Source organism: Malus sylvestris, chromosome 3 (assembly GCF_916048215.2).
Source record: "Malus sylvestris chromosome 3, drMalSylv7.2, whole genome shotgun sequence".
NCBI lineage: Eukaryota > Viridiplantae > Streptophyta > Magnoliopsida > Rosales > Rosaceae > Malus > Malus sylvestris.
Genome location: NC_062262.1, coordinates 31819857 through 31964035, shown reverse-complemented (window position 1 = coordinate 31964035; position 144179 = coordinate 31819857). Strand labels below are relative to the sequence as shown.

Genomic DNA, 144179 nt, shown 5'->3' with positions numbered 1-144179 from the left:
TTTTCAATTATTTATAACTCTTTGGCTCGAAGCTTTCATCTCCAAATCAACCAGTCAAGGCATTGAAGCTGGATGTTATTGACATTGAAATGAAACCCTATGTAAACCTAGTTCCTAGCTAGCTAGGTTAAGAGTTATGGGATGCCATAACTGAGAATTAATCCAAATATCACAAGTAATCAAATTATCATGCATCTGCCAAATAATAATAAATAATAGGATCATCTTCAACTTGCGTAAGTAAAATAGGCCGCAACAAAATTAATGATCTTATGAATTATATGTAAATTTGTAATGTTGTCCGACCACAAAATCAGTGAGTTCTAATCAAAGTATTGTAAATTTACATCACAAATATGCATATTCTGTCTATTCCCTTTTATATTCAGGTCTAGAAGTGATTCTCAATTGATTCATGACAGCCGGCACTCCATGATCACGTCGAATCCTTATGAAAATGAATCCAGAACAAAATCGCGCTAAAGCTAGGGCGTCACCCGTAAGTGGCGCACTGTGTGGCCCGAGCACAGTGATAAGTGAGCAAGGGTCGCTGTATCTCCATCGGCACCCGAATGCAGTGTTAAATGAGCAAGGGGGCCATAGAAACTTCTTTTCGAACGACTCCACTCAAAGTTGTTTGGGAGCATATGCTCCTATCAACTTTACCCGGGACACACAAAAGAAGTACTTTGATCCTATTAGACGGGGGAGGGTGAAGAAGCTAGGACAGAAGGGTAGAGTTCAAGAGAGCAAAATGCGTTTAGGAACGTGGAATATAGGAACCTTAACGGGAAAATCTATGGAAGTAGTGGAAGTTATGGTGAGGAGAAGGATAAATATTATGTGCCTACAAGAAACTAAGTGGGTTGGTAGTAAGGCAAAGGATCTAGAAAACTCAGGGTTTAAACTTTGGTATTCGGGCACAAATAGAACGAGAAACGGTGTTGGCATCATCGTGGACAAGACCTTGGTACAAGATGTTGTAGATGTCAAGAGGGTAGGAGATAGAATCATGGCAATCAAGATTGTAATAGGACAAGAACTTATCAATGTGATTAGTGCGTACGCACCTCAAGTAGGGTTGGATACGAGTTCGAAGGAGAAATTTTGGGAAGATCTTGGAGACTTGGTGCAAGGAATTGCTCAGACAGAGAAGTTATTTATAGGAGGAGATTTAAATGGACACGTGGGCAGGGAGACAGGCAACTATGGAGGTTTTCATGGTGGCCATGGTTTTGGGGAGAGAAACGAGGATGGGGAAGCTATCTTGGATTTTGCAATGGCATATGATCTCTTCTTAGCCAACACCTTCTTTAAGAAGAGAGAAGAACATGTGATCACCTATAAGAGTGGGTCGTCAAAAACACAAATAGATTTTCTTCTAATGAGGAAAGGGGATCGTATAACTTGTAAGGATTGCAAAGTTATACCAGGAGAGAGCGTGGCTAATCAACATCGCTTGTTGGTGATGGATGTACATATCAAAAGAGTAAGACAAAAGAACAAGACTTGGAAGTGCCCAAGGACTAGATGGTGGAATCTAAAAGAAGAAAAACAAGCCATTTTCAAAGAGAAGGTAATCACCCAATGTGTGTGGGATAGAGAGGGGGAAGCTAGCCAAATGTGGGATTCCATGGCTAGTTGTATCCGAAAAGTAGCAAAAGAGGTATTAGGAGAGTCCAAGGGCTTTGCCCCACACCAAAAGGAATCTTGGTGGTGGAATGAGGAGGTACAAACAAAGGTGAAGGCTAAGAAGGAATGTTAGAGAAGCTATAGAAAAGCGAAGCAAGAGGCGAAGAAAGCTGTTAGAGAAGCTAAGTTAGCGGCTTACGACGATATGTATAAACGACTAGATACCAAAGAAGGAGAGTTGGATATCTATAAACTATCTAGAGCAAGGGAAAAGAAGACAAGGGACCTAAACCAAGTGAGGTGCATCAAGGATGAGGATGGAAAGGTTCTTGCTACAGAGAACTCGGTTAAAGACAGATGGAGAGGTTATTTTCATAATCTTTTCAATGAAGGACATGAAATGAGTGCTTCTTTAGGGGAGTTGAGTAACTCAGAAGAGTGTAGAAACTACTCTTTTTATCGTCGAATCCGGAAGGAAGAAGTGGTTGTAGCTTTGAAGAAGATGAAGCATAAAAAAGCAATAGGCCCAGACGATATACCAATCGAAGTGTGGAAACTTTTGGGAGAGACAAGTATAACATGGCTCACTGACCTTTTCAATAGGATTTTGAAAACGAAGAAGATGCCAAATGAGTGGCGAACGAGCACTTTGGTGCCTATCTACAAGAATAAGGGCGACGTACAAAATTGCATGAACTATAGGGGTATTAAGCTAATGAGTCATACAATGAAGCTCTGGGAGAGAGTCATTGAGTATAGATTGAGGCAAGAGACACAGGTTTCGGACAACCAATTCGGGTTCATGCCAGGGCGCTCAACCATGGAGGCAATCTATCTCTTACGAAGATTGATGGAAAGATATAGAGATGGGAAAAAGGATTTACACATGGTCTTTATAGATTTGGAAAAAGCGTATGATAGGGTCCCAAGAGACATTCTTTGGAGGATTTTAGAGAAGAAAGGAGTACGAGTAGCATATATCCAAGCTATAAAGGATATGTATGAAGGAGCAAAGACTGCCGTAAGAACTCATGAAGGACAAACCGAAAGCTTTCCCATAACTGTAGGATTACATCAAGGCTCATCCTTAAGTCCTTACCTTTTTGCATTGGTAATGGATGAGTTAACAGGACATATTCAAGATGATATTCCTTGGTGTATACTTTTCGCAGACGATATAGTGTTGATAGATGAAACTCAGGAAGGGGTAAATGCAAAGCTTAACCTTTGGAGAGAAGTGTTGAAATCTAAAGGTCTTCGCCTAAGCCGATCAAAGACAGAATATATGGAGTGCAAGTTCAGTGCAAATGGAGGCCAAAACGAGTTAGGGGTGAGGATCAGAGATCAAGAAATACCAAAGAGCGACCGTTTTCGTTACCTAGGATCTATCTTGCAAAAGAACGGAGAATTAGATGGAGATCTCAACCATAGAATACAAGCTGGATGGATGAAGTGGAAGAGTGCATCCGGTGTGTTGTGTGACCGCCGTATGCCACTGAAGCTCAAGGGAAAATTTTATAGGACGGCAATAAGGCCGGCGATGCTGTATGGCACAGAATGTTGGGCGGTGAAACATCAACACGTACACAAAATGGGTGTAGCGGAGATGAGAATGCTTCGTTGGATGTGTGGGCACACGAGAAAGGATAAGATTAGGAATGAGGATATCCGGGGTAAAGTAGGAGTAGCCGAAATTGAAGGAAAGATGAGAGAAAATCGGTTACGGTGGTTTGGACATGTGCAAAGAAGGCCTACTGACGCTCCGATTAGAAGATGCGACTATGGGACAGAGGTTCAAGGCCGAAGGGGTAGAGGAAGACCTAGGAAAACTTTGGAAGAGACTCTAAGAAAAGACTTAGAGTACTTGGATCTAACGAAGGACATGACACAGGATCGAGCACAATGGCGTTCTAAGATTCATATAGCCGATCCCACTTAGTGACTTGGATTTTCCAAGTCTCCAACCGAGAAGTTTTCCTCACTCGGGAAATTAAGGGAACACTACCCCAACCTACATGCTCCACTCAGAAAGCTTCAACATACAAGCTTCAACAAAAGAAAATTCAAAGAACTTAGCGAAGAAGGCTTTGGTGTATTTAACACAATACGTTGAAATGAAGGAAAGCTTATTTATTGATATCCCCGATAAGCTACAAATATGTACATATACATGAGTCAAAATAAACACACAAGAGGGAGCCTTCACAAAGGTTGCTTAGGAGAAGTCTCAGCAGTCGGTAGAGCCCCAGAAAGAGAAGGCATCGGAGGGGGATCATTTGGAGCCTCAGTACTGGACAGAACCCTAGAAGGAGGAGGCATCAGAGGTTGATCATTTGGAGCTTCATTACGTGGTACAGCCCCAGAAGACGAAGGCAATAAATGCCTTTGGAACAAACCCACAAATCTCTGATGATCAAGTAAAACCTGACCATCAGTTTCCTTCATCTGATCAAGCTTCATCTTCATGTTTGTAGCATAGTTATGTGCGAGCCGGTGCAACTGTTTATTCTCATGCTTGAGCCCTCTAATCTCCTGTTTGAGACTCATCACTTCAGCCGCCAATGATTCAACTTGGCGGGTTCGAGCAAATAGGCGTTGGGCCATATTAGACACAGAACCTGCACACTGAACACTGAGAGCCAACGAATCCTTAACAGCTAACTCATCAGACCGTTTGGAAAGTAGTCTGTTATCTTTGGGAGTGAGAAGGTTCCTGGCCACCACCGCAGCGGTCATATCATTCTTCATCATGGAATCCCCAACGGTAAGAGGACCAGTTGGGGAGACGAAGGATGGGCGCCATATGTTGTCTGGAGAAGGCGGGGCTGCCTCTTCAACAAGGTTCAAGTCAAAACGACGGTCGGAGGGGCCAGACATTTTCAAAGGTGTTGAAGAGAGAAGAGGTCAGACAAATCAAGATCTTAGAAGTGCAAGAATGAAGCTTCTACTGGTGGAGATTCAAGTGTGCTTTGGAACTTAATGCCAGCCCCTATAAAAATCTGCACTCTACGGAGCTTCAGAAATCGAAGAGGCGTTTGCTTTCTCAAAAGTTGGGCTGCTTAGAGATCACGAGGGTTGATCTCAGAAATCAAAGAGGCGTTTGCTTTCTCAAAAGTTGGGCTGCTCAAAGACCACGAAGGCCGATCTCAGAAATCGAAGAGGCGCTCGCTTTCTCAAAAGCTGGGCTCCCCAGAGACCACGAGGGCCGATCTCAGAAATCGAAGAGGCACCTACTTTTCCAGCCTTGTCAACACCTGTCACACGCACACTCAGCTTTGCGGAAATTATGGGCATTCTGTCAAAGACTTCTGGGGAAGTAGAAAACACATGAATCTTACTGTTCAATCACCCACTTCCCACACGCAACAATAGCTCATGGGTACCACAGATAACTTTGCCAAAGTTCTCTGCCAAAGTTTAGCACGTGAAGCTTGCAGCTCCCACTACATCGCTTTGACCAACAAAGGTAAAAGAATAGCAAAGAAACAACACTAACAAAGTTTAGACCCATAAATTTTGAAGGTCTAGCTACCATATTATTACCCACAAGGGTAAAGGAACAGTACCACTGCTGGATAATTGGAAAGTCCCTGTGTGTCAACCTCTGTGCTTCGTGGCAAGGTAGACTAGCAAACATGCCCAACCTTTACTCACATTCGAGAAAACACTCCCAATAAGATTGCTTGCTCCAAAATCGAAGAGGCACCGTCCTCCGAATCTAAAGAGCCAGACTCCCAACATGACTACTTTCTTAAAAATCGAAGAGAGGGTAAAGGAACAGTACCATTGCTGGATAATTGGAAAGTCCCTGTGTGTCAACCTCTGTGCTTCGTGGCAAGGTAGACTAGCAAACATGCCCAACCTTTACTCACATTCGAGAAAACACTCCCAACAAGATTGCTTGCTCCAAAATCGAAGAGGCACCGCCCTCCGAATCTCGAGAGCCACTCTCCCAACATGATTACTTTCTCAAAAATCGAAGAGACACTGCTCCCCGAATCTCGAGAGCCAGACCCCCAGCATGATTGCTTTCTCAAAAATCGATGAGGCATCGTTCTCCGAATCAATCGAAGAGGTGCTCGCTTTCTCAAAAGCTGGGCTGCTCAGAGACCACGAGGGCCGATCTCAGAAATCGAAGAGGCACCTACTTTTCTAGCCTTGTCAGCACCTGTCACACGCACACTCAGCTTTGCAGAAATTATGGGCATTCTGTCGAAGACTTCTGGTGAAGTAGAAAGCACATGAATCTTACTGTTCAATCACCCACTTCCCACACGCAATAATAACTCATGGGTACCACAGATAACTTTGCCAAAGTTCTCTGCCAAAGTTGAGCACGTGAAGCTTGCAGCTCCCACTACATCGCTCTGACCAAGAAAGGTAAAAGAATAGCAAAGAAACAGCACTAACAAAGTTTAGACACATAAATTTTGAAGGTCTAGCTACCATATTATTACCCACAAGGGTAAAGGAACAGTACCACTGCTGGATAATTGGAAAGTCCCTGTGTGTCAACCTCTGTGCTTCGTGGCAAGGTAGACTAGCAAACATGCCCAACCTTTACTCACATTCGAGAAAACACTCCCAACAAGATTGCTTGCTCCAAAATCGAAGAGGCACCGTCCTCCGAATCTCGAGAGCCAGACTCCCAACATGACTACTTTCTCAAAATCGAAGAGAGGGTAAAGGAACAGTACCATTGCTGGATAATTGGAAAGTCCCTGTGTGTCAACCTTTGTGCTTCGTGGCAAGGTAGACTAGCAAACATGTCCAACCTTTACTCACATTCGAGACAACACTCCCAACAAGATTGCTTGCTCCAAAATCGAAGAGGCACCGCCCTCCGAATCTCGAGAGCCAGACTCCCAACATGATTACTTCCTCAAAAATCGAAGAGACACTGCTCTCCGAATCTCGAGAGTCAGACCCCCATCATGATTGCTTTCTCAAAACTCGAAGAGGCATCGTTCTCCGAATCTCGAGAGCCAGATACCACAGACCACTTTTTCAAAGTGCTCTGACAGAGTTAAAACATGTGAAACTGGCAGCTCCCACTACCGTGCTATGACCAAGCAGGGTAAAGGAATAGCATTACTACTTGTTGTTAGGGAGACTCCTATATATGTCGACCTCCATCCCCAACGGACAGGCAGACCTGCAAAAATGCTCAACCCTTCATCATATCTGAGAGGGCACTCCCAACGAAGCCTTTCGAAATATTCAGCTTTCTTTCCCCCCGATAATACCTCTGCAAACAAGCTATACTAGAGCAAGAATATCTCATATCATCAGGGTTAAAAGCAAGAGTATCCCATATCATGCTTTTTCCCTGTCTTTTCTTTTGGCCTTGTTTTTACCTGCAAGACAAGGAGAAAGAGAGCAATCAGTCAGCACTTGGAATCAAGCTTCCAACCAGGAACTAACTGCCTGGAACCCCTTACCTTATTACTTACCTGGCATTGCTCTCGAGTACTCATCTTCAACATCTTATGTTTCCAGGGAAGATTCCGCATCTGCTTGAGGAACAGATAGGGCAAGTGCGAAGGATACAAGGAAGCATGTGGAGACAAGCGTAACAGCACACGTGCCGATACATCCATTACTCTGTCAAAAGCAAAAGTATCCCATATCAGCAGGGTGGAACGTACTCTAGATTTGATGGACTTGTTTTGACCCTCAAATTCTTCAGTCGGCCTTATACTCTGGAGGAAACCAGAAAACCCTCAAGCTCAGTTCAAGAATAAGCCTGTGGAAAGTTACTTCTTCAAAAGCAAAAGTATCTCATATCATCTCTTCTCATTTTTCTTCTCTTTATCCTTCATGCTGCTGCAAGATGGGGAAAAGGTGAACAATCAGTCGGAGCTCTGATTGCTTACCTTGTCTGTCACCTCTTTCAGCAGACCCCCTAGCTCGGCGACTTGGGGGACCCCTACTACATGGTTTGTATCGCGCTTGACCAAGCCTGAAACTACAAGTAAGCTTCAAGTGAAATTGATACATTACCTTGTGCATCTCCACCAGTTAAAGATACCACCCCTGGATGGAGGAAGAGTACTTCCAGAGAACATGCCACATCTACCTATGAGACAGATAAGGCAAGTCAAGACGACACCACACTCCGATACTTAGAAGTTTCGTGATTACGAGATCATTCTCCCACAATATTTCCTAATGTCATTTGTACTAAATCATTCACTTGTACTCACTAAAGGAGAGCTTGAACCTATGTACTTGTGTAAACCCTTCACAATTAATGAGAACTCTTCTATTCCGTGGACGTAGCCAATCTGGGTGAACCACGTACATCTTGTGTTTGCTTTCCTATCTCTATCCATTTATATACTTATCCACACTAATGACCGGAGCAATCTAGCGAAGATCACAAAAAGCGATCGTTTTCGCTACCTAGGATCTATCTTGCAAGAGAACGGAGAATTAGATAGAGATCTCAACCATAGAATACGAGCTGGATGGAAAGAGTGCATCCGGCGTGTTGTGTGACCGTCGTAGGCCACTGAAGCTCAAGGGAAAATTTTATAGGACGGCAATAAGGCCAGCGATGTTGTATGGCACAGAATGTTGGGTGGTGAAGCATCAACACGTACACAAAATGGGTGTAGCGGAGATGAGGATGCTTCGTGGGATGTGTGGGCACATGAGAAAGGATAAGATTGGGAATGAGGATATCCGAGGTAAAGTAGGAGTAGCCGAAATTGTAGGAAAGATGAGAGAAAATCGGCTCCGGTGATTTGGACATGTGCAAAGAAGGCCGACTGACGCTCCGGTTCGAAGATGTGACTACGGGACAGAGGTTCAGGGCCGAAGGGGTAGAGGAAGACCTAGGAAAACTTTGGAAGAGACTCTAAGAAAAGACTTAGAGTACTTGGATCTAACGGAGGACATGACACAAAACCGAGCGCAATGGCGTTCTAGGATTCATATAGCCGACCCCACTTAGTGGGAAAAGGCTTTGTTGTTGTTGTTGTTGTATACATAATCAAGGTTTTTTGGGAAGACATTAAAGACACATTGTCATAAAAACAAAGCAATGCATCTCTAACATCTCAAGGAGAACATTATCAGTAGTTGAAAATGCTCCATCCACGCCAAGCCTTCACTCAATGAGCATGTAGATGTTGAATTCCATTTCAGCCTCCATAACTCAATTCACACAATATGAACACATAGTAGAATATAAATACTAGTGTCATGTGTACTGAAGAAAGTTGAGGTTCCACCATCAAACAAATTGGCAATATGAAGAGTAGCCCAACTTCTTATAAGCCCATGTAAGATCTCTCCTCCCATCAATGTGAGATTCATTCTCAACATGTACATCATGATATTTAACTACATTAATTCAATTCTAGAGTTACTTCTTCTGAACATGGGGTTATAAGTATCAAACAACCTGCTTTACAAACAACACAATGCATCTCTATCATCTAATTCAATAGTCGCATTATAAATAGTTGAAACTGCCTTATCCATGTCAAGTTTCACTAAATCAACATGTGGAGGTTAATATCTATTTTAGCCACTCTTAACTCGTTACTACCACAATTTCTACACATAAAGTAGAATATACATAGTAGCTGATGAGCACAATATGGACATTAACTTTAGTAAATTCAATTTTGAAGTTGCTTTATCTAAAAATAAGGTTATAGCAGTAGGTATGAGTAGGCGAGCTAGGCTAACCTAGTCCATTTATAGGTGAGCTGGGCCGACCTAGTCCATTTACAGGCGAGCTGGGTCGACCTATTGGTTTGTAGTGTGTAGATAGTGGAATGGAAATATGAAACTAGAATTATTGTTGTTACATATGAATCTGTGGTTTAATTCATTTGCAGGGTAATTTGGTTTGGAGGAACTTTAATATTATGGACAAAGCAGGAGGTGTTGGTTATTGATGGGCAACGGTTATGGTGGCGGGTAACCGCGGTTATTTAGCCATAACCGTTTATGTTCATACTCGCATAACTGTTTATCCGTTGGGTAATTGCATAAACGGTTATACTCATACCCATAACCGTTTATAAATGGTTAACCATACCCATAACCGTGTACCCATTTAACCATAACCGTTTACCCATTTAACCATAACATTTACCCGTTTACCCGTTTTTGAACCCGTTTATCATTTTTTTACCCATTTACCCCTTTTTCACCCGTCTACATGTTTTTTTTAACAACTTGAAAATTACAAAAGAAAAATTTGTAAAGAATTTTCGTTTTCTGACAATTAAACACTGTTATAGGTACATTTTAGCATGCATCGAGATCAAGGTATTAAATATCGGTAATATCGGAAATATCGGTAGTCCGAAAACACGGAAATATTGATGGAAATATCGGTAAAATATCGATATCGATAAAAATTACATGGAAACCACGGAAATTGTAAGAAAAACTTGGAAATTTTAATTGAAACTTTGCAAGATGTTTATTTAGTCAATTATCTATTAGTTTATCACAAAAAATTGGAAGGAAATGCATTGCATGATGGATTTAACTGATTTAAATTGATTATATAGCGAGCTGGCAAACATTGTGAGTGTAAAAAATATGTAGTAATTAATGAAAAAAGTTTAAAGACACCACAATCATTATATATAATGAATTAGTACAATATTTTACACTTTATATATTGCATTTTTTTTTCTCTCAGATAACACACACAGACTGACACATAGCCTGGATATTTTGAAAGCAGGTTTGGATTTTTTTTTTTCTTCTCTTGGATAACACACACACACACCCCACTTCTACACACACACACACTTCAAAGTGCACCCCACTTCTACACACACACGCACAGACACACTGTAACAACCCAACCCCAAATTTTTATATATTTTCGTGGTTCCCCAAATAATTATGAAATTATCGTTTTAGTCCCCTATCTTAACCAAATCTGGACCATTCATCTTGATTTCCAAATTCTCTCAAGCTACCACATGGCAGCACCCTAGCACCCTCACGTATCTCTCTCTCTCCCCACCCCGTGACCTCTTTCTCCTTCTTTCTTCTCTGCACTCACTCTCCCTCTCTCGAAGACCCTCACTCTTTCACCCTTTGACCCACACCCGAGAGCACCCACGCACACCCTTCGTGGTACTCCGTCGACGGCATCGTCATCACCTTCTACACGACGTCGTCTCTCTCTCTCTCTTTCTCTCTCTCCCGTCGCTGCGCAACTCGACGAAACCCCAAGAACCTCCGGCGAGTTCTTCATGGGTTATGGTTAGGTAAGCCTCGAACCTCTCTTTCCGTGTTGGTTTGTTGCTTGGATGTGATTATTGAGGTTATTCTGTCCTTTTTACCAAGGATTTAGCACGGAATCAGCCCGGGAATAGGCGCACCCATCTCCGGCGAGACCGTGGGTGTCGAGAGGTTTTCCGACCACCACGGGTCATTTCACGGCAAATGGAAGGTATAAACGCACTCCTCTCGTCTCGTGCTTTTGTTTGATACCTAGATCGGGGTCTAGAACCCTTGTTTGTGGTCGGCCGGAGCTGTAGAAGCTCCGGCGTTCTTCTCCGAGTAGCACGGTTAAAAAAATATCGCGATATTTTGGAAATATCGCGATATTATCGATAATATCGCGATATTTTGCCGAAAACCATTTGGATACCTATTTAAATATCCATTACCTGAAAAACCGATAATATCGACGATATTTCGCCGATATTATCAATATTTTCTTCCATGATCGAGATGACTAATTTAGTATCTTAGCTAATGCTAAATGAGAGAGAGGCGCTTGGTCCTCTGTTGTTGAGTTGTCTTTGGCCTGAAATGGAACACAGTCAAACTCAGATAACAAAATAAAATGGAAATTGTCAAGGCAATATAAATTGTCCATGTAAATGGGAACCATGTAATCCAAGAGTTTAAGAAAGCACGGTATACAAAAGCACATCCATGATATAAATGCTCCATGTTTCAGAATATTTGTTCCTCGGGTAATGAGCGAAACATACTCTTTCGAAGTTGTTATAATACGTGTTAGCCAAAACTAGAATAACCAGAGCGGAGATTTTGATTCATGGGTTACTGATTAATATTCTTTTTTACACGAAACAAACTTTTATTAATGAAAAAAATAATACAACAAAGGTGAACTAAGTTGTCGATGAGAGATAGATGAGCGGCAGAGATGAGAAAGAGGGCAACGAGGAGGGAGAGATGAGTGGAGGACGAGATGTTTGAGGCTCTGAGTTTGGCGGAGAGATTGAAAATTTAAGGTTTTTAATTTTTTTTAAATTTTATAAATTTTACATATATTAAATTAAATGGGTAAATGGATATCCGTTATAACCATGGGTAATACCCATAACCGATGGATACCCGTTATAACCGCAGGTAATACCCATAACCATCCATTTAAATTTCACGGATAAACGGTTATACCCATAACCGTTTGTTCGTCTAAACGGCTACCCATAATCGTAACCGTGAACTTTAAATGGGCGGGTAACCGCGGTTACCCAAACCCATGGGTATTTTGCCCATCCCTAGTGTTGGTAAGGGTATTGTCAGAGAATTCTACAGTATTATTGTTCATGGTAGCACACTGGAGATCCACTTGTATTGAGTAAGAAAAGGAACGACTGCGATTCTTTATTCAAGTGTATGTGGGCCTCTTATATGTGCTATTAGGATCACACCAAGTAAGTTTTGCCTATGTTATAGAATGTCTGCAAGTATTGTCTCATCTAATAGATTTACTTTAATTAAAGCATACTTGTTTTGGTAGACCTTGATCCTCCAACAAAAAGTGTAAGTAGCATATCACATCGTAAAAGTCATGTACCTATAGGCACAATGGTTGGAATTGGCCCAATTGTGTGCATCACAACAATCGTCTTCATCATAATCATATTACTAACACTCGATATTCTTTGGAAGAGAGGCCTCATAGGATGACAAAAAACATTGGAGGATGGTATTTCTTGTTTCTATGTTATATTGTTTATCATTCCATTCAATAGTTGTAATATGAATAATTGAAATTGCCTCATCCAACTCAAGTTTCACTAAATCAACATATGGAGGTTAATATCTATTTTAGCCAATCTTAACTTGTTTCTAGAACAACTTGAACACATAAAATAGAATACAAATAGTAGTATGATGTGCACAACATGACATTCATTTCAGTAATTCACTTTTGAAGTTGCTTTATCCAAAAATAGGGTTATAGCAGTACGTATGAGTAGGCGTGCTGAGCCAACCTAGTCTATTTATATGTAAACTGGGTTGGCCTAGTCCATTTATAGGTGAGCACGTTTCAAGCTTAAGGTAGTTATTGGATTGGACAACTAGGCACAAGATCTGTGTTAGTATAGTGAAAAGTTTGGTTTACATCTATGTGGAATCAAGTTTGAGAGTCATTCATAGAGATATCAAGGCTACTTAATGTGCTACTTGATCAAAATCGTTACCTAAACATATATAGCTATGAATTGGCCGAGCTTAATAAAGGGGTTATAGCGCGCAGTGTTAGAGAGTTCAACAATATTATTATGCAGGGAAAGGAATGACTGCCATTCTTTACAAAGATACTTATAGGTCTCTTATATCTGTGATTCGTGTGACACCAAGTAAGTTTTGTCCACAATGTAGAATATCTGCAACTATTCTATCACCAAGGGAATATCTCTTAATTCCTTTGATTATTACATGAATCTAGTTTCTAGTCATTCGTCTCAAGAAAACTTGTAAGCTCACCAAAACTTGTAATTCAATCTTCATTAAACATCATAAGATACATGTATGATTGAACCTTAATTCTTTCAACGCGTATGTGGTGCTTAAAGAATGATATTCCTTGCTCCTCAAAACCAAAATGTGAGTTGAGGTTCATGGAATTTTTTTTCTTTCAAGGACATTGAAGGGATGCTAGGATCATCTTAGTAAATTGGTTGGTTGTATTGTTTAGTGGTTTATTGATACTTTTGTTGGATGTTCGTTAGTCTGCTAATTCTCTACAAAAACTAGGATTGTTTAGCCAAAGGGTTCGAGTTGAATATTATGTGTTTGTATCTGCTTTCTCTTGTTAAAGACTTGATGGTTTTATGAGCTTAAAGTCAAGGTTCGAATGAGGTATAACAAACATGCAAAAACGTATGAGTTTACGGTCTGATAGGGTGTTATACATATGATTTTTGTAAATAAATCTTTAATACTATTCTTGTCACACATGCAGATCATTTTATATTTACTAATTGTGGAAGGAGGAAGACGAAGTTAAAGGTCATACATATGAAGATGACTTAAGCATTGCTGGACCATCAACCTTTGTTCCATCGTCTTAAAAGTGGGGCTATAGTAGTATGGTGGTGTACATGAACAAGTCTGATGCAAATTACATTGCAACAAATGCATTATCTTTAAATATGATCAGTCCAGATTTTTATCAAACATTGCAAGTCGCCCTCTCTCACTCAAGTATTATGCCCTTTGCATGCTAAAGGGCAGCTATAAAGTGCGGCTCTATGATGTGCCAATTTGAACACATAAAGTAGAATATGAATAATAGTATGATGTGCACAACATGGACATTAACTTTAATAATTCAATTTTGAAGTTGCTTTATTCAAAAATAGGATATAGGAGTACGTATGAGTAGGTGTGTTGGGCCGACCTATTCTATTTATATGTGAGTTGGGCTGACCTAGTCCATTTATAGGCGAGAGCACATTTCAAGCTTAATGTTATTATTGGAATGAACAACAAGGCACAAGATATGTGTTAATATGGAAAAAAGTTTGGTTGACATCCATGAAGAATCAAGTTTAAAGGTCATTCATAGAGATATCAAGGCTACTTAATGTGCTTTTGATCAAAATCGTTACCCAAAGATATTTGGCTATAAATTGGCCAAACTTGATAAAGAGGTTATAACGAACAGTGTTAGAGTTTGACAATGTTATTGTTCATGGAGCACATTAGAGATCCCTTTATACTGGGTAGGAAAAGGAACAACTGTCATTCCTTACGAAGACATCTATGGGCCTCTTATATCTACGATTAGTGTGACACTAAGTATGTTATGTTTACGTTGTAGAATATCTTCAACTACTCTCTTAGTAAGGGAAAATATGCTAATTCCTTTGATTATGATATGACTTTAATTTCTAGTCGTTCATCTTAAGAAAACTCGTAAGCTCACCAAAAACTTGTAATTTGGTGTTCATCAAACATCATAAAATATATGTATGATTGAGCCGTGTATGTGGTACTTGAAAAAAGACTTTCCTTGTTCCTCAAAACCGAAATGTGAGTTTAGGTTCATTTAATTTTTCTTTTATGAGCATTGATAGGATGCTAGGATCATCTTAGTAAATTGGTTGGTTGTATAGTCTAGTGGTTTATTGATACTTTTATTGGATGTTGGTTAGTCTGCTAATTCTCTATATTACTATGATTGTTTAGACAAAGGGTCAGAGTTGAATATTATGTGTTTGTGTCTGCTTTCTTTTGTTAACGAGTTGATGTTTTGTGAGCTTAAAGTCAAGGTTTGAATGAGGTTTAACAAACATGCAACAACTTATGAGTTTATGGTCATGATAGGATGTCATACATATGAATTTTGATGTATAAATGTTTAATACTATTCTTGTCACAGATCATTTTTTATTTATCAATTGTAGAGGGAAGAAGACGAAGTTGAGGGTCATTCAAATGAATATGACTTAAGTACTGCTGGACCATCACACTTTGTTCCATCGTCTCAAGAATGGTGCTATAGCAGTATTGTCCAAACGGGTCAACCTAACCCAGTACAAAAAAAAGAGAGCCCAAAACCTAAACCTAGAACTAGCCCAAGCCCATGACTCGGTAACCCCAACCCGGATCAAATCTGCGAAACCGACCCAATCTTTTTTCAAAAAAAAAAAAACCTCAGCCCATACCCGAGTAGGCCCACATGTTTTAGGTTATCCAAAAGGAATGGAATGACTAATGTGGTGGTGTACATGGACAAGTCTGATGCAAATTACATTACAACAAATGTAGTATCCTTGAATATGACCGGTCCAGTTTTTTCTCAAGAATCACTCGTTGCACCTCTCTCACTCAAGTATTTTGCCCTTTGCATGCTAAAAGGCAGCTATAAAGGCTGCTCTATGATGTGCACAATTTGAACACCTAATGTAGAATATAAATAGTAGTATGTTGTGCACAACATTGACATAACTTCAATAATTCAATTTTGAAGTTGCTTTATCCAAAAATAGGATTATAATGGTATGTATAAAGAGGCATGTTGGGCCAACCTAGTCCATTTATATGTGAACTAGGCTGACCTAGTCCATTTATAGGCGAACACATTTCAAGCTTAAGGTCATTATTAGATTAGACAAAGAGGCACATGATCTGTGTTAATATGGTGAAAAGTTTGGTTTACATCCCTGAGGAATAAAGTTTGAAAGTCTTTCATAGAGATATCAAGGCTCCTTAATGTACTACTTGATCAAAATCATTACTCAAAGATATCTGGCTATGAATTGGCCAAGCTTAATAAAGAAGTTATAACGCACATTGTCAGAGGTTCGACAATGTTACTGTTCATGTAGCACACTGGATATCCACTTATACTGGGCAGGGAAAGTAACTACTGCCATTCCTTAAAAATATATCTATAGGCCTCTTATATCTTCGATTAGTGTGACACTAAGTAAGTTTTGTCTATGTTGTAGAATATCTGCAAATGCTCTCTCATCAAGGTAATATCTGCTAACTCCTTTGATTGTTACATGAATCTAATTTATAGTCATTCGTCTCAAGAAAACTCGTAAGCTCGCCAAAATTTGTAATTCGGTGTTCATCAAACATCATAAGATACTCGTAAGCTCGCCAAAATTTGTAATTCGGTATTCATCAAACATCATAAGATACATGTATGACTAAGCCTTAATTCTTTCAACGCGTATGTGGTGCATGAAGAATGACCTTCCTTGCTCCTCAAAACTAAAATGTGAGTTTAGGTTCATTTAATTTTTTTTTTATTTCATGAACATTGATAGAATGCTAGGATTATCTTAGTAAATTGGTTGGTTGTATAGTCTAGTGATTTATTGATACTTTTGTTAGATGTTGGTTAGTCTGCTAATTCTCTATATTACTAGGATTGTTTAGCTAAAGAGTTAGAGTTGAATATTATGTGTTCGTATTTGATTTCTCTTGTTAACGAGTTGCTGGTTTGTGAGCTTAGAGCCAAGGTTTGAATAAGGAAAAATTAGTTTCCGGTCCCTAGTTTCTAATGTCCATTAACTAAGACCTTATCAGTTTTTAGATTTTGATCAAAGTCTCTATCATTAATATATTAATGAATTACATGTAAGTTACATAATTTTTATATAAAAAAAAATAGTGATTGATTTAGAGTTTTAATACTCACACCCTTATTAAACTCCTAATTAATTTTCAATTCAAACATTTCCCAAATAAAAATAAATAAAACTAGAATAAGTTTGTACCCATTAAATTTTTTATAAAAAAATTTCAATTTTTTAAGCTTAAATGTATCCATTCTTAAATATACCAATTTGTTATAAATGTACCTTTTTTTTAATTTAAAATGTACCCATTTTTTTTATATAAAATTTCATTCAAACTTTTCTCTAATCCATTTTTAAACTTATATGGATACATTCTATTTTCGTTGATTTGAGAATGTATCCATGTTAAGTTTAATAGAAGAAATTTAATAATGTTATTAAGGCTTTTTTTTTTTGTGCTTTTGAAAAATATACCCATGCTTTGGTACAATAATTTTTTGGTTAGTTTTGATGAACGTACCCATGTATATATACACACACACACACACACATATATACATACACACACACACACACAAAATATATTGGAGAGTATAATTCATCTTTAATATTTTTAATCCCATAAAATATGGGTTTCATTTAAAATCTCATTAATATAAATAACTACAAATTTTATTTTTAATTTAAAAATATAATAACCTACATAAAAATACATTATTACATTAATGTGAGGGACTTCAATCAAAAGTTAAAAACCACCAAGGTTTCAATCAAAGAACATTGGTAATTAAGGACCGCATTCAAAGTGTCCCGTTTGAATAAGGTCTAACAAACATGCAACAACTTATGAGTTTATGGTCATGAATTTTGGCGTCTAAATCTTTAATAAGGTGTCATACATATGAATTTTGGTGTCTAAATCTTTAATACTATTCTTGTCACACATGCAGATCATTTTATATTTATCAATTGTGGAGGAGGAAGACAGAGTTGAGGGTCATACATATGAAGATAACTTAAGTACTGGCGGACCATTACACTTTATTCCATCATCTCAAAAGTGGGGCTATAGCAATATGGTGGTGTACATGGACAAGTTTGATGCAAATTAAATTACAACAAATGCATTATCTTTGAATATGATTGGTCCTAATTTTTATCAAATTACAGGCGTTGCCCCTCTCTCACTCAAGTATTATGCCATTTGCGTGCTAAAAGGCAGCTATAAAGTGCGACTCTATGATGTGCACAATTTGAACACATAAAATAGAATATAAATAGTAGTATGATGTGCATAACTATGACATTCACTTTAGTAATTCAATTTTGAAGTTGCGTTATCCAAAAATTGGATTATAACAGTACATATGAGTAGGTGTGCTGGGCCGACCTAGTCCATTTATATGTGAGCTGGGCTGACCTAGTCCATTTATAGACGAGCTCGTTTCAAGCTTAAGGTCATTATTGGATTGAACAATGAGGCACAATATATGTGTTAGCATGGCAAAAAGTTTGGTTGACATCCATGAGGAATCAAGTTTGAAGGTCATTCATAGAGATATCAAGGCTACTTAATGTGCTATTGATCAAAATCGTTACCCAAAGATATCTGGCTATGAATTGACCAAGTTTGATAAAGAGGTTATAACGCACATCGTCAAAGTTCGACAATGTTACTGTTCATGTAGTGCACAAGAGATCCACTTATACTGGGCTTGGAAATGAACGACTGTCATTCCTTACAAAGATATCTATGAGCCTCTTATATATGCGATTAATGTAACATCAAGTAAGTTTTGTCTATGTTGTACAATATCTCCAACTACTCTATCATAAGGGAATATCTGTTAATTCCTTTGATTATAACATGAATCTAGTTTCTAGTCATTCATCTTAAGAAAACTCGTAAGCACACCAAAACTTGTAATTCGGTGTTCATCAAACAACTTAAGTTACATGTATGGCTGAGCCTTAATTTTTTCAACTCGTATGTGGTGCTTAAAGAATGACCTTCCTTGCTCCTCAAAACCGAAATGTGAGTTTAGGTTCGTTTAATTTTTTTTCTTTCATGGACATTGGTAGGATGTTAGGATTGTCTTAGTAAATTGGTTGGTTGCATAGTCTAGTGGTTGATTGATACTTTTATTGGATGTTGGTCAGTCTGCTAATTCTATATTACTAGGATTGTTTAGCCAAAGGGTTAGAGTTGAATATTATGTGTTTGTATCTGATTTCTCTTGTTAACGAGTTGATGGTTTGTGAGCTTAGAGTCGAGGTTCGAATAAGGTTTAACAAACATTTAACAACTTATGAGTTTATGGTTGTGATATGGTGTCATACACATGAATTTTGGTGTATAAATCTTTTACTATTCCTGTCACACATGCAGATCATTTTATATTTATCAATTGTGGAGGGAAAAAGATGAAGTTGAGGGTCATTCATACGAAGATGACTTAAGCACTGCCAGATCATAACACTTTGTTCCATCATCTCAAAAGTAGGGCTATAGTAGTATGGTGGTGTACATGGACAAGTCTGATGTAAATTACATTGCAGCAAATAGGGGTGGGTTCGGTTCCATTAGATTCGATTTTTGGCCGAAACCGAAAACCAAACTGAAATTCGTATTCAATTCAGTTTTTTTCGGTTCGTTTTTTTTTTCGGTTTTGGGTTTTTTCGGTTCGATTTCAGTCCGGTTTGGTTTTTTTCATTAATTTTTTTTTAATCTGGAGGTAGCCAAAGAAGAACCCAGAAGAACAAAGCAGGAATTGTTGCCATCTTGATCTGTCAGAGAGCGAAATCCCAATAAGGAACCGAGCTTGCTCTTCGTTCTTGATCAATTTCAATTGGTTTTCTTTTCTCACAGACAAATCATCAAACAATAATTATAAAGAAAATTTGAAGGAAATCTGCTACCAACAAATCATCAAACAATAATTATAAAGAAATATGTTCTTGCTTTGTTCCCGAGATCCCTCTTTTGCATCGGGAATAAAGATGGTGGATTGGGGGTAACTTTCTCTCCTGTTGCCAAATTGAAAGATTATAATATGCAAAACCCCAACAAAATAATTAAAAGAAAAAGCCATTTTAATTCAACAAAATCACAATATAAATCATATTCGTTTTGATTCGAAAATTACCTGTGAAAGATCGGAAAATCCTGATTAGAATCTTCCAATTTAGATGGGTTCCGATTCGGAGGGGGCGAGGGAAAATCATGGTTTGGAAGAAGAAATCTGCGAGGAGGACAGGAGAAGATTGGAGAGAAAGTGATTTGGAGGAAGAGAGGAAAGAGAGAGAGACTAAGGAACAGAGGAAGCATAGACGAAGAAAGTAGAGGAGGGGAGAGAGAGTGTGTGTGTAGAAGAAAAGTGAAAACTGAAATGGAAGTCGGCTAAGGTTTGTAAACTTTAGAAATTTTATAAAGCATACATATTAGAATACCTATAAATAACTTAGTTGTACAATTATAGCAATATAAAGCCAACAACAAGTTGGTTTGAAGCAACTATTCGAACATAGAGGGAAGGGGTTCGAATCCTCAAGCCACCTAGTTTTGAGGTATTTGTATATGATTTTCATATATCAGTTCGGTTCGGTCCGGTCCAGTTTCTGGACCTCAAAAATCGAAACTGAACCAACCAAATTCGGTTCGATTATGCCTGACAGCTTCGGTTCAGGTTTTTTCGGTCTCAGTTCGATTTTCGATTTTCGATTTTCGATTTTCGATTTTTCTAACCTATCCCTAGCAGCAAATGCATTATCTTTGAATATGACCAGTCCAAATGTTTATTAAACACCATCCGCTACCCCTCTCTCACTCAAGTATTGTGACCTTTGCATGCTAAAAGGCAACTATAAAGTGCGGCTCTATGATGTGCACAATTTGAACACATGAAGTATAATATCAATAGTAGTATGATGGGCACAACGTGGACATTAACTTCAGTAACTCAATTTTAAAGTTGCTTTATCCAAAAATAGGGTTATAGTTGTATGTATGAGTAGGCGTACTGGACTAACCTAATCCATTTATAGGCGAGCTGGGCCAACCTAGTCCATTTATAGGCGAGCACGTGTCAAGCTTAAGGTCATTATTGGATTGGAAACGAGGCACAAGATATGTGTTGTTGTGGCGAAAAATTTGGTTTACATCCACAATGAATCAAGTTTGAGGATCATTCATAGAGATATCTAGGCTACTTAATGTGCTACTTGATCAAAATCATTACCCAAAGATATATGGCTATGCATTGGAGAAGCTTGATGAAGAGGTTATAATGCACATTGTTAGAGTTTGCAATGTTACTGTTCATGTAGCACATTGGAGATCCACTTATACTGGGCAGGGAAAGGAACGACTGACATTCCTTACACAGATGTCTATAGGCCTCTTATATTTGCGATTAGTGTGATACCATGTAAGTTTTTCCTATGTTGTAGAATATCTGCAATTACTTTCTCATATATTACATTTACATTTACAGTAGTAAAAATATACTTGTTTTGGCAGAGTTTGGTCTTCAAACTGAAAATGTAAGTAGCATATCATGTGGTAGGAGTTACGCACCTATAAGCACAACAGTTGGAATTGGGTGCTCTACAACAGTCTTCATTATATGATTAACACTAGGTATTCTTTGGAAGATGGGCCTCCTAGGACGACAAAAAGCATTAGAGGATGGTATTTCTTGTTTATCTATTATACTGTCTTTTATTGTCGCTGTTCCATTTCTAAGAAAAACATCTATATCATCTGATTCAATAGCCATAAATAGTTGAAACTACCTTATTCACAGGAAGTTTCACTAAATCAGCACCTGGATATTAATATTCATTTTAGCCTCTCTTCATTTGTTCACAGTATAATTTGAACACATAATATAAATAGTAGTGTGATGTGCACAACATGGACATTAACTTCAATAATTCAATTTTGATGCTTCTTCCAAAAATAAGGTTATAGCAGTACTTAAGAGTAGGTGAGCCCAGCCACCTAGCTCAATTATAGGCAAACACGTTTCAAGCTTAAGCTCGTTGTTGGATTGGGCAACAAAGCATAAGATCTGTGTTGGTATAGAGAAAAGTTTGGTTTACATCCATGAGAAATCAAGTTTGAAGGTCATTAATAGAGATATCAAGGCTACTTAATGTGCTACTTGATGAAAATCTTAACCTAAAGATATCTGACCATTGATAGGCAAAGCTTGATGAAAAGGCTATTACACACATTGTCAAAGAGTTCAACAATGTTACTGTCCATGCAGCACACTAGAGATCCAATTATATTGGGTAGGCAAATAAACGATTGTCATTCCTTACATAGATGTTTATGGCCTTTCTTATCTGCGATTTGTGTGAGACTAAGTTTTGCCTATGTTGTAGAATATCTGCAATTACTCTCACATCTATTAGATTTACATTTACTCTAATAAAAATATACTTGTTTTGGTAGACTTTAATCCTCCAACAGGAAGTGTAAGTACCATATTGCGTGGTAAGTCACGTACCTATAGGCACAACTGTTGGAATTTGGTGTTTTACAGTAAGTTTTCCCTATGTTGGAGGATGGTATTTCTTGTTTCTCTACTATATTATCTTTTCTTTTCATTGTTCCATTGCTTAGAACATCTCTATCATCTTATCAATAGCCGCATTATAAATAGTATAAACTGCCTTATGCACGTTGAATTTCACTAAATTAGCATGCGGAGACTAATATTCATTTTAGCCTCTTAACTTGTTACTAGTAAAATTTGAACAAATAAAGTAGAATATAAACAGTAGCGTGATGTGCACAACATGGACTTTAACTTCAATAATTCAATTTCGAAGTTGCTTCATAAAAAAAAAAAAAAAAAAGGGGTTATATCAATACTTATTGTTTGGATCAAAACTTAAACTTTGGGCTCAAGGAAGGAGCTGGCCCGAAAGGAGGCCCAAAGGGAAAAAATAGCCAGAGCCCAGTCAAAGCCCAGAAGGCAGGAAAAGGGCATTTTCTGACTTGGTGCAGCTCATGAAGACCACTTGCTTACCTACCCAAAGGCCAAGTGGTGTAGACTGATCAGCTACACAGCCCATAAAGCACTTTATGATGGCATTACATGTAAAATAGCTGATGAGTCATCACCCTCAAACCGTATTCGGGCAAAGCTGCTGCTACAGAAGGCCAAGCCGAGTTGTCTATATAAGAAGAAAGAAAATCCGGGAATAGGGACACTCAATCAAACAAACAAATGCAAGCACAAACTCTGCTCAAAGTCAGATTTGCCTTCAAAACAAAGCTGTAGTCAGCCTTCATCCCTTTCGGGACAAGCCTTCATCCCTCGCGGGATAACTCTCCCTCCAAACCTTTGTAATAGCTCTGCTACCCTGTTTAACCTTGCTGTTGTATCGATTCATCTTTTGTAATCTCTCTCTATCCCTCTAAAGCCTTCAGACCCTTAACAAAACTACAAAGATAGGAACCTACAAGACGAGCAGCCTTACCCGATAAGGTTTAACCTTGCCCGACCTTCTTTGCTTTGTTTTTGTCTTTTCAATATGTTGTATATGTCCAGTTATATGCAAGCTATTTCTAGCAATATGACTATTAAAAGGCTTTCTCAATACTTGAATCCGATTTGAATATATCTTAAATGTTCAAACCAGATCCAAGTCCTAAGCCCTCGGGCATGTAAATCTGATCAGTAAAAAGTCCTTGGCCTCAAGGCATAAAAAAGAACTTTATGTGGACTTAACCCATCCACGACAGTCCTTGATAAACGAGAAGTCCGAAGTTACTTGGGGCGCAAGTAATCGACCTACCCTCTAGTTTTATTTCTATTATATTATGATTACCATAGAACGCTTGAGCATGGAATGGATTCTGATGGAAAGCCTCAAGGCCTACACCTAAGGCCCCACAAAGGCATCCATTTGGATTCATTCCGTTCTGCGATCTAGAGAGTTTAAGTATAAGAATGAACTCTGATGGGAAGCCTCAAGGCCTACACCTAAGGCCCCACAAAGGCACCTATTTGGGTTCATTCTACTTCTTAGACTCGGGTAATCAGAAGTATAATAGTTAGAAAACTCCGGCAATCATGAGAACAAATATGATATGTTCGGGCACTGGTTTAGTTATTTATGGGAAGCCTCAAGGCCTACACCTAAGGCCCCACGAAGGCACCTGTTATAACTAACACGGTTTCTCGAATATATACATATATACAACTAAAACTCGACATCCATTTCACATCTACCATGCTGAAGATGGCAGTGGCACGCCTGAGCACCTAAAAGTTAACCTTGATTGTGAGCCTCAAGGCCTACACCTAAGGCCCTACAAAGGCACCTCTCAAAGTTAACTATGTCCTTCTCTTTCAGCCTTGCCCGACAAGCCTTGCCCGAAGAGTCTTGCCCGACGAGTCTTGCCCGACAAAGCCCGACAACGAAGCAGAAGCCCGACAGCAGCCCTCAACCGGCGCCAACCTCCAGGGGAGCTGTGTGCTCGTCGGCCAGGAAACATCCCCGACGGAAATTCCTGACGCGAACACTTATGAGTAGCCGAGCCAAGCCGACCTAGTCCAATTATAGGCGAGCACGTTTCAAGCTTAAGCTTGTTATTGGATTGGACAATAAGCACAAGATATGTGTTGGTATTGCGAAAAGTACGGTTAACATCCATGAGAAATCAAGTTTGTTGGCCATTCATATCGAGATATCAAGACTACTTCATGTGCTACTTGATGTAAAACTAATCCAAAGATATCTAACTATGGACTCGCCAAGCTTGATGAAGAGTCTATAACACATTGTCATACAGTTCGACTCAGTTACTGTTCATGTAGCACACTAGAGATCCACTTCACTGGGAAGGGAAATGAACCACTACTATTCCTAACAGATGTGCCTATGGGCCTCTTTCTGATTTCCTATCGTACTTGCACGCATCTTAAATTCCTGCCAACTTTTCCTCGTCAGATTTTAAGGTTGATACTTTGGAGGAGGGGCGGGGGGGGGGGGGGGGGCTAGCAGCATTTGTGTCTGCTACATCATTGCTGTTAAGTAGCTCTCAGCCAAATCAAAGCAAGGGAACCCTGAATTTGTCGATGAGATAGGCATATGATATCAGCTTTGCAGCACCCAAACCTCGTGAGGCTTTTCGGTTGCTGTATTGAAGGAAACCAGTTGCTGCTTATGTATGAATAGGGCTGGAAAAAAATCCCAAAAATCCCAAACCAAACCGAAAAATTCCCGAAACCAAACCGAAAAAATCCCAAACCGAAATTCCCGAAAATTTCGATACCCAATACCGAACCGATCCCGAAATTTTGGTGCGGGAATCGGTCTCAAGTTTTTGGGATTTCGGTATTCCCAAACCGAACCGAAAAAATATATATATATTATTTAATTTTTAAATATATATTTAGATCAATAGAGTCCATAGAAAATGAAGGCTTCAATAGTTGCACATATTTCTGTATGAATGATTTAAATCGACAGAGTCTTGCAATTGTAGCATCTACATTTGAATCCAGATTGGCAAAGTCTTGCAATTGTAGCATCTACATTTAAATTGACATAACTTGCAATTGGCACATATTGCAACGGGCTTCTTAGCAGATTGCAACCCAAAAGTGTTAAAAGGTTCAATTTTAGCCCAAAAACATAATATTTTAGTCCAAAAGCCCAAAAGCCCAAAATCATTTCGGGATTCCCGATTTGTCCCGAAATCCCGAAACTATTTCGGGATTCCCAAAAATTGGGATTCCCAAATATTTGGTTTGGGATCAGTATTAAAATTGGGATTCCCGAAATTTTTGGTTTGGGAATCGGGACAAGGGTTTCGGTATGGGATCCCATACCGAACCACCCCTATGTATGAATACATGAAAATAACTCCTCTCTTTCGAAGGCCAAAATTTTTAATTAGTGAACTTTACAAGCAAATAAAAGAATAAAAAATAATAAGAAAACTAAAAGGTAAAAGAAAATAAGCAGTGAAACAGGTAACATTGGTATAATTAGCAGTAGAACATGATTCACATATTCACATGTGGTATTGTTTTCAGAGCTTGAGACTGGCTATATACACTTGCATTTTGCACACTCCATGGGGCCCAAGCAATCAAAATTCGAGAACATTATTTAACTGAATCGAGAAGTAAGGTCGACCAACATTGGAAAGAGGAGTATCCACTCTTAATACGATCCCCGAGTCCCCGACATTTCCATTCCACTTGGATCTGCCAACCTGAATACACAAGACCAAACAATAATGAAGAAGATATTAAGAAACAATTGAGTATGAGAAAGTACGTGTTTGTATATTGTAAATTAACAACTTGTTGCGAGTACAACTGATAGTAAGAACATAGGAGTAGGATTCTCTTTTCTCCTAATCTTTCTTCCCTTCGTTCCCTCCTCTTTGAATGGTTATGATAGTAAATAAATAAAGCTGAAAGGCTTACGCCTCGCCTTGCGAGGCATAGACGCCTCAACTTACACCTTCGCCACTGGAAACATTGCTATATACAACAATGAAGCAAACAGCTTTCCAATGAATATGGTCTTTAGTAACTCTTGTATTTTACTTGGAAATCTTGAAAAAACCAGAGTAATAAAATTTTCTTGAGATGTTTGCATGAAATTAAAAGCTTAAGAATTTAAAAGGTGACAAAGCTTGCTCTACGTTGTGAGAATAAGTGAGATCCCAGAGAACTAAAGGATAAAAATGATAAAATATGCACTGGTGTCAGCAATAACATACCGACACTGAAGCAAAAGCAGAAGGATGTGCTGTGAATGCACAACCACATATCAGATTCAGCTGTTCCTTCACTGAGTGAATGAGCTCTGCCCGCAAACCAGGATTGCTTCCGCCAAAAGTGGGACATAAACTGACCATTGTAAAATTCCATGAAACATGTCAGTCAATACCAACTATCATGAATGTTAAAATTGCACATGAAAATGAAAGATGACTTTGCATGTGTTACTTGACCCGGTTAAAAAGATGCCAATATTAATGAGGTGCACACGCTTCACAGGGATGTAAGAAAGTAGTTTAAAACATGCTCAGTACCAATTTTCCCTCGGCAAAAGAAATCTGATGTGAGTTAACCCTCTAATGATCAATATCACAACTTAGGCTACATAAACATTGCAAGTCAAAGATACCAAAGTTTCCAACCGTTTCGTAAAGTTACATGCAGACACGCATCATATGCATCTATCACCTCGTGTAACTCTATGAAATATCACAACAAAATTACTCTTATTAAGCTCCAATTCAACTTGAGAACACACCTTTCATCCAACCCAACCAACAGAATCATAAATAGCAGGGAAAGAATTAAGATTGGAATGGGAAAGTCCTGCTGGAACCATCAGTGACCTCAAAGACGTCTTTCGGACCTAGCCCTTTTAGGGTAAAAATATTATAATGTTATTCTTCGTATTTTGGTGCAAATTTTTGTCCACAAGACAACATGTGCAGAGGCCAGAAGGGAACAGTAATAGCACTTAAACATCATATTATATCATGTGATCCAGAACAGCATAAGTAACATTCATTTGAGTATTTGACTGGTTTATTAATTATTAACTTATCATAGAAACCAGTATCAACAACCAATATACCTCTTTTCCTGTAAACCCTCAACATAGCACACGAATGCAAGAGAAGAACTTTTATTATGGAAAGACAATAATGCACAGCTAAAATATACAGAGACGTCATAACCTAACCTGAACTGTATTGTAGGCCTCACCATGAGACCAGATCGCTGCCAAGCCAAGGCTTGTGAAAGACCCAGTGTAAAAGACTTGTCTGGCCATTGTATCACAGGTGTGATGCGTGTTCCCCACTTATTCTGAAACAAAATAGATTTAAATAAACTTAACTCAAATAAAACAACAGAACTAAGTGTAAAATAGTCTTTATAGGTACAAATTGAGAACAAAACTACCACGCTTATTTGTTAAAAGAATTTTCCTAGTTTGCAATCTAACCTTGCGAGAGAAACTGAATCTCATTTCTCCAGGATATTGACCTTGAGCTTGTAGAAGGCCACCACAAAGAGGTAAGAAAGCACTTGTACTAAGTCCTTCACCAGATATATATGTAAATTGCCCGTTTGGAAACTGTAAATCAACAAATGACTGGGCACAGAGGGAACATGAGATCAGTGAATCAACCCCAGAAACCTAATAATAGTGTTGACACTGAAAAACAAATATATGAAGGCACAAAAATATGTATTCTAAAGTAAGTAGTCAACTTACACAGGCTAAAGGTTTCAGGCAGACCATTGACATTAAGAGCCACCTTCTGTGTTTTGACCACACAGCCGGACAAAGAGAATGCATCCCATTCTGATAATTGAAACAAAAGGGTATATGAGAACATGGCAAGGAAACTGGAAGATGTGAAGAAGCATCAAGCTGCTATACATGATATAGTCCTCAATAGTTCACCCAATTCGTTTTATTTTCTTGCACACCTATTGGTGCATTTGATACTCTCCTCTGGTGACTTCTAATGAGACTTTCACTTATTATAAAATAGTCACACACAAGGTTTTTCCTTTCTTATGCTACTAGTGATGCATTGACAAGATTTTCAAACAATTAAGAATAATGCTAGGTAGAAAAGCTATTTCAAATAGTCAATTTTGGATGTCGAGGGAAAAGAGATAAGTAGAGCACAACTCAAACATAAATCAAACTTGAGTTCCAATTATCCTTACATCTCTAGATAGATAGTACCCCCTATTCAAATTTATCATTAGCTTTGATGAATAATTAGTTTTACACTTGCACGTAACAAATTGGTCAAAAGAATTTGATCATACCTTCTTATCATAGCCATACCAAAGTAGGTGTTGCTTTGACAAATGCACAGGAAGAAGAAGAGTTGCATCACGAACAAAGAGTACCGGCCCAAGCTGGACAAGGAAAAGTGATGAATTGTCATTTCTAGATGTGGAACTGCCACTAGAAGCCTCTACTCTCCATAAGTCTCCCCTTGCAAGGAAAGAACTTTCCAGCTTACGGGTTCTAGTATCATAACTTGTGGTGGTATTTACAGTCCCCTGCAATTTAGCACCCCACATAAATAAATAAAAATAAAAATAATCAAAATGCAGTCGGTAATTGCAGTACCAAGACCAAACATATAAAATTCCACACGATTGCAACTAATGGTTTGGGCGATAATTAATAACGATAAGGTAATGATAATGATAGCAACAAATTGATAGTGCTGACAAGATATCGGTAATGATCACCACTAATTCAACTGACCAGTAAAATATAGATGTCAGTCCAAATACATTTCATGAGTAAGTTTCCCATATCAATCAAACTTCTATATATCATAAACACAAACATATATTAGAAATTCCATTCCATGAAATTATTAGACACCCTGTAGATTATAGGCAAATGGTTATAGTTTAATATACCACTTATCATAACACTACAAAACTACCCATAAGAAAATAAAAATAGCATCCATTCAACAATTCTCCTCATCAGGATTTCTGGTTTGGCATACAACCTATCCTCAGAACAAAAAAATCATACAACCTCTCCTAAACTTACTGCACTGTGCATAAGAAAAAAGACTACAGCATCCTATCACGAATTCTACCATCACATGAATTATTAAGCACCTTGCTAATTACATCGAATTGGTAAACTTTAATCTAGGACCTATCATATGACATATTTCCCATACCAAAGACATATAGAGCAAACTTTCACTTCTGTCAGCACTAAGCGATTACCTATGAAACACAATCATGCTCTACCATAATTCATACGTAATTGTAATTCCTTTACTAGTGGTTCTGGTTCCTTAACAAGTTACAAATGTAGCTTGGCATCTCCAATTAGAAATGAACGGTGCAACTAGTTCATAAATAAAAAACATAAATCACATACTATACTAGTTGGTTGAAAAAACTTACCAGCGGTCTACCCAGAAGACCAGCGGACCTTATATTCAAGCCACCAAGTTCTTCATCCACCACACCATCAGAGCCACCGTCACTCTCCACAACCCTGAAATCCTTCAACCGTTCCTTCAGTGGCCCCAAATCTTCCTTACCACTCAAAATCATATCGGCTCTCTGCTTAACCTTATCTGAATCCATCCGAATTACCGCCAAATCAACATTCTCATCATGCCTAAACGGTACAGGTAAGGTCCTAAAGAACTGCTGAACCATCCCATTCAAGCACGCACCAAAATCCGCCCCTGCTTGCCCAATCCTGTTACCAATATCCAGAATCGCCGAAACCCCATTAATGCCCGGGTTCTCAGCCACCAACCCAACAAAATCCCTCTTACCAAAACTCTGGTTCGGGAATTCAAGGTCGAAGAGCTTCGATGTGTTAGGGTTTGGCCAATGAAACGACGGTGGAGTGATATGAGACTGAATCAAACCCGTGAATCCCTGCGTGAGGCGATCCGCCAAGTCCTGCCCATGGCGCTGCACCTCCTCCCAAGCTTCGAAGGACCTCTCGACCGACATTTCGACGAAATTTGAAAGCTTTTCCTGCTATTCCTCTGAAACAATCACAGCTTCTTCTTAGCACAAACCAACGGGACGAATTCTCGAACCAAAAAACAATGAAATTTGGGATTTTTAGCCACTGATTAGGTAAAACAAATCTAAAACAGTGAAATTACAATCCCAAACTTGAAAATTTGAGCTCTCGGGATTAGGGTGCTCAGTTCAAATTCGAAAAGGAAAAAACCCAGATAAGTGAAAAGAAAACTCGGAGCTTGGAAATGGAAGCTGTCGAGCTTCTAGGGTTTTTCAGTCAAAATTCGCAAACAAAAAATCCCAAACTTTAAAGGAGAAAGCGAAAATTGAGAAGGGGAAGTTAAAACTTGAATCTTCTGTGAGCTCCAAAGAAGCAACTGAAGAAGAAAAGAAAAGGCATGGCCATTAATTAGGGTTTTTGATTTGGGAATTGCGATGGAGAGGAGGGGATTGGCTGGATGAAAATGCGTAGTGCGCGTAGTGCGCACATAGTTTCCGTTAACGCGACGCTGGAGGGGAAAGGATGGTGTCATTTGTGGGGGATGTGTGTCGAGTTAGGGATAGGAGAGAATGTTAAGCTCCACAGTTGGTGGATGTAAAGGCCATCACAGACCAATTACAAATTTTATTGAGATTTTAAAAAAAATTTAAATATTATTTTTTGGGCTGATATTAGTTACGCCCCTTGTACTTCAAATTATTATTTTTTTTGTTGGTTGAATGAACTGCACAAAATACACATGCACAAATAATTAGGATTTAGGAATTTTCCAAAAAAAAAGAAAATTACTTAAACAAATTAAGGACTGATTTGGTATTGTTATACTTTGAAAAAAAACTGCGGTGAGAATAAGCAGTTGTGCTGTGAGAATAAGCGGCTGTGAAATAAATCAGCAGAGTGTTTGGTAAACTTTTTTGTAAAAGTGTTTTTGAAAAAAAAAACAGTCTGATAGTGAGTCTTTTCATTAAATGAGCAATATAGTTCCATGTGCTTTGAAAAAAAGCCAGTTTTCCAAAGCTGCAAATAGCAGCTTCAGCTTTTTCCTTTGATTTCAGCTTATTCTCACAGCAGCTTCCAAAATAAGCATTTTTTTTCAATTTACCAAACACCTAAAACCCTCACAGCTTTTTTTCACGGGTGATTTTTTTTAAGAGCAGTTCCACCGGAGGTGGATTTGCCCAGCACCCAGCCAAAAAATCAGGCTGGCACCTGTCAATTCACTCCAGCCCGCCCAATTGCCTGGCACCCAACCCAAGCCAGGCAACAGACCAGCTCATTCTTGACAGACCCAGAGACCGGCCTATCTGACGCCAGCGTGACATCGACGCCCTCTCCGACGCCGGTGGGGATGGCCAATTTGTAGGATTCAGAGCAAAGCAGATCCAACTAATCTAGTCACATATGATTTCACCAACAAAAACTCAACCAATGCTCATCTGGGTTTCTAATATAATCCGATTAATGAACCATGGGATTGGATTAATCCCATAAACCAATAAAACCTGCAGATCTATTTACTTTATCACTATCCTCTGTTTCTTAAATAAATCACAAGGTTTAAGTCTTTCAGATCTATCGCAAAAACCCATTAAATTTAAGCAGAGAGGAAACCGAAAACTAAAAACAACAGATCGTATTCATCAGTTTTCCTGCAATTTCTGAGCATCCAAACCGTGAGAGAAGATGGGAATGTAATGAAAGAAATTGATATGGGGGCTTACTTTGTCAAGAATTCTTCGTCGACGACGGCAGAGATGTCGAGAAGAGGATTGCCCATCCCCAGGAGGATCTGCTCGTGCGCCATTGATGAAATTTCCTAGGAGTTTTGAGAGTTGTTTTCAAAGGGAGGGAGGGAGGTCGGCTAAGTACAAAGTGAGTGAGTTCGCGGACGAAACTATTTATAGCAGAGGAGTTCGCTTGGTGAAATAATATAATATTAGATAGGCTGGGTGCCAGCGTATTTTTAGGGGTGGAGATGCATTGGCTTATTAATGTTCATTGGGGTCTATTACTGTTCACTTGAGTGGATAAATGCGCTGGGTGCTAGCACAAAGTCTTTAGGGGTGGACTTGCTCTAAGTACTTCACTCCCAAACCACCCCTAAATGTCGTCAACCGACCAAAAATATAAAAATTCAAATTTCTACCCAAAAAAAACCCGTAACCAGCTATATAGGGGATTTGGTGGCATGATTTTGTGCATAAATTAAAATTTATGGACATCTATTATCTTCTATGACATTATATTCAAAATTCAGAATTTATTTTCAAAATTTAAAATTTCCAATTGTTGATACGACCAAGCAAATCAAATATTGACGCCATTATCGATCAAATTAAAAGGAGGAGACAAGAAATGCAATTCTTGAGTATTATATCAAATTTACTACTTTTTATGATAACAGAAGAATACATCAAGAGGGCAATACTCTGGCAATTGCTGCAGCCACATAAGCAAGATCATGGACAGCTTTGCTTTGATCTTTGAAAGGACTGCCACCGGAAAAACCTGTTTCGCGTGAATCTGCGTTTGCGACGATATTGACCATGCCTAGCTCTACTGACTTATAGGCACCTTTAGAGAAAGCTTCCGTGGCTTGAGGAAGAGTAATTTGGATCACATCGTTGTAGTTATTTCTGCAATCTTCTGCGGGGATATTTCCCGGTTCGTCATTGATCAGCTCGTTGATTAGGTCCACAGTTTCGCGTACCTTAGCCGTATCTGCATAAATCATTATGATGCCTAAGCCTTTCACATCTGCAGTGGGGCTTCGAGGGGTCTGATTGAAGAGCAGAGACGCAAAGATCGGGATATGGTGTTTGGTTGCATGTTTGTTCGATCAGATTGTCATCCATTGGGAAGAAGACCGTCGGCCTGCTGCTCAGAGCCGGCTGAGGGAGTGCAACCGGTTCCATGGCACAGGGCCCCAAAATTTTGGAGGCCTCGAAAAATATTTTTTATTGAATATAATAATATTATATAAAAATAATATATAGAAATACTAATCAAATCAAAATATATACATATAAAAATCTGATGGGCCAAAAACCATTAGACTACCACCTAAAAGCCATCAGACTACTAGTAGTACTACCTACAATCTGTACGAAAATATATAAAATAATAATTAACAAGGGGCAAATTAATCAATTAAAATGGAAAATCCATTCAACGAGGCAAACAATTCAGAGATAGACTACTTCTCTTACGCCAAAATTTCATCGCTGCGTTCTATTTTTCTTCTTTTCACACCAGACTACCGTCACTACCAAGGCAAACAATTCAGCGCAGAGCACCATAACGTGTGCTAGTGTGAGTGTCCCAGACTCCCTGTATAATTCCCTTCTGTCTTCGTATATTTCCCACAAATTATTAAACCCTAATTTATAAATTTATGAAGTTAAAGAGAAACTTCCAAATCATGATGACAATTCAACTGATCAGAGTGATGCAGACTTCGATCAAAATAATATATTTACTAATTTAAGTATATTGACTCGAAATTTGAAGATTTGGGAATTTCTCATCTATAATGATTTTTTTTTCTTTTTTACTTTTCAGGATAAAATCAAGAGAAGAACAATCACAAAAAATCGCTAGACGCTCATGTATTATGGACTATCAGGTTTCATTGTTCATACTTACTATAATTTTATTGTGATCTTGTTTGAGATATAAACTATGGCACCTACTAGAAAATATCAATCTGACTACTTAAAGCGTCAAAGAAAAAAAAAGTTGAACAATTGATTCAGTCTCAAAAAGGAGCTATTGATAGGTTCTTTCTGAAAGAAAAAGAACCACAAAGTTCAGTGGATGATTTAATTACGAAACAACAGGATGACAGTGAAAAAATAGTGGATGATTTGGGCAATGATGAAATTGATGATGACCTTGATGAGAATGATAACCATGAGGATGCTCCTATTGTCACTGATCAACTGAGTGAGTTCATTCCCTCAAACATTTATGATCCTCAAATTTGGGATAGTCTTGATCCTCAAATTTGGGATATTGATTTGTTGGCAGAAAAAGGTCCTGCAAGAGATCTATCAATTGAGAAAGGTCCTAAAGATCAGTTTAATAGGCGTTTTAATGCAACCTTTTACACTCGATACTTATCCAATTGAGAGAAACATGATAGAGATTGGCTAGTCTATTCATAGGATGTTGATAAAGTGTTCTGCTTTTGTTGTAAATTGTTCAAGAAAGGGCCTCTTAAAGGTCAATTAGCAAATGAAGGCTACAAAGATTGGACACATCTCAATGTGAGGCTTAAAGAGCATGAAAATAGTTTTGATCACATCTCGAACATGACCACTTGAATTGATTTGCGTCTTAGATTGTAGAAAAACGAAACAATTGACAAAGTTGTGCAAGACCAGATCAAAAAAGAAAAAGAGCATTGGAGAGAGTTATTACTAAGGTTGATTTCCATTGTGAAATATTTAGCTAAACACACACTGGCTTTTCGTGGAAATAACGATACGCTTTATGAAGAAAGTAATGGAAATTTTATGGGTCTAGTTCAAATGATGGCCAAGTCTAATTCATTGATAAAGAATCATCTTCAACGCTTCCAAAATAATGAGATTCGTTATCATTATCTTAATCATACCATCCAGAATGAGTTTATATTGTTGATATCTTGTGAAATCAAAGATGCAATCATTCAAAAAGTCAAAGAAGCTAAATATTTTACCGTGATACTTGATTGTACTCCTGATTTTAGCCACCAAGAACAGATGACCTTGATCATAAGATGTGTGGATATGAACAATACTCCAGTAAAAGTAGCAGAATATTTTTTGCAATATCTGATTGTGAATAACACATCAGGAGAAGGATTGTTTGAAGAGTTGCAGAATGCATTAAAAGTTCTTGATCTTGATATTGATGATGTAAGAGGGCAAGGTTATGATAATGGATCAAATATGAGAGGGAGACACCAAGGTGTACAAAAGAGGCTTTTGGATATAAATCCTAGGGCAATGTACACTCCATGTGGTTGCCATAGTCTTAATTTAACGCTTTGTGATATGGCAAACTCTTGTGGCAAAGCGAAAGACTTCTTTGGAACAGTACAACGTATTTACAGCTTGTTCGCAAATTCTACAAAACGATGGCTGATTTGAAAGAAAATATAAAAGGACTGACTTTCAAATCATTGTCGGCCACACGATGGGAAAGCCGTGTTGCGAATGTTAAAACAATTCAATCCCAACCTCTACAAATAAAAAAAGCTTTACTCCAATTAGCAGAAAGTGACAATGACTTAGTAACTAGAAGTGCAGCTAAATCTTTGGCAACATACGACATTGGGAATTTTGAGTTTTTATTGGACATGACTATTTGGTATGAAATATTGGCAGCTGTTAATGAGGTTAGCAAAGATTTGCAATCTAAAGACATGCTTATTGATGTTGCTATAGAACAAGTACAAGGATTGATCGCTTATTTTGAAAAGTACAGAGAAACTGGGTTTGTGGAGGCTATGATTAATGCTAAAAAAACTTGCTATTGAAATGGAAATTGATCCCGTGTTTCCAGAAAAACGTCAAGTTCGTAGAAAAAAACATTTTGATGAGAATGAAGGTGAATCATCCCAACCAACTGAACAATCAGCGGAGGAATCTTTTAGGGTTCATTACTTCTTGTATATAATAGATCAAGCTATTGGTTCATTGAAGAGAAGTTTTGAAGTATATCAAGCGTATGATGATATATTTGGGTTTTTGTTCACTTCAGAGCGGCTGAATTCAATAGACAATAATAAATTGAAAGATTGTTGTGATCGGCTTCAAAACTTTCTCAAGAAAGATGAGCTCTTTGATGTTGATGGGGATGCATTATTAGTAGAGTTGAAGCTTTTACGAGAGCGTTTGCCAAAATAAATAAAGACATCCATTGACATATTGAACCACTTGAAGATGATGCGTTGTTTCCCGACTGCAAGTATTGCATACAGAATTTTGTTGACTATACTTGTTACCGTTGCATCTGCAGAAAGGAGTTTTTTTAAAGTTAAAGTTATTAAAATCATACTTGTGGTCAACCATGTTGCAGGAAAGGTTAAATGGACTAGCTTTGATATCGATTGAAAGTGATTTTTTAGACAAAATTGATTATGAAGGTTTAATTGATGATTTTGTAGCAAAGAATGCATGAAGAGCCATCTTTAAGTGAAGCTTCAGTGCTAGACTTTTTTAAGTTTTGTTTATTTGGTTTCTTTAGATTGAACTTATTGTTACTTATTAGTACTATGGTTATTTTGTAGCTTTCCTTACATTTAATAATATTTAGAAACAGATGGTTAGTTAGTTTTAAAATTTATTTCAATATTGCTTTTTAACATCAATACGTTGTTCAATTTTTTTTTTTTTAAGATGTCTTATAAGAAGGGCCCCTTTTATGAATTTCACACAGAACCTCTGAAATCTCAGAGACGACCCTATGGCTGATTAGTAGAAAGACAACTAGACAGACAATTTGAACGAGAAATATTAGTGCTTTTATTGGAGGAGAAGTCGAATAATTCATCATCTTTTCTTTTCTAATACAGTTCAGGTGCAATGACTATGGGTAAAGTAATTTAGGGTTTCGATATTTTGTGGGTGGGTGATAGTATGGTGTACATGTATAGCAATACAAGAACGCTAAACTAGGAAACAATTCCTTATGTAAAGAAAACAACATAAAACAAATCCCTATGTAAATCCGACCAAAATTTAGGGTTTCTAACAGAATTAATCTACAAGAGCCTAGCATGGGATCTTCATTAATACTAATTGGTGGTGTCACAGTCGCTTTATATAGATAGTAAATCTGGCCGGAGTTTTGTACACGAAGTTATTTCACTCTAGTAGAATGCCGAATTTGCTCACGTCACCACCATTTTAAGAACTAAATTACAATTGTTACTTATATTACGGTCCAATGATATTCCTCTTTAGTTGTAAGTAAGAAACTTAGGTTCGAATCTCAGAAATAACGAGTTCGCAACCGTTTCTCTTTGTTTGTAAGTGAAAAGTCATGTGTTCTCCAGCTTTTCTTTTGGTCAAAGATGGTAAAAATATGAAGATTCAAAGCGACGAGGTTTTCTATCCTGCACACATTACTCTGCATCAAGTGCGCATTACCCCAAATGAAATTAAATCCCAGCCTTTCATTTTTATAGCTTAAAAAATGAGCGTCTGTGATGAGTTGATATGGACAAGGCATCCCATGTGCAGAGAAGAAAAGCTGTCAAAGCAACATACCGTTTGTGGTCGTTCCAGTATGTTTTCAGTCGCAATATGCTGCAGTAGTAGTGGTTTGGTCCACACCTGATGAAAGGAATATTTATTTTCCTTGTATAACAACAAACTCTAAAAGAACATAAATTTGTCGGGCAAATATCAATCACCGCAAAAGTCCTTAGCTTCGTACATGTAAGGAGTTATTCATCCTTTCAGCTGGCAATGAGATATTTTGTACGTGTCATAATGAGAAAATGTTTGTTACATGTCAGGAGCCAAGCAATGTTTTTGAAATATTACAGAGACGACCAAGAAACCGGATAATTATGCCAAACACACAAGTATATTGTCAAAGAACGTACAAAAGCCAATGGAAGAGAACACTATAAATCTATTCACTCTTGGAGAAGGTTTGACAATTGAGCTATAGCCTAAATCCCCTTTGGTCATTGAACAGTAGTTTCAATGGCATAACACACAACACAGGCAGCAGCAGCAGCAGCCAATTCATACATGTAGATGGATTCCTTCCAATCAAACTTAGGTTCTAATAAACAATGACCAAAAGGATTGTATAACCACCCCGCACCTCGAAATAACTAACTAAATATGACTCGGGAGAAAATAAAAACTAGGAAAGAAGAATTGATAAAATAAATGGAAAGGAGCGATCGATTGTGCTCACCCTGATTCCTTTTTCTCTTCCCTTTTATCTGGAAAAGCACGGGCAAGGAATCAAAGTTTTTCCTCTAACAAGTGATCTTTCAGTTTGTGCAATCCTTTTTCTGCGACGTAACATGATTCAAGTTCACTTCTTTGTGCAGTCTTTTACCTGTACACAACATGGTTTAAGTGAGCAAACGAACAATTCAGAACAAAATCACTTGATGTTGCAAATCAAATGTTTAAGCTAGCACACCTTGTTCTTGAGCTCCCAAGAGTGAGCTCCAGATCATCGGATCCAGAGTCTTCGTGAATCTTCTCTCCTTCCCATGCCTTAACCAGCCCTGTTGTATTGCATCCAAATGCAAACTCATCAGAAATCACCTCAGACATTGGGATGTCTGCAGCGTGATCGGAGCCAGCTGCAATGGCAGGAGAACAAGTCCCACTTTGCCCTGGAGTCCACATGCGGGATCCACCACCGGCTGAAACCTCGTCCTTAAACCCAAATGGGTTTGAAGAGACAAGGCTGAATGTTGGAGAAGTTGGTCCATGGGGAATCGGAATCCCAGCAAACCATTCTGGATCAGGAACAATCTGCCGTCCAGGGCTTGGTGGAGTAGAAGATGGCAGGAAGGGGTATTTCTGTGCAGCCCAACCTGGGCGAGCAGACTGGTCATCCCAGTCAGTTCTCATTCTCGGCGTCCTGGCAGTTGGGGAGCTTAATGGAGGGGTAACAGGAGCACTGATAGAGCCGCTGTGGATGTAGAGGTTTGGTAGTTTGGAAGAGAAGGCTGACGAGGATGCAGATGAGAGGTTTCTGAGCCATGGGATAAGGGATCTGCTATCAGCATTTTGATTAGCAGCATAGGAAGATGATGTTGGGCTTGGGAAGGAGGAAGAGCCTGGGCTAGGATTGTACGAAGCACAATTACTTGGGTGGAAAGACGAGCTCGGGCTAGCTACTGTGGATCCAGCCATCACTTCCATACGTTCGACCGGCTTGCATCCCTGCATATAATTGAAGATGATTAGTGGCACATAACAAAAAACAAAATAGTTAATAATGCTAAAGTAACCACAATATGAATGGAACTGGAAGTGAGCTATGGTCAAAGTTTTATTAAGAGAAAATTAGGCTGATAATAAAGCAAATATGGAAGAACCCTCATCTGTTTTAACGTTAAATCTAAGTCCATATCTTAAAATGCACGGGGGTGTGTGTGTGCGGTCATGTAAATTAACGATAAAATACCTTATCAAACAGTCATTTTATCAAATTCTAAGGGCCATATGTATTGAGGCGCCAGGTTAGGTAGTAGCAACTACAGTCCTATAATTTCATCATTTATCATGTCCTAAAAGCTGGCAATGGTGTGAAATTATGGTTATAGAATGATTGCAAAGAGCTAGCTAGCATAGCAGCTTGATTCCAAGTAACTTCTCTTTCAGAGGGAGGGAGGGAGACAGAACTGAGAGCACACCCATGGAAAATGTTGTCCCGGATTTTCAGGTATAACGGTTAACTATACTATTACCAGGGAAATCTAGCTTCCAACCACGTTTACCTTGCAAGAGGCAGATGTGGAAGCGTGAATGTAAATTAAAGTAATTCAGGGAAATTTGACCCTAATTCAAATTAATCATCTCTTTCACTAATCTCATACAACAACACCAGTACCAGCTGACTTGAACCAGAACCATATTGGGAAAACTTCAACACCACTATATTGTATCTTAGGGGACATCTGCAGTTAACCATTAACCAATATTCTCGATGAACGGTAACTTAAGTCAGTTACACTGGTAAGGTGTGATTCTAAATACAGAGCAAATTACTCGACACAGGCTTTTCCATTCCAAATAATCAGCGAATTCCATAGCACCAAAGTGGTAAAAAAAGGTACCTTGTCTAACAAGCAATTTAATTGAAGGATATTATCATATTAAGGTAACAAAAAGTTTTATAATATGTAGAGGAATCAAGCTGGCATACAAAGTAAAAGATCAGAAATTCAGAAAAGGCTCTGCCTTTGTTTCCCATAACAAAGTAAAAGATCAAAAATTCAGAAAATGGCATACAAAGCAAGTGGGCATTTTGGGCAGTAAAGTTTGAAAATAATTTGTAAAGCGCGTCTTCATCGCCTCGAGATCTACGTAGCTCCCCTGGGGTTTCAGACAGCAGAGTCTCCCTCCACACAAAAGCATAGAGAAAGAGAAGGGGAATCTAGTGCTCCCACGCGAAAAAGCGATATCGCAGAAAAGATAAAGTGAAAAAGAACAGGGCTGACTATATCTAACGTACGCCGGTGACCCAATCTAACCCCACACGGTGAATTCTGTTACCCCGGATAACGTGCGCCGGTAGCAATTTCCCGGCCAACACGGGCCGGTGAACCCGGCGCTAGTTAGCAACTTCTGCTAAAATGCGCCACTACAACATCGCTCCTTCAGAGCAGAGCGATCGTACTTCCTCACAGATCATCTGCATGGTGATCGTTGATCAACATGCCGAACCAACACCCGCTCCGTCGGGCGCACGTTAGCACATCCCGCTAAAATGCGCGGTCGGCGGAGTTTAAAAGCTTAACGGCAACTACCGTTCGAGTTAGCAATTTTTCTCGAGCTTAGCGACAACTGCCGTTCAAATTTACCAATTTTTATTGAGTTTTTCTACAGAATTTAGTATTAATCAATCAATCGCGGTAGAAACTTAATGGATACTGGTAATTAACAATTGAACAGCGGTTAAAAAGAAAGGAATTTTGGTTTTTTTTTTACCTTGCGGTAAGTGGTACCGTCCAATTCGACGGTCCAACCGGCCTCGTCGCAGAGAGCCTTGAGGACCTCATTGTTGTCGCAGTGCTTGGGGAGCTTGTAGTTTCCATACATCCTCAGGCCGGCGAATATCTTCGCCGCTATGGCCCTCCGCCTCCTCTCTCTCCTCTTATTGTTCTCTCTCTCCTTCGACGTCGGCAATCGCGTCCCCGACGTCATCTCCGATCAAGCACCCCCTCGCTAGCTGGTTCTGAAACGACGCCGTCAGCTGTTAAGATTGAGCTGAGAACTGAGGAGTAGTGTGAGAATCGAATCTTCCGAAGCTGGGGGGAGAAGCTCCGGCGAGACGACGGAGTTCGACGGAAGAATTTGGAGTGGGATTGGAGTCGACCGGGGACTTGAACTTGTGGAGGATCGGTGAATTGGATCGGATCTGTGGGGCGGGCGTTAATCGGGTCGGGTTAAGGGGCTGAGGGGAGAGCGCTGTCGAAATCGGACGGGAAAATGCGAAGTGAAAGCAGAGCATGAACGTCTGGGATTTGTAACGAGAGAGATTTTGGGAGAGGACTTGTATTTGCTTTTATTTTATTTTTAATCCATGCAAATAAAGTTGACCCCAAAACGATGACGTTTGCCCCAAGCGGAGCATCCAGACCAAAAGACAAAAAAGCTGATTAGGCGTTTCTAGAGGTGAAACCTAATTTCACAACCGTCTGTGTCGATTTGCGACACGTGTCCCCACCTCTGCGCTTCGTCCGTAACTGTCTCAGTCCAAAACGATTCGTCGTTTTTTTATCAATTATTTTTCGTTTTCGATTGATAAGGAAAATAAACCACGCGCTTGTTAAAGTCCGGCGCACGTGCCGGAGTGATGGGGGTGTTTGCTCCGTCGCGATGTATGCGTCGCGCGTGGCAAAACTTTCACGTGACCGCACGCCAACGGCACCACCCTGCGGGTCCGACATTGGTCTCTGTTGGGTCCACTGCTCTCGCCAACGCGGAGTGCGGCAAAAATCAAAGAACAAAAGCACGTGCAAAACTGGAGGCAGAAGACCAGTCAGCGGTTTGGCTCCCTCATGTCTTGTTTTTAATTTGGTATTTTAAATTAAACTGGAACGGATAAATCATTAAAAAAATAATTTGTGTTAAAAGATTCTTTCACCACGAATTCATCCTTTATCTTCAATTTAGATAAATTTGAAAATTAGCATCTGTCTTTTTTTTTTTTTTTTTTTTTTTTCATTTAACATACATTAAATCTAATAAATCATCTATTTTGATTCTCAACACTAAACAAAACCGTTGTGTTTTAATGTAACCCCTACAGATAATGGCCTCATGCCCATGATTGTTGCGCTAACACTGTCAATCACAAAATCACAATTGTGAATATTCTCTAATGCACATTTTGGTCTCGTTTGATAAAGATGATTTACTTAGATATCACTATTCATTATATTGAAGACATTTTGACGAAAGAAATGGATGACAACTACCTTATTTTGTTTAAATTGAAAGTTACTCATTAAGTAAAGTCATCATTTTAATCCTACCATTTTTAGAGGAATTAATACAGATATATTTTCTTCATGACTAACCTTCAATTTAGACAAAATAAGGAAGTTGTCATCTATTTCTTCCTCCACAATGTTTTCACTATAGGGAATAGCTTTATCCAAGTCACTCCTTCCTATCAAACCATGCCTTAAATTACACTTTTAAACACTAGCCGTTAAATCCTGTTAGTCGTTAGGTTAAATAATCTAACTCCTCTTATCAAATGTGCAACTTGTTTTAAAATATATTCAGATGTGTAACTTAAACGTGCACGTTTAATATAAACAAGAGAGTCCGGTCACAACCGACATCAACCTTGCGCAGTTTTGCTTATAAAATCCCTCAAAAAGTACAAATCTATTCAAAAGATTATGCTGCCGACTTCACTAGTTCTCGTTATTACAAAAAGCATTTTGACATACAAAATCACAGATATTCACACAATTAAATACTTTGATCTTATGCTCAAATTGGTCAGGCAGCATAAATTAAATTAAAATGCACATGTGAACATCACATGTCCGCTATTGCACCACGTCTCGAGTTCGATTCCTTATTTATAATACTGCTTGTATCAAGGGAACTGGGTTTTTTTTTCTATGTTATTCTATGATTCTGTTTAGATATATGCAATTTGTTTTGCCTGCCTACAACTCAACTGCTGTTTCTGAACAGAATAAATGGTCGGTCGGATTCGAGATATCAGCACATGCTGATGACCAAATGAAGCAAGCAAGAAGATTTTTGGATGCCCCAGATGGAAACAAGAAAATCATGGTGTCCAGTCCATCAATGATGGAAAACGGATGAACAAAATCGAAAAACCAGCAAAAACGAAAAGAATGTAACTCTTTATACGCAGATTAGGTTAACGGAGTTAAGAATGAGTTAAGCATTTACGGAACATCTAAAACAGTTTCACATTCATACGGGGAAGCTAAATTACGCTTTCAACAGAATGTTGCAAGTCACCTTGGAGTTGGAGATGTGCACTATTCTTGAAAATCACTTGAATTCCTTGGCATCGGGTTGAGCATTGATCAGGACAAGCAAATAGAACATCAAGCATGCATATCGAACTCCAGGGAGGGTTGGATCTTTCAAAAGCGTCGCACCTGAATCCTCGCCATATAAAAAGAAAAGGGTTCAGAACAAAAGTAATCGAAATGGCACAAGAAGGAAGCAATTACCAAAGACAATGAGCCTCAAATTACCTGGAACATGTTCTGCAGATCTGAAATTAGCCTCACAATGTAACTTCACTTAGCTTCAAAACCTCCTTTAGCAGTCGACTAACAGAAGACTTTACTTCGTCAGGGACAACCAGCTCTGGAGGCACAGCATCCAGAGCATATAATGTGATAGTATTCATTACATCTCTAAGATCCAGATTCTTGGCGCCTCCGTTCCACACATTCTGATTTGCAAACTTGCACGACTGTTTCAAGACACATTTACTGCAAACCTGAACGTGGCCAAAACACAAAAGCACAATTAATTGAGCTGAAATACACCAGAAGAGGGAAAGAATAATAGGACAATTGGCTAACCTTGTCTTCTGGAATTTCAAAAAATTTACGCATTCTTTTAGCCCCAAACACACTCTTTCTTGCAAGGGAAGGGCAACCGAGGAGGGCCACCTTTTTCAAGTCTGAGCCAGACAACCATCTGGAAAACCAAATTTCAAGGGCATAAGCATGGAGACTACTGATTAGAAGACTATCAAACTAACAGAAATTACCAGCAACAAATGGTAATATTACACATTAAAAAGTTGCAGCAACTTGATAACATCATGAGGTCATAAACACAAATTCCTAAAACTCTCATACATAGCTTGGTGTATAAAGCCGGAAATCAGACTGCCCTAGATTGTTTCCGTACTTCTAAGGGCTGCTGGAATGGTGCATGGATGCAATGAAAATATTGTTTTGAAATTTGAAATCATCTCCAATCTTCTTTCTTCCTACGTCTCCACCGTACGATTTCTCAACTCTTGTCAAGCAGCATGATAATAGTCTCACTAAAGGTCTGACCCTGTCCGGTGAAAATTAGATATGGTCTGTACACTGTAGTGAAACCACAGACAATTTATGATTTCTCCCAGCTTGTATTACAAAGACTTTAGCTCGACAGGGATCCCAACATACTTTCAGCACCAAGAACATTTAAAAGCTACATAAAATTAGAAAATTGAATGCCAAACATGACCTCATCAAGACTACTGATTAGAAGACCAAATTTTAAGAGCATAAGAATGGAGACTACTAATTAGAAGACTATCAAACTAACAGAAATGTCAAAATTACACATTAAAAAGTTGGAGCAACTAGATGAAATCACCAATTCGTAAACTTGAATCCTAAAACTTTAGTATATAGCATGGTGTTTAAACCTGGAAATCAAACATCCGTAAATTGTTGCAATACTTCTTAGTCAACAAATGCAATGAAAAGATTGTTTTGAGATCATTTTTAATCTTCTTTCTTCCCAAGTCTTTAGTCAAGCAGCATGAAATTAGTCTAACTAAAGAACTGTCTGATATCATCTGGTGAAAATTACACATGCTCTGTACACGGGACACACAAAAGAAGTACTTTGATCCTATTAGACGGGGAAGGGTGAAGAAGCTAGGACAGAAGGGTAGAGTTCAAGAGAGCAAAATGCGTTTAGGAACGTGGAATATAGGAACCTTGACGGGAAAATCTATGGAAATAGTAGAAGTTATGGTGAGGAGAAGGGTAAATATTATGTGCCTACAAGAAACTAAGTGGGTTGGTCGTAAGGCAAATGATCTAGAAAACTCAGGGTTTAAACTATGGTATTCGGGCACAAATAGAACGAGAAACGGTGTTGGCATCATCGTGGACAAGACCTTGACACAAGATGTTGTAGATGTCAAGAGGGTAGGAGATAGAATCATGGCAATCAAGATTGTAATAGGACAAGAACTTATCAATGTGATTAGTGCGTACGCACCTCAAGTAGGGTTGGATACGAGTTCGAAGGAGAAATTTTGGGAAGACCTTGGAGACTTGGTGCAAGGAATTGCTCAGACGGAGAAGTTATTTATAGGAGGAGATTTAAATGGACACGTGGGCAGGGAGACAGGCAACTATGGAGGTTTTCATGGTGGCCATGGTTTTGGGGAGAGAAACGAGGATGGGGAAGCTATCTTGGATTTTGCAATGGCATATGATCTCTTCTTAGCCAACACCTTCTTTAAGAAGAGAGAAGAACATGTGATCACCTACAAGAGTGGGTCGTCAAAAACACAAATAGATTTTCTTCTAATGAGGAAAGGGGATCGTATAACTTGTAAGGATTGCAAAGTTATACCAGGAGAGAGCGTGGCTAATCAACATCGCTTGTTGGTGATGGATGTACATATCAAAAGAGTGAGAAAAAAGAACAAGACTTGGAAGTGCCCAAGGACTAGATGGTGGAATCTAAAAGAAGAAAAACAAGCCATTTTCAAAGAGAAAGTAATCACCCAGTGTGTGTGGGATAGAGAGGGGGAAGCTAACCAAATGTGGGATTCCATGGCTAGTTGTATCCGAAAAGTAGCAAAAGAGGTATTAGGAGAGTCCAAGGGCTTTGCCCCACACCAAAAGGAATCTTGGTGGTGGAATGAGGAGGTACAAACAAAGGTGAAGGCTAAGAAGGAATATTGTAAAGCCTTATACAAGGATAGGACCGATGAAAATGGTGAAAGGTACAGAAAAGCGAAGCAAGAGGCGAAGAAAGCTGTGAGAGAAGCTAAGTTAGCGGCTTATGACGATATGTATAAGCGACTAGATACCAAAGAAGGAGAGTTGGATATCTATAAACTAGCTAGAGCAAGGGAAAAGAAGACAAGGGACCTAAACCAAGTGAGGTGCATCAAGGATGAGGATGGAAAGGTTCTTGCTACAGAGAACGCGGTTAAAGACAGATGGAAAGGTTATTTTCATAATCTTTTCAATGAAGGACATGAAAGGAGTGCTTCTTTAGGGGAGTTGAGTAACTCAGAAGAGTGTAGAAATTACTCTTTTTATCGTAGAATCCGGAAGGAAGAAGTGGTTGTAGCTTTGAAGAAGATGAAGCATAGAAAAGCAGTAGGCCCAGACGATATACCAATCGAAGTGTGGAAAGTTTTGGGAGAAACAGGTATAACATGGCTCACTGACCTTTTCAATAGGATTTTGAAAACGAAGAAGATGCCAAATGAGTGGCGAATGAGCACTTTGGTGTCTATCTACAAGAATAAGGGCGATGTACAAAATTGCATGAACTATAGGGGTATTAAGCTAATGAGTCATACAATGAAGCTCTGGGAGAGAGTCATTGAGCATAGATTGAGGCAAGAGACACGGGTTTCGGACAACCAATTCGGGTTCATGCCAGGGCGCTCAACCATGGAGGCAATCTATCTCTTACGAAGATTGATGGAAAGATATAGAGATGGGAAAAAGGATTTACACATGGTCTTTATAGATTTGGAAAAAGCGTATGATAGGGTCCCAAGAGACATTCTTTGGAGGATTTTAGAGAAGAAAAGAGTACGAGTAGCATATATCCAAGCTATACAGGATATGTATGAAGGAGCAAAGACTGCCGTAAGAACTCATGAAGGACAAACCGAAAGCTTTCCCATAACTGTAGGATTACATCAAGGCTCATCCTTAAGTCCTTACCTTTTTGCGTTGGTAATGGATGAGTTAACAGGACATATTCAAGATGATATTCCTTGGTGTATGCTTTTCGCAGACGATATAGTGTTGATAGATGAAACTCAGGAAGGGGTAAATGCAAAGCTTAACCTTTGGAGAGAAGTGTTGGAATCTAAAGGTCTTCGCCTAAGCCGATCAAAGACAGAATATATGGAGTGCAAGTTCAGTGCAAATGGAGGCCAAAACGAGTTAGGGGTGAGGATCGGAGATCAAGAAATACCAAAGAGCGACCGTTTTCGTTACCTAGGATCTATCTTGCAAAAGAACGGAGAATTAGATGGAGATCTCAACCATAGAATACAAGCTGGATGGATGAAGTGGAAGAGTGCATCCGGCGTGTTGTGTGACCGCCGTATGCCACTGAAGCTCAAGGGAAAATTTTATAGGACGGCAATAAGGCCGGCGATGCTGTATGGCACAGAATGTTGGGCGGTGAAGCATCAACACGTACACAAAATGGGTGTAGCGGAGATGAGGATGCTTCGTTGGATGTGTGGGCACACGAGAAAGGATAAGATTAGGAATGAGGATATTCGGGGTAAAGTAGGAGTAGCCGAAATTGAAGGAAAGATGAGAGAAAATCGGTTACGGTGGTTTGGACATGTGCAAAGAAGGCCTACTGACGCTCCGATTAGAAGATGCGACTATGGGACAGAGGTTCAGGGCCGAAGGGGTAGAGGAAGACCTAGGAAAACTTTGGAAGAGACCCTAAGAAAAGACTTAGAGTACTTGGATCTAACGGAGGACATGACACAGGACAGAACACAATGGCGTTCTAAGATTCATATAGCCGATCCCACTCAGTGACTTGGATTTTCCAAGTCTCCAACCGAGAAGTTTTCCTCACTCGGGAAATTAAGGGAACACTACCTCAACCTACATGCTCCACTCACAAAGCTTCAACATACAAGCTTCAACAAAAGAAAATTCAAAGAACTTAGCGAAGAAGGCTTTGGTGTATTTAACACAATACGTTGAAATGAAGGAAAACTTATTTATTGATATCCCCGATAAGTTACAAATATGTACATATACTTGAGTCAAAATAAACAAACAAGAGGGAGCCTTCACAAAGGTTGCTTAGGAGAAGTCTCAGCAGTCGGTAGAGCCCCAGAAAGAGAAGGCACCGGAGGAGGATCATTCGGAGCCTCAGTACTGGACAAAACCCTAGAAGGAGGAGGCATCAGAGGTTGATCATTTGGAGCTTCATTACGCGGTACAGCCCCAGAAGACGAAGGCAATAAATGCCTTTGGAACAAACCCACAAATCTCTGATGATCAAGTAAAACCTGACCATCAGATTCCTTCATCTGGTCAAGCTTCCTCTTCATGTTTGTAGCATAGTCATGTGCGAGCCGGTGCAACTGTTTATTCTCATGCTTGAGCCCTCTAATCTCCTGTTTGAGACTCATCACTTCAGCCGCCAATGATTCAACTTGGCGGGTTCGAGCAAATAGGCGTTGGGCCATATTAGACACAGAACCTGCACACTGAACACTGAGAGCCAGAGAATCCTTAACAGCCAACTCATCAGACCGTTTGAAAAGTAGTCTGTTATCTTTGGGAGTGAGAAGGTTCCTGGCCACTACCGCAGCGGTCATATCATTCTTCATCACGGAATCCCCAACGGTAAGAGGACCAGTAGGGGAGACGAAGGATGGGCGCCATATGTTGTCTGGAGAAGGCGGGGCTGCCTCTTCAACAAGGTTCAAGTCAAAACGACGGTCGGAGGGGCCAGACATTTTCAAAGGTGTTGAAGAGAGAAAAGGTCGGACAAATCAAGATCTTAGAAGTGCAAGAATGGAGCTTCTACTGGTGGATATTCAAGTGTGATTTGGAACTTAATGTCAGCCCCTATAAAAATCTGCACTCGACGAAGCTTCAGAAATCGAAGAGGCGCCTGCTCAGAAATCGAAGAGGCGTTTGCTTTCTCAAAAGCTGGGCTGCTCAGAGACCACGAGGGTCGATCTCAGAAATCGAAGAGGCGTTTGCTTTCTCAAAAGCTGGGCTGCTCAAAGACCACGAAGGCCGATCTCAGAAATCGAAGAGGCTTGCTTTCTCAAAAGCTGGGCTGCTCAGAGACCACGAGGGCCGATCTCAGAAATCGAAGAGGCATCTACTTTTCCAGCCTTGTCAGCACCTGTCAGCTTTGCGGAAATTATGGGCATTATGTCGAAGATTTCTGGCGAAGTAGAAAGCACATGAATCGTACTGTTCAATCACCCACTTCCCACACGCAACAGTAACTCATGGGTACCACAGATAACTTTGCCAAAGTTCTCTGACAAAGTTGAGACACGTGAAGCTTGCAGCTCCCGCTACATCGCTCTGACCAAGAAGGGTAAAAGAATTGCAAAGAAACAACACTAACAAAGTTTAGACACATAAATTTTGAAGGTCTAGCTACCATATTATTACCCACAAGGGTAAAGGAACAGTACCACTGTTGGATAATTGGAAAGTCCCGGTGTGTCAACCTCTGTGCTTCGTGGCAAGGTAGACTAGCAAACATGCCCAACCTTTACTCACATTCGAGAAAACACTCCCAACAGGATTGCTTGCTCCAAAATAGAAGAGGCACCGCCCTTCGAATCTCGAGAGCCAGACTCCCAACATGATTACTTTCTCAAAAATCGAAGAGAGGGTAAAGGAACAGTACCACTGCTGGATAATTGGAAAGTCCCTGTGTGTCAACCTTTGTGCTTCGTGGCAAGGTAGACTAGCAAACATGCCCAACCTTTACTCACATTCGAGAAAACACTCCCAACAAGATTGCTTGCTCCAAAATCGAAGAGGCACCGCCCTCCGAATCTCGAGAGCCAGACTCCTAACATGATTACTTTCTCAAAAATCGAAGAGAGGGTAAAGGAACAGTACCACTGCTGGATAATTGGAAAGTCCCTGTGTGTCAACCTCTGTGCTTCGTGGCAAGGTAGACTAGCAAACATGCCCAACCTTTACTCACATTCGAGAAAACACTCTCAACAAGATTGCTTGCTCCAAAATCGAAGAGGCACCGCCCTCCGAATCTCGAGAGCCAGACTCCCAACATGATTACTTTCTCAAAAATCGAAGAGACACCGCTCTCCGAATCTCGAGAGCCAGACCCCCAGCAGGATTGCTTTCTCAAAAATCGAAGAGGCATCGTTCTCCGAATCTCGAGAGCCAGATCCCCGACAGGAGTGCTTGTTCGAAAACCGAAGAGGCACCACTTTCCCAACTTCAAGAGCTGGATCTCCTTGGATAAAGCTTGTCTGTAATCTTCACACGCAACATCAGCTTTCCAGATACCACAGACCACTTTTTCAAAGTGCTCTGACAGAGTTAAAACTTGTGAAGCTGGCAGCTCCCACTACCGTGCTATGACCAAGCAGGGTAAAGGAATAGCATTATTACTTGATGTTAGGGAGACTCCTATATATGTCGACCTCCATCCCTAACGGACAGGCAGACCTGCAAAAATGCTCAACCCTTTCTCTTATCTGAGAGGGCACTCCCAACGAAGCCTTTCGAAATATTCAGCTTTCTTTCCCCCCGATAATACCTCTGTAAACAAGCTATACTAGAGCAAGAATATCTCATATCATCAGGGTTAAAAGCAAGAGTATCCCATATCATGCTTTTTCCCTGTCTTTTCCTTTAGCCTTGTTCTTACCTACAAGACAAGGAGAAAGAGAGCAATCAGTCAGCACTTGGAATCAAGCTTCCAGCCAAGAACTGACTGCCTGGAACCCCTTACCTGATTACTTACCTGGCATTGCTCTCGAGTACTCATCTTCAACATCTTATGCTTCCAGGGAAGATACCGCATCTGCCTGAGGAACAGATAGGGCAAGTGAGAAGGATACAAGGAAGCATGTGGAGACAAGCGTAACAGCACACGTGCCGATACATCCACTACTCTGTCAAAAGCAAAAGTATCCCATATCAGCAGGGTCGAACGTACTCTAGATTTGATGGACTTGTTTTGACCCTCAAATTCTTCAGTCGGCCTTATACTCTGGAGGAAACCAGAAAACCCTCCAGCCCGGTTCAAGAATAAGCCTGTGGAAAGTTACTTCTTCAAAAGCAAAAGTATCCCATATCATCTCTTCTCATTTTTCTTCTCTTTATCCTTCATGCTGCCTGCAAGATAGGGAGAATGTGAACAATTAGTCGGAGCTCTGATTGCTTACCTTGTCTGTCACATCTTTCAGCAGATACCCTAGCTCGGCGACTTGGGGAACTCCTACTACATGGTTTGTATCGCGCTTGACCAAGCCTGAAACTACAAGTAAGCTTCAAGTGAAATTGATACATTACCTTGTGCATCTCCACCAGTTACAGATACCACCCCTGGATGGAGGAAGCGTACTTCCAGAGAAGATGTCACATATACCTATGAGACAGATAAGGCAAGTCAAGACGATACCACACTCCGGTACTTAGAAGTTTCGTGGTTACGAGATCATTCTCCCACAATATTTCCTAATGTCATTTGTACTAAATCATTCACTTGTACTCACTAAAGGAGAGCTCACTAAAGGAGAGCTTGAACCTATGTACTTGTGTAAACCCTTCACAATTAATGAGAACTCCTCTATTCCGTGGACGTAGCCAATCTGGGTGAACCACGTACATCTTGTGTTTGCTTTCCTATCTCTATCCATTTATATACTTATCCACACTAATGACTGGAGCAATCTAGCGAAGATCACAAAAAGTGACCGTTTTCGCTACCTAGGATCTATCTTGCAAGAGAACGGAGAATTATGGATGAGGTGTAAGCGTGCATCCGGCGTGTTGTGTGACCGTCGTAGGCCACTGAAGCTTAAGGGAAAATTTTATAGGACGGCAATAAGGCCAGCGATGTTGTATGGCACAGAATGTTGGGCGGTGAAGCATCAACACGTACACAAAATGGGTGTAGCGGAGATGAGGATGCTCCGTGGGATGTATGGGCACACGAGAAATGATAAGATTGGGAATGAGGATATCCGAGGTAAAGTAGGAGTAGCCAAAATTGAAGGAAATATGAGAGAAAATCGGTTCCGGTGGTTCGGACATGTGCAAAGAAGGCCTACTGACGCTCCGGTTCGAAAATGTGACTACGGGACAGAGGTTCAGGGCCGAAGGGGTAGAGGAAGACCTAGGAAAACTTTGGAAGAGACCCTAAGAAAAGACTTGAGTACTTGGATCTAACGGAGGACATGACACAAAACCGAGCGCAATGGCGTTCTAGGATTCATATAGCCGACCCCACTTAGTGGGAAAAGGCTTTGTTGTTGTTGTTGTTGTTGTTGTAATGATGAGAATGTTGAAACCCCCCATAGGCCCCGCTCCTAGGAAGCTTAAATCTCAACCAAAGGCATTCAACAAAACTTCATCGCATCTTCTTGACTACATCTCTTCTTCTGTGAAAGTTACTTTGAGTTTTAAGAACATAGCCACTCCACTACCCGTAACCAAGAAACATAATTAACCTAAGCCTCTCATCAGCCTCTCTGTGTATATCCTACACTAAGAGCAAAACATAAATAAATACTATGCCGTTCTATACAGATACATCAACACTGACATTTCACATACCGATTTCTCAGTCAAATCCAAATAATAATTTCCCGTTTGGGGGTTGTAGCTTACACATTAACAGATTGAGAAACTACTTAGATAATTAAAGCAGAGACATAGGACAGGAACTATAAACACGAACTCAAATCATGAACTCATATACAAAATTTTGAAAATTTGAATAACAATCATGACGTCGCGAACTTCTAAAGAATTAGCATATCTTGTTTGGGAAAAGTATCAGAATTCTAATGAATTGACATAAGCTTTCGCAAACTTATGAACAATGGGACAGTGAATGATATTTGTGTCAGGTCAACATTTCATTGATGAAACTTTACCCTCAAAGAATAAACAGCTCCTCTGCTAGTCGAGCACTGCCCACCTCATAAGCCCCAGCAATTCTCATCCTACTAATGACATTGTATAAGCTACGTACCATGTGGAAAACTAAAAAAAAAATTCAAGCGTGAAATGAGAATGATGAAAAACCTCATAAACCCAGGCACCTTGGCAGCTAAAATCTTGATGAAAGACCTTCACCAAAACTTCATCACATTCTATCCCGAATACATCTCTTCTTGTGTGCAAGTTATTTCAAGTTCTAAGAACATAGCCACCCGACCACCAGTAACTTAGAAACATAATCAACTTAAGTCTCTAATCAGCCTCTAAATATATATCTCATACTAAGACCAAAATGAAATATAAATATTGTGTCGTTCTGTACTGATACATCAACACTGAAATTTCACATACCGGTTTCTCAGTCAAATCCAAATAACCTTTTACCGTTGGCCGGTTATAGTTTACACGTTACAGATTGAGAAACAACTTAGACAACTAAAGCAGAGACTAGAAACCCCAGTTACCAAGAAATCGAAAGAAACATTGGACAGGAACTATAAGATGTAAACCTCCAAAATCACTTTTTCTTCCTCAATTTTTTCAGAAACCGACGCGAATCATAAGAAAAAAAAAATCCATGTAAACAAACATACAGAAGCAAATAGAGCTAACAAAAACAAATTTGAAAAAAAAAAAAAAGAAGGTAAAAATACTTACTTTGCAATCAGTTGGTTGTCTCTGGCAAAACTTTCGACTGCAAACCTTAGGAAACTACGGCCATAACTGTTGTTAAAGCAGCTAAAATCCAACCTATCACCATTTACAAACAAGAAATTGGCATCTTTAAAGTACCCTTCTTTGTACAAATGGCTCACCACCACTTCCATATCCTGCGACAAATCTTTCAACATATTCGACCTCTCTTTCGTCAACTCTTTCCGCTTCCTACCGCTGCCGTCCGCCCCAGCAGCCGCCTTATTCGTGAACACCGAGTATAAACTGGCCTTACCCTCAGAATTGGGTTCTCTCTTCTTTGCTTTAGTTTCGCCATTCGAATTGACTCTCAAGCTCCTGACCTCCTTCTCCAAATCCCTCAAGCTCTTCTTCAATGCGTTGTCTTCGGCTTCGCTGTCAGAGTTTTCGGGTTTTGGGGAGAGTTCGACGGCCTCTTTGAAGAGTAGGTCCAGAGGCTTTCTGGGTTTGGTTTGGTTCTCAGTTTGGTGTGAGGAGGTGAAGAATCTGCGGGCGATGGAGAAGAGTGAGAGGGGTTTGTGGGTTGTTTGGGAAATGAAAAGAGGGTTTTGGGGTTTAAGGAGGAGGAGGGTTCTGAAGGGAGACATTGGCATTGGGTTTAAGGGGTTGAAGAAGTTTTTTGGGGGGTTTTGTTGGGGATTTAGAGCATCTCGGGATGTCAAAATTTTAGGTGGAATGTTATCGTGCATATTTAGCATTAAAAATCTCTTCAACTGAAGTATTGCTGATTAGATTTGAAGTTTTGTGATTTGAAGTCAAATTTGACATCAATGTCAAATTTATTTTTAATTTATTTTAATGGTGAGTTCCTTATTCCACTACCATTTTAATCAATAAAAATTTTGTTTCAACATTTTTTTAATAATTACAACCATTTAAAACTCTATTTAAATAATAAAATAACATTTGACAATTTGGTTGGAGAAGTACAAAATTTGACCTAAGGTTTTCAGATTGCCACATTAGTCATCATTTGTAATTTGACTCTTATAATTTGACATCTCATTTAGAAATGGTCTTGGAGCATCTTGTAGTTGGTGAAGACCAGTCCTTGTATCGGGGTCCTGCAATCGATTTCCCTTTATAACATAAACTTTGGGTTAAAAGAAAATTGAAACGTGTGTGATAGGAAGCTAAATAATAACGTGATTATTACTGTAACAAGGTTGGTAGTTATATTGTGGACATTTTATTATATTGTCAAGATCAAGGAACAAAATGCTGATATTATCGGTTTTTCGCCGGACCGATATTTTAATAGGTATCCAAAGGGTTTTCGTCAAAATATCACGATATTTCCGAAATTATCGCGATATTTTTGGAACTGGCTACTCGGAGAAGAACGCCGGAAATGGGTGTGCCGATTCCCGAGCCGATTTCGTCCCAAAAACCTTGCAAAAACACGATTAAGATCAAGATCTAAGCTACAGAGCAATTGAAAACACAACCACAATTCATATGCATGAATTAATCGAAAAGGTAAGAAGGTGAGGGACTGGGAGTTGACCTGACCACCGACGGCGATGGCAACGACGGCGACGACGAATGCGCTACCTTCACCATAGTCCCCTAGAGCAGTACAAGCTCTCTGGATTTTGTTCACCAACGAGATCAGGTTCTCTATTCTTGGCTTAGGAAGTTGGTGGCAACGGCGACGACTACGGCGTCAGAATCAGATCGCCTGGATCTGAGGCGCGCTCGAAACTTTGACGTTCAAAGACCTAGATCTGCAGTGGAGACGATGACGAGGGGCGAGGGGTGAGGTCTATGTGCGTGTGTGTGGGAGACGATGACGATGACGAGGGGCGATGTCTCTGTGCGTGTGTGTGGGAGAAGGGAGAAGAGAGATCGAGAGATCTGTGTGTGTGTGTGTGGGAGAATGGAGAAGGGAGAGAAAAGAGAAGGATTGAGAGAGAAGAGAGAAAGATCGAGAGAGAGAAAGAGAGACCTCAGTCTCTGTCTGCGTGTGTGATGTGTGTATGCGTGTGTGATCTGTGTGTGCGTGTGTGTTGGCGTGTGAGAGTCTGTCTGTGGGTGGCGTGTAAGAAAAAAAAGCATCTAAATAATTCAACTTTTACAGCTTTTACATGTACAATTTTTGATAGTCTGTGACTGTGTGTTTAAACTTCTTTCATTAATTACTATATATTTTCTACGCTCACAATGTTTGCCAGCTCGCTATATAATCAACTTAAATCAATTATATCCATCATTCAATGCATTTCCTTCCAATTTTTTGTGATAAACTAATAGATAATTGACTAAATAAACATCTTGCAAAGTTTCAATAAAAATTTCCAAGTTTTTCTTACAATTTCTGTGGTTTCCATATTATTTTTATCGATATCGATAATATCCCGATATTTCCATCGATATTTCCGTTTTTCTGGACTACCGATATTTCCGATATTACCGATATTTAATACCTTGGTCAAGATAGATTTTTGTACTTCAACGTGATTGAATTACAAAATTAACGTTTATTATTATATCAGTGATATACTATGACACTATAGATGTATCATGGATGTTATCATTAGGAAACTTTACGAACTTACTGTTGTGCTGGAAAACACCAAATCAATTGGAACCAACTCAAGCTAACCCACAAGAAATATATCAAACGGAATGCAAGAACAAAATATAAAAGACACCAAGATTTTAACGAGGTTCCTCAACAATCAGTGTAACTGGAGTACGTCATCGAAGCAGTAGGAGCTCACCCAATAATTCACTATCAACCAAATGGGAGTTTACAAAGTGTTGGCAAGCTCACAACCCAAACCCCAATAAAACCAATAGCTCTCACACATCAAAGAAACAAATAGAGAAAGAAATATAGTGATTAATTTCTTCTCTATACAAAGATCAAAGCTATTACAACAAATAAAACTTTGATGGAGTGAGAACTAAACAATGAGAGGGCACACTTTCTTCTTTTCTCCAAAATGGAGCTACTGAAAAAAACCAGTATGTGCTCTCTATTTTTCTGCTACTATATCGCTGTCTTGCTCTCTCAAAGATGGGCTACTAAAACAAATGGTGCTCACTCCTCTCTCACTCATTTGGCTGCCACCTTCATCCATTTTGAAAGCACCCAAAAACAAAACCAATAATAAGGCTACTTGCTACCCTTTACCTTTTTTTTCTACAAACATCATCATGACCCTTTTTATCTTTTCAACAAACATAATGATGTTGTCTATCTCCTTTTGTTTATTTTATTTAGCCGAAAGTTGTTTTGTCATTTGGCCATAATTCAACACTTACACAATATTGTAACCGTGATTCGTGTTACAACATAACCTTGTTTGAGACTATAATCGTTCAAATTTACACTCTAAAGTTACATAATTATGTTAATGTTATATTAGTTACACCAAATGACATTGATATTACTATACCAAAGTTACCCTTTACAAAGTGGATAAAAGAAGCTAAACAAAGTGGACAAGAAATGTTACATTCCAAAACCAACATCTGCAAATCAATCCATCTTAAGATTAACAAAGGTGCTTGTGTGATTTACAACTTTGATGACAGAATCCGCTGAAAGAGCTTAAAATTGCATTTTACACAAGTTCAACCCAACAACTCCTAAAACCCCTCTCAAGCATTAGTTCTTTGTATAACTCATCGTTATAGACAGTCATCTTAGTCAAAACTATACCGTTGTTTAACAAATACTTGGCCACTTTCTTCACATGCGGGTATCCCTCGAATCCCCTTACAGTGATGGTTTTGAGGTGTGATATCAGACAAATAGGTACAGACTCCGGTGTACTCCATCGATTCTCCGAGTATAAGACATCTTTCGAATAACTTTCAGTCTCGTCATAATTCTTAACACATTCCTGGTCCTGAGAAAGAACAAATGATTGAGAACAATAAATAGCTGCAGGTTGGTATATATGACTGCATGAGTGGAAATACATCTTACTTTTTTATGTTCGATTACAAGAGATTCCAAATTAGGTGATTTCTTGAGCAACTCTGTTAGCAGTTCCCAGTGATAGCAATCATAAAGAACCAACTTCAATTCGGTCAAATGATCGAAAGCAGGCAGACAACCCTCCTTCACGAAATATAAAGAATTGATCAAACATAAACTCATCATGCATAAACTAGACGCTCTTTCAATTCCCACAAATTATCAAATGCAGGTAGCCAATTACCCTTTGTGAAAGGTAAAACATTGATCAAACATATGAATTAAACATTCACCGATGCATAACGTACTATTTAACATCATCAATCGCCAAAACATAATACAGGTTTGAAATACAAACACTACTTTGGTACGAAGTAAGAATGATAAATAGGATAAAAAGAATGGAAAAATATGGCATGCCAGGGATGTGCTTTTGCCTCATCTAGTTTTTGATAGTGTAAGGATATGTGCAGAAGAACTTAATGTAAAAAAGGAAATGAGTTACGGCATATACTTACCTCCACAAAATGAGCGGAAATAGACAGACATTTAACATTGGAAAATGCCTCCAGAAGCACAGTTGCTCTTTCTGAAACCTCATCATCCCAGTATTGACCATAATGGTAATAGAGATCAACACTGCCTTTGACGAGGGAGTTTACATTCTCAAACAAATAAACAGACAAATCATCCTGCTTGATGTCAAGGTTTTCAAGCTTTGGGGCGTTAATAGAAATGTCGTACAAAAAATCTTTACCAACAATCATATCACTGAAGAAGGTCATTCTTAATCTCTTCAGTTCAGGCGCAGAGACCTTAAAACTCAAAATTAATGCATCTCTAATAGTTGCATCTATAGACAAATCTTCAAGAACAGGGCAGCATGTGAAAAGCTTCTCCACTGAGTCGTCTTCAGGATAATCAACTTTGACATCAAGGAACTTGAGGCTTGGGAAACTGCTTGACGTAGGAGGAGCATAGGTAATACAATTTGACTTCACCTTGAGAACCACCAGTGTTTTGCACATGAAAACGCATTGAGGCAACTCGAAAGTCGGACAAACTATATTATCACTATAAACACAAAGATCAAGTTCAACAACATTATGCCTGATGGCAGTGCAAATCCAACCTACAATACGAGAGAAATCTTCAACACGACAGTAACAATGAAGTCGAAACTTTTGGATATCCAACGAGTCACGAAGTGAAAGTACCCTATCGACAAACATCAAAAAACCAACATAGTTCGACATATATTCTTCCTTCCAAGTAGTAGACATTTGTTCAAATTCGAAGTCTAGATTGGGGACAGAACCATATATACTCTTCCATCTTGTGGACAGAATGCTGGTCCTCACGGAATATTTTGTTGGAATGAAGGAGAGTATGTGACAAAGAACTGCATCCGGCAATTCACTAATCCTATCTTTACCCTTTGCTTGAGAATTCGACTTTGAACACATTTTTATGTACCTGAATATTTAAGTAAAAAGAAAAAAAAAAACAAGTACAATCAATTAATTTACCTTGGCAGCTATCTTCCCATGAAATTCTACTATGTAGAAAGAAAATAATAATAATAGTGATAATAATAATGTTGACAAACAGACTCGAGAAGAAAAATAATCGAAGGCAACATTTTCATTAAAACTCTATTTATTCTAGAATTATCAACAGAAAACAAAGGCTAGATTTTGTTCACAGGGCAAGAATTGAACTTTATATTAACCGTTAATAATATAATAATAATGTTAACAAACAGACTCGAGAAGAAAAATAATCGAAGGCAACATTTTCATTAAAATTCGATTTATTCTAGAATTATCAACAGAAAACAAATATTAGATTTTGTTCACAAGGCAAGAATTTTGAACTTTCTATTAATCATTAATCAGTTTTCTTGGTAACCAAACAGATGGTAAGGAAGTCATAAGGATGAAGGAAGGTACCTGAAACGTTCTGAGCTTAATGTCCCAGTAAAAGATAGTAGGAGCAGCAAAGAGGAATAAAACTGTGATTGGTTGCTGAGAAACGACGGGAGAAGTGTATATATATATATATATATAAGAAAATGAGAAGCTTATCGAGAACGATTGGGTTTGGACCATGTCAGCTGCTTGACTTTGAACCTTTCCAGCCTTCCCGCCCACGCTTTGATAAAACTCACTAAGAAAATGAAAAATAAATAAAGAAATGATACTCTCTATTTGGGCCCCTATTTAATATCGTGCTTTCGAGACCAACTGAAATTTAGTAAGCTAAGTCCAAATATCACTATCATTATAGTATATAGCAGTATCTCTTATGTAAAATTATAGTGTAGTAGTATTATTGCGTAGTTGTATTTTTTTTTTAAGATTCAACTCTAAGTAATGACGAGTTTGATCCAAAATATTACATAAATTATCTTCTCATATAAAAAAACATGTGTAACATTACATCAATTAAACCCAAAGACCAAATTGAAGATTCATTGCCTTTTATATCACATAGCAAATTGTGATAAAATGTAATTAACCAAGCCATCCAAGGATTGGTATGAACTATGAAGAACCACCATGTTTGGTGCAAATATTTGCCTTTTCCATTGGCTTTAGGATTCTATCTCTAATCCCCTCCCCTTCTTTCTCCTTCATTATTTTTCTAATTGTTCCTTCAATCTCCCCTCTATCCATCCCATGCTCCAACTGCAACCCAACTTTCCACACATGACTCACATATCCTGCATTTGCCATTTAATCACTTAGACATGGCTTGCAAATCATAGGAACCCTCTCACAAATACTCTCCAATGTAGAGTTCCAACCATTATGAGTCCAAAACACTCCACGGCTTGATGTGCCAGCACTTCTTTTTGTGGAGCCCATTTCACGATGTGGTCTTTTCCATTCAAGGTCTCGAAAAATGCATTAGGCAACTGTTTGACCTATTTTGACCCGTGTGTTGTGCTAGGATAGCACCAAACCTTATGGAACCAACTCAAGCTAACCCACAGGAAATATATCAAATGGAATGCAAGAACAAAATATTAAAGACATCAAGATTTTAACGAGGTTCCTCAACAGTCAGTGTAACTGGAGTACGTCCTCGGAGCAGTAGGAGCTCACCCAATAATCCATTATCAACCAAATGGGAGTTTACAAAGTGTTGGCAATCTCACAACCCAAATAACCCAATACACCCAATAGCTCTCACACACCACAGAAACAAATAGAGAAAGAAATATAATGTTTAATTTCTTCTCTATACAAAGCTCAAAGCTATTACAACAACAACTGCCTTGGTGAGTGATTACTAACCAAAGAGAAGAGCACCTTCTTCTTCTTTTCAGCTCTCTGCAGCTCTCTTCTCTCTTCTGCTCTCTTCTCAAAATGAGCCCTCACTCTCTTCTCTTCTACCCGAAACAACAACAATAATTATGGTAATAAAAAAACCACAAAAGAAAAAAAACATCATCATGATGCCTCCTCATCATGATGTTTTCTCATCATTTTGTCTTTCACTATTATATTCACCGAAAGTTTTTCTTTGGACACTTGGCCACTTGCTCATTAATTTAACAATCTCCACCTTTGCCAAGTTCCGAAAACGCCATGATAAGCCAACCAACACAATTGACCCAAAAAATCACTCCCAAACACTAGCAAGAGAACAACTCATGCCGAGCCAAATGCTCTAAAACTCCTACTGCTCAATGCCTTCTTTATATAGGCATAATGTGAGCCAAGTTCAAGCAATGAACAAACTTGGCAACACCAACAACCTTAGTCAACATATCAGCGGTGTTGTCTTTAGTTGGAATCTTCTGGAGAATGATTTCCCCTTCACCAACAATTTCACGAACAAAGTGATAACGCACATCTATGTGCTTGGTCCTCGCATGATGAACCTGATACTTAGCCAAATAAATGGCACTCTGACTATCACAATGTACCTCCACCTGCTTCTGATCAACCCCCAAATCTCTAATCAGCCCATGTATCCAAATGGCCTCCTTTATAGCTTCAGCAACTGCCATATATTCAGCCTCTGTAGTAGACAAGGCAACAGACGACTGCAAAATGGACCTCCAACAAACTGGCCCTTTAGCCATAGTAAACACATAGCCTGTAGTAGATTTCCTTCCATCCAGATCACCTGCATAATCTGAATCAACATAACCAACTGCAAAATGACCAATACCAGAGTCATCATTCTCAAAGCATAAACCAACATCTCGAGTACCATGGAGATATCTCAATATCCACTTAGCTGCTTGCCAATACTCTTTACCTGGATTATGCATATATCGACTCACCATGCCAACTGCATGAGCAATATCCGGTCTAGAGCATACCATTGCATACATCAAACTACCAACCAAATTTGCATATGGTATATTTTTCATTTGCAGCTTCTCTTTATCATTTTTAGGACATTGTAGAGAACTCAATTTAAAATGAGGAGCCAAAGGGGTACTAACCGGTTTGGTTAAATCATGAACTCCAAACTTCCGAATCAACTTCTCAAGGTATTGTCTTTGATTCAAACTGACCAAACCCTTCTCTCTATCTCTAGTGATCTCCATGCCAAGGATCTTCTTCGCTTCACTAAGATCCTTCATCTCAAACTCATTCTTCATTTGCTTCTTCAATTTTTCAATCTCTTCAACATTCTTTGAGGCAATCAACATATCATCAACATATATCAACAAATAAATGAAAGACCCATCTTGCAACTTCTTGAAGTACACACAATGATCATATTGACTTATAGAATAATTTTGGCCTCTCATAAATTTATCAAACCTCAAATACCATTGCCTTGGAGATTGCTTCAAGCCATAAAGTGATTTCTTCAATTTGCAAAACAAATTTCCCTTCCCTTTCACTATATACCCATCCAGTTGACACATATAGATCTCTTCATTCAAATCACCATGTAGGAAAGCCGTCTTCACATCGAGTTGCACAAGCTCAAGATCATATTGTGCAACAAGAGCTAACATAATATGAATTGAGGAGTGTTTCACAACCGGAGAAAATATTTCATTGTAGTCAATGCCCTCCTTTTGTGCATACCCTTTTGCAACTAATCTTGCTTTGAATCTCACATTGTTTTTCTCATCAGCATCTTCCTTCTTGGCATACACCCATTTGCAACCGATAGCTTTCTTGCCCTTAGGCAATTTAGCTAACTCCCAAGTCTTGTTCTTCAAGAGAGAATTCATCTCATCACCCATGGCATTGCACCACCTCTCATTTTCTTCACTCTCAATAGCTTCCTCAAAATTGGATGGAATCTCATCAGTGATAATAGGAAGAGCAAAAGCAACATAGTCACTATACCGAGCTGGCTTGGTAATTTGTCTCTTTCCTCTGTTCTTTGCAATAGACTCTTGAGGTGAAACTTGCTCTTCAACTTGAATAGAATCTTCAAGTTCAACTTCTTCAACATCCTCATGGTCTCCAACTTCTTCACTTGTAGTGACTTCAACATCAGCGGAAATAGGATTTGAAGTACCAGAGGCAACTTTCTCAAGCTCCACCTGTTGGACATCTTTCACATTCTTCTTAGAGACTTTGTACATACTTTCTTCATCAAATGTCACATCTCTACTGATTACAAGTTTCTTCATCTCTGGGCACCACAACCTGTAACCTTTGACACCACTACTAAAACCAAGAAAGATAGCCTTTTTGGCTCTAGGATCAAGTTTATTTTCAGTCACATGAAAATAAGCAGGTGAACCAAAAATACGGATATAGTCATAATCAGAAGAAGGTTTTCCAGTCCATACCTCCATTGGTGTCTTACCCTGAATAGCAGCTGAGGGTAATCGGTTGATGATGTGACATGCATAATTAACTGCCTCTGTCCAAAATGACTTGCTTAAACCCGACTGAGACAACATATATCTAACCTTCTCAAGCAAGGTTCGATTCAATCTTTCTGCAACTCCATTTTGTTGTGGAGTTCCCCGAACACTGAAATGTCTCACAATTCCTTCCTCTTTGCAAACTTTAAAGAAATGATCGGATGTGTATTCACCACCATTATCCGATCTCAAAATCTTAATCTTTCTTCCAGTCTGGTTCTCAACCATTTTCTTCCAACCCAAGAAAATGCTCAACACCTCACTCTTGTGCTTCATAGTGTAGACCCAAGACCTTCTTGAATAATCATCAACAAAGGTCACGAACCAATGTTTACCACTCAAAGAGGGAGTCTTTGTAGGACCCCAAACATCCGAATGCACATAATCAAGAATGCCCTTCGTCTGATGTATAGCAGTACCAAGCTTCACTCTAGTTTGCTTCCCCAAGACACAATGCTCGCAGAAATCAAGTTTACAAGTCGTGGCACCTTTTAGAAGACCTTGTTTCACAAGCCCTTGTAGAGCTTTCTCACCGGCATGGCCTAATCTCATATGCCACAGTCTAGTAGTATCAGAATCGGATGTGCCCATATTTTCTGAGACTACAGATGCTTCACCTGTCATAGTGCTTCCTTGCAATAGATACAAATGACCACATCGAGGAACTTTCATCACAACAAATGCACCATAAGTAACTTTCAATGTCTGTCCATCTGAATGAAACCTGAAGCCCTTGGATTCTAAAGTACCCAAAGAAATAAGATTTTTCTTCAAATTCGGTACATACCGAACACCTGTCAACTCTTTAACCATGCCATCATGCAACTTCAAACGAACTGTACCAATCCCTTTTGTTGTGCAAGGATTGTCATCTCCCATGAACATAACGCCACCATCAAACTCTTTCAAGCTTGAAAACCAATCCTTGTGAGGAGTCATATGATGAGTACAACCCGTATCCAACACCCACTTAGTAGCACAATCAAATGATGAGGAAGTGGTTAAAGCAAAATCAGAAAAATCTATTTCAACCTTAGCAACATTAGCTTCAGAACTTTCTTTGCCTTTGGTCTTCAACCTAGGACAATCTTTCTTCCAATGGCCCTTATTATGACAAAAGGCACATTCATCCATTTCCAAAGGTTTTCTACCTTTAGAGTTTCCTCTAGGTCGAGACTGTGATTTTTTCCTGCTAGAAGATGACATCCTCTCCGATGATCTACCTCTAACAAATAAAGCTTCAGAGGTACTATCATGGTTTTTATCTCTACGCCTCATTTCATAATTCATCAAGGCATTTGACACATCTTCAAATTTCACAGTTTCTTTACCATGCATAATAGTGGTAACAAAATGCTCATAAGAGTCCGGCAAGAAATTCAACAATATTAAGGCCTTATCTTCATCCTTAATATCCTCATCTAAATTTAACAAGTCGGCAATCAACTTATTAAAAGCATCAAGGTGTCTAATCATTTTTGTACCTTCTTTGTATTGGAAGCGGTAGAACTTTTTCTTCAAGTGTAGCCGGTTCTCTGCACTCTTTGTCATATACTTGTCTTCCAATTTTTGCCACAACACACTTGCTAATGTCTCCCGCATCACAAAATACTTCTGAGTTTTTGCAAGGCACAACCGAATTGAAGAGCAAGCCCACAAATTTAATTTCTCTCATTCCGGCTTCGACATAGCTTCCGGCTTCTCTCCCAAAGCGGCAAGTAGATCTTGTTGAGCCAACACATCTTTGACCTCACATTGCCACATCCCGAAGTTGTTTGTGCCATCAAACTTTTCCACTTCGAACTTTGCATTTTGCACCGTAGTTCTTGCAAACCCGGAGCTGCTTCCAAAAGGATTTTCATCTTGCCCGTCTGACATCTTTGGCAACTAGACAGTACCCAAGAGCAACCAGTGCTCTGATACCAATTGTTGTGCTAGGATAGCACCAAACCTTATGGAACCAACTCAAGCTAACCCACATGAAATATATCAAATGGAATGCAAGAACAAAATATTAAAGACAGCAAGATTTTAACGAGGTTCCTCAACAGTCAGTGTAACTGGAGTACGTCCTCGGAGCAGTAGGAGCTCACCCAATAATCCACTATCAACCAAATGGGAGTTTACAAAGTGTTGGCAATCTCACAACCCAAATAACCCAATACACCCAATAGCTCTCACACACCACAGAAACAAATAGAGAAAGAAATATAATGTTTAATTTCTTCTCTATACAAAGCTCAAAGCTATTACAACAACAACTGTCTTGGTGAGTGATTACTAACCAAAGAGAAGAGCACATTCTTCTTCTTTTCTGCTCTCTGCAGCTCTCTTCTCTCTTCTGCTCTCTTCTCAAAATGAGCCCTCACTCTCTTCTCTTCTACCCGAAAAAACAACAATAATTATGGTAATAAAAAAACCACAAAAGAAAAAAAAACATCATCATGATGCCTCCTCATCATGATGTTTTCTCATCATTTTGTCTTTCACTATTATATTCACCGAAAGTTTTTCTTTGGACACTTGGCCACTTGCTCATTAATTTAACACCATGAACTAACCCAGGTCGAACCACCCACAAAAATGGTCGGTTGCTATTGGCTAGACCCCAAGCTATCTCCAAAAATAGGGTTTCATTAATTGCATCAAGGCTCCCAAAGCTCACATAGATGACAGATTGTGGTGCTTGAGTGTTCAGCCATGGAATGCAACATTGGTCTTGTGATAATAAGTTGCTGCTTGAAGAAGTGCTTGCAGCAAAGCACTTGTGAAACGGGCCTACGGAAAAATCGGAGTGTTGAATTCTTGGCGGATTGTGGCAAGTGAATTTCCTTCAAGGTCTTCAAAAGTATTGAAAATGATACCACAGGAGGCTTCGACTCCCTTCGTCAGGCCAAAAACTGATTCATGTTGTAGAACAGTGGATGTCCACTCAAATAATTAAATAATGGACCTTTCCTTTGTTTGCTGAAGCTTGCTGCACACTACTCCCATTTTCTATATAAATACAAACCCCATACAACATCAAAGTGTGAAGTTCACGGAAGAGATTGTGAAAGAGAGAAAGAGGAAGGAAAAAGAGAGGAAGAGGAGAGGAGAGAATAGAGATAGAGTTATCTTTGTACTCCTATTATTCCAAATTATAATGAAAGCACTACTACTGCCTCGAGGACGTACTCCAGTCACACTGACTGTAGAGGAACCTTGTAAATTTTGTGTCTTGTTTCATTTATTCCAGTGCACACATCGTCGATTTTACAACAATTCATAGAATTTTTGTGGCTCCTTTGTTTTGAGCACATGAAGGTCTTTGACTTTGAAAAGTGGAAGCTCTAGTATTGGCTCTTCTAGCCGAGAATCTGTTGATCTCAACATAGAAAGATATGCATGCAAATATAAGTATGTAATTGTGGTAACCCTAAAAATACAAGTATATATTAACATATAATCAGCTGGATTGTACCTAACAATACCATAATTTTGACTCGGTATCTTGTTTTCTTCTCTTTTTAATACAATGATAGTTACTTATGGGGGAAGAGTGTTTCTTGGTCACACTAATGAATAAGTCATATCTAAATATCGAACTCAAAACAAATTATAAATTATTTACTATGTGAATTGAACTTGATATGGATACATTTCTTGACCTTTCAGCTAGATCAACTGATCTAGAACTGTTGACTGGCGACCCTTCATTTATTAATTAGCTAGAAACCAAAGGATTTTCCCAACTTATTTAAATTGGTTTATTACGTAAATAACATACACATTACAATTCTTCGATTTCTAATAAACGGCATATATAGATCGAAGAATTACTAATAGATTGACGTCAAGTTCGATAGAACCAACCCCAATTAATTAAACAATAACAGAAGATGGATTCAAGATCTTAATTATTTTATATACCGTGACGTAACACTTGACGATAAATAAATAATTTTTTCACACATCTTTTCTTATTTTACACGCCTCTACTTATTATTTTTTTCTTTAATTGTTTTTGGATGTGATAAACTTTCTAAAAATCAGAAATAATAAGATTGTGCATAGGTAAAAAATGGATGTGGAATTTACACCCTCGACAAAAATAAGAAGGGGATGTATACGTACCTAGATTGGAAAGGAAATTTTCATAAGAAACTCATAAGATACGACACAGTTACCTTGTATGGGAGGTAACCCTTTTCAGCAGAAGTGGAAAAAAGCAGCATAAGCAAGAAAGGAAGACGCAGCCGAAGTCCTCAACAAAACCCTTGGGAGCTTAAGGTTCTCAGCAACATGTTGAGTGAAACTAAATAGAAGATCAGAGATCAAACAAGCAACAGGCTCCTGATCATCATCTGATAGCAACCTAGCCAAATATTGACTGAAGGGTTCAAACTTCAAAGCAATTGAAGTTCAGAAGTGAAATGAACGCCATAAAATCGCTCATGGAGGCCTCGGTTCTAGACAATTCAACGGGGATAGAGTGGAAGTTGAAGTGTGGATGGGTTGTAGGGTTGAGAGACTTGAATTGGGTGTGGATTATGGTTATGGAGAAGCCTTTGTGGTGTAGAACGTTGGCCAGTTCTAGCATAGGGTTTATATGTCCTTGAAGAGGCATTGGGAACAAAATCAATCTCAAACCCTTCATTGCCTCCATATTAGAACTCAGTGGGAGTACTCTCTGTAATTTTCTCATCGACTAATAAATTCCTCCGTAGTAGAACTTAGTGGAAGTATATTTTAGATAAATAATTGTAGGGAACAAATGGATTGGTTGATCTCATTGAGGATCCATATTCCTTGTAGGCGGCAGATGCAGAATTATACAAGAGAATAAATACTCTTTCTGCCTAATGCTAATAATTGATGGTTTTATAGATATAAATAAAATAAAATAAAATATAAAAAACTGTTTTTTTGGGCCGCAGGTTTGCTATCCCAAATTATGTGTCTCCTCTGTGTCTCTTTTTCGTTTTGTGACACGTGTCCTTCACTTAACTTTAAAACTTAATACTTGTTACTTTGCATAAAATTTAATTAAAAATTAAAAAAACTCAAAAAAAAAAAAAAAAAAAAAACCCACTGTTGAAACTCATCATCCCCAATATCCCTGCAATCCTTCCCCCAATCTCCTGCAATCCATCAAAAGAAGCTCTTAAACCCCGTGGAAACTCATCATCCTAATCAACCCCATCAATCCAATCACTTATCACAGTCCTCAATCTCCCAACCCGTAGAAGAACCCATAATCCCAAGACATCCCCCCAAATCCTCTCTTTCTCTGCCGCTAGTTCAACCCAAAAAAAACTCAAAACCCACTATCCTTTCTTCCACCAATTCAAAACAAACAAACCCAGAACCGGTATGGTAAGGAGGATGAGGTTGACGACGAAGAAGACGATCCAGAACCAATGGGCAGTGGGAGCCTAAACTGGGTTTTTGATTTGACCTAGAAAAAGAAGATGATGATGATGGGTTGGTGAATAAAAAGACCGGCGATTGGGAGTGAATAGAGTCGGCGATGGGGGCCGAAACGATCGGCGTAGAGCCGGCCCTAAGGGTAGCTGGAGTAGGCGCTCGCCTAGCGCCCCCACTTCGGAATGGCCCCCAATTTTTAGGCGGAGTTAGACGGGTTTGGACGAGGATGGGGTGGGAGCTATGCAGGCTTATATGTAAAAGCCAGAATTTGGAAATCTTTTGTTGCAAGGTCGGCCTCGCATGAGGAAGAAGACAACCCTATACCCAACATCATTTTAATTGCACGATTTTACTTAAGATGGTCCCACGATCTTTTTTTATATATGCACGTCTTCTTCCCTTTAAATAGTCCACACCATCTTATTTTTACTTTTTTGCTTCTCTCTTAAATATCACCTTTATGTTAAATTTTAATGATATTTGATGTAGAAATAGACTTTTCATGTATTTAGTGAATTGTTTTTACACATGTCCATGTACAAGGGGTCGAGAGTCAGAGAACTCTAGGCCCCATTTCAAAGGCTCGCCTAGGGCCCCCAAATTCTCAAGGCCGGCCCTGGGTCGACGAATGGGGCGAGGGGTGGCTGTCGGGGTGATGAGTTCTTATTGGTTTATTTGTTTTCTTCAATTTTTTTAATTTTTATTGATTTTATAGGAAAACGTTAACAGTGTTTCTATAGGGTTAAATTGAGTGACACGTGTTACAAAATTACACAAGACACAAATGAGACATGAAACAGGTGATAGCAGACCCACGGCCTTCTTTTTGTTTGTCATTGACGTGAAATTCTAGGATGTATTCAATACGCCACATCGGTCGTGTATCCAAGCAATAGAAATTTGACATGTCTCATATTGGATAAAGTGTTAATTTAGTCCTTGAACTATCACCTCAATGAAAATTAGTTCATTGAATTATTTTTTTCGATAAAATAAGTTCCTAAATTCATTAAAATTTGCTAATTCACTACAAGAAAACGTGGAATATGTGACCAAATTTTATGTGGCACCCAAAAATTTGTCACATATGTTTTCTATATGTGACGAATTGTTCAGAGCGTCACGCATGATAGTTTTTTAGGTATGAAATTTGAGAACACTTAGGTGACAATAAATACGTCACATATTCTAGAATGGAGTGACGAAAATCATAAGCATCACTTAAAATTATTTTATATCTTTTAAGATGAAAAAGTGGTGACACAAATTTTTTGAAGTCCTTACTAAAATGTATGGCGAGGAACAATGGTGCCCTAACGAAGTATGATATGTGATGAATTGCAAAAGGGTCACATATGTGTATTCTCGGTGACGAAAGTGATTCCTCACTTTTCCAACAGTAAATAAATAAAAAAAGAAAAAAGAAACATAGTAAAGTATTAGGGTAAAAGACTGTTTACTACCCTCATGTTTCATGGTTTTCAACATTTAGTACATCAAGTTTTTTTCGTCTCAGAGTCATACCTAAAGTGTAAATTTTGGGACAGTCTCATACATCCGTTAGTCAAACTGTTAAATTTGCCGTTAATTGTGACGTGGCGCCCATGTGGACAATGACCGGGTGCCACGTGTCAGCCACGTTTTTTTTTTTCTTCTTTTCTTCTTCTTCTTCTTCTTCTTCCACCTGACTGCAACATTTTTTTTTTCCTTCCTCCTTCTCATTCCTTCCCCTTCTTCTCCTTCTTCCTTCTCTTCCTCCGAATATAGGGAAGTTTTTTTTTTCTTCCTCCTTCTTCCTCCTTCTTCCTTCCTCTTCTTCTTCTTCTTCTTCTTCCTCCGAATCTGCCCAGATTCGGTTTTTTTTTTTTTTTTTTTTTTTTTTTTTGAGGAAGATGAAGAGTAAGGAGGAAGGAAGAAGGAAGAAGAAGAAGAAGAAGGAAGGAAAAAAAGAAAAGAAAAAAGGTTGCAGTCGGAGGAAGAAGAAGAAGAAAGAAGAAAAAAAAGCTGAATTTGGGCAGATTCGGAGGAAGAAGAAGAAGAAGAAGAAGAAGAGGAAGGAAGAAGGAGGAAGGAGGAAGGAGAAGGAAGAAGGACGAAGAAGAAGAAAAAAAAAAAAAAACTTCCCCAGATTCGGAAGAAGAAGAAGAAGAAAAAGAAGGAGAAGGAGAAGAAGGGGAAGGAAGAAGGAAGAAGGAAGAAGGAGGAAGAAGAAGAAAGAAGGAAAAAAAAAACGAATCTGGGCAGATTCAGAGGAAGAAGAAGAAGGAATAAGGAGGAAGGAGAAGGAAGCAGGAAAAAAAAAATTCCCCAGATTCGGAGGAAGAAAAAGGAGAAGGAGAAGGAGAAGGAAGAAGAAGGAAGAAGGAGAAGAAGGGGAAGGAAGAAGGAGGAAGGAAGAAGGAGAAGGAGGAAGAAAAAAAAAAGCTTGCAGTCGGGTGGAAGAAGAAGAAGAAGAAGAAGAAGAAGAAAGAAGAAAGAATAAGAAGAAAGAGAGAAAAAAAAATCCCCAGATTCGGAGGAAGAAAAAGGAGAAGGAGAAGGAGAAGGAAGAAGAAGGAAGAAGGGGAAGGAAGAAGGAGGAAGGAAGAAGGAGGAAGGAGAAGGAGGAAGAAAAAAAAAAGTTTGCAGTCGGGTGGAAGAAGAAGAAGAAGAAGAAAGAAGAAAGAAGAAGAAGAAAGAGAAAAAAAAAATGCCCAGATTCGGAGGAAAAAAAAGGAGAATGAGAAGGAGAAGGAAGAAGAAGGAAGAAGGAAGAAGGAGAAGGAGGAAGAAAAAAAAAAGTTTGCAGTCGGGTGGAAGAAGAAGAAGAAGAAGAAGAAGAAGAAGAAGAAGAAGAAGAAGAAGAAGAAGAAGAAGAAGAAGAAGAAGAAGAAGAAGAAGAAGAAGAAGAAGAAGAAGAAGAAGAAGAAGAAGAAGAAGAAGAAGAAAGAAGAAGAAGAAAAAAAAAAACCGTGTCACAAAAAAAAAAAACGTGGCTGACACGTGGCGCCACGTCATTGTCCACATGGGCGTCATGTCACAATTAACGGCAAATTTAACAGTTTGACTAACGGATGTATGAGACTGTCCCAAAATTTACACTTTAGGTATGATTCTGAGACGAAAAAAACTTGATGTACTAAATGTTGAAAACCATGAAACATGAGGGTAGTAAACAGTCTTTTACCCAAAGTATTAAACAAATTTGAAAAAACCCATCTAAATTCTAAATCGTTCTCTTTCACTTTCACTTTCTCTGTCTCTTAGACTTCTCCCATTTCTCATCGCTATGACCCAAGCCAACCGACGCGTCTCTTAATCTTCTTCTCTCTCTATCGCAACATTACCAAGATCTTCTAAGCCAAATGCTCAAACCCTCTCTCATCTATTCGCTGTCTATCACACTCCACAACCAGAAACCCTAGAGATCAATTCAACCAACAAGCCAAATCCACACCCTGTCACGTCTCAACCTTCTTCTAGTATCTTGCGCCACCAACAAAAACCCACGAACCATAGAAACCCTTTCCACCAACTACATAAATCTATTCCAAATTTCTCCACGCCTATGAGTGGCCAAATGGTTAACGAATTCAATTTTTATCATTCTTTTTAACTTAGGGTTTTGGATTTGCAAGTAATTGCCTCCAAATTGAGCACGCCAACAACCCTCGACCTCTTCATCCATCTTTCAAGGACTCTAATTGGGTAAAATTTGGTTTTTAATTTTTAGATTTATATATAAATAATATATATATCCCTGGCTTTTTCTATTTGTTTTTGGAACTTGCAGGTTTACATTCACAAATTTACAAACAAAAAAATTGAAGGAATGAACATTAATCAATAACTTTAGGAAAGAAACTTGTAAGAATTTCTTCTTTTTTCTTGCTACATTCTGTTTCCTCGTGAGATTATATGTGTTTGTCCCTGGCTATTTTATTCTAGGTAATCGTTGGGGATTATTCAAATGATTTATTTGCACATATGGAGGCTTTAATAAGTTGTTTTATTTGGTCTTTCTATTTCAATTTTTGCTTTGTTATGAACTTGGAAGTTGGTATTTTTTTTTCTGGGCTTATTGGTTTTACATGGTGATTGAAGGTAAAAAAATTTGAGTTGGTGATACCATTTATTGAAAAGGAAAGTTGTTTGATTTGACTTTGAATTGCTCTGAAATTTGAACCATAATTCTTTTAAGTGCTCTGCATTTGAAAAAGATTGAAAATGGTCTCTTGGGCAAGCAAAATGATTTCCCCCATCATAGATGATTTTCTTTCTTCTAATTATTAGTGGCAATGTCTTTTCTGTTTATTGGTGTTATTATTTGGAGTCCTAGAAAACCATGAAAAACTATATAAAGAAGGATTTAAGAAACACATATATTTCTCCTATATATATTTTCAGCTGCTCAGTTCTTAGACGATATGTGATGACTGATGCTGCATATGACTGATGCTGCATATGGATATTAAACGATATGGAGTGACTTATGCTGCCAGATTTTATGTTTTCTCTTTACATGGGATTCTCTATTAAGTCTAATCCCTTAATTTGAGGAAGATTGACATCTAGATGACTTGTTGACAATTGTGTGCTAGCTACTTACTGCACTCCTTTAATTTAAGGAGTGACAACTTTAGGGTTTACCGGGTTAGTAGGATTTGCCAAGGTAGGGTTGCTTGTAACCTTCTACATCATTATATATCCCCCTTTGTACATTCAATCAATCTATGAAAAATACATTCAAACAAACTTAAAATTTCCACAGTTCTGTTTAAGCATTGGCTTTTACTTCCTTTTAAGTTAGATACAAAATAGTTGAAAGCTTATGCCATAGTTTGATTATTATGACTTTGCACTGATCTTTAAGTAATTCTTCCAACTAGTGACCATATGACTTGCTCAAAATTCATCCAATGTGTTTTTTCTGTTCTTCTATTGGTTGGAGGCCATTACCTCAGGTGAATATATCAATTGAGTTGTTTAGTAAGAGCACAACCACCTTTGTAATACCAAAGTTGGTTTCATTTTGGTTGTATGAGATCCAGTGCAGAGTAAAATTTTAATTATTGAAAACTTTATTTGTAATACCAAAGTTGGTTTCAGATCTTCTTTATGCCTCTTTTGCCTATTTTTTGTATTAAGCACACTAATGTTTTTATTTCCAAAGTAATTTGTTGTTGTGATTGTGTTGTTTGTAGGTTGGTCATGGTTTTTGACAAGGGTAGTTCTCTTACTTGTGTTTTTAAACCAAGCTGTTGTCGGTATAGTTTTTATACTCTGCAAGTTTTGGGGTTGTTCTGCTTTCAATATTTTCACTTAATCTCACTTTATCAACATACTTGGTAACTTAAGTGATAGCCACAACTTCCAGAACTCACCTTTTGAAGGATATTGAATTTGGAAAACTAATATGTTATTCACCTTTTTTTCTATACTAAGTTAGATTTTGGTCTTATTGTTTTTTAGGAATGGTGTTGGAGTTGGGTTTTTATTAAATTTTGGCAGATCTTCATATTCTTGCAATCGCAGATTGGTTTAGAAGTTTAATTATAATTTAAGTAGAGTTTTTGTTAATTTTATCTTTTGTTAGTAGATTATCTAGTCCTGACATTTGGAGTCTTGATAACTTACTAACTAGGCTATGATAAATTAGTGAAATCAGATACGGAAAAGGAAAATGAGGATATGATAGCACAACTAAAGGATTGCAAGCCAATGGCGGACCAACATCTCCAGAGGTAGTGACATCAATTTAGCCTTCATTAGTAGTGATATCAATTTGATCTTTATAAAAGCTGAATGTTTTAAAATTACAGTGAATAAGTAGTCTATGGTATGAAAATAGATATGTTTTTCTTGTTAATTAATGGCCTTTTAATGTAGGATGTTTTCAAGCAAAATTCATATAATTGTAAGAAACAAAAGTATTACCACAAAGGAGAGGCAAAATCATTTCATCCAACATGCAAGGAAGGCTCGCAAGGTAATGAAATTAAAGTACATATAAAACTCATTGTGTAATTTAGATAGGCTTGTCTGTTATGTTTCGTTCTTCTTATTGGTAACTATTCCTTCAATTCTTATTTTCTTCTCTTTTGTTATTCAAATTCTCAATGCACCTGCTATTCTCTAGACACCAATGTTTATTTTCTTCTCTTTTATTATGTAAGGATAAGATGAAGAAAAAGAAAGACGGAGTTAAAGGAGAAAGTATTCAAGAAGCACTTGAGGTAGTATTGGTGATCTTTCAAATGACAATGATACATGTGCTAAACTAAAGACCATGACATGGCTGATGACTTATATTATGTATTTTGTTGTTGGTTTCAAATATGCACACGGTATACCTGTTTTGTTATCGACTCAATGCCTTAGAATCTTGTTAGCATCTCAATATGTTTAGAGGTGTTAGGATGCTTATGTTAGCTTTTGAGATATACAATTGGTGTATGTATTGGATGTAATCTAACTTATTGATCAATGAAATGTGATTAACTAAAGTATTGCCTCATATTTGCACACTTGGTGTATGTATTGGATGTAATTCTAGATGACGAAGTAGGGAATATGTGGTAATTGGTTCGTCACAAATTGTTTACAATAGGTTTATGATTTTGTCACATGTGACACAAATTGCGCCGCATGTCAAAGGAATATGTGACGCTTTCAATCTCACTTATTCTTAGCCATAACATTCTAGGATCAAATTGGGTGATGATAAATTCCTCACTTATACATTTGTTATGTGACGAACTTATAGGTCACTAACTTTTATGTTTTGTGATGCTTATTTCATCACAGTTAAAGTTATTAAGTGACGAATTTGGCGTCACAAATACTAAAAATATGTGGCGAATGTAAAATTCGTCACATATAATCAATGTGACGAATTTTCATGTTTATGTGACGAATGTCTGTCGCCACCTAAGCCATGTTTTCTTGTAGTGATTTCATCCCTACTATTATATTTAAAGCTATTTTATCCAATTTTTCATCAACTTAAGTCACTTGACACACTTTAAAGTCTAATACCGTCATTTTCTTACCTACAAGCCATTCACATTTCATATAGGTTGCGAATCTAATGTCTAATTTACCCTTCAAAGTTAACTCCATATACTATTTCTTTACGTAAAATTACCAATCTACCCTCCAATATGTATCACATGCAAGTAAAGTGACTTATATTGACAGAAAATTGAATAGAGTAGCTTCGAATATAATATTAGGGATATAATTGGCAGATTTTTATAATTCAATGACTAATTTTTTTGAAAAAATAGTTTAGGGACCTAATTTTCAATCAGGCGATAATTCATAGACTAAATTGGTAGTTCACCCTATTATATATGCTAAAACAAATGGAAATGGTATTCCATTTTTATCCTTTCAATTAAAGTAAAATAAAGTAAGCATGTGGCCCTCTACCACAGTGAGAAAGATGAGTGTTGCCCTTGCATCACGATGTGGATTCGAGCCCTGTCGGTTCTCTAATCTAACGAATCTGTCGTTTGACCAAAAAATAAATAAATTAAAGACTTAAAAAAAAGAAATAGAAGTATATCCAGCCCATCTTGGCTCTTGCCTAGCCACCGCCCACCGCCCACCGCCCACCACCCACCACCACCTCATTGTCTGCCACAGCCACCGCACCTCTCTTTTGTCCATGAACGTTGATATTTGAATCTATGATACAAAATTAGGTGCTGCACCATTTTGGGAGGAAACCCTAACAACTGGTTAATTCAGATATTGTATAATACTAAACCTCCTTGACTACGATTCTGATTTTGATTTCCAGATTGTTCCTCATTTATTCCAAACTCAACATTTTTCTAATTTGTTTTCATTCTTGTTTTATTTTTTATAATTTATTTCGAAGGGTAATATTACTGTAGTGATGAATCCAGTTGTTATTATAAGGTAATGCTAGGGACATCAAATTTTAAACCAAATTTTATAGACCAAGTTATGTGTTTGTTGATGATTGGAGTATTACTTAAATGTTGATTAATTTGCTTATTACCTGTTGGTGACATTATTTTGTTTGCAAATTTTGTTTAAAAAATTGGTCTCCCTAGCATTATTCGTTATATATTTAAAGTTTTCATAATAAAAAAGACACATGTCAATTTCTATTGCTTGTATACACGTAAAAAAAAAAAAAAAAAATGTCAAAACCTAATTGAAGGATCACATGTAATATGTACCTACTATATATTAATGTTTGGTAGGTAGGATTTTTTTTTCTAAGGCTTATTCGGGTCGGGATTCCGTACCAAAATTCATAACCTGAATCTCGAACTAGTCTATTTCGGTATAGGATTTCAAAAACCAAAACCAAACCAAAATTTTGGAATTCCCGAATAATTTTTGAAATTTTCGAGATTTCGGTATAGTTCGTGACAATTGCAAAAATCAAATCCAAGTTGCAAAAATCCTAATTGTAGAAACCCTAATTTCATAAATCAAATCCGAGAACAAACCCTAATTGCATAAACCAAATCCAAATCCTAGAACCCAATTTTCAAACACCCTAGAAATCTAATCTTAATTCGAAAACAAAATTGCATCAACCAGAGAAAATTAGTGCAAACCAATCCCGTGTTGCTTCTGATTTTGATACTAGTGAGTTTGTGCTTGGGGCCATCTCTTTCCTCTTCCTTCTTGTTAACTGGATTTGATGAACCTAATTTGCTTGTTGTTTAAAGCAAGCAACCTCTGGTGTTTTGGGACCGTTGGGTTTGGAATTCTTGTTTTCGTCCTAGAAATTCTCTTTTTCAATGGAAATTCATGCATGGGAAAATTGTTACAGATTCTTTATTACATCCTTAGCTGTTCTTTTCATTTCTACTTCTCATAATCGTGTTTCCTAGCGTTTGAGGGTTCGTTGGTTGAATTGTCGAGCGTTGTTTTCTTATATGTGCATAAAAGTTACACATATTTTTCATGAAGGGAATCAGGTGGCTGACTGTTTGGCAAATTTTGGAGTGGACCATCCTAGAGTTTATTGGTGGGACTCTTGTCCTCCTTGTGCTATTGCTATGTATCATCATAATCTTTCTCTTCGTCCCAATTTTTGATTTTGTTAGGATGGGTTTTACCTTTTTTTTTTTTTTTTTTTTTGTAACTAGGTTTTTGTGTTTCAAGCAGTTTTCTACTTCTTGTTAGGGTTTAGCTTCAAAAGTTTTTTTAGCGGGTATTGGCCTAGTTCCCCCGCTTGTATTACTTTTCCTTTTTTCTTCATATGGTTCGAGATCGATCGACGGAGGGGTGGTGGTGGCTGGGTTTGAGATTGACCGACGGAGAATTAGAAACGATGACTGATAGAAGTGGAGAATAAGGGAGAAGGAGAGCTCAGCAGACGAAGAATTAGGGAGGGCAAAGGAGGAATCGAGAGAACAGAGAGAGAGCAGTCGAGAGAGAGACAGAGAGTGAGGTCATGAGAGGTTAGGGTTACTTATAAATAAACGGTTGAGATTAATCTCAAAAAAAATTCAACGGCCTATAATAATCAAAACTATATATTTAATTATATATATAAATTGTCCAGTTTGGTTCGGGATTCTTGAATGAAGGCAGGTTGAATACCAAATCGCGTACCGAAAGTTTCAGTTTCGGTTCAATATGGATTACCGAACTGTTCGGGATTCGTAGGTTCGGGATTTTTTGGTTGAATTCGGGTAATTCGGGTAATTCGGGATCTTTTTCCAGCCTTACTTTTTTCCATGCACTTGAATGGCCAAGGTTCCCCTTTCTTTGTTTGAGTGTGTGCGATATCACCATCACTATTCATGATGGTTGCATTTTTTGTCACTTGATTGCTAAAGAGGGACAAGGATTGTCTGCCTTCCACTTCCGGTGTCTTCCGCATGTCCTCCTGTTTTGTGTAGTCACGGTTAAGCCACGTCAACATTTTATATTGTTTTTTTTATAGATATAATAAGATAAAAATGAATAGTAATATAAAATGTTGATGTGGCTTAACCGTGACTACACAAACAGGAGAGCACGAGAAGGGCACCGGAAGTGGAGGCAGACAATCCTTGTCCGCTAAAGAGATCCTTTGATATCTGGTCCTGATCTCATCTCTCTGTTCTCTTGCATGGTTGATTGAGTCAAGCCACAGATCCACACTGACCTGATCATGAAGCGATAGCCATTGGAGATCAAACGAAGAAGATGAAGGATGCGGCAACACCAAAGTCTTCTACAAAGCACCTAGCTGGATACAACTACTTTATGGGAAGTGTTTGTTGTGTCTCTAGGGTTTGCAGGGACCTTGGTATTTATACTGGCTAGGGCATTAAGGTTCCATCCATAAAGGAATCCCAAATCCCACTTTTTAGCCTATCAGTTAGGTATCATAATCACATAAAATCAAGGACTCCATCAATCTTACTTGTATTACAAGACACCTAATATAAGATTGATATCTTTAGGAAATAAATCACAATATCTACATTAATCTCCAATATTACATTCCTATTATATATTGTAGATCATTTAAGGTTGATTTACATCGGAATAAATCCAACATTCTCCCACTGGTCTACACATATAATATTTATGTTTATACTTGAAATTGGAGATTAATGTCACTTTAATGGCCATGTAGTTGTGATAACATCCTATCCTTGATACAAGTTTCTGTCAAATAAGTCTTTTAACATGGAACTAACAAGGTTGTAAGGTTGACACAACCTAAAACCTTCATAATCACACATGCTAAAATCCTCATCCACATGAAACACCGTCAAATTATGATTGCAAAGATGAAATTTAATTACCTGAATGTGTCTCAACTTTTATCATCTCAGGTCCTCTTTCATGCAAACTTTTACTGCAGTTGCAAACAAAAAACTTCATAAAACATAATTAATTCAACACCTACGAGCAAGATGAATTAACATGTTTTTGACACTAGTTCATATACCATATTAGTTACTTTCGTGAGAGAATTTTTCAACACTTATGAGCAAGATGAAAAAACTCTTACAACTAATACAACATATAAATCATGTCATGCCATTTTAAGTCGAACCAAAAGAATTAATCCACACCTACGAGCAAGAAGATTAACCATCCTTTTATGACTTAAAATGCAATTTGCTTAACTGGATATCAGATATATCATCATCTGATAATTGACCAACACATAAACATGTGACTACATGAATCCAACTAGAGATTAAACTGAATAAATGGATTCAATCAACCATACATACCTTATAGGTCATCTGCAAATGTAAGGCATCAATTACATGAAACTCAAGCTCCCACTGATTTGCAACATCGTCACTTAATTTGCAAATCACTACTTAAATCATACTTTTGAAATATGCTTGTGGGAACACCCTTACTTAGTCAATGAATGCATATCACTACAAAATTGTCTTTCTTTAACCTTTCCTTAACACCTTAAATAGCATAATCTCGATGAAAGGTAAAACTAAGACATTCACCGCTGTTTGTACAAAACCATGCATTTCACAACCATCTATTTGCATTAATAATTCCATATTTGCGCTAAGTCCCCACGAGCCTCAAAATTCTTTCTAAAGATTAACAAATAATCAATCAAGGCATCCAAATGATTTCAAGTAAAAATATACACATACCCCAAGTACTCATTCTGCAACTTAAACATATTATTGTCATTCGAGTCATGGCATAATTCTAATTTCATCAACCAAAACACATATTCATGGAAGATAGAATAACACTTTATGCTAGTCCACTTAATGCTCAAAACTCTAAACTTTTAGAGTTTATACACTTATTGCAAATAAGTTAATAAGTGTGAAGCCCAATTTTCTTTCACTTATTCTCCCACTTGGGCAAACACTCATTCATATATTCTTTCAAGGATGTACCTAAACAAATTTTCTTCATATTTTAGACATAATTAAATAGACATCACAACCAACATAAAGTTATCAAAAGAATTTCAGCAATGAGTTACACTTACTTTAGAATTTATCATAATTAATTTACAAGCTTAATTGCTACCAAAATTTTACAGATCAAAATAGACATACTAATCTTCATAAAATAAAAATATAGGGCCATTTTAAGTAAAACTAATTGTCTAAAATGACGTCTCAAAAAAAACAAAAAACAATCTGCCAGAAAAACTGTCTGTACGGTATGGGTTACTAGTAAATTCACCATAATTATACTACATGGCAAAAATTTACGAAAATTTGCAGACACATAATAGACATATATATGTTGAACATATAAAAAATTCAGGTCGTTTGGTGATCATTAGACGTATCATTCACTCAATTTAAATCAAGACATGCAATCTGCCAGAAACAATCATGTGCATCTATCATGAATTTATACATCCATAACAATTCAATTTCATATCATTTCAATTTCGATGTCCAAGGGAAACTCTAGTAGTCAAATTTCATCATCTAAAATGACATCATATTTCAAATTGAAAAGATTTACAAGCATAAGACTTAAATAATGTGTACCTTAGCAATCCTTGATTAACCTTCATGGGTCCAATACTTTGCATCAACAAGTCTCATGAATAGACACAAAATATGTTATGATGCAACCGATTTCCATGCCTTAAAACCACAACCTATTATGGGGCTCAATGGGATTTTGTAACTGATGGCATGGAACTTTATCCCCAATAAACTTCATGAAACTAGATTAATTTACACCTACGGGCAAGCAAATTAATTAGTTTCTAGTACTAAATTATATGTCACAAGAGTTACCTTCATAAAAAACTTCAACACCTACGGGCAAGATGAAGTTTTCACAAACTCCTGTGAAATAAAACCCATACTATGCCATCTTAATTAAAACAAAGGAAACGATCCACACCTACGGGCAAGAAGATTATCCCTTTTATTCTAATTAAGATGCAACGCTGATCAAAGTAACTTAAAACCATAGTCCCAGCATCAACTAAGCCGCTACGGCTTGCTTAGTTGACAAGACATTGATCATCTCCAGCCTAAAACAATACAAACGTCACATGGATTAATTAGCTGTAAGTGATAAAATTATGATAACATGATTCAAGCTTCGAGTCTTGCCAACAAATGGCCTTAATTTAATAATTTCCTTCATGACTCCCTTCGATATCCAATTAATCTCAAAAAACCTGACAACATACTTGAAAGGAGATTAATCACATATAGATCAAGTTGTATAAGAGCTATAATATCAATCTTCCACCACAAGGATATCAACACGTATGAGAAAACATGATGGAGCTAATAGATTCAAAATGGAAACACTTTAAACAATATAGTCGCTTTTAATTCAAAAGCCAAATTGTGATATCACTTAAATGCTCTCTTAAGTCAAACGAGTTCCTTTCCTTTTGTACCTTTATTTCTGTAGTACAAGACTCCTAAAACATTAGCTTCACAATCGTGCATTAGCCTTGTAAATACCAAATTAAGCAAAGGAACAACCAAAAATTCTTTTCTTCCAAAAGAAAAAACCCCAATACATGCCATACATTAGCCTTGAATAATTTCTTTTCTTCTCCCCTTATGGCACATAAAATTGACTCATCAAAACATTGTTTAAATTCTTTAGGCATAGGAAAAACTAACAAACCATATACAAGTTTGAAAACTTATGCTTATCAATTTTAGTCATATGCTTTGAATGAAATACATACCGCATGCCTTCATATGTTCACCACTTCTTTATAAACATATATATAATCACATGGCCAACCATAATTCTCATATAAATAGATAAAATACAAATGAGAATTGTCACATAATTACTGCATACCTCATTCATTTGTATAATGTTCTTGTTCTTGTTCTTGCCACTGGATGCTTTATGTCATTCTCAGTCAATCCACAAATTATGCATCAATTTCATAATTAACTAGTCATGTACAATTAAATGACGATACTGAGATAAGAAAGCAAAATTGTAGACAAAACTAATTTTGGTTAGTCATGCAGATTCCTTATGGAGTTAATATGACATTAAACATTACTTGAATTAATCCCCAGTCATACCCAAGTACGAGTACATAGTGCATATATTCTGGACATAACAATAATTTTACTGCATTATTAATGCTAATCTGCCAGATTTATCATATATTTGTGTCTTTGCATAGGATCATCTCAAGCAATATAGGACAATCCAATCCCCTTAAAAAGAAATATACCATATGTCATTTTACTACATGTTTGCAAAACTTAAAATTTTAATCCATATTGATTATTTCCAACAACAACCAATGACATGGCTATTACATTCGGTCTATATATATTTCCTACACATTATCATGTAACACAACTGAATGAAAATATTTCCATGAATTCATATTACCCATAAAAAATAGAGCAATAGACTTACTCATGTACTAGTGCCGAAACACCCAGACTATTTTGACATAATATAGTCTAAAAAACAAGTAAAATAATTTATGCATATTTACATATGCTTCTCGGTAGGCTTTTCATATGCAAATAAGAATTTATCATGTTCAAAGCATATATTTTCTCTTTGTTATAATTATCAAGTTCAAAACTTAATAATCAAAACTAACCATATGTATGATCGACTGTTTCGTACTTGACATATATAATGATCAACACCATTCACTTTGATAGAGGACTTTACCGAGTTTGCTGAGTTGAGACGCTTGGGAGGTGACGTCCATGACTTGTCTTCCGTTGGACGACGTTGTCTTTATGCCTCGGCACGGTTTGTTGGCTTTACCCGCTCTTTAACCGACCTCCATCTGATTCTGATCTTTTATATTTAACTAACCCTTTCTGATCATGAGATTCTATCATTGGGTTCATTGATCGTCTCAAAAAATTCTCCAGTGCAAAGTTAGAACACATGACTATTTCAATTGAACCAAAACATTAACATGAACATTGAAATAGGAAGCCTAAAGAAGTCTTCCAATTAAAACTAATTCAATAAAATAATGAACTAACTATTTCAATCTTTCTTTCTTATAGTTAATTCAATATCATCATTAAGCGCTTCAATTAAAATAAAGGCCCACGTTTGGGTTTGAAATTTTGAAGGGTGGTGGCGGTGGAAGCAAAACTTGAACTCAAGAGACATCACTCGCAGAAACAGAATATCCAATTATGTAATCGTTTTATTTAACTGATAATTTCGGTCTCTAAGACAATAGGAACTGATGCAAAATATGTGCTGTGCATATCATATTAATATGCCAAGTATATGCAACTATATGCGGAAACGTACTGATCCCGTTTTCAAGGAGGTCCGGCATGGTGGTGTTGCCAAACATATGCAATCACAACTTGGATTAAACACACGCAGAATATTATGTAATCCAATATTAAACCTAATAGGTTTTAATTATATAATCAGAGGCTCTGATACCACATGTAAACTTTATGTGGTTATATAATTAAAACACAAACGAAGGAATTTTAGCTGACCTGATCATGAAGCGATAGCCATTGGAGATCAAACGAAGAAGATGAAGGATGCGGCAACACCAAAGTCTTCTACAAAGCACCTAGCTGGATACAACTACTTTATGGGAAGTGTTTGTTGTGTCTCTAGGGTTTGCAGGGACCTTGGTATTTATACTGGCTAGGGCATTAAGGTTCCATCCATAAAGTAATCCCAAATCCCACTTTTTAGCCTATCAGTTAGGTATCATAATCACATAAAATCAAGGACTCCATCAATCTTACTTGTATTACAAGACACCTAATATAAGATTGATATCTTTAGGAAATAAATCACAATATCTACATTAATCTCCAATATTACATTCCTATTATATATTGTAGATCATTTAAGGTTGATTTACATCGGAATAAATCCAACACACTGAACAGGTAAGTTATATATATCACAATTAGCAGGGTATATAATAGTTATTGCCAATATTACAACCACAATAATATATAGTAATGCATAATGTTGGAGTCACTAAATATGCTCATAAGTTTGTTGACCAAACACTTTGTCGCATTACACATTGGATTTATTATTTGTTAATAAAACTAAATGAAGTTCAAAATAGATCGTCTAACTCAAATAATTATTATCACTGAACGAAACTTGACAAATATAGCAGTAATTACTAGTAATGCATTGTACTATTGAACCAATAACAGTGCTAGATTTTCCTTCTGTATTTGTAGGAGATGCACAAATTTATGCATTTTACATGCATAAATATTTAAGTTAGACGATCTAGCTAGTTAGGTATGAAATGCAAAATTTTCTTCTTAGTTGAACTTTTTAAGTTCCACACTACCAAAAAATAATGGTTTGCCCAACAAATCTTTGCTCGACGAGACAAATTTCGTCGTAAAGACCTTTACCTCGAAAACAGTCAACATTTAAGGTTTACTCAAACCTTCAAATGACAGATGAGTGTCGTAGGGCAAGTATTATGCCGTTGGGCAAAATTTTGGCGCCAAGAAACTAAAACATGGCGCACCACAACAGAGAGTTTTCCCGACAAACTTGATATTGGTCGGCTAGGATTCATTTGCCTAACAACAATGTCCGTCGGCTAAGAGTACTGTCAGTCCAACAATGACGTGTGATAAATACCCACTAACACAACCTTTGCTTGACGTTTAGCTATTACTTGCCTGACGGAGCATTTAGTCGGCCAAACCTATATTCATCAATGTATAAGTCTGTGCTTTCCTCTTCCTTTTTCTCGCCCATACCTTCATTTTCCTCTTTCTACTCCGTGCTTTCCTATTTATCTTTCTCCATTCTCCCCTTCTTCTTTGCTTCAATACCCTTGTTCCCACTACCAAACCCTACGAAATTGTTTTCAGGATCCAACCGTCAAATATGTTTGCATACTTCGAGATCTCCTAAGCAAAAAATCACCCAAAAAACGTTTGGAGGACGGGACAAAACAATGTGACGTTAAAAACAAACATTCACACTTTAATGGTCATTTGAGCTCCGATTTTATTCATTTTTTGCGAATACTATCCTCAACTCTACAAGAATAAGACGAACGAACTTGATCATGCATGAAAATAGTTAAAAAATATAATGGATATAACAAATTTACATTGTACTTAATGGAAGTATAGAAAAAACACTAATGAAATTGACACATTCTACGAAACTAGTTTTCATGATCCAACCATCAAATATGTTTGCACATTTTAAATTTCATAACAATAATTAAGGTTTAAATTATAATCAATAACCTTACGTTGTATCCCTTATTTTTTTTGTAGGCTTTTTTGATGCAAAAGAAAGACGAGTACCTTGCCAACCTCTCCCAGCTGCATCCTGATGAGCCTATAAAGGAGTTAACACTTGACCCAGACGTGTCTCTCCGGATACTAATGGAACAGGTTGGGCAAAGGAAAGGTAAGGAAGTATGTAGCCCATAGGCTGGTCAAGTTTGAGAAGTGGGGTTTTCTTCTTCATCCAGCCCTACTCCATCGACCAAGATTGATTCCAGACTTCGGCAGGTAGAGATGGAGTTGGCGCACCAAAGAGAATTATTGTGCTTGTACTTCATTGTCGTATCCCAGTCCTTATCAACTTCTGGCATTAGGATTCCCAAGCCGCCGACCGAGCTTTGCAGCTATTCCAAGAGCCTTTGAACATCGTTTGAGGAGCCGCTCCAGCAATCACAAGACCCCCCATCACAATAGTTTACATTTTTTTTCTTTTTACTTTTTACTTTTTTTTGTAACATAATTGTACGAACATTTTTTTTTGGGTTGTAAATTATTATTCGGATTTGGATCCTCTCCTGAGCTAATGGAGAGGATCCTCCTGACCAGTTATCATGAGCCGTTGGATAAAAATCCAACGGCTATAATTATTATAATTTTAAAAGGATCCTCTGTTTGTAGTCGTTGGATAAAAATTCAACTGCCCATGATAACTGGTCAGGAGGATACTCTCCATTAGCTCAGGAGATGATCCAAATCCTTATTATTCTCCATTTTTACAATATTTATTGTTTTTTAAATGTTCGAATTTAATATTTTTTTATTGTAATAATTATTGTTTATTAAGTTGTAAAGTTAAATAAATTATTTAATAGTTTTTTATTAATTTTTTATTAATTTAATAATTATTTGCCCGATGGAGCTGTTGTCCTGCACAAGCTTTATTTTACCTAACGATCATGCCGGCGGTTTAAGCTCACCCGCATTATTTAGTTATGTCTTGGCTACGGGTCTGCTGTTTAAGCTCACCCGCATTTTTTTGCCAACGAGGTTTATTCCGTCAATTAAGATGTCTTCCATTGGGGCAATTGGTCAATGCACTCTTGCCTAACAACATATTTCGTCGGGTAAATATGCTTTACCCGACGAACATGTTCCGTTTGACCAACTATTCTTTTGCCGAGTTTCAAGCGATAAATCCTCCTTTTACCCGATAGATATTTTTCGTCTTACAAAATGTTTATTTATTTTTTTGTAGTGTCATAACTTTTGTAGCTAATTCGATCTTAATTAAATTATTTCATAGAAAATAAAATAATCATCGTCGTCTTCATCAAACATGAAATACCAATCAAATCGAATCATGCGTACAAATTTATTCCAAAAAGAAGATAAAGGCGAAGGAAGGAGACAGTATATATATATATATACACACACATATAAACATATACATATACATATATGTATATATTATTATTAGTATTATTATTATTATTATCCATGGATTACAAACGATCATTTACTTGGGAATTTCGTCTTCTGTCAAAGCAAGGAGAACCATGCATAATTGACGTTAATTTTCATCGTTTGTAAAAGGTTGATCATCAGTAGCAGTAAAACTATTGTTATTCGTGTTATAATCTTTATTTTCTACTTGTTCTGGTAGAGTTGATAAAACTTCATCATTTGAAGTGCTGGATCCATTCTGCTCCTCATCCGTCACGGCATATTTTTCGGGTGATTCATTGATTTGCCCACCACTGCCTGTACTAAGACCCGGCCTTGTGTCTCCAGAAGCACATCTTCTAAACAAACGAAAAACAATGAAGATTAAAGAAAAAACAAAAGTAACGTTGCATATTAATATTTTCTATGATAATCAACTTAAAGTTCTTTAATTTTGTGATACAAGTAAATAATTTTTTTTTTTTGCAACTTATTTAATAAGGATATATAACACTTCCCTCATTTTTTGCACATTGTCTAATCATCTATATGAATAAAAGAAATTAATGGTTTATCGTGAAGATATGCTTGTAACAATAATCATCAATTTGTTCGACATAAACACACACACACACACACACACACATATATATACATACATACACATGGTCTCCGGATTGAATAATTTTTTTTTAAAGTTAATGATTTAAAGAGTTGCAATTATTCTCATTGTATAGAACTACAAAAATTCATGTGTACATTTATTCTTGAGAAGTTACAAAAGTAGATCAACATATAATTATGAAGGGAGTTTTAACAAAATACTCCCGGTACTGTTCATTTTTAACGAAAACGACATTTTTACTCTAAAAAGTCATTCCTGGTACTATTCACTTACAACACATTTTTGTCCTTTTGATTAAAACTCAATGTTTTCAAGCTCTTTTCGTTAGTTTTCTTATAATTAATTGGATGAATGAAAATGTCAGTCTATCTCAAGTCATATTTTATTGTAAATAACTAAAGTTAACTTATGTGGTTTTAAAGATATGTTGCGCCTTTTTAGTCAAAATGGTATGTGAGATTGACATAATACCTCACATTGCCTTTGAGATTAAAATTTGGTAGGAAGTGGTTCTTGAGCTTGTCCACTGTCAATCATTTAGATCATTTTGTGAAAAATCTTAGTTAGATTGAGGTTATTTTTGTCTGATCAACCCCTTCACTTGCTTTTTCATTTACTGGAGATTTTTCGCGAAACGACCAAAATGATTCACGGTGAACAAACTCAGTGACCATTTTTATCGATTTTCAATGTTAAGGACCAAAGTAAGGAGTTTTGCTAATCTCAATAATCATTTTGGCTAAAGAGCCAAGATATTTATGGCGCTTACTCAAAATAACAAGATATATTGGGGAAAACTTCAATCAAAATAAAAAAAATGTCCCTCTTATCACACTTTTCATATCATATTTGTACAATTTTTCTAATAAAGGTGTGATCCATTTGTATTGGTGAGTTCTACCTCTATTTGACAGGTGGTACAAATGTGGTATAAAAAATATTATGAAGTTTAGCATTACTCCGAAAGAAAAGATAGGGAGAATTAGTATATAGAAAGACCAATCAACTTACACGGTAATAATTTTCCATTGCATGGCCCTCAACATGGGTATTTGGAGCATGGTCTTTGAAATGAAGCCTCTAACAACAGCCATATATTTAGCAACTACAGATGATTCGTACGCACTTCTATTACTTTGCTCAAAAACTCAAAGTTTGCTGTTTTAATTTTTTGTTTGTGTCATCTCTTCATTGAGCCCACGGGAAGTTTTATAGCAGAGACGACTAATAAGACAACCATTATAAAAAGAATAAAAAAGTAGAAGTACCATATGCAAAGATAAATGAATAGTTAAAAAACGATCCACCGATCATATTCTTAAGTAAAAATGGAGTTGGTAAGTAAAAATAATAATTTATAAATGAATAATTAAATGTAGCAATACCTAAACCCTTATTAAGTTGTCATGTACATGTATACTGTGGTCCTGACTTTGTTTTCTCATTGATGACCAAGTCTTTATCTAATGGAGTTGGTAGTTAATTATGTGCTCATTTGGAATTATTTTCAAAATGATTGAAAACGTTTTTAGAAGAAATATTCTTGGAATCCAAAAGCACTTGAAGTACTCCTACAAAAAATACATAACTGGTGCTTCTTGTAGAAAGCACTTCAAGTGCTTTTTCATGATTCATTTGCATTTTACTAAAGATTGATTTTAAAAAGATTTTAATAAAAACCCCTTTCATATATTTTAAAAGTAATTTCAAATATGACATTTAACAAGAATTCAGTCTTCAGATAGCAAAGTTCACTTAATTGGTTTATTTTTATATATTTATGATTATGTCATGCAGACATGAATTGGCCATAGTGACTTGACTTTTTATTTCTTTATCTGCGTGTGTGAATTCATGATTCATTTGCATTTTACTAAATATTGATTTTAAAAAGATTTTAATAAAAACCCCATTCATATATTTTAAAAGTAATTTCAAATATGACATTTAACAAGAATTCAGTCTTCAGATAGCAAAGTTCACTTAATTGGTTTATTTTTATATATTTATGATTATGTCATGCAGACATGAATTGGCCATAGTGACTTGACTTTTTATTTCTTTATCTGCGTGTGTGAATTCATGATTGCATGTGTGTGTGACTTTGATTAGCCCTTCCAAAGTTTTTTAAGTCCCACAACAGTGACATCTTGTTGAAAAGTATCAGAATATTGCATGAATGATTCAGTCAATGGAAAAAAAAAAGTATCACAATTAAGATGCATAAGCTTTTATATTTTCTATAGCTGGAGATGATAATTTATAGCTACTACGAATTGCAATAAAATAATTTGAGTCACTAAATTTGTTCACCAGATAATTTTTCAAAGGGTTAACATCTTGACATGTATCCGCTTCCCTTTTGCATCGACCAAGGTTTAATTACGCTAAGAACGTCTAGGATTTTGAAACTAACAAGCTAATAGGTTGTTTAGTATTAATCTGCAGATTATGTCATCGTAATTCTGAATTTATTGATCACTTATCTTTTAGTTGTGAGTTTGCACAATGCACTTGATTTTGGCTTGCTACTCAATTTGGCATTGTTCTTCCTTTTATTGTTAGTGTTTTCTCGAATTTCTGACTTGCTTTTGTGTTGCAGAGGTTTTTTCCGCTACTTCACAATGTTCAGCCGACTGTGGGAGTTTTCTTATTGTTGGATATTTAAAAATACGTACGTAACAATGTTGAAGTTTGAAAATAGGTCTCTTTCTTTTCCACACCTTTAAGCTTCTTCTATTGCTCTAGTTCTTTCACATCCTTCTTCGTATCCTTGGGGCTTGCTAAGGCTAACCCATGTCCTGCAACTTGTGGCTGGGTTTTTCGATATTGTACGAGTTATTTTTTTAGTGGTTTCTTCCATAGTTTGCATCGATTCATCCCTCAATATATAAGATTCTGCTATTATATTGAATTGAAAGGAAAAAAAAACTTAATATATATTTGTGAGATGCTAATTATGAAATACTTTTGGTTCTGTCATTGCATAAAGCACTTAAGAGCATTTTCATAGGAGATGTCAAATTTTAAACATAAAATTTGAATTTGACGGCCTATGTGATATTTCGACATCTACAATTTTGCTCTTCACCTGATGTGTCAAATTAAATATTATTTTATTACACTATTTTCTTTTCTTTTTATTTTATTAAACTATTATTTTCTGGGTTTAGTGTACCCAGAAAGAAATGAACAATACCGAAAGCTCAGTGAGCTTATAGTACCCACCGACGGCGGACATGGAAGTGACGGAGGAGCAAGAATTCTGAGGGAAAGGCGACGTCAGCTGAGGAACCACACAAGGCGAGTTCGAGATCGTCGTGAATGTACGGCTTCCTTCGTCTTTCTTCAGCTCCGGATGCGCAGCTCCTTGGCCGTGCGGTTGGATCGAGGCTTCGATCTTCGTTCACCTTCGGATCCGCGCCATCGGCCACCACCAGTTCATGTTCCAGTAGGGGTTCCGGTCTAACTTCGGCCTCCGTCACTGGCTCGGGTTTATCTTCGGGCTCGGGCACCGGTTCCGGTTTAATTTCGGGTTTCGGATTTGTTGTCTGGTCTGGTTCAAGTCCGTTCTGGGCGGGGGGTTGTTCGGCGGTGGACATTGCGGGAGATCGGAGGAGGGATCGGAATTCGAAGAGTGATCCGACTGTGAAGTTACAGAGAGGTTGGGGAGAGAGTGGGGGAGAGAGAGACGCTCGGCGGCCATGGACGCCATTGAAGGAGGAGAGTTGCAGATCAAGAAATTAATAAAAAAATATTTGAAGTCAAATTTGACCATTCCACGTCAGATTTAATTTTTCGGTTGTAAAACATTACTATCTTTTTTAGCTGTTATTGTTGATTTGAATATTTTGACGTATCATTTTAGATGCTCTAAAAATATTGATTATTTATTATACATGTCTGAAAATAAAGCAGTTACAGTAACCAAATTACACTCACGAACACAAACACAAATGTCTAAGAAAGAGGGAGAGAAGACTTATTCCATCATGATTCATATAGAATCCACATCACACAGCTTATCTCTTAATTAAAAAGCGTAAATTTTTCATTAGTCAACCGGTAGAGGCAGTCTCTTTTGTTGTAGCTTTTGCATCTCCGTTACTTTGCTTGCCATCGTTCTGATTACTCTTTGAGCTGCTGATTTCATCAGAAACATTCTGCTCTTTCAACGTCGTCGTCTCATTGATTTTCCCACCAGACCCTTGGCTAATGTCTCGCCTGCTATCTTCACATCTATGATAAAATATAAAATAAAATAAAAAAGTATTTAATCAAAATCCTAGAAACAAATATGAGTGTGCAGACGAAGAAAATGAGTGTGGTGAATCACTTTCCTTATCACAAAACCAAATGTTGATTTTAAAAGGTCCAAGTATACTTTCATTACCAAGGAAATATCAAATTAAATATATATATATGTTGTCCAATATACAAAAATGTAATACTAATCTTATGCATGCAAATTATAATGAAACCACCATACATTATTGAGAGACTAATATTCCTCCTGCTGGCGTGCATACGGTTGTGATGCGTGATCTGCAGTCTGCACATATAGACTCCAATAAAATCATATAATTGGCAACACAATCAACAAATTAACTAATGATTTCTATTTTTTTTTTCCAGATATATAAAGACAATTAAACAAAAAAAATTAAGTGCTTTAATTCTAAGAAGTTAATTCGATCACGTACATATTCCCGGGTCGATGCCGGTAGGACTCGCAAATGGGAATTTGGACGATGTTGGATTTTGGCATGACGATGAAACGACGCACAATTAGAGCCATGATCTTTGTAATTTAGAGTGATCAGTTTACTAACTGCGCGTGGGTTTCTGAGTGAGACCAAAAGACTTAAGGTTTATATAGAGTGAGTATGCATGGCAACTTGTACTTTAATTAGAGCTTTTATTCTTCTTTATTTTCCTCCTTTTTGTCGTTTTGTCCCCATAGGCTATAGTGACATTGGAGATGAAGATAAAGGCTTGTATAGTCTGTCCATGATTGAGTTTGTTTGTTTGTTTGGTTTTTTTTTAACAAGATCAGCTGGCTATTTTGTCACGGTAATTTATCATTATGAGAGTTGGAAAAACTTATACAGACATTTCAGATTTTTTCTAATCATCATTTTGTAATTCACCAATGTCAAGAATTAAACTCAAGATGTGTCATTCGAAATACAGATCTGAAACTGTCCACAACTACCGAGTTACCCGTAGTGGTTGTCCATGATTGACTTGGGTTATACGGATTCCTCCGTCAACGGTTTGTATAGTCATTCTTTATTTGTATTAGCTCTTCCTAAGTTCCTATTCGTCAAAGTCCTTGCACGCGTATTTTGAAATTGATCGGATATCTGTTCGACCATGTATTACATTTAATTGACTCAAATAAAGAGTGAGTCAATATTGAATTTTTTATTTATTTTTAAAATGGTTATCAAATAAGGAACCGGATCCCCTCCAGACCGAATCATCTAGGTAATTGAAATTTGATCAAACGACTACAATAATTATAACTTTTAAATGGTCTTCCTGTTTGTAGCCATTAGATTAAATTTCAATGGTTCAGATAACCCGGTCAGGAGGATCCCCACCCTATGCTCAGGAGGCGATCCGGTTCCATCAAATAATGATCAAATTCAACCGAACATGGACTTAGTGCTCAACGAAAGAGTGAGCCAGCCAATAAAAGCCATTAGAATACAGAAATCTGTCTTGGAACTCAATTTTCAATATAAGAAATAGTTTAACTTTTTAATGTGAGATATTATTCACATCCTCACTGTAATGTTATTTTGGGACATAAATACGACATGAGAAATGAACAAGCACCAGTATTGATGACTAGCATTGGTACCATAATGAAAATTGAAAAGCACTACCCAAAAACTTATTTTATCAAATACTATTCAGTGTGATGGAGATAATTTGTCCAGATAATTGAGTTGATATTCAGCGAGTTATTGTTCTTGGCTTCGTCTAATATCTCGAACTTTCTTTCTAGTTTCTATAAATGAAAGTAAGACAGAAATGGTGCTTGACGTGCATGGGTGTCGACCAAATATTGACTCTGTCTCCCACTTGCTCATTTATTAAAAAAAAAAGAAAAAAATGTAGCAATATCACATTATTTGGACTCAGTCTTACACTGACTCTGAAAATAAAGGAATTTTTCTTAACATTGCTATTGATTTTAGGGAACTTTAACGAAAAGCTCCAAGTACTGTTCCTTTTAACGAAAAGCTCTAGGTACTGTTCATTTTAACGAAAAACCACATTTTTACACTAAAAAATCAATTGTGGTACTATTCACTTTACCTTTTATTATGTCCTTATCGTTAAAACTCAAAATTTTCAAACATTTTTCATTAGTTTTCCTTTGATTTTAATCGTAGTAACTATCTTTAAAATTTGGTGAGATCAGGATGGACCAAACATGATTGTTGATAGCTCTCATCAAATAATAATCAGGATTTCCTCATTCATGTTGTTTAAGATACCTGCGGACTTGGCAGAATTGTGAAAGCCTACATACTCATCCATTTTGATTGGATAACAGATTGAATTCATCACATTTGATTTGAGCAGCATGCAGCACGTGGTGATGATGATTGGTTGGATTGTTGGTAGTCTGAATATAATCACATTTGTTTCAATTATCCAAATTGAGTTGGTTTGTGATTGGTTGGACTGGAGCAGCGTGGTTACGTAAAGTAATGAGATTGATGTCATGCATGAGTCCTAGAAAATTAGCCATGTTAATTTGGTGGTTATTTGATGTGAGGACGTGAAGGTAATAGAGTCTCACATTGGTGAAAAAAGAAATTTTGAAAGGGCTTATACAATGTTGGGATACTCCCTATATGTATTGTCAATTGGTTTTATGGTGGAATTCTCCAACTTTCTCCATGATATCAAAGCAAGTTGGTTAACATGTGAAGCCCAACGGCCACACTTGCTTCACGTCACCAAATCCATGTTGTGCACGTGTTTCGCTTGAAAATTCGCCACACGTGAGGGGGCGTGTAAGGATGTGAAGGTAAAAGAGTCTCACATCGGTGAAAGGAGAAACCTTGTAAGGGCTTATATATAAGAGGTTGTGCTACTCTCCGTATTGCCAATTAGTTTTATGGTGAAACATCAACTTTCTTCATTGACTGGGTGATGGAGTTCAAATTTTGTCCCAATAATCTTGATGGTTAATGTTATCACACACTGGTCACTTATTACTACGGTCTAATGATATTCCTCTTCACTTGTAAGTGAGAGGTCTTAGGTTCGATTCTCGCTAAAGGCGACTTTGAACCACATTATTGCCAGCCAATGGTGAGGCTAAGCCCACCCATTCCCTCTTAATGTAGATATATCGTTTCTTCAAAAAAAATTGTTGTCATACACACATATTTATTTCACATGCCCTTTTTAATTTTCGCCATTAGATTGAATGAATGGAAGAAGATAAACGTCAAAAAGTTAACAAAGTTGTGTGGAAGGTTAAAATGGGTGTGTAAATAGCACTGGCTAGGGGCTAAAGTCAGACTTTATGCCAATATTATGATTAGTGAAAATATCTAGTTCACGTGGAATTCGAATTAGTTATCAACCAAGGCATGCTTGTCCTATAAATATAAGTGGTTTTTTAACGTAAAGACCCTTCAATTCAACTGTTGATGCACAAAACCGGAGGGGTCTTGGAACAACGTAAATCCGACCGTGAATCTGCAAGAAAGTAAAGAACACAAGAGGTATCGTGGTTCACCCCAATGTTTGGGCTACGTCCACACTGATGTTGATATTGTTTCACTCTGAATGGTGGATATACAAGAAGGCTAGAGGCCTTAACCTTGACCTTCTTAATGAGGAGGGTGAGGAGTCATTTTATAGAATAAGGGATCCTCACTTATTACATATTTGCCCTTTCATTTATTACATAATTACATTTGAGTCCCTCGAGTATTTATACAAGGTCTAAATACGGAGGCCCTAAGTATGGTACAAACAGTAGTCCCCCAAGTCTTCAGTCAAGAAAGTCTTTTGGTTGGAGACTTGAAATTCAGTCCATGTGTGGGCCGAAGTAACTAGATGTCGTCTAGAACTGATACTCGATATGAGACAGTGCTCAATGTGAAATGATGCTCAACTAGAAATAGCATATGTTGCGAGGCTGCTCGGTTTGTAGCTTATGTTGCCTTGGTTGGCTCGGCTTGTGGCGTTGAAGGTGATGGAGTCCCTTTTACAGAATAAGGGCTCACTCCTCAATACATAAAAGATGGGCTAGAGTTGATGCTTGCGGCGAGGCGATTGCTCAGTAGGCGGCAATGCTCTCTAATGATGGTGAGGGAGTCTCTTTTATAGAATAAGGGCTCGCTCCTCAATACATAAGCGATGGGCTAGAGTTGATGCTCGCAGCGAGGCGGTTGCTTTGCTGGCGGCGATGCTCTCTAATGATGGTGAATGAGTCCCTTTTATAGAATAAGGGCTCGCTCTTCAATACATAAGTGATGGGCTAAAAGTCTTTCTAATGAAGGTGAGGGAGTCCCTTTTATAAAATAAGGGTTCACTCCTCAATATATGAATAATGGGTGCTCTCTAATGAAAGTGAAGGAGTCCCTTTTATAGAATAAGGGTTTGCTCCTTAGTACATAAATAGTGGGCTAAGTCCCCCAAGTATTTTTCATGAGGCCCAGTTGTGGAAGCCCAATATATGGTACATAATGTAGTCCACCAAGTCTTTAGTCAATAGAGTCTGTTGGCTGGAGACTTCAAATTCAATCCATGTATGGGTCGAAATGGAGGTTGTTCGGAGGCGGTCTTTGTATACCATGTACTGAAGCTTTGTAGGTGAAGCTTTGAAAGTGAAGCTTTGTAGGTGAAGCTTTGAAAGTGAAGCTTTGAAGTTGGAGCTTTTGTAAATGAAGCTTTTGAAGTCGGAGCTTTGTAAATGAAGCTTTGAAGCTGGAGCTCTGTAAATGAAGCTTTCAAAGATGGAGCTCTCGAAGTTGGAGCTCTGTAAATGAAGCTTTCGAAGCTGATTGATATGAGTGATGTTCATGAATGTTTATGTTGATTGACATGAGTGATGCTCATGGATGTTGACATGAGTGATGCTCATGAATGTTGACATGAGTGATGCTCATGAATGTTGACATGAGTGATGTTCATGAATGTTTATGTATGATTGACATGAGTGATGCTTATGAATGTTTATGTATGATTAACATGAGTGATGTTCATGTATAATTTTGGAGTACTGGATGTACTTTTGATCACCTAGTTGGTGATAATAGCGGCAGGCTGCCGAATAATTTTGGAGTACTGGACGTACTTTTGATCACTTGGTTGGTGATAATAGAGGGTGAACCTTAAGTGGAGGGATGAAGGTTGGAGTTTGAAGCCATAAGGCTTGGCTCTTTTGGGCATATGGGCCTTCGCCCTCCACATAACATTCCAACCCACTATTTTGGGCTTGCCGACATTTTGCTTTTTTTTTTAACATCATGATTGATTCCAACCTAGATCTCCCTTTTTCTTTTTCTTTTTCTATTCTTTAGTAACATCATGATCTTTTTCGTTTTCTATTCTGTTCATTTACCCTGATTTCTTTCCTCCTCATTTTTCTTTTTCTATTCTTTTCCTCCCTTTATTCCTTGCTTTTACTTTCTGCTTTTTCTCGGTTTTTCTGCTTTGCTTTTGCTTTCTACTTTTTCTCGGTTTTTCTGCTAAGAGTCACTGGGTTAAGATTCCGAGTTCGAGGGATCCGAGTCGGGAGCTGGCTGTGATCCTCAATAACTTCATTGGCCTGCACGACAGCGAACGAGAATTCTCCATGGCTGTACCTGTCCAAGCTTCTGCACCACAGCAAAGGGACCTCCAACAATCACAACAAAATACCTGATGGGTCATATCGCCTACCTATGTCGTCTAGAGCCATGAACATAGCTCGCGGGGGCTTGGCGTGAAGGGAGGAAAGCATATCTTTGGTGCTATTCTTATTTTTCAATATGTATATGTACATGAAAAAGAGTGCGAAGATTCCAATTCCGGCTATATCACCGGCAACTATTCCGACAATGACGGCTGGTCTGAGCCCGGTCTGGCTTTGTTGTGAATGCCCATTTTTTGATCTTGGCGAACTAGCTTTTAGGTTCCTGGGAATTGCAGCAAATGCCGGAGGAGAATTCGGAGACGAAGCATTGGGTGAAGAGGAAGGAGAAGAAGGAATCGGACATGGGTTCTTGGTTGGTGGGCCACACAGATCAGGATTGCTGGTAAAAGACCTAGTTTCTTGGTTCAAGAACACTTGAGTTTTCGGGACTTAGCTGGTAAGATTGTTGAAAAATAGGTCGGTTTTGGCGTTACCTGGAATTTTCTTGGAAAATTCAGGCAGGATTTTCTCGGAAAGTCCGTTGTGGGAGACGTTGAAGTAACTCAGCCATGGTAGGTCCTGCCGTGCCGCCGTTGCCGCCCTCAGCCTGGTGAGCTGCCTCCGCCTGCTTCTCCGCCTCCACTTGGTTCAGTGCCCGCTGTAGAAACTTGTCGTCCCAAATCAAGCTCGACGAGCCCTGCCTCCTAAACGTGCTCTCAGACCTCTGAAGCCCCTCAGCCATTAGATTAATCTCTGAAATTTTATGATAAATCTCTGAATCTACGATTTAAGTTTTGTTTCTGGAGTCTGGAGGGTTCGATTTATGTGGATTTTAAGGCTGGGATTTGGAATTTGGGATTGAAAATTTGCAAGTCCCTCGTTGCTATAATGGTATGAGTTTGTTTATTTATACGGTGTTGGAATTTTCTCGCTGCTTTAGGGATGTGAAAGAGAGAGAGAGTGTGATTTTTTGGAAAAACCCAAAGAGGGAGGTTATGGGTTCTTGGGTTGTGCAGATTCACGGTAGAGGTAAAAAATTGAGAGAGAAACGACATAGCTTTTCGTGTCGTTTCCCACAGACGGCGCCAAATGTTGATGCACAAAACCGGAGGGGTCTTGGAACAATGTAAATCCGATCGTGAATCTGCAAGAAAGTAAAAAACACAAGAGGTATCGTGGTTCACCCCAATGTTTGGGCTACGTCCACACTGATGTTGATATTGTTTCACTCTGAATGGTGGATATACAAGAAGGCTAGAAGCCTCAACCTTGACCTCTTTAATGAGGAGAGTGAGGAGTCATTTTATAGAATAAGGGCTCCTCACTTATTACATATTTGCCCTTTCATTTATTACATAATTACATTTGAGTCCCCCGAATATTTATACGAGGTCTAAATACGGAGACCTTAAGTATGGTACAAACATCAACAAAAAAGTCAAGCGCTCTATGTGAAAAATATAGCTCCACACGAAAAATATTGCTCTATGCTAAAAGTTTTTCACAACCTTGAGAAAAAAATACTAATTATCCTAACCCCTCCGTAAGAATATATTCAATTCGATTGAACATCACTGGGCTGGCAACGAGCAACATATTCAGTTCAAGTAAATATCACTAAAGCTGTAGAACTAATCGATCTAGAATTACCTTCTGTTCGATTGAATAACATTACTTATTTCGGTAGGTTATCTATCAAAGTCTCAGCTAACTTTCCCAGCAAAGTGCAAAGTGAGGTGTTCTTGATTAGTTATTCGCAAGTGCATTTCAAAGTTCATCATTCAGACGGTCTAACAACTTTCACAATAAAGACTAGGGGTGGGCAAAAGGGCCCTAGGCCCGCGAAGTAGGCCAGTTTAATGCGATTCGAGGTGGGTATGGGGTGGATCTAAAATTTGTAAAGACAAAATGGGGCGGGTTCACAAAATTATCGGGACGGGGCAGGTGCAAAAGCCTTATGAAACGGGGCCCCGATTGGACCCGTTTCTCCCAATTCTCATTAAATTATCAGAATATCTAACACACCCACCTCAAAAGGAGCTACTTTTCTCTATCTCATTTCATTGTCTCATTTCTCTGTCTCCACAAACCTCAAAATGAGCTCATTTTCTTTCTTTATTGGCTCTCTATTCCTTTCTTTTTCTTTGCACTTTCCCCATCATTTTTCCATTTTGCTTGCTTTTTCTCCCTCCATGGAAAGGTGCAGCTCCAGTCGTTGAAGGGTCCGATGAAGAGGATGAGGACGAGATTGACTTCGATTCTGATGATTTTGAAGGTGATTCTCTTTCCTTATATCCCATATAGTCTTATCACTGAATTTTGTTATGAAGGAAATGCTTTGTGTTCACAATTTGATGAAGAAACCATCTTGTCTTATGGTTAATGGCAGATGACGAAGACGATATGCTAGAACACTATTTGGTTAAGAAGTTGAACTCATCAACCCACTATTCGAAGAGAGTCACTAGCTAGATCTAAAAACAATTGAATAAGAACACCGTCTGATGAACATATGGGTTACTAAAGGATTTGCTCAAGACGTCATCGAAGATGCTGGGGAGGGAAACAAACAGAATGATGAAGACTAGACTTAGGTGTGAGTGAAGATTTGGACGTGTGGGGACTCGTAGGAATCGGCCTGTTTCAACTGGCCGAGTTAGGTCCGGATCCTATTTTGAAAAATCCAAAACCCGCCCCTTGTCCCTTTTTATTTACAAATGGTCCGATCCGGTTCCTTCAATTTTGGGCCCAGCCCGGCCCGTGCCCACCCCTAATAAAGACGCTGATTTCCTATGAGTATCATTGCCCTTACAACCTAATACCAATTCGGCACAATTGCTGAACCTGGTGCATAAGATCCTGAACTTCGCCGTGAATTAAGTAACTTTGTTTTTAGGTTCTAGAACCCTAGCCCAAGAGGCATTACTTCCTTGGTTGTAGTTAAGTGCAGAAATCACCAGCGTGTTTGACACCACCACGACATCTACTCTACTCGTCCGACCAACCTTGGTTGTTAGTTGGCACACTCGCATTCGCAAGGACTTAGTTAGTTCAATAATTATTTGGTCTACGCGACACATAGGTTTTGTAATTGTTAGAATGAACACATACAAAAATAAATGATAATTTTAAAAAACGATCCTTTTGGACATTTCCGTATGTTGATGCACAAAATCAGTGAGGACTTTGGTACAACAGAAAGTGTCAAGTTTGTGACCTTCGCTAGATTGCTTCGATAACTAGTGTGGATAAGTATGTAAACGGATAGAGACAGGGAAACAAACACAATATGTACGTGGTTCACCCAGATTGGCTACGTCCACGGAGTAGAGGAGTTCTCATTAATTGTGAAGGGTTTACACAAGTACATAGGTTCAAGCTCTCATTTAGTGAGTACTAGTGAATGATTTAGTACAGATGACATTAGGGATTATTGTGGGAGAATGATCTCCTTTTATAGAAGAGAATTTCTAATTTTGTTTTGATATTGACACGTGTCGTGTTGTGATTGACCTCTGATGTTGACACGTGTCGCACTGTGATTGGCCTCCTGATTGGAGGGAAACTCTTGTGGATCCTTGATGGTATAACGTTGACCGGTGCTCAATAATTTCAGGATTGATAAAGTATGGTACAAACACCATATTCTCAAGAAAAATAGATGGACTATGCATGAATTGGCCGTAGACTATTGGAAGACTTGACTTTTTATTTCTTTTTCTGCGTGTGTGCATTCATGATCACATGCGTGTGTGAATTCGTGATCACGTGTGTGTGTGACTTTGATTAGTCTTTCCCAAGTTTTTTAAATCGACCCTCAATATTGACTTACCACAGTAATGACAGTATTGCATTAACGACTCAGTCAAGCCACAAGTTCACAATGGAAAAAAAAGTTTACAATTAAACTGCACAATCATTTATATTTTCTTTAGATAGAGATGATAATTGATAGCTATTACAAACTGCCATACAATAAAAGTTGAGTCGCTAAATTTGTTACCAAATAATTTTTCAAAGGTTAACATTTGAATACTTATTATTCAATACTACGGTTTAGTAATATTCATCTTCATTAAAAAATAAGAAGTCTTAAATTCGAATCTCATGAATAATGAATTCGATATCGATGTACTAAAAAAAAAAAAATTTGGACATGTATTTATCCTCTTCTGTTTTGCATTGACCAATGTTTAATTACGGTAAGAACATTTAGGACTTTAAAACTAACTAACTAATAGGTTGTTTAGTATTAATCTGCAAATTATGTTATCGTAATTATGAATTTATTGATCACTTACATTAGTTGTGAGTTTGTGCAACACACTTAATTTTGACTTGCTACTCAATTTGGCATTGTTCTTTTGATTTTGATTTGCTACTCAATTTGGCATTGTTCTTTTGCTTATTATTTAATTAAATCTAATTAAATATTAAACCCTAATTAAATGCTAGTTATATAAACTCTAATTAGATTGCAAATATTTGACTTGAAACTCAATTTTAACTTTTTATAAATTTATGTAAAATATTAACTTTTTGATGTGAAACATTATTCACATCCTCATAATAACATCATTTCTAGACATGAGTACAACACGAGAATTTGTCATTTAGTACTACGGTCTAGTCGTATTCCTTTTTATTTGTAAGTGAGAGGTCTTAGGTTCAATTCTCACTAAAGTCAAATTTCAACCACATTATTGCTAGCCTATTGTGAGGCTAAGCCCATCCCTCTCTCATTTAGTGTAGATAATATCTGTTCGAGCGAAAATTTCTCCGGAGATGGCTTATCGGCTCTCAGCACAACTCCCTAAGGGATTGGCACTTTGGATGTGTAGTTGGGCTCTTGTTTCCTGATGTGCTGCAAGAAGAGGATAAAGTTAGTTTTGAAATGTGCCTTTATAGGGCCTTAGGTGTAGGCCTTGAGGCTCGCAATAAAAACTAACTGAATGATACGTGCCACTGCTATCTCAATATAGCAGATGTAGAACAAGTGTGTTTTAGTCGATTACTTGCACCTCAAGTTACTCAGACTTTTTGTTATCAAAGGATTATCGTGGATGGGTTAAGTCCACATTAAGTTCTTTTTCTTGCCTTGTGACCAAGGAATTTCAGTTCATAGTCTTATATGTTCAAGTGAGGGAAGTCCAGATCCCCTTAAGTCATCTACTCGATTCTTGATTGGTTTTTAATGAAGGCATATTCATTTAGGTAACCAGATCTGGGCACAAATGAGACTCTTAAAGTAGGAAAACAGATGGATATGACTTGAATACATGCTGGAGAATACATTAAGCAGTAGATATATTAACTTATAAAACAAACAAAGAGCTTTGAGCAAGATTTCACCTTGTCGGGTAAGGTTGAACTTCTTGTAATCATTTCTCTTTTGAGTTTACAGGGTTTATATGCTAAGAAGGGATGGATGGTAAACAAGTTTACACGAGAGAATCGATACTACGCCACTAGGGGTGATAGCATAGCTTCTAAACTAGACAAAAAATGGCTTTTATGGGGAATGATCCTGAAAAGGATTGAGATCTGGGCTAATTAGAGCTTTTAGATGCAAATCTGGCTTGAGAGCAGAGTTTGTATGTTTGTTTGTTTGATTGGTTGAGTATCCTTGTCTCTTGGGTCTCTTCCTCCTTTTATGGGTAGATTAGCCTGACTGCTATAGCTTTGCTCTTGCCCGAAAGTAATTGAAGGGTAATGATTCATCAACTTTTTACTTGTATTGCCACTGAAAAGTGCTTTTTCGCTGATTGTGGGTTAGTCCCCATCACTTGACACTTAAATCATAGGCACATGGCCTATGCATTAATAAGAAGGTGCCAATTTGTCTCTGGGCTTGATGCTGGGCTTCGGGCAAGTCTTCCTTTAATTGGTGTTTTTGCTTCCACACACTTGCAGCCCAAAGTTCAAATATTAACCCAAACAATGCCCCCTTTAATCATTGTTGAGGTTGCAATCCTAGGTGCTAATAATGATTAAAATAGTCATTGCACATTAAACAACCGTCGCATGCATCTACTCAGAACTTGTGCCATTGTAAAGCAATCGTTGGTTCATCTGAAACCCTTTGCACTTCCTCACGACCGCCACTGTTAATTAATCACTCCTCTATATAATCCTCACTTAATCTCTTTAGCAAAGCACTTTTAACCAAATCGAGCCCTTCAAATTTCCAAAACTCCAAAGAATTTCCTAGAGTTCAATTTTTTTTGGAAATCCCTCTTGTTCTTCAACTCTTCCTTCTTGGCCCCGAATTTCTTCTCATCTTCTCCTTGAGATTTATCCAATGGCACCTACAGTTGCCTGGATTCAATCTCACTACAAGACTGGTGAGGGGATTTCCACCATGCACCGTCTTCTTAACGACCCTCATTGCCCTCGGGCATGCCTGCACACTGGGTTCTTCCTCAAGGAAAAAGAAGTGCATTCCTTAGGATCAGTATGGACTTCTCAGTCATTGGCTTCTTCATCATCCTTAGAAAGATGCACTGCATCCAACTTCAGTTTCAGGACTTCTATGGCATTGTGGGGTAGCCGAGTAGCTTTAATTGCATCGGTAGATCTTACATGTAGATACAAAGCTAACCTTCCTCATATTAATATCCACAAGGCCCGACTTCCCCATAGCTTCTGCTTCCTTGATCCATTCATCATCATAGGTGTATGCTTTTGGATCAACTACCATGACAACATCTAACACTTTGGTAGGACTTATGGCTGCAGGCTTCTTACTGATTCGAACGTCGGGCTTATACATGAAAGTGGTAGTGGCCGCCAGTAACCACTTAGCATGATCTTCCATCAATCAGCTTTATCAGAAGCTTGAAGAGGTCAAGATAGTAAATGTTGAAATTTAAAGATGCTAAAGCATAGTTAGCTAATAGTAACATTCTAGGATAGCTGCCCTAGTCAAGGATGTAGAACTATTGAATTGACTTCTGATGTAACTTCAACATTTTAATGAGATGAAAATGATTTCTTTAATCCATTTTGGCTTGCATTTCTCTTGAACTCAACTATGATGGGTAAATAAGCCGACTTTAAACCTCTCGCAACGTTTACACTTCTTTAAAGTAGCAATCCCTAACATCCCATAAGGTTAGGTGATACTTCTTTAAAAACTTAGCATTAATTGGATGCCTTTGCGAATTTCCTTCCAAATCTGCCAAATATTATCCCCCTTTGTCTAGTACTTGGTTGATAATGAAATGGTCTTCCCAAGTCGGACTCCACTTCCCAAAGCCTCTAACTTGAGCCCCTAAAGGAAGTATGGCCTTCCATACTAACTCTCATTTCCTGAAGTTCTTCAACCTCACCTTCTTATTGTATGCTCGGGCAACAGATTTCTTCCCCTTTTGAATTCTATCTACTGCTTCGATTCGGACAACATCCAAATCTTCAACACTTTGACACATAGCCTGAATATATTCTTCACTATGCAACCCAAATTGATTTTGAATCCTAACATAACTCACATTTATCTCCATGGGGAGCACAACATCTTGCTCGAAGGTTAAGGCATAAGGAGTAGTTCCAGTTCCTGCCCCCTTGGAGGTTCTGTAAGCCCATAAAGTGTCTCCTAACTTCTCATGCCACTTTTCTGGACTATATGCCACCATCATTTTAATAATGTTCACAAAGACTTTGTTGCTGGCTTCTGCTTGGCCATTTGACTGCAGGTAGTAAGGACTAGATTGGATCATCTTAATCTTAAACTTACTTGCAAATTATTCTACTTCATTTGAAATAAAAGATGGCCTACGGTTTGTAACAATTGTCTCGGGCACCCCATATCCGTGTAAGATCTTGGTTTCAATGAATTTCTTGACCGAAGTTGAGGTTATGGTCTTCACTGCTGAAGCTTCTACCCATTTGGTGAAGTAGTATGTTGCCACAACGTGTGCCTTTTACTAGAAGCTGGATGAATTTGCCCGATGAAGTCCATTGCCTATCCTCTCAAATGCCAAGGCTTGACCACGAGGTTTAAGGGTACTGAGGGTACATGTTGGAGGGGTCCTTGTCTTTGGCATTCTTCACACCCTGGGGCATAAGCTTTGCAATCTTTCTCCATATCGAGCCAGAAATAACCATATCTCCTAAGTAGCCATCTTATCTTGGTTCCCGCCTGATGTGCTTCACATATCCCTTCATGTACTTCGGCCATTACCCTCATTAATTCTTCTTGGCCTAAGCACTTCAACATTAGTCCATATGGAGTTTTTCTTAGTAGATTTTCCTCCCACAAGACGTACTTAGTTGCTTGTTGTCTACTCATCTTACTTATGGGGAATGATGGATCTTTTAAATACTGAAAAATAGGTGTCCTCCAATCTTTAACCTTTATTTCCTCAGTCATCACATCTAGGCTGAATCTCTTTTTCAAAGATAGAAGGGAGATTTGTTTTTTGAACCTCTATATCCCATTCATACTTTCTTTCTTGGATCTGCGCTCCAGAAGCCAATTGTGCAATCTCATTGGCAATTGCATTTGATCCTCTGGGGATATGGTTGACTGATATCTCAGTGGCCCAATAACTTAATAGTTATGTAGATGCCAAATAGTAACCTATCATGGCGATGTGTTGGCACTTGTACTCTCCATTTAGTTGATTGATCACCAACTCTAAATCACCAATACTTCAACTTCAGTTGCCCCCAACTCTATCAAGATCTCCAGGCCAATTATTAGTGCCTCGTACTCTGCCCGATTGTTGGTAGTCTCTTGATAGTCTAAGAGGAATGAATAATAATAGTGAGCACCCTTGGGATCAACGATAACAATTCCGGCTCCCGCGACAGTTTGAGTGCAAAAACCACCGAAATACAGTTTCCAGGAAGTAATCCAGAGACTAGCTATTCTTTTCATCTATTGCTGGATCCATTTTTCTTTGCCCGAGAAGGCTTTGCTCAAGGGGATCCACACATTGGCTACCTCTAGAGTTCCCAGGTTTCATCTATTGCTGGATCCATTTTTCATCTATTGGTTTTGACATCATATATTTAATTACGTCAGTCTTGGCAATAATTTGGACATGGCAAGGTAACATGTAATGCCTTAGCTTGCATGCCGTGAAGTATAGAGCCAGACACAAGCTCTCTGCTGGTGTATATCTTGTTTCTACTTCAGTAAGGATTCTATTGAGGTAGTAGATTGCTTGTTCTTTCCCGCCTTTATTGTTCTGAGCCAACAAGCTTCCCATTGATCTCTCAGAAGCAGAAATATAAAGCTTTAAAGGCTTCCCTTTCTGAGGTGGCATGAGCACTGGTAAAGAGGCCAAGCAAGCCTTTATGTTGTCGAAAGCCTCCTGATGTGATGGGCCTCACTCAAATTCTTCCTTGTCCTTCAATTTTAACAAAGGAGTTAGCGGCTGAATCTTGCCCACCAAGTTAGCGATGAATCTCCTTAAGAAGTTGATTTTTCCTAGTAGCCTCTGTAATTGTACTTTATTGGTGGGAAAAGGTGATTTCATGATTGCTCGAGCTTTGTTCTTGTCAACCTTTACACCCCTTGAATGGACAAGGAATCCCAAGAAGTTGCCCGACCTTACTCCAAAAGCACATTTATTTGGATTCATTTTTAGCTTATGGATCCTCATTCTTGTTAAGGCTTGTTTAAGGTCTGCCAAGTGCTGCTCTTCAGTCTTAGACTTTACCATGATGTCATCAATGTAGACTTCCATGCTATGGCCAATCAAGTCATGAAAAATGTTGTTCTTCGATATTTGATAGGTTGCTCTAGCATTTTTTAGCCCGAATTGCATTACCAAGTGTTCATATGCTCCAACATGACCTGGGCATCTAAAAGTTATTTTATGTATATCTTCTTTAGCCATTTTTATCTGATTATAACCGGCATTCCTATTCATGAAAGATAAAACTTTGTGTTTGGCAACTGCATTTATCGATAAGTCAGCCACGGGCATTGGATACTCATTTTTAGGCGTGGCTCCATTAATGTTTCTATAGTCAATACAACATTGGACCTTCTTAGTTATAGCTTTTAATACAGGTACAATGTTTGCCAACCACTCGACATACTTAGCAGGCCTAATAAATCCAGCCTTTACCAGCCGTTTGATCTATTCCTTGACCTTTTCCTCGATTTCCTTTAACATCCTTCGTGGTGCTTGCTTGACAGGTTTATACCCCTTCTTAATAGGCATTCTGTGTTCTACTAAGGTTGAATGTAAACCTGGCATTTCAGTGTAATTCCAAGCAAAACAGTCTTTGAACTTATGCAGAAGGCTAACTACTTTTGCCCAATCCCTAGTTCCTAATAAGCCACTGATCTGGATAGGCCTTGGATATTCTTTAGTTCCCAAATCGATGGTCTATAAGGGGTCTTGTACTTCTGGTGATGGCTTGTCAGGTTCTGCGTATAAGAATTCAACTTACTCTGGATTCTCAGGCAAGTTTTCTGGCCCGTCCAGGTCATATATATATATTCAACCATTTGTGTGGCCGCTTCCAATTCTTTTTCAACAAACTCCTTTCCACTCTGGCTGCTTGAGGCTTCCTCCTGGTACTTCTCGGCCAAGCTCTCCCTTTCTTACTTTTTCTCTCTTCTATACACCAACAGTCTTTTGATTAAGGACCTAACTGCAACTACCTGGTCTTTTCTTCTTTGTTCTGACATTACTGGTGTTGGGGAGTTGGGACAATATGGGGTCAGTCTCATTCTTCCCTTGTAAGGAATAACCCTTGTTCCAAAAGCTTTTGGGCCGTCACCTTAGTCGGGTGGCCGTTCTCATCAGCTTCTAAACACTGGAGAATCCCAATGTTAGGATTATAAAAATTGGCTTCTGCCACATTGGTAGTGGGAAGGAATGGTCGTGACTAGGCCTATACCATTTCCCAAAATCCAGGTCATATTCATTCTTTGTGATAAATTGCCACTTGTTGATGTAGGGTGGATGGCACCGAGAGACTTTGATGAATCTAATATCGGCTCAGTAAAGCTCCATATGTGGAAATATTATCCACAACGAAGAAAGCTAACATAATCTGCTTGGAACCCAAGTCAACCTCTAAGGGCAATATCCCATGGGTTTTAGTGATGGCTTCAGAGAAACTAGAAACTATTAAATCCGTGGGGATAAGGTTATCCTCATTTCTACATACCCGCTTCATCTCCTTGAAGGGCAAGACATTAACTGCGGCTTCTCTATCAATCAAACCCCTCTTGAAGGGCACTTCATCCAGATGAGCAGTTACATAAATGGGCTTCAGATGGTTGGCTAAGGTCAAACTCGGACGACTGAAGACCATCATGTCTGTGTTCACTCTCTCAGGCTCTTTCTTTATGGGCTCGGGCACATCTACTATGCCCGACTCCTCTTTTCCTGCATTTTTAACACTAACATGTGCCATCATCGTTTCCGTTGCTAAGTAGTCATCCTCCATTGTGGCAAGTTGATCATGTTCAGCATAAAACATGGCGGATAAAACATATGTTATGTTTACGTGGAAGTTGCTAGGTCCAGATAAGTTTTCATTTTTGCCTCCAATGTGGTTTATGAACTCGTAACCAGGCCTAGGCTTCTTCTGGCAGCATCAGCTCGGGCACCATTTCTTCTCGGGTTATGCCAAAGTTTGGGATTTGTTCTGGAACCTCGCAGAGAGTATCAACCAACAATGGTGCGGGCAACCTTCTCTTAGGTGAGATAGTTCTAAAGCATATTGGTTCTGGGCTCCACCTTGGGGTTGGCATCATTACCATATCCTCTTGAGCTCTCCTTAAGATTATGTATTTCCCAGCGGCACATGGTCTCCTTCCCCTTCAGTCTTGCTATTAGCCTTTTCCACCTCATTCTTTGTTCTCTAATGTAGTTAATTTCTTCCCTTATCGGGTACTTTCTCAAACTTTACATTCTCCGAGGTTTCTGAGGCAGTGGGACTTTCAATGAGTTCATGTGGGCTTTATATTGCCTCTGGACTCTCCTAATCATGGAGGCTCCTATTTCTTTAACAAGTCTCTCATCATTTCCTACCACATACCATTTCCGCCCGAGTCGGGTAGGATTCTTCTTCGTGACTGGATTCACGGTTCTACCCTTAACTCTGACATCTCCACTAGCATAGCTTGGTTGGGGTGGCCTCACATCCACCCATCTTGGCACATTGGCCTCTTTGTCTTCCATCTTTTCAGAAGCTTCGTAATTTCTGAATACTTCTGACGAACACTTTGGTTGGGAATCTCCTCCCAACCTTTGGAAAACATTCCTAGAGGTCTCTCCTTCAAATGCTTGCATAACATTTCTGCAGGATTCTTGCTCTTCTTTCTCTCTTCTCTTGATCAGCTCCTAATCAATAATCGCTCCTGGTGCTGGGATTTTCAGCTCACACCCACATTAGCATCTACTGCACAATACCACTCCCTTGATTATGGTTGCCTTAGGTTTCTCGGGCAACTTGATGGCTCCATTAGTTGGCTTATCAACTTGCCTTTGTTCTGCTTTCATCTGCCAGGTAACTTTTCCTTTGCCCTTCTTAGCCCATGTCAGGTTGATCATGTTTATTAGGACTTCTGAGAAAGGGTCAGTGTCAATCATCATGTTGGTCTGCGGTTTCTCCAGCTACAACTTTCCTTTTACTATAAGGTCTTGTATCCAATCCCTGAACTGGACACAGTTGGTTATGGAGTGATTGAAAGTGTAATGCAGCTTGCAATACTTTTCCCTCTCAATTCTTTAGGCTTAGGCAGCTTTTTGGCGCTGTCGGGCATGATGACTCTTGCCCGAACCAGCTCCTCATAGATTTATGTGGCCTTGGTTAAATCAAAAGAATAACTCTGGTAATTGGGGGGTTTCATGAGGAAAAATCCACCATCGTTCGTGACCCCTTTCTAGTCCTTAACTAGCTGTACTAACCCTTTTTACAGTCAATGGTTTAAAGGGGGTAGTCATCTCCGCCGCGCATACGTTCATTCTCTCTCCTTCATGACCATTATTCTCTTCTAGCTTTCCTTCAAACTCCACTTGGTGAATGACATCTTAGCTTTTGTAGAAATGAGGCACCTTAGACGAGTATTTTACTTGATGTTCCTCCAGTAACAACCTCTCATACTTAGTGGCCGCAATCACTAACTCCTGCAGCTCATTGAACTGCACATCATAAATTTTTTTCCTCAAATGCAATCGCAACGCCCTCTGAGCGATGGATATGAGCTATGCATGATTTATAGGGAGCTGGCACCTCATCGTCGTCCTCCTGAACCTCATCATGAAGTCTTCTGTAGACTCATGTTCGTACTGCTTCACCTCCACAAGGTCATTGATAGACATCTCAGGTTCAACTTGTAAACTGCTTATGGAAGGTTATCTCCATTTGCCCCTAGTTGGCAATAGAATTAAGGGGCAGCAAAGAATACCACTGAGATGTTAAGCCCACCAAGGAGTTCCCAAACAATCTCAACTTGTAATTAGGATTGTCTTCAAATGCCACACAGTGATTAGAGAACTTGAAAATGTGATCTCTGGAAGACACATTGACATCTTCTCCGCTGAATGTTGGGAATGCGGGCATCTTGAAGTTGACTGGAAAAAGGTTCTGCTCATCAGCGTACTCAAGATAGGACTTCTGATAAGCGATCCTAAACAGCGGGTGAGCTTGTGGCTGGGCATTCAGGACCACCATCCCTGAGCTATTGGTGAGCTGTATTATCAGGAAGAGTATGAAGAGGTTCCCATTTCGGGCTACGATCATTGCCCAATAACGTCTATTTTCTTGGCTCGGGCTTTCTCCACCTAGCATTCCCTCCCTTACTGGCCAATGATGGGGGCCTATAAGGAAAAGGCTTGTCTGGCTTGGTAGGCCCATCTTTCCACTGGATTCCCTGACCAATTGGGGCATCCCATACTTCATTCTTTCTTGCCCTCTCTGCCCTTACTATTAAGTGGAAATAGTTAGGGGTCGGGCACCTCCGCTTCTAGGATTTCCTCCAACACTGGACCACTGGTGCCAGATTCGCCGTTGTTTTTATTTTTACCATTCTTCTCCTCAAGCAAAGGAAAGAATGGAATAACTAGTTATTTTTCTGGGCTGGCTTCCCTCGTTACTCCCCTGGCATAATCATTTTTTGGAGTAAAATATTCCAAATCTAGTCTTCTTTGCAAACTCCCTGTTAAAGAACAAAGTTTTCTAACTTTTCCTTTGGTTTCCAGGGAAATCTTTTCCATACTCCTCAACACTTGCACCATGGTGGCTTGCAAATCCTCATTGGTTACTATTCCCTCCGACTTCTCATATGAGGTCGGGCTTCTCAAAACAGCTGGTCCTTGTAAAAAGGGAACATTCTCTAGGCGGTCTGCCATGTTTGATTTTGGTAAAGACTGGGGTAGCCTGTACTCTGTGTTCCACTTGAAGGTTTTCTCCTTCATTCTTCTTATTAGCATACAAAACTAATGTGGTCCCACTGGGCGTGCCAAAACTATGTTCGGGCGAAGATTTCTCCGGAGAGGGCTTCTCGGCTCTCAGCACAGCTCCCCAAGGGATTGGCACTTTGGATGTGTAGTTGGGCTTTTACTTGCTGATGTGCTGCAAGAAGAGGATAGAGTTACTTTAGAAAGGTGCCTTTGTAGGGCCTTAGGTGTAGGCATTGAGGCTCGCAATCAAAACTAACTAAATGCTAGGCGTGCCACTGCTATCTCAATATAGCAGATATAGAACAAGTGTGTTTTAGTCGATCATTTGCGCCCTAAGTCATGTATGTTCAAGTGAGGGAAGTCCAGATCCCCTTAAGTCATCTACTTGGTTCTTGATTGGTTTTTAATGAAGGCATATTCATTTAGGTAACCAGATCCGGGCACAAATGAGACTCTTAAAGTAGGAAAACATATGAATATGACTTGAATACATACTGAAGAATACATTAAGCAGTAGATCTATTAACTTATAAAACAAACAAAGAGCTTTGAGCGAGATTTCACCTTGTCGGGTAAGGTTGAACTTCTTGCAATCACTTCTCTTTTGAGTTTATAGGGTTTATATGCTAAGAAGGGATGGATAGTAAACAAGTTTACACGAGAGAATCGATACTACACCATTAGGGGTGATAGCAGAGCTTCTAAACTAGACAAAAGATGGCTTTTATGGGGAATGATCCTAAAAAAGATTGAGATTTGGGCTTATTACAACTTTTAGATGCAAATCTGGCTTGAGACCAGAGTTTGTATGTTTTTTGTTTGATTGGTTGAGTGTCCTTATCTATGGGGCCTCTTCCTCCTTTTATAGGCAGATTAGCCTGACTGCTGTAGCTTTGTTCTTGCCCGAAAGTAATTAAAGGGTAGCGAGTCATCAGCTTTTTACTTGTATTACCACTGAAAAGTGTTTTTTGGCTGATTATGGGTTAGTCCCTATCACTTGACACTTAAATCATAGACACATGGCCTATGCATTAATGAGAAGGCGCCAATTTGTCTCTAGGCTTGATGCTGGGCTTCGGACAAGTCTTCCTTTAATTGGTGTTTTTGGGCTTCCACACACTTGCAGCCTAAAGTTCAAATATTAACCCAAACAATATATTTTGTTTAAAAAAAAAAAGTACGACACGAGAAATGAACAAGCACCAATATGATGACTAGCTTCGATACCACACTGAAAAGCACCACCCAAAAACTTATGTTATCAAATACTATTCAGTGTGATAGAGATATTTTATCCTGTTAATTGAGTTGATAATTAGCGAGTCATTGTTCTTGGCTTCGTCTAATATCTTGATCTTTCTTTCCAGTTTCTATAAACAAAAGCGTACTAATTTGTGAAGGAAATTTTGTAAGAGGAAGACAGAAATGGTGCTTGACGTGCATGGGTGGCCACCAAATATTCACTCTGTCTGCCACTCGCTCTTGTTTGAGTCAAAAATAATTTTTAAGTCAAATAAATGTAGAGAATGCTTGTTCTTACCGTCATTCAATCAATTTCAACATACACGTGCAAAGATTTTGACGGATATGTAACACAATCAAAGAACGACTTTGACCATTGATCTGATCTTAATTTTCTTTTTCCTTTTTCCATCTGATCTTAATTTTCTAGGGTATTGCCTTTTTGTTAACAAAGTAGCACCAACTAGTGCGCCTCCGCATTATTTCAGATTTTTCTAACTCAATCATTGCCCCTGCAATGATGAAGATGAACCCCATTGCTCTAAAATATGTAGAAAAATAAGGATCTAATTCCTATATTAAAAAATAATAGTGGAGCACAATACTAAGTGAACATGAAAATTAGGATAAAAACATTAAAAACTGGTCGAGTAAAAAAGAATTCTCTGATATTAGGCAAGATGTGTCGAATAAAAACTCTAATGAACTAAGGTGTGTTGAACTTTCTCATACTATAAACGTAATGTAAAAACTCACATGTCAATAGTGAGAATAAATGACTTAGATAAAACTCTCTTCTTTTAACAATTAGGCAAGATGACTCTCTATCTATAAAAGTTGAGGTGCCTTTTTTGAAAAGCATTGATCACCATTAAAAGGAAAAGGAAAATTAGCAATAAGAAACATATTTTGACATTTAATTTGTATAAATGATCAATTTTTTGTAACGACGACATATTGATCATATATCGACAACACACGACATAACGATCATACAATAATAATATAGTAACGACATAATACACTAATCATTTCAGCTGCCAAAATATGTTTATTATAGTTAATTGCCTAAAATAAAAAGTTTCACCTATTCATTTGAAATACATGCTTGGTCGCACACATCTTTTTGTCAACAAATACTCTTTCTAATTTTATCCAATTATAAATTTAATATCAAAATATTATTAAATTTCCATCAAAATCTAGAGGGTTAATTTTCTCACTTACCATTTGGTTTCAATTTCAGAAATCGCATCTAAGGCTCTTGATTAGGATGAAAGCACTATAAGTCTCCCCTTTGGTTTTTTTTTTTTAATTAAAAAAAAATCAACTGATGGATTTGGTAATTCACCTTTTTAAAAACCGAAAAGACTAAAATAAGAATTTTAACAAAGAAATCCAAGATTCACGTGGGATGTTACATAATTCAAACAGCTTCCTCTGTTTCACAAGCAAAGAACATGTAGGTGTTCATGATTAACTACTTAATAAGCCAAAAGAAATTCAAGCTAGCTGGGGAAGAATTATTTTATGTTTGCACTAGTTAGTGGGAAGAATACAATATGGAGGGGACTGTACTGATTATGACATGAATGTTGCTCGTTATTTATTCTTTATTGGTAAACTACTAGATGGAATATTATGTTAGATTGAATGGGACAATCTTTACAGAGTATGCAGTGGATATCGTAATTTTTTTGCCCTAACTTAATTGAATTTGCTTAATCTCAAATGGTTATGAGATTATGAGCATTTGTCCATGCACTCATAAAGATATTTTGGTTGAGTTTCTCTCTCCGTGTGAATCATTTTTTAGCGAGGGCGCTAGGTGCAACCGCCAAAGACCCCAACACCAAATTAAAGGTCCCGAATTAGATTTTATTAATTGATATATTTGTAGGAAAAGAAATTTAGACAAAAGGTCATTTGCTAAAATCTATATATGTTAAGGCCACAGTGGGGCAAAAAAAAAGTTAATTAGTCTCTCTCAAATTTTTCCTAGAAATACAGTTGATTCAATTGAAAGTTTGTATCCTTAATATCATTTTGTTTTAGCGAAACTATTATGAAAATAAAATTGCTGTAACAAGAAAGGTTTAACTTTTCTCTTTTGATGCACTTTTTCTTTACACATATACCTTGTATCACAATAAAATTGAAATCCCAAAATGGGGAGGGTTTAACTTTTTTTTTTTTTTTTTAACAAACAAAATTATCTACATTAAGCTGGAGGGGGTTGTCACTTATAATATTTTTTCGATGCGCATTTGATATAGTGTAAATTGGATTGTGTCTTCTTCAATCCAATTCAAAGGTTAATATTCGTTCCGATCGGATTAATTATCGAAATCGATCACTTATATTCATAAAAAAATAAAAAATAAAAAATAAAACTTTGCCGGTTTCTTCTCATGCGGGTATCCCTTGATTCCTCTCATGATGATAGTCTTGAGGTGAGACATCAATGAAGCAGGCAGACTGTGGTATGTTCCATAGATGCTCTGAGCATATGGAAGGTTTATGCCTTAATCGGATCGAGTTATCCTCACCACATTCCTTGTCCTGAAAAGGCCTTTTGAAGCATAAATTAACTGCACGTTTGATGCTACTGTCAAGTTTAAAGTTTGAAATTTGAAAATTCTAGCCCTTTTACTTTGATCATTTTCTGTAACTAGTATAACTTAGCTCCTTTGATCCTTTTGCAACTTAGTCATTCATATTATTGTTAAAAACCTTACCCTCCTTTGATCCTTCGATCCCAAATTAGCCACGAGTGTCAACTGGCAGACCATGGCATGAGTAGCTTAACCACATCTCTTCATATATGTTCATGTCACCACAATCGAATCCTCCCCGAGGTTAAAAGAAGCAATACAAAGTGGATAAGAAATGTATACAGTCCAAAACAAACATCTACAAATCAATCCATCTTAAGATTTACAAAGGTGCTTGTGTGATTTGCAACTTTGATAACAGAATCCATCTAAACCCGTTTATTAGACTTACAAACGACACCCGCTGTAAAAGCTAAACATTACATTTTAGACAAGTTCAACCCAACAAGTTCTAGAGCCCCTCTCAAGCATTAGCTCTTTGTATAACTCATCGTTATAAACAGTCATCTTAGTCAAAACTTTACCGTTCTTTAACAAATACTTTGCCACTTTCTTCACATGCGGGTATCCCTCAAATCCCCTTATAGTGATAGTCTTGAGGTGTGATATCAGACAAATAGGCACTGACTCCGTTGTCCTCCATAATCCTTAACACATTCCTCGTCCTGAAAGAGAACAAATGATGAGAACAGTACATAGCTGGAAGTTGGTATAACTTCGCATGAGTGGGAATACATCTTACTTCTTTATTTTCGATGACACGAGATTCCAAATTAGGTGATTTCTTGAGCAACTGTGTTAACAAATCCCAACGATAGCAATCATAAAGAACCAACTTCAACTGGGTCAACTGATCGAAAGCAGGCGGACAACACTCCTTCACGAAATATAAAGAATTGACCTCATCTTGCATAAACTAGATGCTTTTTCAATTCGCTCAAATCATCAAATGCAGGCAGCCAATAACCCTTTGTGAAAGATAAAATATTGATCAAACTTATAAATTAAACATTTACTGATGCATAACATACTGTTTGAAATCATAAATTGCCAAAACGTAACACAGGTTTGAATTACAAAACACTACTTTTGGTACGAAGTAAGAATGATAAATAGGGTAAAAAGAATGGAACAAGATGGCATGCCAGGGATGTGCTTTTACCTCATCTAATTTATGGTAGTGCAAGGATATATGCAGAAAAACTTAATGTAAAAGAAATGAGTTATGGAGCCTCCAGAAGAGCAGTTGTTCGTTCTGAAGCGTCATTCCACTCTTGTTCATAATGGCTATAGAGATCGACACTGCCTTTGACCAGATATTTGAAATTCTCAAACAAATAAATAGACAAACAGTCCTGCTTGATGTCAAGGTTTTCAAGCTTTGGGGCATTAATAGAAATATCGTACTCATGATCTTTAGAAACAAGGTAAGCACTGACGAAGGTCATTCTTAATCTCTTTAGTTCAGGTGCAGAGACCTTAAACATCAAAACTAGTAAATCTCTAACAGTTGCATTTATAGACAAATCTTCAAGTACGGGGCAGCATGAGAAAAGCTTCTCCATTGAGTCGTCTTCAGGATATTCAACTTTGACATCAAGGAACTTGAGTCTTGGGAAACAACCTGACGTAGGAAGACCATAGGTAATACAATTTGACTTCACCTTGAGAACCACCAGTGTTTTGCACATGAAAACGCATTGAGGCAACTCGAAAGTCGGACAAACTATATTATCACTATAAACACAAAGATCAAGTTCAACAACATTATGCCTGATGGCAGTGCAAATCCAACCTACAATACGAGAGAAATCTTCAACACGATAGTAACAATGAAGTCGAAACTTTTGAATATCCAACGAGTCACGAAGTGAAAGTACCCTATCGACAAACATAAAAAAACCAACATAGTTCGACATATATTCTTCCTTCCACGTAGTAGACATTTGTTCAAATTCGAAGTCTAGATTGGGGACAGAAGCCCATATACTCTTCCATCTTGTGGACAGAATGCTGGTCCTCACGGAATATTTTGTTGGAATGAAGGAGAGTATGTGACAAAGAACTGCATCCGGCAATTCACTAATCCTATGTCCCTGAATATTTTGAGAATTTGACTTTGAACACATTCTTATGTCCCTGAATACAATAACAACAAAGCCTTTTCCCACTAAGTGGGGTCGGCTATGTGAATCCTAGAACGCCATTACGCTCGGTTTTGTGTCATGTCCTCCGTTAAATCAAAGTACTCTAGGTCTTTTTCTTAGGGTCTCTTCCAAAGTTTTCCTAGGTCTTCCTCTACCCCTTCGGCCCTGAACCTCTGTCCCGTAGTCACATCTTCGAACTGGAGCGTCAGTAGGCCTTCTTTGCATATGTCCAACCCACTCATTCCTAATCTTATCATTTCTCGTGAGCCCACACCTCCAACGAAGCATCCTCATCTCCGCTACACCCATTTTGTGTACGTGTTGATGCTTCACCGCCCAACATTTTGTGCCATACAACATCGCCGACCTTATTACCGTCCTATAAAATTTTCCTTTGAGCTTCAGTGGCATACGACGGTCATATAACACGCCGGATGCACTTCTCCACTTCATTCATCCCGCTTGTATTCCATATATTCTGTCTTTGATCGGCTTAGGCGAAGACCTTTAGATTCCAACACTTCTCTCCAAAGGTTAAGCTTCGCATTTACCCCTTCCTGAGTTTCATCTATCAACCTTATATCGTCTGCGTAAAGCATACACCAAGGAATAATATCTTGAATATGTCCTGTTAACTCATCCATTACCAATGCAAAAAGGTAAGGACTTAAGGATTGTTGATGCACAAAATTAGTGAGGACTTTGATACAACAAAAAGTATTAAGTTTGTGACCTTCGCTAGATTGCTCCAGTCATTAGTGTGGATAAGTAGGTAAAATGATAGAGATAGGAGAGCAAACACAAGATGTACGTGGTTCACCCAGATTGGCTACGTCCACGGAGTAGAGGAGTTCTCATTAATTGTGAAGGGTTTACATAAGTACATAGGTTCAAGCTCTCCTTTAGTGGGTACAAGTGAATGATTTAGTACAAATGGCATTAGGAAATATTTTGGGAGAATGATCTCCTTTTATAGAAGAGAGTTTCTAGCCTTGTTCTGACATTGACACATGTCGTGTTGTGATTGGCTTTCGATGTTGACACGTGTCGCGCTATGATTGGCTTCTGATGTCGACATGTGTCGCTCTGTGATTGGCCTCCTGGTTGGAAGGGAAGCTTCTCGGTTGGGGACTTGCAAGATCCAAGCCGCTGAGTAATCACGAAACTTTTAAGTACCGAAGTGTGGTATCGTTTTCACTTGCCTTATCTGTCTCATAGGTAGATGTGGCATCTTCTCTGGAAGTACTCTTCCTCCGTCCAGGGGTGATATCTTTAACTGGTGGAGATGCACAAGGTAATGTATCAATTTCACTTGAAGCTTACTTGTAGTTTCAGGCTTGGTCAAGCGCGATACAAACCATGTAGTAGGAGTCCCCCAAGTCGCCAAGCTAGGGGATCTGCTGAAAGAGGTGACAGACAAGGTAAGTAATCAGAGCTCCAAGCAATTAGTCCCAGATCAGAAGTTTGATTTTGAGTTCCGACTGATTGTTCTCATTCTCCTTATCTTGCAGGCAGCATGAAGGATAAAGAGAAGAAAATGAGATGAGATGATATGAGATACTTTTTCTTTTGAAGAAGTAACTTTCCACAGGCTTATTATTGAACTGGGCTGGAGGGTTTTCTGGTTACTTCCAGAGTATAAGGCCGACTGAAGAATTTGAGGGTCAAAACAAGTCCATCAAATCTAGAGTACGTTCGACCTTGCTGATATGGGATACTTTTGCTGTTGACAAAGTAGTGGAAGTATCGGCACGTGTCCTGTTACGCTTGTCTCCATATGCTTCCTTGTATCCTTCTCACTTGCCCTATCTGTTCCTCAGGCAGATGTGGTATCTTTTCTGGAAGCATAAGATGTTGAAGATGAGTACTCGAGAGCAATGCCAGGTAAGTAATCAGGTAAGGGGTTCCAGGTAGTCAGTTCCTGACTGGAAGCTTGATTCCAAGTGCTGACTGATTGCTCTCTTTCTCCTTGTTTTGCAGGTAAGAACAAGGCCAAAGGAAAAGACAGGGAAAAACATGATATGGGATACTCTTGCTTTTAACCCTGATGATATGAGATATTCTTGCTCTGGTGTAGCTTGTTTGCAGAGGTATTATCGGGGGGAAAGAAAGTTGAGTATTTCGAGAGGCTTCGTTAGGAGTGCCCTTTTAGATATGAGGAAGAGTTGAGCATTTTTGCAGGTCTACCTGTCCGTTGAGGATGGAGGTCGACATATATAGGAGTCTCCCTAACAACAAGTAGTAATGCTATTCCTTTACCCTTCTTGGTCATAGCACTGTAGTGGGAGCTGCCAGCTTCACGTGTTTTAACTCTGTCAGAGCACTTTGAAAAAGTGGTATGTGGTATCTGGAAAGCTGATGTTGCATGTGAAGATTACAGACAAGCTTTATTCAAGGAGATCTGGCTCTCGAAGTTGAGAAAGCGATGCCTCTTTGGTTTTCGAACAAACGATCCTGTCGGGGATCTGGCTCTCGAGATTCGGAGAATAGTGCCTCTTTGATTTTTGAGAAAGCAATCCTGCTGGGAGTCTGACTCTTGAAATTCGGAGAGCGTTGTCTCTTCGATTTTTGAGAAAGTAATCCTATTGGGAGTCTAGCTCTCGAGATTCGGAGGGCGGTGCCTCTTCGATTTTGGAGCAAGCAATCTTGTTGGGAGTGTTTTCTCGAATGTGAGTAAAGGTTGGACATTTTTGCTAGTCTACCTTGCCACGGAGCACAGAGGTTGACACACAGGGACTTTCTAATTATCCAGCAGTTGTGCTGTTCCTTTACCCTTATGGGTAATAATATGGTAGCTAAACCTTCAAAATTTATGTGTCTAAACTTTGTTAGTGCTGTTTCTTTGATATTCTTTTACCCTTTTTGGTCATAGCGATGTAGTGGGAGCTGCAAGCTTCACGTGTCTAAATTTTGTCAGAGATCTTTAGCAAAGTTATCTGTGGTACCCATGAGCTGATGTTACGTGTGCAAAGTGGATGATTGAATAGTAAGATTCACGTGCTTTCTACTTCACCAGAAATCTTTGATAGATTGCCCGTAATTTTCGCAAGGCTGAGAAAGCAGGTGCCTCTTCGATTTCTAAGATCGGCCCTCGTGGTCTCTGAGCAGCCCAGCTTTTGAGAAAGCAAGTGCCTCTTCGATTTTTGAGATCGGCCCTTGTGGTCTTTGAGCAGCCCAGCTTTTGAAAAAGCAAACACCTCTTAGATTTCTGAGATCGACCCTCGTGGTCTCTGAGCAGCCTAGCTTTTGAGAAAGCAAACGCCTCTTCGATTTCTGAGTAGACGCCTCTTCGATTTCTGAAGCTCCGTCGAGTGCAGATTTTTATAAAGGCTGACATTAAGTTCCAAAGCACACTTGAATCTCCACCAGTAGAAGCTCCTTTCTTGCACTTCTAAGATCTTGATTTGTTTGACCTCTTCTCTCTTCAACACCTTTGAAAATGTCTGGCCCTTCTGACCGTCATTTTGACTTGAACCTTGGTGAAGAGGCAGCCGCGCTTTCTCCAAACAACATATGGCGCCCATCCTTCTTATCCCCTACTAGTCCTCTTACCGTTGGGGATTCCATGATGAAGAATGATATGATCGCTGCGGTGGTGGCCATGAAAATTCTCACTCCCAAAGATAACAGACTTCTTTCCAAACGGTCTGATGAGTTGGCTGTTAAGGATTCTCTGGCTCTTAGTGTTCAGTGTGCAAGTTCTGTGTCGAATATGGCCTAACGCCTATTTGCTCGAACCCGCCAAGTTGAATCATTGGTGGCTGAAGTGATGAGTCTCAAGCAGAAGATTAAAGGGCTCAAGTATGAGAATAAACAGTTGCACAGGCTCGCACATGATTATGCTACAAACATGAAGAGGAAGCTTGACCAGGTGAAGGAATCTGATGGTCAGATTTTACTTGATCATCAGAGGTTTGTGGGTTTGTTCCAAAGGCATTTATTTCCTTCGTCTTCTGGGGCTATACCGCGTAATGAAGCTCTAAATGATCAGCCTCCGATGCCTTTTCCTTTTAGGGTTCTGTCCAGTACTGAGGCTCTGAGTGATCACCCTCTGGTGCATTCTCTTTTTGGGGCTCTATCGACCGCTGAGACTTCGCCTAAGCAACTTTTATGAATGCCCCATCTTGTTTGTTTATTTTGACTCATGTATATGTACATATTTGTAACTTATCAGAGATATCAATAAATAAGCTTTGTTTCATTTCAACGTATTGTGTTAAATACACCAAAGCATTCTTCACTAAGTTCTTTGAATTTTTCTTTTGTTGAAGCTTGTATGTTGAAGCTTTGTGAGTGAAGCATGTAGGTTGAGGTAGTGTTCCCTTAATTTCTCGAGTGAGGAAAACTTCTCGGTTGAAGACTTGAAAAATCCAAGTCACTGAGTGAGGTCGGCTATATGAATCTTAGAACGCCATTGTGCTCGGTCATGTGTCATGTCCTCCGTTAGATCCAAGTACTCTAAGTCTTTTCTTAGAGTCTCTTCCAAAGTTTTCCTAGGTCTTCCTCTACCCCTTCGGCCCTGAACCTCTATCCCGTAGTCGCATATTCTAACCGGAGCGTCAGTAAGCCTTCTTTGCACATGTCCAAACCACCGTAACCGATTTTCTCTCAGCTTTCCTACAATTTCGGCTACTCCTACTTTACCTCGGATATCTTCATTCCTAATCTTATCCTTTCTCGTGTGCCCACACATCCAACAAAGCATCCTCATCTCCGCTACACCCATTTTGTGTACGTGTTGATGCTTCACTGCCCAACATTCTGTGCCATACAGCATCGCTGACCGTATTGCCGTCCTATAAAATTTTCCCTTGAGCTTCAGTGGCATACGGCGGTCACACAACACGCCGGATGCACTATTTCACTTCATCCATCTAGCTTGTATTCTATAGTTGAGATCTCCATCTAATTCTCCGTTCATTTGCAAGATAGATCCTAGGTAGCGAAAATAGTCGCTCTTTGGTATTTCCTGATCTCCGATCCTCACCCCTAACTCATTTTGGCTTCCATTTGCACTGAACTTGCACTCCATATATTCTGTCTTTGATCGGCTTAGGCGAAGACCTTTAAATTTCAACACTTCTCTCCAAAGGTTAAGCTTCATATTTACCCCTTCCTGAGTTTCATCTATCAACACTATATCGTCTGCGAAAAGCATACACCAAGGAATATCATCTTGAATATGTCCTATTAACTCATCCATTACCAACGCAAAAAGGTAAGGACTTAAGGATGAGCCTTGATGTAATCCTACAGTTATGGGGAAGCTTTTGGTTTGTCCTTCATGAGTTCTTACGGCAGTCTTTGCTCCTTCATACATATCCTTTATAGCTTGGATATATGCTACTCGTACTCATTTCTTCTCCAAAATCCTCCAGAGAATGTCTCTTGGGACCCTATCATACGCTTTTTCCAAATCTATAAAGACCATGTGTAAATCCTTTTTCCCCTCTCTATATTTTCCATCAATCTTCGTAAAAGATAGATTGCCTCCATGGTTGAGCGTCCTGGCATGAACCCGAATTGGTTGTTCGAAACCCGTGTCTCTTGCCTCAATCTATGCTCAATGACTCTCTCCCAGAGCTTCATTGTATGACTCATTAGCTTAATACCCCTATAGTTCATGCAATTTTGTACGTCGCCCTTATTCTTGTAGATAGGCACCAAAGTGCTCTTTCGCCACTCATTTGACATCTTCTTCGTTTTCAAAATCCTATTGAAAAGGTCAGTGAGCCATGCTATAGCTGTCTCTCCCAAGACTTTCCACACTTCGATCGGTATATCATCTGGGCCCACTATTTTTCTATGCTTCATCTTCTTCAAAGCTACAACCACTTCTTCCTTCCTGATTTGACGATAAAATGAGTAGTTTCTACACTCTTCTGAGTTACTCAACTCCCCTAAAGAAGTACTCCTTTCATGTCCTTCATTGAAAAAATTATGAAAATAACCTCTCCATCGGTCTTTGACCGCGTTCTCTGTAGTAAGAACCTTTCCATCCTCATCCTTGATGCACCTTACTTGGTTTAGGTCCTTTGTCTTCTTTTCCCTTACTCTAGCTAGTTTATAGATATCCAACTCTCTTTCTTTGGTATCTAGTCGCTTATACATATCATCATAAGCCACTAACTTAGCTTCTTTCACAGCTTTCTTCGCCTCTTGCTTCGCTCTTCTATACCTTTCACCATTTTCATTGGTCCTATCCTTGTATAAGGCTTTACAACATTCCTTCTTAGCCTTCACCTTTGTTTGTACCTCCTCATTCCACCACCAAGATTTCTTTTGGTGTAGAGCAAAGCCCTTGGACTCTCCTAATACCTCTTTTGTTACTTTTCGGATACAACTAGCCATGGAATCCCACCTTTGGCTAGCTTCCCCCTCTCTATCCCACACACACTGGGTGATTACTTTCTCTTTGAAAATGGCTTGTTTTTCTCCTTTTAGGTTCCACCATCTAGTCCTTGGGCACTTCCAAGTCTTGTTCCTTTTTTTTCTCACTCTTTTGATGTGTACATCCATCACCAACAAGCGATGTTGATTAGCCAAGCTCTCTCCTGGTATAACTTTGCAATCCTTACAAGTTATACGATCCCCTTTCCTCATTAGAAGAAAATCTATTTGTGTTTTTGATGACCCACTCTTGTAGGTGATCACATGTTCTTCTCTCTTCTTAAAGAAGGTGTTGGCTAAGAAGAGATCATATGCCATTGCAAAATCCAAGATAGCTTCCCCATCCTCGTTTCTCTCCCCAAAACCATGGCCACCATGAAAACCTCCATAGTTGCCTATAAATCTCCTCCTATAAATAACTTCTCTGTCTGAGCAATCCCTTGCACCAAGTCTCCAAGGTCTTTCCAAAATTTCTCCTTCGAACTCGTATCCAAACCTACTTGAGGTGCGTACGCACTAATTACATTGATGAGTTCTTGTCCTATTACAATCTTGATTGCCATGATTCTATCTCCTACCCTCTTGACATCTACAACATCTTGTGTCAAGGTCTTGTCCACGATGATGCCAACACCGTTTCTCGTTTTATTTGTGCCCGAATACCAGAGTTTAAACCCTGAGTTTTCTAGATCCTTTGCCTTAAGACCAACCCACTTAGTTTCTTGTAGGCACATAATATTTATCCTTCTCCTCACCATAACTTCCACTACTTCCATAGATTTTCCCGTTAGGGTTCCTATATTCCACGTTCCTAAACGCATTCTACTCTCTTGAACTCTACCCTTCTGTCCTAGCTTTTTCAACCTCCCCCGTCTAATAGGATCAAAGTACTTCTTTTGTGTGTCCTGTGTAAAGTTGATAGGAGCATATGCTCCCAAACAACTTTGAGTGGAGTCGTTCGATAAAAAGTTTCTATGGCCCCCTTGCTCATTTAACACTGCATCCGGGTGCCGATGGAGATACAGCGACCCTTGCTCACTTATCACTATGCTCGGGCCACACAGCGTGTCACTTACGGGTGACGCCCTAGCTTTAGCGCGATTTCGTTCTGGATTCATTTTCATAAGGATTCGACGTAAACCAGGAGTGCTGACTGTCGACTACCTGAGGCCCTCCCCCTCCTCCTTTATCCGGGCTTGGGACCGGCAATATAAGATAAACTTACACAGGCGGAGTTCTTATGTCCCTGAATATTTAAGTAAAAAAAAATGAAAAAAGAAAAATACAAATCAATTAATTTACCTTGACCCTATCTTCCCATGAAATTATACTTTGTAGAAAGAAAATAATAAAAATAATAATAAACAAACCGACTCGAGAAGAAAAATAATCGAGGCAACATTTTCATTAAAACTATACTTATTCCAGAACTATCAACATAAACAAGGATTAGATTTTGTTCACAGGGCAAGAATTGAACTTTCTATTAACCGTTAATAATAATAATGTTAACAAACAGACTCGAGAAGAAAAATAATCGAATGCAACATTTTCCTTAGAACTCTATTTATTCTAGAATTATCAACAGAAAACAAAGATTAGATTTTGTTCACAGGGCAAGAATTGAACTTTCTATTAATCATTACTCCGTTTTCTTGGTAACCAAACAGATGGTAAAGAAGTCATAATGATGAAGCAAGGTACCTGAAACGTTCTGAGCTTAATTTCCCAGTAAAAAATAGTAGTGGCAGCGAAAAGTAATACTGTGATGCTTAGAACCGACGGGAGAAGTATATATCGGACAAATGAGAAGCCTATCGAGAACGATTGGGTTTCGACCATGGAAGACAACGCCGATATTATCGGTTTTTCGCGCAATGGATATTTAAATAGGTATCCAAATGGTTTTCGTCAAAATATCGCAATATTTTTTGAACTGCTACTCGGAGAAGAACGTCAGAGCTTCTACAACTCCGGCCGACTGTAAAACAGGACCCTAGACTCCGATCTAGGGGGTCCGAGACTTGTCAGAGGAGGAAGACGAGGAGGCGGAGCAGTCGACATGGACGACAACGTTTTCGACTTGGGGGACGAGGGAGTGGAAGCGGCGGGAAACGACACAGCAGCGGCCGAGGGCGGCGGTTGCTGCTGCGGCGGCGGATTTTGATTCGCGGTGGAAGCCATGGGAGGAGGAGCAGCAGATCTATAAATATGTGTGTGGGTTTTGTATGTGAATGAAAAAGATGGGATTTTGATTCCCTGACGGAATGGATTTTAGAGAGAGAGAGAGAGAGAGGGGCGATCAGGAATTTTGGATTTGCAGAGAGAGTAGGATCTGAAGAGAGTGACGAGCAGGGAGGAGAGAGAGAGACAGCGAAAAATAATTAAAAGTTGTGGGAATGAGGAAGGAGGGAGAAGGGAGAAGAGAGAAGGGAGAAGGGATTGAGGTCTTTGTGTTGCGTCTGTGACTTGGCACCATCTGCAAAGAAGAAGAAAAAGAAGGGCTTTTGGATTGGTGCGTTGGCACCATCTGAAAAGAAGAAGAAAAAGAAGTGGTGCGTTGGCACCATCTGAAAACAAGAAGAAAAAATGTTTGCCAAAAAAAACAAAAAATGAAGAAGAAGAAATAATAATAATAAAAAAAAGGTTTTGGAATGGTGTGCTGCATCATGTGAAAAGTGTAAAATATTGTACTAATTCATTATATATAAATGATTATGGTGTGTTTAGACTTCTTTCATTAATTACTACATATTTTTTACACTCACAATGTTTGTCAGCTCGCTATATAATCAACTTGATAATGTTAAATCCATCATGCAATGCATTTCCTTCCAATTTTTTGTGATAAACTAATAGATAATTGACTAAATAAACATCCTGCAAAGTTTCAATAAAAATTTCCAAGTTTTTCTTACAATTTCCATGGTTTCCATGTAATTTTTATCGATATCGATATTATCCCGATATTTCCATCGATATTTTCGTATTTTCGGACTACCGATATTTCCGATATTATCGATACTTTCTTCCTTGGTTTCGACCAGTCAGCTGCTTGACTTTGAACCTTTCCAGCCTTCCCACTCACGCTTTGAAGAAACTGACTTAGAAAATAAAAAATAAATAAAAAATAAATAAATAAAGAAATAATAAACTCTATTCGTGCTTTCAAGAACAATTGAAAAGGTAAATCCAAATATCACCAGCTTAGTATATCCTTTTTAAGTTCAACTACAAGTAATGACGAATTGATGTTATAATATTATTGAAATCAAGGCCTACACATTAAATTATTGACGTATTATAAAAATAGTGCATATTAAAGATCCAGGAAATAACATAATATCTTCTCATACAAAAAAAAAATAATAATAATAATTCATGTGATAACATTAGATAAACTACCCAAAGACCAAATTGAAGATTCATTGCCTTTGAGATTGAATGGCAAATTGGGATAAAATGTATTTAACAAAGCCATCCAAGGATTGGTATGAAGAACCACCTTGTTTGATGCAAATTTTTGCCTTTTCCATTAGCATTAAGATTCTATCTCTAATCTCCTCCCCTTCTTTTTCCGCCATTATTTTTCTAATTGTTCTTTCAATCTCCTTTCTATCCACACCATGCTCCAACTGCAACCCAACTTTCCATACATGACTCACATATCTTGCATTTGCCATTTGATCACTTAGACATGGCATGCAAATCATGGGAACCCCTTCACAAATACTCTCCAATGTAGAGTTCCAACCATTGTGAGTCCAAAACACTCCAACGGCTTGATGTGCCAACACGTTTTTTTGTGGAGCCCATTTCACAATTTGGCCCCTTCCATTCAAGGCCTTGATAAACCCGCTAGGCAATGGTTCGATCCATTCTGACCCATGGACTAACCCGGGTCGGACCACCCACAAAAAGGGTTGGTTGCTATTGGCTAGACCCCAAGCTATCTCCAAAAATAGGGTTTCATTAATTGCAGCAATGCTCCCGAAGCTCACATAGATGACAGATTGTGGTGCTTGAGTGTTCAGCCATGGAATGCAACTTTGGTCTTGTGATAATAAATTGCTGCTTGAAGAAGTGTTTGCAGGAAAGCACTTGTGAAGCGGGCCTATGGGGAAAATTGGAGTGTTGAATTCTTGGCGGATTGTTGCCAGTGAATTTCCTTCAAGGTCTTCAAAAGTATTGAAAATGATCCCACATGAGGCTTCGACTGCCTTCTTCAAGCCAGAAACTGCTTCATAGTATTTTTGTGGGTCCTTTGTTTTGAGCACAGGAAGGTCTTTGACTTTGAAAGGTGGAAGCTCTAGTACTGGCTCTTCTAGTCGAGATTCTGTTGATCCCAACACAGAAAGATATCCATACAAATGTAAGTAATTGTTGTAACCCTAAAAATATAAGTATATATTAACATATAATTATGTGCATTGTACCAAACAATACCATAATTTTGACTCATTATCTTGTTTCTTCTCCTTTGATGCAACGATATTCTATTGTAGTCCTCTGGGAGAAGGATGTTTCTTGATCACACTATGGAGAAGTAATAACTAAATATCGAACTTAACACAAATCATGAATCGTAGGTTTTTACTATGTGAATTGAACCTGATATAGATACATTTTTTGACCATTCGGCTAAGATCAACAGATCGTGTAGTACCATTGTCTGGCTACCCTTCATTTATTAGAAACCAAAGGATTCTCCCAACTTATTTAAATTTGTTTGTTACGTAAATCACATGCACAGTACAATTCATCGATTTCTAATAAACGTCTTAGATCGAAAAATTACTAATACAATGAAGTCAAGTCGACAAAATAGAGCATCCAACTCCAATTAATTAAACAATAACAATAGATGGACTCAAGATCATAATTCTATGTTGTCAGGTAAGACTTGACGATTGACAAATGATTTTTCCTTTGACCAAAAAAAAAAAAAAAAAAGAAAAGATAAATGATTTTTCCTCACATTTTTCTCATTTCACACGCACCTCTACTGATTTTTGTTTCTTGGTTGTTCCTTTAATTTAAGAACCTTTATAAAAGTCAGAAATAAGTAGAAGTTTGCATAGATACAAAATGGATGTGGAATTTATACTCTCAACAAAGATAAGAGGGGGATGTATACCTAGATTGAAAAGGATCTGAAAAGAAACTCATAAGAAACCACACAGTTACCTTGTATTGGGAGGTAACCCTTTTCCAGCAGAAGTGGAAAAGCAGCATAAGCAACAAAGGAAGACGCAGCCGATGTCCTCAACAAAATCCTTGCGAGCTTATGGTTCTCAGCAACGTGTTGAGTGAAACTAAACAAAAGGTCAGAGATCAAACAAGCAACAGGTTCCTGATCATCATCTGATAGCAACCTAGCCAAACATTCACTGAAGGGTTCAAAACACTTCACGTTTAGAAGCAAAATGAACGCCATAACATCGTTCGTGGAGGCCTCAGTTCGAGACAATTCAACGGGGATTGAGTGGAAGGTGAAGTGTGGATGGGTTGTAGGGTTGAGAGAGTTGAATTGGGTGTGGATTATGGTTATGGAGAAGCCTTTGTGGTGTAGAACGTTGGCTAGTTCTAGCATAGGGTTTATATGTCCTTGAAGAGGCATTGGGAACAAAATCAATCTCAAACCCTTCCTTTCCTCCATATTAGAACTGATCAGTGGGAGTTCTCTCTGTAATTTTCTCATCGATTGATAATTTTCTTCCATATTAGAAGCTTAGTGGCAGAATATTTTAGATAAATAATTGTAGTGTAAGAATGGATTGATTCATCTCATCGAGATTGTTTGAACTCATCGAGATCGATATTCCTTATTGGCGGCCGATGCAGAAGCATACAAGAGAATAAATACACTCTCTGCCTAATACAATTTGGAAATATAGCCATTTCAAAGTATACGTATTGAAATATGACCTACTTTTTTTAATTCTTATAAAGCTAACCACAATTGATGTTTAAAGACTAAATTACCCTAATGCTAAAACTTTCTCATTTCCTTTCTTCTTCCCATCTGTGAATTCTGATTGAGTTGCTTCTCAGTTATGTCTGATATCTATCATTTCCTCCGTCTCTTCCCCTTCCGACTTCCGTTTTCAACCTATATATATATATAATTCCATGAGATTGAGCTTCTCTTTCCTTCCAGTATACACAGCTCGCCATTCTGCTAAGTTAGTCGTCTTCTTCACGGTTGTGGGTTGGTAGGTGATGGGTGGTTGAATCAATTCAATGACTAATCTATATTTGGTAAACAAAGTTTGCTATCGCAGAATTCGGGACTGAGGAAGTGAGAGGGAAAAAGATGTGTTGAGTCTGGGAGAGGAACTGGGCATGAGAAGAGAACTACACCTGATCAGCGACAACATATAAAAGTGTAATAATGCACGGAAGATAGCAAGAAGCTGCGATGCCAATGATACATGCCAGTGCAACACAAAAAACATCAAAACCCAGGAAATTTACGTTGGAGCAATATTAGAAAATATGAAAATAACACAAGAATTTCAGTGATAATAATCATAAAGAAATTCACAACATCAATTATATATGAGATTAATATAAACAATTAGAGACAAGGTTAGAATAATTGACAAACTCGGAGATTGAGGCTTGCATAAATTCAATGTCCTAAAGATAGAATTTCGCCCATACTCTTGTGCTTATAGTTCGGTAGGCGTCCATCTCTCAGGATTCAACAATCTATAATCCGAAGTCAAAGCACTTCAATCTTCGGACTCTGGCGAACTTTATATATTCCGTACTCTCAAGACATGACTCGGAATTTAACACATGAAACATGAGAGAAACAAAGTGGGGAAACCCTATTTCTCAATAGTAAAAATTAACTCTAATTTTCTATATGTAATACCAATGGTTTCATGGGTTTATATAGAATCCAACTTCTACTTATTAAAGAGATGTAACTTTTCATCTATAAGTATACATCATTTATCAAGAGAATACACCTAAACAACATAACCTTTCTAAGAAATTGGTTATTTTTCATTCAATTATTAAAATGATATATTATAATATTTCATATTATAATATATAATTTCCAACAATCCCCCACATGAAAGAAAAATCAGGAAGAATTTGAGAGTATAGGCGGACAAGAGATGCATCGAGAGAGGTGTCTTTTGGACTAGAACCTACCCTAGTGAATACTTATCGGATTTACTTGGTGACGCAGTGAATATAAAATCTTGAACTGTTCACCGCAGTAGTAAACCGAGACAATAAGCAACACACATCACTAATCCTAATATATTCCGGTTCATACGGTTGTGTTCATTTTGGTCCTGAATAAATCTCGGATTCATGAGAGCTTTAGAGAATTTAGCCATTTCATACTCATAGAAGCAACTCACTTCTACTCTCACATAGGTGACCACTGATTAAGAATAGTCAGCTCTATTTCTCTTAGTTATAAGATATCACTGTCATTAAGTATAAATATACAACCTAAAACGTCTGCAGACAACACACTTCTTCCATCATAGGAATGAGGTATATAGTGTGTTAACTTCTTTGAATCATGCCCAACCAGTTTGCCTATTAAACTTAGACCATGGGATCTCCAATCAACTAAGTTAGGTTTCCGCTCGGCTGATTCATTAGTTATGTTGGCTTTAGCCTCATTTCCCTCGATGATCAACTTACTTTCTAGTCAAACATTTAATAATTGGTACCACTTAGGTTGGCTATCTTTAATGGGTGTATACAATCCATCTTATGAAATCATATTTCAAACGAGAGTAGTTGATTTACAATGTCAAGTCCTCAACCGTACATGTTGGGACTTTAGTTAGTAATTTGCTAATACTTGGGCATACTCCCCCACATTTAAGGTAGTTGTAAGAAGGTCTCTAACCTTGCCATACCTTAAACAATTACTCATTACAGGAGATGACATCTTAAATGTTGTTCAATTAGCAAATTACTTTTATCCAACCCCCACAATTCTTTCATAATTGTAGTTTCTTTTAATGCTATCATTAAATCGATCACATTTTCCACTTTAAGAAGTAAGGAACAACTAAGATATACTTTATCTATCTTTTCTTTTAGGCTTTCAAGCCTCACTAGAAATTATGAGAAAATCACTTCTTGGCTTTCATTCTTTCCTTACTATGACTAACATGTATGACCCAATGGCCATGTCCATTTATATGCTTACTTAATAAGCATCATTATGTCTAATTCAATTATGTGAAATGTCTTTCACATTTTCAGTGTCGTCTTTTCCTTTCTGAAAAACCTTCACACTTTCAAGATTATTTCTCTATATTGATAACATTTTGAATAACTCAATAATATTCATTTTCTCCATGATTGATATGGAAAATGCAGTACTCTCCTCGACAAAGAAGCAAAACACTGCTTACTTAAGTTATCTTCTAGAATGTGCTGCATCATATATGACTAATATGAGATATCCATTATGGGCATTTTGAAATTTATTCATCTCTTCGAAAAAATCAAATAAGTAAGTGTTATCACTGTGTGATAATATACATCCAGTTGGTAATCGGTATGTAGAAGGTAAAATACTAGCCCATGAACACATGTATATTTAAGAATGGTAATGACTGGTTGGAAAGGTCATACCCTTTCACTATCAAAAGCAACACTTCAAACGTCATGCTTTTTCTTTGATCTCACATAGCAGATTACAATTTTCAATTCCACCACATCATAAAAACCACCCATTTGTCAAATAGTTGCATCCTTTTTGCAACTTAACCGTCGCACGGCTCTAAATGACCCAAGATTAACCTCCACATAGTTCTATATGATCCAAGATCCTTGACTCAAATGGATATCAAACCGATGTTCTCTTTTTCTGGAATCTCCAATTGATCAATTGTGTCGGGGTTCTACATATGCCACATATATTTTATAGAACACCCAATGAACCAATCCCAGGAATCTTCACATATGAATGCAGCAACCAAATCAAGGCATACATCTAAATGTCCATGTCTGTCAGTGTCTAGACACGAGTTTAAATGCCACAACTATTAATGTAAAAATAAATAAATAAATAATTACGTCATTCTCATCCCATTTCAGTTTTCTTAGCGTTGCACGTATGAGGCTTATAACCATGTAATTTTTCCGGAAGATAGTGCATGCACAAAATGAAAAAGGAACTACTATATTAAAGCATCATTCAAACAGTATTGTCCATGCATATACATGATGAATATATACATAAACCAAATGCAGTTCAACGCCTTAATTAATTTTGTAATGTATCATTGTACCTTACGACATCAAAGATTCTAACTACCAAATTCACCAGACTTATTCTAATTCAAGTATTGCAGTATGATATTTATCATCAATAATTCCCAGAACGATCTTTTGTTGTTTTGTATACTATATATACAATCTACAACCCATCATCTAGCCCAATGATCAAATTAAATCTTTCTATTGAAATTGGGAAGATTCATGCCTCAGTTTCATCATTAGATGTAGCGATCTTCCTTCTTAAAGAGGGCTAGGGTTTATGTCAAACACAACATATTCTATTTCCAATATCTAGCCACTGCTTTATGAGAATTGTCATATTTTCTAATTATTGCAAAAATATATAAATTTCTATCTTTAGATTATTGGAGCAATATTAGAAAATATGAAAATAACACAAGAATTTCAGTGATAATAATCATAAAGAAATTCAAAACATCAATTATATATGAGATTAATATAAACAATTAGAGACAAGGTTAGAATAACTGACAAACTTGGAGATTGAGGCTTGCATAAATTCAATGTCCTAAAGATAGAATTTCGCCCCTACTCTTGTGCTTATAGTTCGGTAGGCGTCCATCTCCCAGGATTTAACAATCTATAATCCGAAGTCAAAGCACTTCAATCTTCGGACTCTGGCGAACTTTATATATTCTGTACTCTCAAGACATAACTCGGAATTTGACACATGAAACATGAGAGAAACAAAGTGGGGAAACCCTATTTCTCAATAGTAAAAATTAACTCTAATTTTCTATATGTAATACAAATGGTTTCATGGGTTTATATAGAATCCAACTTCTACTTATTAAAGAGATGTAACTTTTCATCTATAAGTATACATCACTTATCAAGAGAATACACCTAAACAACATAACCTTTCTAAGAAATTGGTTAACATTATTTTTCATTCAATTATTAAAATTATATATTATAATATTTCATATTATAATATTTAATTTCCAACAATTTATGCATAGCCTGCAGACAAAGCCACATTGCCATAATTAACAGTTTATCCTTGATTTTCGTATAAATGGATGAGAGAAAGAGGTCACAAACCTGTAAAGCTGCGAGGAGGCGCGTGCTAAAGATTGGCCGGTTGCGGATATCCACTCGAACCCAATGATCCACCTACCGCTTGGGTAGCAATCGTGAAGTTAAGGCATTAACTGCATGGTTTGTGAGCAGAAAAAAGTGGCATTCATTTGGGTCAAGGGGTTGATGTACCCTGGATGAAGTTCAGAGTTAAAAAAAAAGGGTTCTTTAGAGAAAGGCCCTTGAAACTCCTATTTTCCAAACAAAAACCCACCCAAAAATAAATATTCAAATAAAACCCAAAATTCAAATAGACTACCATGTAGACAAATATGTAACCAATTATTACAACATATTTACAACTTGTGCTACAAAACCCTAATTATGTCAATAAATATTATTACTCACCCTAATTATGATTAGCAATTAACCCCATATGGAAATTTACCTTTCGTGTATCATAAATATTAGTAACATGTATATATATACGACAATTTATCCATATTCATAAACAATTATGGGCACATTTTTTCATATGAAAATTTTGTATAATCAGTTATTTTGCATCAAATAATATTGTTTGATAAAAAAAAAAAACCAATTAATGTTCTTTATGTTGTAGGTAAATTATTTTACATAGATTAGACATTTTTTATTTGTTATTGTATATGCATGTTAAAAATAATTTATCTATATTTATATGTAAAATATAAGTAAATTAATTTTGAATCAAATAGCATTTATTTTGTAGGTAAATTAAAATAGTAGTTACATTATTTTGGTCAAGTTAAACAGTGCCTAAATTATTTCGTAAAAACTAAACCAAGACAAATTATCACCATTAAAATGAAACAATAGATACCTTTTTTTTATTTGATTAAACAATAGGTAAATTATATTGTAGGTACATTATGTTTGTAAAAAAAAAAAGGAAAATTGAAAGTAGTAGATATATTATTTTTAACCAAATTTCCTTTATTTGTAGGTGAATTATTTGTATGCATTATTATATATATATATTGGGCACATTTTATTCCTAATATATATATGTGCAATGATTCACCTATATTATTATAAAATATAAATAAATTTCTTTTGAATCAAATAACATTTCTTTAATTTTATAAGTAAATTATTTTGCATGTATTATTACTGGACAAATTTTATAGTGCCCTTTCGGATTTTCATTTGGGTAAGAAAATGACAAGATCAAATTAAAACTGTCAAATTTCAAATTTGAAAAACAATTACAAAATCTTAAGGAAAGTATAACATTAGTGCTTTTTTTGTTTGTTCCAAGAAGCATTAACATACAATTTGTTATGACATATTAATATGCAATGATTTTAAACATTAATGCATTTTTTTCATTAATCCCTCCCTTCAAATATGCATAGAATTTAATGTATACATTAAAACTTTAATTAGGGGTGTTTTAGGCATCTAAAAAATGCAAAATGTGTAAAGGCAAATAGAATTAATGGCTTTGCTTATGTGGAGCCTAGTCATTGGGTTTTATTCAAGTAAAAAGACTATGTCGGGTTTTATGTAAAGAAACTTGAGTTTCAAGGGCTAAAGTCATATTTTCAGTAAAAAAAATACAATGTTACGAGGAAGAGAGTTTTAGTCCAAGGGTAATTAAGTCTTCTAACTTTGGTTAATTTTATAAGAAATAAAATAACCAGGTTATATTTCAATAAGTGATCTTTAAAATGGCTATATTTCCAAATTTCCAAATAATTAATGGTTTTATTGATTAAAAAAAAAAACACCACTTTTTTTGGCCATGTTAACATATTTAAGAAAAAAAAAAACTTTGGTTTTGTACTTTTCATGTAGTTACTGTTAAAAAATTTACAAAAGGAAAGAGGTATTCATCAATTTACCCCTAAACTTGTAAGAATTGGCCAATTTCCCCCCTCAACTTTAATTTTGGCCAATTTCCCCCCTAACTCTCATAATTAATCAATTTGCACCATACTGTTAAATTTTTAAGGCCAAATCGGATAAATAGTCCTCGTGGTCCTAAGGTATTCGGATGATAGATCCTGTGGTAAAAAAATTCGGATTTAAACCCTCATGGTAAAGTCTATTCAAATTTATGCCCCAAAACTTAACTTTCGTCCTTTTTTGTTAGCCTGCACGTGAGGGATCCCAAAAGTAGATTGTATGCAATAGTTGGGATCCCAAAATTACGAATCCTAAACAAGCTTTTTGGGCAATTTTCCAGTAACCAAAAGGCATAAAAATCACAAATCAAGAATCATCAAGCCAAATTTCATGTGAACCCTAAATCCTAATCAAGAATCATTAGATTAAATATCCAAACAATCAGCCGGATCCCAATGCAACAAAACAAATTCTAGGAAAGGGGATCGAGAACATAAACCCTAAGAACATATAAATCAATAACCCTCATGGGTTTTTTTTTCCATTTTTTTTTTTTACAATTAACAATTAACCAAACAAATTTAAGAACCCAAAATTAAGAATCACCCAACCAAACTTCAAATCCATAATATATTTTCTCAGCATCCAAACAGAGGATAATGCAACACATGAAGAAATAAGGACGCAAATGAAGAAAAGAAAGGGGATCGAGAAATCAGACCATGATGGGTTTGAACTTCTTGAGCTTCTGCAGCTTCTTTAACTCCATCTGAAGCTTGTCTTGCTCTTAGCCCTTCATTGCGAGATCTTCCTCCTTGGTCTTCAAGATCTCATCATTTTCCTTCAGAAGCTCCAAGGTTTTCTCCTTCTCGAGCTTCATCGCTTGCAGCTTCTCTTGCATTTCTTCGAGTTCTTTCTCGAAAGACGACAGTTGGGTCTTCTTCTGCTTGGCCTGTTTCTTAGAAGTCGCAGCTTTGGCTGCCTTTTTAGGGGAGGTGCGAGTCTGAGAAAGGCTCGCGTGGTTCTCATTTGTTGGATTGATGTCCGATGGTGTTTGGATCGGGCTTGGAGTGGCGTCCGAGACCTTTCCTGTGAGGACATTGGTTGCATTTCTAGACGGGTTTTTATCCTTGAGTGCCCTTCTGCTGGTCCTTGGCTTCCGTTGGGCATTTCGGCGATTGCGGTGTTAGCCATGGCAGAGAGAGAGAGGTCGGAGGTTGGAGGTCGGCGATTGCGGGATCCCAGCTATTGCATGCAATCTACTTTTGGATCCCTCACGTGCAGGCTGGACGAAAGTTAAGTTTTTGGGCATAAATCCGAATAGACTTTATCACGAGAGTTTAAATCCGAATTTTTTTACCACAAGGTCTATCATCCAAATATCTTAGGACCACGAGGACTATTTATCCGATTTGGCCAATTTTTAATTTTTCATCTATTCTTCCATTAAGTAGGTCACGTGCTGTCCGTATGATTACCTTTAAAGGGCAAAAAAGTCATTTGTCCTACACCTTCTATCTTCTTCCTTTTCTCCGAACTTTCTTTTCTTCTTCATTTTCTCCAAGCCAAGCCCGTGCTATCAAATAATTAATCACATTTCATCTTTGATTGGCCATCTTGTATTTGGCATTTTAAATCAATTAATTTGTTTGATGTAAATTAAAATTAATTAAAGAATTAATAAAGACAATTCCTTAATTAATTTTTGTCAAATGTCGACACGTGTCACTCTTGATGATTCATTCAGTTTTAATGAGTCACGCGCCATGTGTACGACCTGAGAGACACATGGTGCATATGACGTAAGTTGTGACATGTTGAGATTTTAATATGTTGGTCAACATTTACTTCACCGAAATTTCAAGATTTCAAGGCGTGGTGTACATATGTTCTTGTCATGTGTATAGGGTGCATTTTGAAATCCTTCAACACGAAACATAATTCAAGGGCGGTGAGCACTTGATCATGAATCAAGTTGAAGTTTCTTCAAGGGTAGTAGAGGCTTGGTATTGGACAAAATGGGACCATGACCAGTTTCACATGGTGGGTGATCTTCAGCTTTGGTGGTAGATGAATAAGCGCATATTTGTTGCGCTTGTTCTCCACTGAATAAACACGTATTTGTTGCGCTTGTTCTCCACGAGCTTGATGATGAACACGAGTGTTTGTTGTTTGGATTGGCCAGAGAGCTTTCTGGTTTCCTTCAAAGGTGTGTATTTACTTCATTTCCTTAGAGTTTGATTCAAGGGTGGGCGACACTTGATCATGAATCAGACTTGTGATTTCTTCAAAGGCCGTCGAGACTTGATCTTGAATGAAATGGAACCACGAGGAGTTTTATGTGGTGGGTAGTCTTCAGCTTTAATGTGGATGAACCAGCACATGTATTTGTTGTCTCTTCACGAGCTTGATGAAGAACACGAGTGTGAGCCTTGAAATATGGTTCAAAGACTTGTGGTTTGAAGCCTCTCGTTTTCTTTTGGCCAATATGCACACTTACTTTACACATTTGGCATCATAAGGCTTTAGTAGACTTAGCTTTACCCTTGAGATGTAGTCAGTGTTCTAAAAATCTCCTTAGGCAGCTGTCTAGATGCTGGGCGACAGAGCTCTACTGCAGATTTCAGTCAGGACATTCACAAAGGCGAGGAGGAAATAGGCGGTTGTTTAAGCTCTCTAGGTGGTCTTATATGCTCTAGGCAGTAATTTAGGCGGATTGTGCAATTTCCGATTCATCATTTGCTGGCATCTGCATCACCAGCCGTTCACTATCCGAAACTCGTCTTTGCAATTTTTGATAGCCTGGTTCTACAAAAGGTGGGTTCTGGGTTCTGCACATACCTCACTGGTTGAGAAGAAGAGGATGGGAGTGAAGGTGGGTTCATCAGAGAGTGAGATAGGAGAATGGGATAAGTTGCAGAAAGTGAGGGAAGACATTGCCATCGCGGTTTTGAGAGAAAAAAAGTGGGGTGGGTGAAAGTGCCAGCTAATGTTTGTGGTTAGGGTTTTTTTTAATTAAATGTCATTTGATATATTTTTATAAATCAATCCCAGGTCTTTTCCTAAGAATATATTGCCCAATTAATGTTTGTGCTAGCTACTATTCATATTTACAATAAATATTTGGGTGTGTTATCTACGCATTTTTTTTATTTCTCACACGTTCTATTAATTTTCAGCCGCACATCGGATGAATTGAAGAATATCAAATGATGTAAATTAATAAGAGGTGTGTGAATAGCACACCCTTAAGTATTTATTCATGTATTTTTCTTATTATTTTTCCCAAATTAATTATATAAGTAAGTTCGCCTAGGCGCTAGGCCCCAACTAACGTCTAGCGTCTTTTAGAGAGTATAATGAAAGTGAATCCAACGAAAAACAAAATGTTCAAAATTTTTCCCAAACTTTAAAACACAATTTGTGGGGTCTAAACGACCTCGGAGAAGCCTCAGAGGCTGGGGGCTTTTTCATATTGTCAATCATGGAATACCTGTTCATGTTCTGAGGAGATTAAGGATGTGGTACGTGGGTTTTTTGAGCTAGACACTCATGTGAAGAATGAGCTTGATACTCTGATCCCTTTAACTTGTGGTCTACAATAGAAAATCTAATCTTTACAGTGCATCCGCGACTTATTGGAGAAAGACTTTTATGTGTTATGTGGCTCCTGATCCTACTAAGCCAGAAGACTTGCCATAAGTGTTCAGGTATGTGACCTGCCATAAGAATTAATCAATCCCTCTTGATGAACTAATGAGATGGTTTAATCTTGAATTTCTAGGTAACAATCCATTTCTGGTCAATAAGAATTCTTTTACGATTTATATCCATGTTTGTTTATAGAGATAGAAATATGAACAACTCACTTGAATGACATGGATTGATCTTTCTCGTATGCCCGAAGCTCTTGGATTGATGAACATGCCTCATCTCGTGTGGTGAATTTTCAAGTCTAACATGTGGACAACACAAATAAGGTAATGTGGAGCACATGTTGCCGTTAGACTTCATACATGAGACAATCTGCTCTGATACCATGAAGAAAGTTAAGGTTCCAATATAGAACCAATTAGAAATATAAGGAGTAGCCCAACCTCTTATAATCTCTTGCAAGGTTTCTCCTTTCACCAACGTGAGACTATTTTTGTTTGGGTTAATATTTGAACTTTGGACTTAAAGGAAGGAAAACCCAAAAGAACTAAAATGAGGAGGCTTGCCCGAGGCCCAGCACCAAGCCCAGCCATCCACCTCAAGACAATATGATGGCTCCTTATTAATGCAAAAGCTATGAGCTTACAATGGAAGTGGAAGCCGATGGAAATCAACCCACTCTTAGCCCAAAAGCACTTTCTAGTGGCAGAACATGTAAAAAGAATGATGACTCACTAAAGTACTTTCGGGCAAAGCCTGCGATAGCCAAGACGAAATGCCTATGAAAGGGAAAACAGGGCCTAGAGGCAAGGACACTCAACCAATCAAACAAACAAGCATACAAACACTGCTCTCAAGCCAGTTCGTACATTTCAAGCCTTTTTAGCCAATAATTCCCTTAGAAAGGCATCTTTTGTCCAATGTAAAAGCTCTGATACCTTCTCTAGATGTTGTAGTATCGATTCTCTCGTGTAAACGTGTTCACCATCCATCATTTTTAACACACCACCTTCTGTAACCACAAAGAAAAGAGACTGCAAGACGTTAAACCTTGCCCGACAAGGTGAAATCTTGCCCGACTCTCTTTGTCTTGGCTTTCAATTAGTAGATCTGGTATTATGATGTATTCTTCAATATATATTCAATTTAATTCCAGTCATTTGTTGATCAAAAGTTCCATTGGTTCTCAGATCCGGTTCACTTAGTGGTTTTTACTATCATAAAAAACCAAATGGGGATTAAAACAATGACTTAGTCAGATCTAGACTTCCACCCTTTTAAGCATGCAAGATAATGAACTAAAAGTCCTTAATCTCAAGGCACATAAAATAACTTAATGTAGACATAACTCATCTATGACTTAGTCAGATCTGGACTTCAACGCTTTTAAGCATGCAAGATAATGAACTAAAAGTCCTTGATCTCAAGGCACAGAAAATAATTTAATGTAAACTTAACCCATCTATGACAATCCTTTGATAACAAGAAGTCATAATAACTTGGGGTGCAAGTAATTGACTTAAACACACTTGTTCTACATCTGCCATATTGAGATGGCAGTGGCACACTTTAGCACGTAGTTAGTTTTGATTGTGAGCCTCAAGGCCTACACCTAAGGCCCCACAAATGCACCTTTCAAAACTAACTCTGTCCTCCTCTTGCAACCTCTTGACAAGTAGGAGCCTGACAACTAACCAAAGTGCCAACTCATCGGGGAGTTGTGTGCTCGAGCTAGGGACCTTCTTCACAAAAATTCCTGCACGAACATAGTTTTGGCACGCTTGATGGGACCACAAATCTTGTATGCCAAGAAAATGAAGAAAATAGCAAACCTTCATGTAGGAAATAGAACAGAAACCACCCAAGTGTATCCCAAGATCATACATGGCAAATCTCCCCGATGATCTACACGGACCTGTTAAGACGGAAAGCCCAACTCTTTCAGAGAAATTAGAAGGAAATGTGACAAATGAATATCTACAGGCCACCATGGTAGCTGTGTTAAGAAGTATAGAGAAAATCTCTCTAGAAACTAAAGGGGAAGTATGCAGACTATGTTTCCTAACAAGGAATCTGCAAAGAAGGCTAGATCTGGAATACTATACCTAGAAAATAATCGTACTAAAAAGATAATGAGAGAAGCCAGGCCTGTGAAGGAGCCAGTTATTCCTCTTTTTCCTGTGCTTGAGGAAAAGAGGAACAAGGGGAAGAACAAGGAAGAATCTGGAGTAGATCAGCCAGTGTTGGAGGAATCAGATAACCAGAATTGCCTGACCCCTTATTATTTTCCTTGGATAGTAGGGGGCAGTGTGGGCCAGAAATAAGGAGGTATGGAATGCCTCAGCCAATTAAAGAATGCAGTGGGAATAGATAGCACACAACTACAGACAAACCTCCTCCTTACATGCCACCATTAATGACTAATAAATGAAGGGATGTCAAGTGGAGGCAGCCCGAGTCAAGGAAGGAAACCTCATCGGGCAATGATCATAGCCCAAAGTGGGAAGCTTCTTACACCTCACATAATAACGCAATCAATCAGCAACTCTGAGATGAGTTGGCTGAGTTAAGAAGGATGGTGGTAAGAAATACTCAGCCACAAGCTCGCCCGCTATTTAGGGTCACCTATTAGAAGCCCTACCCGAAGTTCATTGATGAGCAGAATCCCTTTCCTCTTAACTTCAATATGCCCGCATTCCCAACATTCAACGGAGAATATAACAATGTGTCATCCAGGGATCACATCTTTAAGTTCTCAAACCATTGTGTGGCATTTGATGACAATCCTAATTATAAGTTAAGGTTGTTTGGGAACTCATTGACAAGGTTAGCATCTCAATGGTATTTTTTTTTGCCCCCAAATTCTATTGCTAACTAAGGGCAAATGGAAATGGCTTTCCACGAGCAGTTTTACAAGATGGAGTCAGAGATGACCATCAATGATCTGGTTGAGGTGAAGCAATACGAGCATGAGTCTACTAAGGACTTCATTATGAGGTTTAGGAAGTATGGATGAGATGTCAGTTTCCTATCAACCATGTCCAACTTATAACTATTGCTCAGAAGGCATTGAGGCTGCCCTTAAGGAAGAAGTTTTATGATGTGCAGTTTAATGAGTTGTAAGAACTGGTGATTGCTGCCACCAAATATGAAAAATTGTTGATCGAGGAACA

At 38.1% G+C, this 144179-nt stretch overlaps 9 protein-coding genes and 3 pseudogenes across 10 annotated transcripts; 1 reads left to right on the top strand and 11 right to left on the bottom strand.

Moving 5' to 3' along the window:
- Nucleotides 1-25906: 25906 nt before the first annotated feature.
- Nucleotides 25907-32342, bottom strand: LOC126615557 (uncharacterized). The gene is made up of 8 exons (XM_050283401.1): nucleotides 32192-32342; nucleotides 29888-30489; nucleotides 28769-29008; nucleotides 28200-28289; nucleotides 27927-28076; nucleotides 27663-27787; nucleotides 26683-26812; nucleotides 25907-26166 (listed from the first exon to the last, which is right to left on the bottom strand). The coding sequence occupies exons 2-8, from the start codon at nucleotides 30452-30454 to the stop codon at nucleotides 26041-26043; spliced, it is 1428 nt and encodes a 475-aa protein (XP_050139358.1). The 5' UTR covers nucleotides 30455-30489; nucleotides 32192-32342; the 3' UTR covers nucleotides 25907-26040.
- Nucleotides 32343-32729: 387 nt separating this feature from the next.
- On the bottom strand, nucleotides 32730-37883 carry LOC126615568 (cell wall / vacuolar inhibitor of fructosidase 1-like; annotated as a pseudogene).
- A 149-nt stretch (nucleotides 37884-38032) lies between these two features.
- On the bottom strand, nucleotides 38033-41718 carry LOC126615563 (BES1/BZR1 homolog protein 4-like). The gene is made up of 3 exons (XM_050283407.1): nucleotides 41153-41718; nucleotides 38628-39382; nucleotides 38033-38540 (listed from the first exon to the last, which is right to left on the bottom strand). The coding sequence occupies exons 1-3, from the start codon at nucleotides 41366-41368 to the stop codon at nucleotides 38537-38539; spliced, it is 975 nt and encodes a 324-aa protein (XP_050139364.1). The 5' UTR covers nucleotides 41369-41718; the 3' UTR covers nucleotides 38033-38536.
- Nucleotides 41719-43541: 1823 nt separating this feature from the next.
- Nucleotides 43542-54709, bottom strand: LOC126615564 (uncharacterized). 2 transcript variants are annotated; one of them, XM_050283409.1, is made up of 4 exons: nucleotides 54034-54709; nucleotides 44257-44374; nucleotides 43921-44171; nucleotides 43542-43821 (listed from the first exon to the last, which is right to left on the bottom strand). In XM_050283409.1, the coding sequence occupies exons 1-3, from the start codon at nucleotides 54660-54662 to the stop codon at nucleotides 43953-43955; spliced, it is 966 nt and encodes a 321-aa protein (XP_050139366.1). In that variant the 5' UTR covers nucleotides 54663-54709; the 3' UTR covers nucleotides 43542-43821; nucleotides 43921-43952. The 2 variants fall into 2 exon arrangements, with proteins under 2 accessions (XP_050139366.1, XP_050139365.1); XM_050283408.1 differs by having other exon boundaries at nucleotides 43542-43833; nucleotides 43922-44171.
- A 2633-nt stretch (nucleotides 54710-57342) lies between these two features.
- LOC126614616 (F-box/LRR-repeat protein At4g14103-like) lies at nucleotides 57343-60872 on the bottom strand. Its single transcript, XM_050282264.1, has 4 exons — nucleotides 59953-60872; nucleotides 58519-59476; nucleotides 58010-58144; nucleotides 57343-57929 (listed from the first exon to the last, which is right to left on the bottom strand). Exons 2-4 carry the CDS (start codon nucleotides 59464-59466, stop codon nucleotides 57642-57644), a joined length of 1371 nt encoding a protein of 456 aa, XP_050138221.1. The 5' UTR covers nucleotides 59467-59476; nucleotides 59953-60872; the 3' UTR covers nucleotides 57343-57641.
- Nucleotides 59949-140287, bottom strand: LOC126614615 (UDP-glycosyltransferase 76B1-like). The gene is made up of 6 exons (XM_050282263.1): nucleotides 140194-140287; nucleotides 135483-135655; nucleotides 130336-131505; nucleotides 128654-129484; nucleotides 128216-128248; nucleotides 59949-60132 (listed from the first exon to the last, which is right to left on the bottom strand). The coding sequence occupies exons 3-6, from the start codon at nucleotides 130868-130870 to the stop codon at nucleotides 60113-60115; spliced, it is 1419 nt and encodes a 472-aa protein (XP_050138220.1). The 5' UTR covers nucleotides 130871-131505; nucleotides 135483-135655; nucleotides 140194-140287; the 3' UTR covers nucleotides 59949-60112.
- On the bottom strand, nucleotides 60306-68675 carry LOC126614627 (UDP-glycosyltransferase 76B1-like; annotated as a pseudogene).
- On the bottom strand, nucleotides 87878-89673 carry LOC126614626 (uncharacterized). Its single transcript, XM_050282274.1, has 2 exons — nucleotides 89511-89673; nucleotides 87878-88233 (listed from the first exon to the last, which is right to left on the bottom strand). The coding sequence occupies exons 1-2, from the start codon at nucleotides 89591-89593 to the stop codon at nucleotides 88002-88004; spliced, it is 315 nt and encodes a 104-aa protein (XP_050138231.1). The 5' UTR covers nucleotides 89594-89673; the 3' UTR covers nucleotides 87878-88001.
- LOC126614621 (uncharacterized) lies at nucleotides 90809-92191 on the top strand. Its single transcript, XM_050282269.1, has 3 exons — nucleotides 90809-90875; nucleotides 91102-91173; nucleotides 91673-92191. Exons 1-3 carry the CDS (start codon nucleotides 90845-90847, stop codon nucleotides 91966-91968), a joined length of 399 nt encoding a protein of 132 aa, XP_050138226.1. The 5' UTR covers nucleotides 90809-90844; the 3' UTR covers nucleotides 91969-92191.
- Nucleotides 92362-93363, bottom strand: LOC126614624 (uncharacterized). The gene is made up of 3 exons (XM_050282273.1): nucleotides 93203-93363; nucleotides 92989-93051; nucleotides 92362-92738 (listed from the first exon to the last, which is right to left on the bottom strand). The coding sequence occupies exons 1-3, from the start codon at nucleotides 93295-93297 to the stop codon at nucleotides 92558-92560; spliced, it is 339 nt and encodes a 112-aa protein (XP_050138230.1). The 5' UTR covers nucleotides 93298-93363; the 3' UTR covers nucleotides 92362-92557.
- LOC126614620 (FBD-associated F-box protein At5g22730-like) lies at nucleotides 116797-126942 on the bottom strand (annotated as a pseudogene).
- Nucleotides 117598-118740, bottom strand: LOC126614619 (F-box/FBD/LRR-repeat protein At5g53840-like). The gene has a single exon (XM_050282268.1). The coding sequence runs from the start codon at nucleotides 118738-118740 to the stop codon at nucleotides 117835-117837; it is 906 nt and encodes a 301-aa protein (XP_050138225.1). The 3' UTR covers nucleotides 117598-117834.
- Nucleotides 140288-144179: the final 3892 nt, after the last annotated feature.

Coding starts and splice junctions, on each gene's coding strand:
- LOC126614616 (XM_050282264.1), bottom strand. CDS start 59,466: ATGTGTTCAAAGTCGAATTCTCAAGCAAAGGGTAAAGATAGGATTAGT. Junction 58,145..58,518: donor TTTCCGCTCATTTTGTGGAG/GTAAGTATATGC, acceptor TATTTCGTGAAG/GAGGGTTGTCTGCCTGCTTT. Junction 57,930..58,009: donor TTGTAATCGAACATAAAAAA/GTAAGATGTATT, acceptor GTTCTTTCTCAG/GACCAGGAATGTGTTAAGAA.
- LOC126615564 (XM_050283409.1), bottom strand. CDS start 54,662: ATGCCAATGTCTCCCTTCAGAACCCTCCTCCTCCTTAAACCCCAAAAC. Junction 44,375..54,033: donor GACAACCAACTGATTGCAAA/GTAAGTATTTTT, acceptor TTGGTTTTCCAG/ATGGTTGTCTGGCTCAGACT. Junction 44,172..44,256: donor TTGAAATTCCAGAAGACAAG/GTTAGCCAATTG, acceptor GGCCACGTTCAG/GTTTGCAGTAAATGTGTCTT.
- LOC126614621 (XM_050282269.1), top strand. CDS start 90,845: ATGTATCCGCTTCCCTTTTGCATCGACCAAG. Junction 90,876..91,101: donor TCCCTTTTGCATCGACCAAG/GTTTAATTACGC, acceptor TTTGTGTTGCAG/AGGTTTTTTCCGCTACTTCA. Junction 91,174..91,672: donor TGTTGGATATTTAAAAATAC/GTACGTAACAAT, acceptor TTCTGGGTTTAG/TGTACCCAGAAAGAAATGAA.
- LOC126614619 (XM_050282268.1), bottom strand. CDS start 118,740: ATGTGTTCAAAGTCAAATTCTCAAAATATTCAGGGACATAGGATTAGT.
- LOC126615557 (XM_050283401.1), bottom strand. CDS start 30,454: ATGTCGGTCGAGAGGTCCTTCGAAGCTTGGGAGGAGGTGCAGCGCCAT. Junction 29,009..29,887: donor GTCTTCTGGGTAGACCGCTG/GTAAGTTTTTTC, acceptor GCTAAATTGCAG/GGGACTGTAAATACCACCAC. Junction 26,813..27,662: donor AGGCCTACAATACAGTTCAG/GTTAGGTTATGA, acceptor TACAATGGTCAG/TTTATGTCCCACTTTTGGCG.
- LOC126614626 (XM_050282274.1), bottom strand. CDS start 89,593: ATGGCTGTTGTTAGAGGCTTCATTTCAAAGACCATGCTCCAAATACCC. Junction 88,234..89,510: donor CAATGGAAAATTATTACCGT/GTAAGTTGATTG, acceptor TCGTTTGTTTAG/AAGATGTGCTTCTGGAGACA.
- LOC126615563 (XM_050283407.1), bottom strand. CDS start 41,368: ATGACGTCGGGGACGCGATTGCCGACGTCGAAGGAGAGAGAGAACAAT. Junction 39,383..41,152: donor ACGGTACCACTTACCGCAAG/GTAAAAAAAAAA, acceptor AATTATATGCAG/GGATGCAAGCCGGTCGAACG.
- LOC126614624 (XM_050282273.1), bottom strand. CDS start 93,297: ATGGCTCTAATTGTGCGTCGTTTCATCGTCATGCCAAAATCCAACATC. Junction 93,052..93,202: donor CGGCATCGACCCGGGAATAT/GTACGTGATCGA, acceptor CTATATGTGCAG/ACTGCAGATCACGCATCACA. Junction 92,739..92,988: donor AATATTAGTCTCTCAATAAT/GTATGGTGGTTT, acceptor ATTTTATCATAG/ATGTGAAGATAGCAGGCGAG.
- LOC126614615 (XM_050282263.1), bottom strand. CDS start 130,870: ATGGAAGAAAATTATCAATCGATGAGAAAATTACAGAGAGAACTCCCA. Junction 129,485..130,335: donor GGGTTACCTCCCAATACAAG/GTAACTGTGTGG, acceptor TGGGATCAACAG/AATCTCGACTAGAAGAGCCA. Junction 60,133..128,215: donor TGAGTGGGAAGGCTGGAAAG/GTTCAAAGTCAA, acceptor AAGGCTGGAAAG/GTTCAAAGTCAAGCAGCTGA.